Source organism: Pinus tabuliformis, chromosome Q (genome assembly GCF_031772625.1).
Source record: "Pinus tabuliformis cultivar Carrire ecotype Pingquan chromosome Q, CPIR1, whole genome shotgun sequence".
NCBI classification, from domain to species: domain Eukaryota; kingdom Viridiplantae; phylum Streptophyta; class Pinopsida; order Pinales; family Pinaceae; genus Pinus; species Pinus tabuliformis.
This window is the reverse complement of record NC_142296.1, coordinates 1,350,598,105-1,350,742,283: the sequence shown is the minus strand read 5'-3', so window position 1 is coordinate 1,350,742,283 and position 144,179 is coordinate 1,350,598,105. Positions and strand designations below refer to the sequence as shown.

The 144,179-nt window shown below is 36.6% G+C and overlaps 1 protein-coding gene and 1 pseudogene across 1 annotated transcript; both read right to left on the bottom strand.

The window, feature by feature from the left end:
- Positions 1-42,153: 42,153 nt before the first annotated feature.
- Positions 42,154-127,092, bottom strand: LOC149224896 (aldehyde oxidase GLOX-like). The gene is made up of 4 exons (XM_089388307.1): positions 126,943-127,092; positions 126,734-126,822; positions 43,254-43,318; positions 42,154-43,145 (listed from the first exon to the last, which is right to left on the bottom strand). The coding sequence occupies exons 1-4, from the start codon at positions 127,090-127,092 to the stop codon at positions 42,154-42,156; spliced, it is 1,296 nt and encodes a 431-aa protein (XP_089244433.1).
- Positions 127,093-130,196: 3,104 nt separating this feature from the next.
- On the bottom strand, positions 130,197-131,673 carry LOC149224895 (aldehyde oxidase GLOX pseudogene; annotated as a pseudogene).
- Between the last annotated feature and the right edge of the window lie 12,506 nt (positions 131,674-144,179).

The window sequence follows — 144,179 nt, the reverse complement described above, 5'->3', positions numbered from 1 at the left end:
TCTTATATGTCTTGCCATAATATTACAAGTGTCCACAATGAATGAAACTCTGTGATTTCTTGTTGGGGGTTGCACATTCTCTAAGCATGCTCCTATTTGGATCGCAGGAAAATCAAGGTTATGGTCTTGAATACCAACATGATTGGACCAAGAACCAGTAATGTATGTCTAACAATAGACCTTAGGCAACACAAAGGACACACCTCCAGTCATATGATGGCCTGATAATTGATGTCAAAGAATTTTTAAACTCTAGTATCAGTGGTAGTTGCTTTAGTTTCTTAAATAGTTTCTTCTCCTGTGATTGGGTGCATAGTTATACTTATCTATTGATCTGATTTTGTCAAAATTTGGGTTCAAAAACTATCTTGAATTCATGTCTGGAGGGATATAAAGATAGTGGTCACTGCAAAAGGTAAGTTATTAATGGTAGGTGTTGCCCATATTTCAGAAATTTTGATGTAAATCCTGAGAGAAGCTTTGTATCCTAAATTGAGTGGGGCTTTAGGATTGAGAGACTTGGGGATCCTAAACAAAGCATTGGGAGAGAAATTATGTTGGGATTGACTTTGGGTTAGAGATGAACTCTAGAAACAAATATGGGATATGAAATATGGCCACTCTTCTCAATTGAAAAAGTTGCAAGAAACCAAGCATCCTCTAAGATCTTCCATATGAATTTGCCACAGGCCAACTAGACCTTAATTCAAAGTCATGTTTTTTGAGAGACCTGGAATGGTCACACTAGTGACTACATTATTCTCAAAAGATTCTTGGCAATAGATGCCACAATTGAGGGATTGTTAATCCTAGAGATTTAATAACATTTACTTCAAAGCATCAGGGTCTTACTGTAGAAGAATTTTAGAAACTGATTCAATCCCCTAGGCTATGGAAGGAATGGAAAACAGTTGAAGATTGGCAATCACATCCATCTTTCTCTCCCTGGCCTATTTTTAGCTCATGAGCTTCAAAAATGAAAAAAATACAATGCTCAGGATGAAGACAAACTCTGGTGAGGTTCTCCAACCAAAGGGATGTTTACTCTCAAGAAATCCTACTCTCTTATAGTTGGTCATCAATACATCCACTAGGATCCCATTTGGAAGAAAATCTACATGAATGGTGTTTTCCCATGGTCCTCAATTCCTTTGGCTAGTTGGATGACGTAAGATCCTCACATGGGATCAAATCAGGAAAAATGGATTTTAGGGCCCCTGACTTTGTACTTTATGTTGGAATTATGAATATTCTATGGAGCATATATTGAATGTATGTTCTTCCATTGAACATATTTGGATGCATAGTTGACTGCCTTTTGGATCCTTGTACTGTAACTTCAACAGTTTTTTTTTTACCGCCCCAAGAATGCCTATCTGCCCTCTTAGACAGAGCAATATCTGCGTGATAGAGATGAGATCTGTAATTTTCCCATTTGACATTGAGCTCCATCAGAAGAGCCAAATTTTCAGCATGTGGTCAACTGGAAGAGGAGGAAATGACAGATTGTTGGCAGCCAATATCAGCAAGAGTGAACAGCTCATGCCTGTGTAGAAACTGGATGATTGGGGGAGGAAGAATGTGATTCCCAGCCAATCCAATGATTACTAAAATGGCTTACAACTTCCTGTAGGATGTCTTTCTGAGTAGTTAGTATTATATTGTCCATATTTCTAATATACCAGATTGTGTCGGAATTTTTTCTTTTGGAAGCTATCTTATGAAAGTACTTAGTATTATTATCTCCCCTAGAAACCCGCGTCATTTTTATTTTTTGTCTCCATTCCTCTGCCTGATAATTTAGAGAGCTCCAATATTGTATTTTTGCTTTGTTCAGATAGGAAATTAGGACTTGTAGGGTCCATCAATTCTGAAATCTCTTTATCTATAATAGAAAACTCCCGAGAGAGTGTCTTCTTGCACTTGATGATGCATGTCTTAACCTTTGACTTTAGCCTGTGCAGTTTTTGAGTGACCTGATACATCATTTTATTTTTCATTATCCCTAAAGGCTTCATCCAAGATATCTTAATCAGGTCCACTAAATATTTATCTTGTAGCCATACTTGATTGAACTTGAATGGCACTTCCTTGGCTTCTTGTTCACCATTCCATTCCAAAAAGATTGCATTATGATCGGAAACTAAAATTCCTTGGGGCAGAAGCAGATGCAACTCAGTTGCTTGAAAGCACAAGTGGATGTAGAAGGATCGAGTTTTGTACATATCCTATGGGGAATGAGCCTGCCAAATCAAACAAGAATATAAGAGAAACGGTTCAGGAGGATGATGAAGTAAGAGATGGTGAAGGGGGTTTGGGATGAGAAACAATGCAACTTGAAGATGAAGAACAAGCTCCAATGGAATGGGCGAGGACAGACTTAGTTGGTGAAAATCAAGGGGAAACATTAAACACCAGGACTGGTGCTGAACCAAAAAGATTACCTGATACATATAACAGTGGCCAGCATTTGGTGAGAACATCCCATCCTATTGGAAACTTGTTAAATGGGGAGAGGCAGAGTCAATCACCTGTCAGTCAGCAGCATAGAGATGAGATAGATGCTAGAAACAAGGGAGATAAGCATTCGATAGCAACAATTGATCTATTTGCATCAGAGGTTGCTGGTAGTTGGGCAGTCAGTACAGTTGGTTCAGTTCATGGCGACAATGAATCTCTTCGGAGTGATGACAGACAGCCAGGGACAGGAAGGATCAGTGATGAAGGAATTAATCAAGATTTTGATGCTAGTAAGATTGCAGCAGCAGGTGAGAATATTAGGTCCAGGCAAGATCTACTATTAAGTAGCTTGAAGTGTCAACACACAGTGCCTGAAGATGCAGTGGCAGGAAGTCAAAATTCTCCACCTCCCAAGTTAGCTTCTTGGCAAAGCTATGAGCACCAAGCTTTGAATGAGATGCTTGATAATGTTGCCCCTGATTTCAGGCAACTTCATGGACTTAGAAGAAATAACGATAATGCCCCTGACACTGAAGAAGATATTGAAGGGGAAGAAGATGATAAAAATCATGATGATGATGACACTGAGGAGGGTTCAGAAGAACCAGAATCTGAATAGGAAACTGTCTTTCTATTAACTCTGGATGTGTCTGAACACATGCCAAATGATTCTCCTGTCATGGCAGTGCAATTTTCTTTGGTAAGCCATGCCATTACTTGGTGTTTTTATGACTTCCATACCTAATGGTTTGAAAGTTTGACTACTGTAGTTTGGTTGAAGTAATGATCCATGGATGGTAATGCCCATTAGATGTATAAGCGTGCTAAGCTTTTGCTTGGAAGGTGCTTAGAAATCTTTTGGCTTTCTGAACATTGCGATCTCTTGTATGACTGTAGATGAGTTCCTATTTATTGATTGTTATTCTACATAAGCAGAGTACACTTTGGTACTTTGGTGCATAAGCACCTTGACTCTGCCTCTGTAATATTAATTTTAAAATTCTAGCAGACAAGATCTGTGAGGAGGTGCTCCAAATTTCTAGGAAAACATCATATATTTATGATGATATACCATTGCTTAGTAAATTGATGCAAACAAATAACAGTTTTTTTTTTTTTTTTTTTTTTTTTTTTTTTTTTTTTTTTTTTTTATGTTCTGGCAAACGAATATATGCATTTACTGGGAACCAATTACAACTAACAACCAAATATACTACTTGAATCTGAAATCTTCCACCTTTGCTTGCTAAGAAACTATTTATCTGTTGATATTTTTTCATCCTTTTTCATTCTCACTCATCTTGTTCTTCATTTTTGTGCATGATCCTTCTTTCCTGCTCACTTTTTCATCTTAATTGCTCCATCTTAGTCATATTAAACTTCTCTTCTCATTATTCACCAAGTTTCCCCGTCCATATGGCCTCTCTTGGGAATCTATTTCTTGACTATTAATTCCTAGAGTCGACATACTGTTATCCTTTCTACTACTATTAACTTATTCTAGCGTAGGCACCTACACTTCATTTGGCAGCTCCCAAGGGGCATGTTCTTTCTTGGGAAAAATATGATTATGATTTATGCCTATAGCCTTACCATACATTTTGATGTCATCCTAACCAAGTCGTAGGAATTTCGCTATTAGATGTATGGTATTATGGCATCCCAAACATCTAAAAGGGATTCCCCAGTAATCCACTCGTTTTATGATAGATTGTGTACTCTAATAGATATCAAGGGTAGCCGAGAGACCTTTTATGGAATCTGGTTCAATGAAAAACCATGCTACTCATTTTTCTAGAAGGCCAGCACTCCCTTCATCGACATAATAGAATTTTCCTATCTTGTTGGCAATTTCCATGATTTCCTTCTTGGTCCATAGTTCCAAAGGAAGGCTAGGGAGTTTAACCCATATGTATTTTCGCTGGGGATCTTCTTTAATAGGATTAAATCCAACTGTCTAATTCTACAAGCATAAAAATCCCCTACCTTTCACACATGAGATTGAGCCAATCCTATCTGCATCTTCCACTGTCATGAAGTGGAATCCAAACCAACTATTGAGGAGCATGCTTACCTTCGGTCTATTTCCAACAATACAGAACCAACATTTCTGCACCCATTCTTTCATTTGTCCACTAGACATCCTAATGTGTTCCCAGTGGCCCACCAATACCTTATGCTTCATCTTTACCACATTATCCCAATATATATCAATACCCATAATGAGTTTTTGAATCTGTTCCTGGTTCTTGATCGATTTCTTTTATGTTTGTCTATTTTTTTTTGGATCGAGTTCCATTTGAAGATTCCTTTCCAAGATATGTATTTGAGTCCTCATGTTGGGATGTTTTCAACAGGCCAATGGATGTGGGAACTTGATTTGGTCTTCCCAGTCTCTCTGCAAATTCATTTTCTATGACTATCGATACTTCTATAATTTTCCTGTCATCATAAATCTATTCCATAGAAAAAGATTGACCAACCATGTCAATATTGACTATTAGAACTGCATTACTTTTTAAAGCCAACTTACTGGTCAGCACAATGCTACTACATATGGGTGAAAATAAAATCCAAATAAAATGTGAAAGTGTGACCGATTTTATTTGTACTATAGAACAAAGGCTAGTGGGTTAATCTCCTAAAAAAAGGTGTTAACATAGTCTGTTGAAAGGTACATTTTGCATCAGGATAACCCCTAGATTGCTATCTTTTTATGAGGAAGCAAAAACATGGAAAATGTTTGGTTAGGTAGGAATACAACTTGTTAATTTGGTCTAGCTTGAGTGATTAAAAGAGAAGGTTGTTAGGCTCTCCACCATTTCATGGATTGATATAGTGATGAGACAAAAGAAGCTCTCTCTTGAGACCTGACTAGGTGATTCATAACAGTTGTGGTGTTGGTGCCTTAACTTAGCTAGAAAATGCCAAAACTCTATTGATGCACAAAATTTATTACTGAATCTACCTCAGAGTATGCCATAGTCACTGAATATGACATGCATGGTTTTACCAAGGAGGCCCTAAACTTCTGAACAATGAAACTTTACATCGGTATCTTGGCAATAGCTGCATTGGTCTTATTAGCATTACACCACTTTTAATATGGGTCTTCACAACAGAGAATCACCATTACACTTTGTTGATTTGTGTTAAAAAGAAAAATAACACGCAATAGATTTCTTTTGGCATGCAATGTTGTTGTTGGTAGTTTTCTTGTATTTGTGCCACACGTAAAGCTAACATGCGTTAAATTTCTTTCACCTTGCAATATTTTTATTGGAAGCGTGCTTGTGTTTGGGCTAGAAACTATGCTAGATTTCTTTTTCTTTGCAATATTGTTGTTGTCAATTTGGTTGTTTATGATAAAAGGAAATCTAGCAAGTGTTAGATTTCCTTCACCTTGGCAATGTTATTGGAAATGTTGTGCTTGTGTTTGGGCTAGAAGTTATGCTAGATTTCATTTGTTTGCTATGCAATATTGTTGTTTTCAATTTGGTTGTTTATTATAGAAGGAAATCTAACACGTGTTAGATTTCCTTCACCTTGGTAACGTGCTTTTGTTTGTGTTAGAAGGAAATATAACATGCACTAGATTTCTTCTGGCATGAAATGTTGTTTTTGGTAGTATGCTTGTATTTATGCTACATGTAAAGTTAGCACGCGTTAAATTTATTTTACCTTGCGACGTTGTTATTGGAAATGTGATTGTGTTTTTGATAGAAGTTGTTGGATTTGGTTTCCCCTACAATATTATTGTTGGCAATGTGCTTTTGTTTGTGCTAGAAGTAAATCAAGCGTATGCTAGATATCTTTCACATTGCAATGTTGTTTTTGGCAATGTGATTGTGTTTCTGCTAGAATAAACTTTAGAATGTGTAAGATTTCTTTTACTTTGAAATGTTTTTGTGAGTAATATGCTTCTATTTACGTTAGAAGGAAATTTAGCATGTGGTGGATTTCCTTCGCCTTGCAATATTCTTATTGACAATGTGCTTGTTTGTCCTAGAAGGAAATCTAGCACGTGCTAGATTTATTTAACCATGTAATGTTGCTTCTAGCAATATGCTTATGTTTGTAGTAGAAGGAATGATATTGATTGTTAGCTTTCATTTGAGGAAACAATGTTTCATTACATACAATATTACTACCATGCTATTTTAATTTTTGCATCTATATTACTTTTTCGTAAGTTGTGTGTTTTTATGAAAATATAAAGTCACACTTTACACGGTTCAACCTTTTAATTACAAGTTACGTTTTAATTGTTGTTACAGAATTGATACAAGCTACAATGGAAAATATAATTTTGGCAAAAGGGGACTATGTTGATCTCCTTATTAATGATCAAGTCATTGGGCTAGGAAGGGTCGAATCTGCAGAGTCTGGAACTTATTATGTTGGAGAAAGGGTTAACGCTGGTTATGTTACAATTTTGGTAATTGATGTAACTCAACCACATTTGATTGATGAGGATGTTAATGAAGGGGACATACATCCATGGAAGATCATGGATTTGAGACACAACATAGGTAAATCAAAATATTGAAGCATGTGTTATATATTATTGATAGCATAATAAATGTTTTTTTTGAGTAAATACTAACCTTATTTACATTTGTTTATAGGTGCAAATGTTTCTTCCACATTTTCTATTGGAGCCAAGGTAGATCTTTTGCAACATGGAGTGAAGGTGGGCGAGGGCTCCATATTTAATACAGAGCTTGGGCATAAAGTGCATGGAAAGATGGTAAAGAAAGGATGCATAGTGGTTAAAATCGAGAAGGTGTTAAAACATAATGCTCCTCTACCACATCCAACAGGGTTTGAGCATACACTTGGGGGTGCATTAGAATCTTATGAAATTTGGCCAGAATCAGATTTGGAGCCTCACTGTCATGATCATGCCACAAATATTCCCCAAGATAGGGTTAGCTTCATATGTACAAAGGTTTCTCTTACACATGAATGCATGGGAACAAGCATGTGCATTGCCAAAGGAATGCTAGTTAATGTCCGCGAGGATGACATTGTTGAGGGTGAAACACTAGGTGAAATGGATTTTGGTGTTTTTCTAGAAGAGATAGCTGGAACTTGTGAGATATGCAGAATTGGGGATAAGTCTATACACTGTTTGGTTAGATGGCCAATAAATAAGTTGGTGGACAACAAAGGTGTGATATTAAGGGTTAAGGAAAAGTTCAAGGAGCCACCCAAGGAAATGGTGATATGGGATGTTATAGAGGACACAAATCCCTTAAACAATTGGGATGGGTTCTTTTGTAATGAAAAAGATAGAAACTCAATTGATATGCATGTAACAAGGCCATATAAAAGGATTAAACGAGTTATGGCTACAAAAAAAATTGCAAAATGTCAAACAAAAATAGATGAAGAGAAAGAAATTCGAGTTTTGGCAGCAGATGTATGTTGTAGAAAAGATTGTCTTCAACATGTGGATAGGAAGGCCACTGCAAGTGCTAGAAGGGATATGAGACAAATAAATAAAAATGGTATTAGAGAATTTGTCTTGAATTCACTCATGTCAAACACAGTCATGTCAAAGGGCCATGGCCATGGCCATGGCTTACCAACTATTGCTAGAAATGTAAAGGACATGAGATTTAATGGGAATATTATTTGTAAGAAAGCATGGTATAAGATACATAAAATTCCTCAAAGCACATTCTATAACTACCAGCATTATTTCCAACATGGACAGACCAAAGCTATTCATGGTAACACCAACACATGCAAAGCAAGAGGTCACACAGTGGCAGCCATAGAAATATTGCACAAAATTGTAATGGATAATTCAGATTTTTCACCAAACCAAACACGTCAAGTTGAAGAAGATGGAACATCTGCTCCTTTAATATTGCTTCCTTCGACTTACACACAAAATTCTTTGTTAAAAGAGATCAATGAGGCTCTTCAAAAGCTCAATTACCCATCAATATCACAGTCAACAATGAGCAATATTTGGAATACTAAGTTTCGAGATGTGGCATTTTCAAAGAACACCAACTTCAGTAAATGCAATGAATGTATTGTTTTGAAAGCACAAATGAAGTCAGCAACTACAAAAGAGTTGGAAGAAAAGGCACGAGGTAGGTTGAAGAAACATAACAAGATTGTTATGTGTGGAAGATATTGCTACTATGCCCATAGAATTATGTCAGAGCGGTTTCCAAAGGAGTATTTGAGCATTATCCATGATAAAATGGACAAAACAAAGACTTCAATCCCAAGGCTACGTGTCAAATCAAAATCTATTGTAGGAACAAATTTAGGTTTGTCATTGACAGGTATGCTTACACATGGGCATAAGGCAGGAGGTTTTGGTCATTTCTCCTTACCATTTGTCCATATGGGATCACAATTTACTATTACATCTCTTGCAAAGTGCTTAAGGGACCTTGAAGACCCACAAATGGATATGTATGGTGATCTACTTTATGAAAGTGGAATTTCAAGAAACCCACTTACAAATGCATTACTTGACACCTCTATTTACTCAAAATGTCAAGGGTACAAGGATGATTTTATATTTCATGGAGGTTCAAAAAGTCAAAATGTTGATTTTAAACCTCTTCCTCCACATTTGTTGTTACAGTTGGACAATGCAACAAGTGATAATAAGAATCGCTATCTTTTCATGTTTCTATCACTTTTAACTGCACTTAGTGTCTTCATCACTATTAAGGTTGGGCTCTTGCCTGTGGGGCACACCCATGAAGACATAGATGGAACCTACGGAAGAATGTATTCCAACCTAAAAAGTAAAGATATTTATTCTTTACCTGAAATGATGGATACATATTGCACAATTGAAGAAAATCAAGTGTTTCCACCTAACTTATTGACAAGGTCTATGACTTCAAAAGTTTCCTTCATGGATACATCAAGGAGGGAAAAAATGCACTATTTGGACATCTTAATGTCCAATACTTCCAATTTCTTGTACTCAATGATGTTCCAGTATTAAGGTACAAAGAATCAATTAGAGATATTGAGTGGTCAGAACCAGTTGAGTTATGGAATATAGATGATGAAGTCCGACCTATAATTCCCATAGGGAAGCCATCTGTCTTAGCTTCCAAATAGAATGATGTCTATTTAAAAGAAGGAAGGGATAACATCATACATAAAAATGTGGAAAGACACTATTGGGAATGAGGATTCACCAATTGTTACAAAGGAATGGAAAAATAAAGTAGTGTATTGGGAAAAATTTCTTGATACATTAGATGGAATCTATAATGATGATATAATAATAGATGGAAGTGATTCATCTTCTGAGGATTTCTGGCCCAGGACAAGGCACATTGTTGATGTTGATCGTAATGCACTCCAAGCAATTTCAAGTATTATGGATGGACATTCTGATAATGTGATAGATGAACCAATATATGTTGGACCCAAATGCAACAAGCCAAAACCAACTTTCAATCCGATGATTGATGTTGAGAAAGGAAAGATGTTGCTAGTTAGATCAGGAAATGAGGATGCAGGAGAGATGATTTGGATGGCAAAATCCATCTCAAATATCTTTAGGGATAATGAAAGTGAGAATCTTCATGTAAAGGTTGACTGGTGGAAGCCTATGTCAGGGAAATACAATGGAAAATTTTTAGAGCAATATTGGGTACCAAATCCTGATGACACAGAACTTGGCTCTATTCCAATTAATACCATAGTGTGGGCATGGATGCCAAAGAAAAAACATTGCAAGAAGATCAAGATAAATAAATATGGTGTAGAAGCCATTCTTGATCTACTTGAGTGAATATCTTAAGAGTAGGTTTATATGATTCATGAATGTAATTTTTTTTGAAGGATCTATTAATATACATTCATACACACTTTTCCATATTTGTTGTATATCAAATATTCTCTTCATATTCTTTTTGGAGGAGTTTTATATTATTTAATATTTCAATGTAATCATGTGTTATACAAATTACATGACAATGCCATAAAATATTTAAGTTTTCAAAGCTTTATTTGACCAACATGACTTCTCACCATATCAAATATGCATAATCAAATTCAATAATGCACTTAAAAACATCTTCTAAACTTGGTCTATTAAAAAAACAATGGAGTACCTAATTAGTATTCTATTTAATATAAACCATTTAAACACTTAATGAATAAATGCTAGACACTAGAAAAAATGTTTGAGGCGAGTTTTCCTTAATTTTCCTTATTATAATTGATATAAATCAAATTCACTATCTTGTTGCACTCTAATTTATAAAAAAAATATTTTGATCATTGAACAACACAACTAGAATTATAAAATATTTCCTCTTATAGATTTTGAAGTGGTGCCAACATTGTACTAGTATAATTAATATGTACTTAACGTAGGAAAAATAGTTAGTGTCAATTTAAAATGGTCAATAGTAGTAAGAAAAACAATATTAGTATATTCTTAAATAACTTTATAGGTAAGTTTTTTTTTGTTGCAAAATCTATTATTCACGAGTCAAATTTAATACATAAATATAAATGTTAATGATAATAGAAATAATGTAAGGAATCTAAGTTTTAGATGAATATTGTTCACGAGTCAAATTTAATACATAAATATAAATGTTAATGATAATAGAAATAATGTAAGGAATCTAAGTTTTAGATGAATGTTAATATGTTCTTTTCAATATAATATCCTTAAACGCTACATGAATATAAACTAAACATTTGTAATAAATATCTTAGTCAATTTTCTCTCTTTCTTGTTGTATTTGAAAATAATTAAATTGTACTACTTTGTTACTATTCTAATTCATGATTGATTTTGATCATTGTGGTCAATAATAGTAAGAACAACAATATTAGTATATCGTTAAATAACTTCATAGGTAAGTTTTTTTTTTTTTGCAAAATCTATTATTCAAGAGTCAAATTTAATACATAAATATAAATGTTAATGATAATAGAAATAATGTAACTAATCTAAGTTTTAGATGAATGTTAATATGTTCTTTTCAATATAATATCCTTAAACACTACAAGAATAAAAACTAAACATTTGTAATAAATATCTTAGTCAATTTTCTCTCTTTCTTGTTGTATTTGAAAATAATCAAATTGTACTACTTTGTTACTATTCTAATTCATGATTGATTTTGATCATAAAATGATTGATAATTGAGACAAGAGACTCATTTTACAAGCCAATATGGGGGGGGAAATAAAAATTATGTTTTAAATAGAAAAATAAAAGAAATGAATGTTTTGTAAAGTATTTAGAAGTATATAAAATGTGTGAATTAGATGTTTAAATTTTATACTTTTTCAAAAAATTTCAGCTAGAGATACAGAGGAACTATTTGAAGATTTATGTTAACTAATTTATGTCCATATCAACTTCTTATATATCTATATATAAGAAAAAAAAAAATTATGGTTAAAATTCTTATTTGGTCATATATATACTCTATTTAGCATTCAAAAATACAGTTTCAACAATGAAAAATAACACATTGTATCTTTCATTCAAAATATTTGCACGTGAAGAAATTTGATCCCTACATCTCCACTTAAAATGGTCTATGATGGTATATATTGGACACATACTATGATCATTTGTCATTAAATAACTTTATACTTAATATATAGCTTGCATATTAATCTATTATTAATTAAGTAAGCCTCAAGTTTTAAACATAGAAGTACAAATAATAAATAATAAATAAATTGTGCTACTAGCATTCAACATTTAATTTGATCTTAAAAAAATATTTTCTCCACAACTCTAAAATGGTGCAAGCTTTCTACAATAGTATGTAATGTTGATGGTGATAATGATGATTATCATCCACCAAGACCAAATATGGTATTTAAGAAGGTAAAAAGATATTACTAAATGTTATTTCGAATTTTATTGTTATGCTAAAAATACATTAAAAGGAGTGTTTCAAGATCATCATAATTTTGTTTAGTTAAACAATTTCGAAGGTTGGTAGCGTCACAAATATTTTGAAATTTAATTCCAATATGAGTATAAACTAGATGATCTATGACAGTTTTTAAATCTTCAACCATATTACTAGTGTTGCAAAGGTGATAGCCTTTTTATTGTGCTAACACTCTTTTAGTAATAATCATAACTTAACACATACATGATATTTTACTATATATTGGATTATAATTAAATGGGTTAATAATAGCAACATACACATCATTATTTTCATAAAATAACCTTAACAAACTTATCTTTTAACATAAACCATACAAATATTAAAAATAGATAATGTAAAGAATTAACATTAAGATGTGAAAGATTTGCTTTTGCAAGTTTATATAAATTTGTTTTATAAATTTTATCATGATAATTTTTACACAAAAAATGGTGAATATCTACATTAAAATTAGTGAACTAAGTGACTTTCTAATTCCTCATTTCGAAAAAATTTAATCTAGTTAATGTTTTAAATAATAGTATATATTGGACACATTACTAAGATCATTTGTCATTAAATAACTTTATGATATATATTAATCTATTATTATTCAAGCAAGCCTCAATCTGCTATTGACATTCAACATTTAATTTGATCCTATTTTTTTTTTCTCCTCAACTCTAAAATAGTGCAAACTTCCTACAATAGTATGTAATTATGATGGTGATAATGATGATTATCATCCACTAAGACCAAATAAAGTATATAAGAAGGTAAAAAGATATTACTAAAAGTTATTTTGAAATTTTTTTTTTCTCGGTAAAAGACTAAACTATTATATTATGTACAAGAGTAAAAAATACATCATGGTGAAACAAGAGAGAATCAGGCTCTGGGTATGTCACCCGAGAGCAATTGAGGCATCCAAAAAACTAGCTCACGCAGGGGCGCCAGACAGAAAAGCCAGACTTCCATAAGAGCACGCCCACGCAGGGGCACCAACCATTACATCCCACGCAAGGGAGACTGACCTTACCCAAATCGTTAACACAAAATTCAGGAACAGGGACATTCAACCAGGGCACGAAAGAGACCAGAAGCATGGTTACTATAATTGAGTCAAAAAACAAACAGCAGAAGACACCAGTCTAAGACCAAACAAAAAGCCATAGGAACCTTGTGCATGGGCGTCATCAATCGTCCATTTTCACTTCAATCGTCCATAGGCTTCTCTTTCAGCAGTAGTGGGAAAGGTGTCTTCCTCCTCGCCAGTTCCCGCCCTCTGTTCTTGCTTGCGTTGCTTTGCGTTTTCCAGATCTGCGGCCGCATCTTTAACCTCCTGCTCCTTATCAGCTTCAGGGGCCTCTGCTTCATGCTTCTGATTGTCAGTCGTTCTCTGCCCCTGTTCATCCAGGGCGTCCTCATCTTCCCGGAATTTTCTATGAACAAGACTGAGACATGCGCGTTGATCCGCGGAGTTATTTTGAATTTTATTGTTATTCTCAAAATGCATTAAAAGAAGTGTTTCAAGATCGTCGTAATTTTGTTTAGTTAAACAATCAAGAAAGTTGGTAGTGTCACAAATATTTTGACATTTAATTCTAATATGAGTATAAACTAGATGATCTATGAGAGTTTTTTTAATCTTCAACCATATAACTAGTGTTGCAAAGGTGATAGACTTTTAAATTGTGCTAACACTCCTTTAGTAATAATCATAACTTAACGCATACATGATATGTACTATATCAGATTATAATTAAATGGATTAATAATAGTAACATACGCCATTATTTTCATAAAATAACCTTATCAAACTTATCTTTTAATATAAACCATAAAAAATATTAAAATAGTTAATGTAAGGAATCCAAATTGAGATGTGAAAGATTTGCTTTTGCAAGTTTATATAAATTTGTTTTAAAAATTTTATCATGATAATTTTACACAAAAAATGGTGAATATCTACATTAAATTAATGAACTAAGTGACTTTCTAATTCCTCATTTTGAAAAAACTTAATTTAGTTAAAGTTCTAAATAATGGTATATATAGGACATATATGGTAAGCCTCAATCAACTTTTTTATTAACATAAAAGTACAAAAAATAAATAAAAATAAATTATGCTACTACTCACACTAAACATTTAATTTGATACTATTTTTTTTTCTCCTCAACTCTAAAATGGTGCAAACTTCCTACAATAGTATGTAATTGTGATGGTGATAATGATGATTATCATCCACTAAGACCAAAAATGGGTAAAAAGATATTAATAAAAGTTATTTCGAATTTTATTGTTAATATGCTCAAAAAGTATTAAAAGAAGTGTTTCAAGACCATCATAATTTTGTTTAGTTAAACAATCAAAAAGGTTGGCAGCGTCACAAATATTTTGAAATTTAATTCCAATATGAGTATAAATTGGATGATCTATGAGAGTTTTTTAATCTTCAACCATATTATTAGTGTTGCAAAGGCGATAGACTTCTAAATTGTGCCAACACTTTCTTAGTAATAATTGTAGCTTAACACATACATGAGATTTACTATGTTCGATTATAATTAAATGGGTTAATTATAGTAAAATACACATCATTATTTTCATAAAATAACCTTAGAAAACTTATCTTTTAATATAAACCATAAAAACTATTAAAATAGATAATGTAAGGAATCTAAGATTAAGATGTGAAAGATTTTCTTTAGCAAGTTTATATAAAAAAATTTATAAAGCTTATCATGATAATTTTTACACAAAAAATGGTGAATATCTACATTAAAATTAGTGAACTAAGTGACTTTCTAATTCCTCATTTTGAAAAAACTAAATCTAGTTAAACTTCTAAATTCTAGATCCATTAAAAACTTCCAAATTTAATGAAATATGTGTTATGGTGTTGTGTCTAGACTAGTGAGCAAGGGACCATCTAGAATTCTCTTTTCACTAGCTATGGAAAATGTAAATTGTGTTAGAGAAAAAATGTTTTGAAATGAGATGTATGATGAGGTAAAACCTTAGATTCATATAATGAGTATTTTTGAATTTATTGCAAAAAGAAAGAAAAAAATAGTTGAGTAAATTGAGGTACATTACACTTTGGCCATTTTTGGCCAATGGATCTCCACTGGGGATTGATTGATTGAACTGTGCATATAAAGGTGGAAGGATTTTGGTATAATGGATTGGCTAGGCAATCCATAGATTTTTTTTTGTTATAATAATGTGTTGTAATCACTAGCTTGAGGGCTTGATCTATGTAGTCCACCTAATCCTAGTTTTCTAAGCTTTTCAATGAGATGAATACAATATTGGAAAAAAAAAAAATATCTTAAACATTGGAAAATGACAATCTAGATTATAGTGAAGAAAAATAAAGCATGAAACAGTTAGACTACATCATTAATTATAATAATATTTTATTAGATATTTTTATTATTAGAGTAATCTAAGTGTTTAGTTGATCATTAACAATAATTGTTTATTTAATATTATAATTTACCACTATAAACAACAAAAGTAAATTTATCTTATAATATTATATAATTTTACAAATGCTTAAAAACTCACTGGTAAATGTGTTTATTAAATTTTGTTAATATTATATTTACTTGTGTGAAATAGACAATTTGGTTTTAATTGAAAAAATATATAATCAAATTAATTATACAATTTTTTGGATAATAAAGGTAAATAAGGTATTGTAATTAATTAATTTTATATTATATGATTTTAATCTCAAATTTTATTGTTAAAAAATTAATTATTTTAAATGTATAAATTTAAAATTTGGGAAACTTATGTGATTCATAATAGTAGGTTGAGTTTTAAAATTATAACATGTTTTTTTTAAAGTTTAAATTATAATAGTTTTTTATCAAATTTAAAATAATGATAATTATATATTGATACTTAATACACATGAATATGATGGATATTTTATTAGCATTAATGAGAGTGGATTAATTTTAAAAGAATAAATATATAATTAACATTTTAAACATCCTCGTCTTTTTACATTTAACATCACACTTTCTATAATAACAATCTAACATGACACTTTATATAATAATATCCTTTACTTTATATAACAATTTTGAAAAGAAACGCTTCGTAACAAATTTCAAATTTCTTTACATGAAAAAAGAAAAAGAAGGACCCAAAATTTTATTGCTTTTTCACTACATTGGTGAAAGAAATGCACAATTTTGAAAAGAGACCCTTCATAACAATTTTCAAATTTCATCCCCAAAACTTTTATTGCTTTTTCACTACATTGGTGAAAAAAATGTACAATTTTGATTAACAAATTTCAAATTTCTTCCACACAGAAAGAAAAAAAACCCAAAACTTTTATTGCTCTGAAATGTACGAGAGCTTACCGTTGCAGCGCTCACTCAGTACAGTAGAGTAGGGTAGAGTACAGTACATATGAGGAGATTATTGAGAATGTCAAAGCGGAAGGATGAGTCTAATTAGAAGACAAATGAATCCAAGTGGCAGCGCTGGGTATTCCACTGTTGAGCACGAATAGCATGTAGTACCCAGGCGGTGCTGCAACAGGCGTGGGAGGTGCCGTTACTAGGGCACTATAAATATTCTTCCCTGCTCCTCCTACTAATTCTAATTGTGGGGTGGCAGATGCAAGCAGAAGCAATCTCTGATGCATGGAAAAAGAGTGAGTAGTGAAGGTCGAATGATAAATGTTGAACTGAATGGAAATGTTATAATGATTATTTGCAGCGAATTGAATGTTGAAACTACCGCCATAAGTGACCGAAGCAGGCAACACAGAAATGATGGTGGGCTTCAGGGAAGATTCGTCTAAGTAATAAGGACTGTATGCTTGCAGACGAAGCTCTGTGGGAAACATAACGGTGAAATTATAATTTTTGTTGGGGTTGGAACCTCCCACAAAAATCCTACCATCAGGCAATACAATTGCAGTGGAATGATACATTCTTGGAACAGTGGAACTTGCGAGTACTGAGAATCGCTGCCCTGGCAATGCATTAGGTCTGTATAAATAAGGAGCAAGAGCTAGATTGGTTGCTTGCCCATAACCTGCACATCCCTTCTCCACTCCATTGATAATCAGAATTTCACCGGTGGGAAGAAGCAGCATATCTCCCAGAACTCTGGGAGCAGGCATGTTCTCCATTGCCCAATCGGCATTGGGATCTGTGATAACCATTCTTCCACAGCTCTGGAGCGCGTCAAGGAAAATCCCTGCAAGTGACAAATTGTAACTGTCAACAGGAGCACCACCGCAGATCATAATTTCTGTCCTCTGAAACACATCAAATGCGGACAGTGGCAACATCACAGATGAGGCTGTGGTGGGGTAATTTCTTGGGCCATCTGGGATTCTTGGAAAATGCCTGACCACAACATTTCTTTGGTAATCAAGCAATATGGAATCACGGTTGGCGAAGATGAAGAGATTTCCATCGGATGAGAGATGAAGAAAAGGATAGAGATGTTGAAATTATAATTTCACCTGCGTGTTTAATTCACAAAACCACCAATTTTATCGCACTGCTTTTGCTGAGCAAGTGGTATTCTCCGGAGGGGCAGCGATACTATACGCCAGTTGACTCATGTCCACAAGTAGATTTCCGAAACAGTCTTTTCCCGGAGCGTAATGTTCGTTTGGTTTGACTGTGCGATAGTCGTTCGATTGAAATGAAGGTTGTCCACTGTCCGATTGAAACTAAAGTTGTTGTACAGGTCTCCACCATTGATCCATGAACCTTGCGTGAAGAAAATTTTGTTTGACCACTAACTTTGTCAGAAAAGACATTAATGAAATTTATTGTGATGGGTAGAATGTTGGTAAAAGTTTTAATTTTATTAGTTTTTTAACTCACGGGAAGTATGGGCATTAAAAAAAAAACGCATTGTTATGTTTTTTTTTGGATGTTGTTCATTGTATAGTAATGTATTACACGCAGCAGCGTGAGATGAAGTTCTGTGCAGTTTGAAAAAGGGAATGCGCAGCAGGGGGAGTAAAAATGTTTTGTTTTGTTTGTTGAGATAACGAATTCGAAGAATGCAATAGCATATGTAAGAGATTTCTTTTACAGCAGTAAATGTAAGTTTTATTTTTACACACAGTAGTGTAAAAATTTTCAGCTGAGACAGAGTAAAGTTTGCAAGGAGACAGAGTAATTTTTGTGAGGAACCAAAGTGTTTTTGTGTAGATCCCTCTGTGAGAGGAAGAAGTCTGTAACAGGCAGTCTTTTATTAATGAATAAAAAAAGTTTTTATGTGTGTTGAAAAACTTTGTTCTTCTTCAGCAAACAATTTTTTTTTTGGCTTTCCTGTGCAAAAAACAGAGTATTATTCTCTGTTCAAGTTATTTTGTTTTGGAATTAAACAAAAAATTCCCAACAATGGTATCAGAGCTTGTCCAGGCTCTTTGAAGGTGTCAAAGAAGCTGAAGGAAGGATTTTTTGTTGCAGCAGCTTCTCCAGCAAAGTGAAGACCCAGTCAAGAAAAATCCAAGGTATTTCGCAAGCCAGTTTTTTTTGTGTTGAGGATAATCAGTTATTTTAAACACACAATCAAGTATTTTGAAGAGTGCAAGAATGGCTGGAACCAGCACTAGCATGGGTATCCTTAATACTCAGCTCCCAAAGTTTAATGGGAAAAATTATGACTATTGGGCCATAACTATGAAAGCCTTGCTTGCTTCACAAGACTTATGGGAATTTGTTGAAGATGGTTTTGAAGAAGCAGCATATGAAGATGAGTTTAATAAGTTGACACAGGCAAAGAAAGATCTGTTGAAGAGCTATAAGAAGAAGGATTTTAAAGCCCTCTTAGTTTTGTATCAAGCAGTGCATGAGAGTGTATTTCCAAGGATAGCAGCAACCAAGACATCCAAAGAAGCATGGCAAACTCTCAAGATAGCCTATCAAGGCATGAAGAAAGTGAAGACAGCAAAACTACAGTTTCTGAGGAGAGATTTTGAAAATCTTTGCATGAAGGAGTCAGATAATATTGACTCATTCTTCACACATGTGATTGGTCTGGTCACATAGATAAGGTCTCATGGAGAGATTCTTGAAGAAAGGAGGATTGTGGAGAAACTATTGAGGGTCCTACCCTCAAAGTTCGATGTGATTGTCACCACCATAGAAGAGACAAAGGATCTCACAAACTTCACAGTTGATGAACTACATGCATCACTGATAACACATGAGCAGAGATTGAGTAGAAATGAAAACTCATCTCTAGAGCATGCCTTCAAGACCCAGATGTCCTTTGGAAGAGGAAGAGGTCAAGGCAGAGGAAACAAGAGAGGAAGAGGCAGAAGCCAAAATAGAGGTGGAAGAAACAGTCTAGCAAATGCACAAGGAAGAGGCAGCAATCCAAATCAGAACCAAAGCCAAGGCAGCAGCCAACAAAGTGGACAACATCATGCTCAAGGACAAAGGTATGAAAAATCCAATGTCCAATGTTACTACTGTAAAAAATATGGGCATTATGCAAATGAATGTAGGAAGAAGCAACATGATATGAATAATAGAACTAGTGCAAATTTCACTAGAGAAAATATCAGCCAAAATAATTTGTTTTTAGCTTGTAATATGGCTGAAGAAAAGAGTGAAGATGTATGGTTTCTAGACTCCGGTTGCAGCAACCATATGACAGGAAACATAGCCTTGTTTTCTATGTTAGATCAGAATGTGAAGTCACAAGTCACACTAGGGACTGATAATAAAGTTTTTGTTATGGGAAAAGGAGAAGTAAAAGTCTTAACAAAGAAAGGTGAAAAGAAAACCATAGCAGATGTTTATTATGTTCCTGGAATGAAATGTAACCTCTTAAGTATTGGACAGCTTGTTCAAAAGGGTTACAATGTTTTATTTGTGAATGATGTATGCACCATCATGGATAGAGCACCCAACAAACAATGTATTGTTGAAGTGAAAATGACAAGGAACAGGATGTTCCCTCTCAGAATGAAGGCAGATTTAAAAAATAAAGAAGTAATTGCAACAGTGACTCAAGAGGCTTTCCAAAGCGAACCAAAGGATGAAAATTGGTTGTGGCACTTGAGATTTGGACATCTCAACTTTGGAGGTCTTAATTTGTTGAGTAGAAAAGGAATGGTAAGAGGATTACCATTGATAGAGAAACCAGATAGCCTTTGTGAAGGTTGTATCTTGGGGAAACAACACAGAGAAAGTTTTCCATCTGGGAAAAGCATAAGGGCAAAATCACCCTTAGAAATTGTTCACTCAGATTTATGTCGACCGATGCAAACTCCATCACTTGCAGGTAGCCACTACATACTAATATTTATTGATGATTTTACTAGAAAAACTTGGGTTTATTTCCTTAAGAACAAAAGTGAAGTTTTTGAAAGATTCTGCAATTTCAAAGCACTTGTTGAAAACCAAAGCGGGATGCATATCAAAGTTCTAAGAAATGATAGAGGAGGTGAGTATATCTCCAAAGAATTTCTACGTTTTTGTAGAGAAAATGGAATTCATAAGCAGTTTATATCTAGGTACACCCCGTAGCAAAATGGAGTTGCTGAAAGGAAGAATAGGACAATCATGGATATGGCGAGGAGTATGTTAAAGGCAAAACATGTTCCAAATGATTATTGGGCTGAAGCTATACACTGTGCAACATACATTTTGAATAGATTCCCTACAAAAGCAGTGATGAACAGAGTGTCGGAAGAAGCATGGAGTGGGACAAAGCAACGAGTCACCCACATGAAAGTTTTTGGATGTGTGGCTTATGCACACATTCCAGATCAGCTAAGGAAGAAGTTGGACAACAAAGGGGAGAAATGTATTTTCATTGGATACAGTTAGGAATCCAAAGCTTATAGGTTGTATAACCCATCCACCAAGAAGCTTATTGTGAGTAGAGATGTTCAGTTCATTGAGGAGGAAGCTTGGGATGGAAGCATAGAGAAAATAGTGAATGTTAAAAGCTCTTGGTCACATGATGAACATGATGAGGAGATGGCTGAAATACATCCCCAAACAGTAGCACCAACACAAGGACAACAAAGGACACCCTTGAGGAGAAATGAAAGTGCTTCTCCAAGCACACCACAAGGAGGAAATTCAAGTGCTTCTTCAAGCACTTGCACGCCAAATGAAAGAGGTAAGAAGTTCAGAAATTTAAATGAAATTTATGAACAAGAGGCAGCAAATGAAGGTATGAACTCTTTGTTTGCTTTATATTTTCATGTTGATGACCCTGTTCATTTCGAAGAAGCAATTAAGGATAAGAAATGGATAGAAGCTATGGATGAGGAAATCAATGTCATAGACATAAACAAGACATGGGATTTGGTTGAACTACCAAAAGGAAAGGAGGTCATTGGAGTTAAATGGATCTACAAGACTAAGAGTAATGCTGAAGGCAAAATAGAAAGACACAAGGCAAGACTTGTTGTCAAAGGATATAAGCAGCAGTATGGGAGAGACTATGAGGAAACTTTTGCACCGGTTGCTAGAATGGAAACCGTGAGAGCAGTGATGTCCATAGCAGCACAAAACAAGTGGAAAGTTTACCAAATGGACGTGAAGTCAGCATTCCTAAATGGAGTGTTAATGGAAGAGGTTTACATTGAACAACCTCCAGGCTATGAAAAGAAAGGCCAAGAACACAAAGTGTGCAGATTGAAGAAAGCTCTTTATGGGCTGAAGCAAGCACCAAGAGCATGGTACAGTAGGATAGATTCCTATCTACTGGAAAATGGGTTTGAAAAATGTGAGGGAGAACCCACCCTCTACACCAAAGAAAAGGATGGTAAAATTCTAATTGTTGTGTTATATGTTGATGATGTTATTTTCACAGGTAATGATGATTATCTTATTGAAAACTTCAAAACAATCATGAAAGAAGAATTTGAAATGACTGACATGGGTTTGCTGAGATACTTCTTAGGAATAGAAGTAGAACAAAGTGGAAATGGGATTTTTATCTCACAAGCGAAATATGTTAATGAAGTGTTGGAAAGATTTAATATGCAGGAGAGAAAAGCAACAATCACTCCCACTGTGATGGGATTAAAACTCAGCAAAGAGGACAACAGCAAGGATTTTGATCCTAGTTTGTACAAGAGCATAGTTGGCAGCCTTATGTATTTGACTGCAACTAGGCCAGATATAATGTATGATGTTAGTTTAATTTCCAGATTCATGGAGAGGCCAAAAGAAGCACATTGGCAGGCAGCAAAAAGGATTCTGAGGTATGTTAAAGGTACTAAAAGATTTGGAATTTTATATACTACTTCATAATGTTCAGATTTAATGAGATACACTGATAGTGATTGGGCTGGAAGTGTAGATGATTGGAAAAGCACATTCGGTTATGTTTTCCACATGGGTTCAGGAGTCGTTTCATGGGCTTCTAAAAAACAGGCTATTGTAGCATTGTCTACAGCAGAGGCAGAATATGTGGCAACTACAGCAGCAGCATGTCAAGCAGTTTGTACCAGAAGGATGTTAAGAAGTTTATGCCAAGAACAAACAAAAGGAACAATGATTTTTTGTGACAATAGCTCAACTATTGCATTATCCAAGAATTCGGTGTTTCATAAGAGAACGAAACACATTGACATAAAGTTTCACTACATCAGAGAATTGGTGAACAATGGAGAAATTGTTTTAAAACACTGCAGGACTCAGGAGCAGGTTGCAGATATTTTGACCAAACCATTGGGGCAGAAAAGTTTTGAATTTTTGAGGAAATTTCTAGGTATGACTGATAACCCAGCAGTTGAAATTAAAGGGGAGTGTTGAAATTATAATTTCACCTGTGCATTTAATTCACAAAACCACCAGTTTTATCGCACCATTTTTGCTGAGCAAGTGGTATTCTCCGGAGGGGCAGCGATACTGTACGCCAGCTGACGCATGTCCACAAGCAGATTTCCGAAACAGCCTTTTCCCGGAGCGTAATGTTCGTTTGGTTTGACTGTGTGATAGCCGTTCGATTGAAATGAAGGTTGTCCACCGTCTGATTGAAACTAAAGTTGTTGTACAGGTCTCCGCCATTGATCCATGAACCTTGCTTGAAGTAAATTTTGTTTGACCGCCAACTTTGTCAAAAAAGAAGTTAATGAAATTTATTGTGATGGGTAGAATGTTGGTAAGAGTTTTAATTTTATTAGTTTTTTAACTCATGGGGAGTATGGGCATACAAAAAAAAAACGCACTGTTATGTTTTTTTCTTTTTTTGATGTTGTTCATTTAATAGTAATGTATTACACGTAGCAGTGTGAGATGAAGTTCTGTGTAGTTTGAAAAATGGAATGCACAGCAGGGGGAGTAAAAATGTTTTGTTTTGTTCGTTGAGATAACGAATGTGAAGAATGCAACAGCATATGTAAGAGATTTCTTTTACAGTAGTAAATGTAAGTTTTATTTTTACACAGTAGTTTAAAAATTTTCAGCTGAGACAGAGTAATGTTTGCAAGGAGACAGAGTAATTTTTGTGAGGAACCAAAGTGTTTTTGTGTAGATCCCTCTGTGAGAGGAAGAAGTCTGTAACAGGCAGTCTTTTATTAATGAATACAAAAAGTTTTTATGTGTGTTGAAAAACTCTGTTCTTCTTCAGCAAACAATTTTTTTTTGGCTTCCCTGTGCAAAAAACAGAGTATTATTCTCTGTTCAATTTATTTTGTTTTGGAATTAAACAGAAAATTCCCAACAGTGGTATCAGAGCTTGTCCAGGCTCTTTGAAGGTGGCAAAGAAGCTAAAGGAAGGGTTTTTTGTTGCAGCAACTTCTCTAGCAAAGTTAAGACTCAGTCAAGAAAAATCCAAGGTATTTCTCAAGCCAGTTTTTTTTTGTGTTGAGGATAATCAGTTATTTTAAACACACAGTCAAGTATTTTGAAGAGTGCAAGAATGGTTGGAGCCAGCACTAGCATGGGTATCTTTAATACTCAGCTCCCATAGTTTAATGGGAAAAACTATGACTATTGGGCCACAATTATGAGAGCCTTGCTTGCTTCACAAGACTTATGGGAATTTGTTGAAGATGGTTTTGAAGAACCAGCAGATGAAGATGAGTTTAATAACTTGACACAGGCAGAGAAAGATCTGTTGAAGAGCTATAAGAAGAAGGATTCTAAAGCCCTCTTATTTTTGTATCAAGCAGTGCATGAGAGTGTGTTTCCAAGGATAGCAGCAGCCAAGACATCCAAAGAAGCATGGCAAACTCTCAAGATAGCCTATCAAGGAATGAAGAAAGTGAAGACAACAAAACTACAGTTGCTGAGGAGAGATTTTGAGAATATTTGAATGAAGGAGTCAGATAATATTGACTCATTCTTCACACATGTGATTAATCTGGTCACACAGATAAGGTCTCATGGAGAGATTCTTGAAGAAAGGAGGATTGTGGAGAAACTATTGAGGGTCCTACCCTCAAAGTTCGATGTGATTGTCACCACCATAGAAGAGACAAAGGATCTCACAAACTTCACAGTTGATGAACTGCATGCATCACTGATAACACATGAGCAGAGATTGAGTAGAAATGAAAACTCATCTCTAGAGCATGCCTTCAAGACCCAAATGTCCTTTGGAAGAGGAAGAGGTCAAGGCAGAGGAAACAAGAGAGGAAGAGGCAGAAGCCAAAACAGAGGTGGAAGAAACAGTCTAGCAAATGCACAAGGAAGAGGCAGCAATCCAAATCAGAACCAAATCCAAGGCAGAAGCCAATAAAGTGGACAACATCATGCTCAAGGACAAAGGTATGAAAAATCCAATGTCCAATGTTACTACTGTAAAAAATATGGGCATTATGCAAATGAATGTAGGAAGAAGAAGAATGATATAATGATAGAACTAGTGAAAATTTCACTAGAGAAAATATTAGCCAAAATAATTTGTTTTTAGCATGTAATATGGCTGAAGAAAAGAGTGAAGATGTATGGTTTCTAGACTCCGATTGCAGCAACCATATGATAGGAAACATAGCTCTGTTTTCTATGTTAGATCAGAATGTGAAGTCACAAGTCACACTAGGGACTGATAATAAAGTTTTTGTTATGGGAAAAGGAGAAGTAAAAGTCTTAACAAAGAAAGGTGAAAAGAAAACCATAGCAGATGTTTATTATGTTCCTGGAATGAAATGTAACCTCTTAAGTATTGGACAGCTTGTTCAAAAGGGTTACAATGTTTTCTTTGTGAATGATGTATGTACCATCATGGATAGAGCACCCAGCAAACAATGTATTGTTGAAGTGAAGATGACAAGGAACAGGATGTTCCCTCTCAGAATGAAGGTAGATTTAAAAAATAAAGAAGTAATTGCAGCAGTGACTCAAGAGGTTTTCCAAAGCGAACCAAAGGATGAAAATTGGTTGTGGCACTTGAGATTTGGACATCTCAACTTTGGAGGTCTTAATTTGTTGAGTAGAAAAGGAATGGTAAGAGGATTACCATTGATAGAGAAACCAGATAGCCTTTGTGAAGGTTGTATCTTGGGGAAACACCATAGAGAAAGTTTTCCATCTGGGAAAAGCGTAAGGGCAAAAGCACCCTTAGAAATTTTTCACTCAGATTTATGTGGACCGATGCAAACTCCATCACTTACAGGCAGCCACTACATATTAACATTTATTGATGATTTTATTAAAAAAACTTGGGTTTATTTCCTTAAGAACAAAAGTGAAGTGTTTGAAAGATTCTGCAATTTCAAAGCACATGTTGAAAACCAAAGCGGGCTACATATCAAAGTTCTAAGAACTGATAGAGGAGGTGAGTATATCTCCAAAGAATTTCTACGTTTTTGTAGAGAAAATGGAATTCATAAGCAGTTTACAGCTAGGTACAACCCGCAGCAAAATGGAGTTGCTGAAAGGAAGAATAGGACAATCATAGGTATGGCGAAGAGTATGTTAAAGGAAAAACATTTGCCAAATGATTATTGGGCTGAAGTTGTACGCTGTGCAGCATACATTTTGAATAGATGCCCTACAAAAGTAGTGATGAACAAAGTGTCGAAAGAAGCATGGAGTGGGACAAAGTAAGGAGTCACCCACATGAACGTTTTTTTATGTGTGGCTTATGCACACATTCCAGATCAGCTAAGGAAGAAGTTGGACAACAAAGGGGAGAAATGTATTTTCATTAGATACAGTGAGGAATCCAAAGCTTATAGGTTGTATAACCCATCCACCAAGAAGCTTATTGTGAGTAGAGATGTTCAGTTCATTGAGGAGGAAGCTTGGGATGGAAGCATAGAGAAAACAGTGAATGTTAAAAGCTCTTGGTCACATGATGAACATGATGAGGAGATGGCTGAAATACATCCCCAAATAGCATCACCAACACAAGGACAGCAAGGGACACCCTTGAGGAGAAATAAAAGTGTTTCTCCAAGCACACCACAAGGAGGAAATTTAAGTTCTTCTTCAAGCACTTGCACACCAAATGAAAGAGGTAAGAAGCTCAGAAATTTAAATGACATTTATGAACAAGAGGTATCAAATTAAGGTATGAACTCTTTTTTGCTTTATATTGTCATGTTGATGATCCTGTTCATTTTGAAGAAGCAATTAAGGATAAGAAATGGATAGAAACTATGGATGAGGAAATCAATGCCATAGAAAGAAACAAGACATGGGATTTGGTTGAACTACCAAAAGGAAAGGAGGTCATTGGAGTTAAATGGGTCTACAAGACCAAGAGTAATGCTGAAGGCAAAATAGAAAGACACAAGGCAAGACTTGTTGCCAAAGGATATAAGCAACAGTATGGGAGAGACTATGAGGAAACTTTTACACTAGTTGCTAGAATGGAAACCATGAGAGCAGTGATATCCATAGCAGCACAAAACAAGTGGAGAGTTTACCAAATGGACATCAAATCAGCATTCCTAAATGGAGTGTTAATGGAAGAGGTTTACATTGAACAACCTCCAGGCTATGAAAAGAATGGCCAAGAACACAAAGTGTGCAGATTGAAGAAATTTCTTTATGGGCTGAAGCAAGCACCAAGAGCATGGTACAGTAGGATAGATTCATATCTACTGGAAAATGGGTTTGAAAAATGTGAGGGAGAACCCACCCTTTACATCAAAGAAAAGGATGGTAAAATTCTAATCGTTGTGTTGTATGTTGATGATGTTATTTTCACAGGTAATGATGATTATCTTATTGAAAATTTCAAAATAGTCATGAAAGAAGAATTTGAAATGACTGACATGGGTTTGCTGAGATACTTCTTAGGAATAGAAGTAAAACAAAGTGGAAATGGGATTTTTATCTCACAAGCGAAATATGTTAATGAAGTGTTGGAAAGATTTAATATGCAGGAGAGCAAAGCAACAATCACTCCCACTGTGATGGGATTAAAACTCAACAAAGAGGACAGCAACAAGGATTTTGACCTTAGTTTGTACAAGAGCATAGTTGGGAGCCTTATGTATTTGACTGCAACTAGGGCAGATATAATGTATGTTGTTAGTTTAATTTCCAGATTCATGGAGAGGCCAAAAGAAGCACATTGGCAGGCAGCAAAAAGGATTCTGAGATATGTTAAAGGTACTAAAAGATTTGGCATTTTATATACTACTTCAGAATGTTCAGATTTAATTGGATACACTGATAGTGATTGGGCTGGAAGTGTAGATGATCGGAAAAGCACATCCGGTTATGTTTTCCACATGGGTTCAGGAGCCGTTTCATGGGCTTTTAAAAAACAGGCTATTGTAGCATTATCTACAGCAAAGGCAGAATATGTGGCAGCTACAGCAGTAGCATGTCAAGCAGTTTGGATGAGAAGGATGTTAAGAAGTTTATGCCAAGAACAAACAAAAGGAACAGTGATTTTTTGTGACAATAGCTCAGCTATTGCATTATCCAAGAATTCGGTGTTTCATAAGAGAACGAAACACATTGACTCAAAGTTTCACTACATCAGAGAATTGGTGAACAATGGAGAAATTGTTTTAAAACACTGCAGGACTCAGGAGTAGGTTACAAATATTTTGACCAAACCATTGGGGCAGAAAAGTTTTGAATTTTTGAGGAAATGTTTGGGTATGACTGATAACCTAGCAGTTGAAATTAAAGGGGAGTGTTGAAATTATAATTTCACCTGCGCATTTAATTCACAAAACCACCAGTTTTATCGAACCACTTTTGCTGAGCAAGTGGTATTCTCCGGAGGGGCAGCGATACTGTACGCCAGCTGACGTGTGTCCACAAGCAGATTTCCATTACAACCTTTTCCCAAAGCGTAATGTTCATTTGGTTTGACTATGTGATAGTCGTTCGATTGAAATGAAGGCTGTCCACCGTCCAATTGAAACTAAAGTTGCTGTACAGGTCTCCGCCATTGATCCATGAACCTCGCGTGAAGTAAATTTTGTTTGACCGCCAAGTTTGTTAGAAAAGAATTTGATGAAATTTATTGTGATGGGTAGAATGTTGGTAAAAGTTTTAATTTTATTAGTTTTTTAATTCATGGGAAGTATGGGCATAAAAAGAAAAGCATTGTTATGTTTTTTTTTTTTTTTATGTTGTTCATTGTATAGTAAAGTATTACACACAACAGCGTGAGATGAAGTTCTGTGCAGTTTGAAAAATGGGATGCGCAGCAGGGGAGTAAAAATGTTTTGTTTTGTTCGTAGAGATAACGAATGTGAAGAATGCAACAGCATATGCAAGAGATTTCTTTTACAACAGTAAATGTAAATTTTATTTTCACACAGTAGTGTAAAAATTTTCAGATGAGACAGAGTAAAGTTTGCAAGGAGACAGAGTAATTTTTGTGAGGAACCAAAGTGTTTTTGTGTAGATCCCTCTGTGAGAGGAAGAAGTCTATAACAGGCAGACTTTTATTAATGAATACAAAAAGTTTTTATGTGTGTTGAAAAACTCTGTTCTTCTTTAGCAAACAATTTTTTTTTGGCTTCCCTGTGCAAAAAACGGAGTATTATTCTCTGTTCAAGTTATTTTGTTTTGGAATTAAACAGAAAATTCCCAACAAGAGATTGTACAAGCTCTGCAGGTTTTGGGACACATAGGTGTCTTCTAGAAATGTTAGATTGTAAACTCCCTCACCAGGCTTCCTTGGTGGCAGGAATTCATAGGTAAAAGTGTAGTTACCCCCCACAACAATACTTCTACCGTCACGAAGGATCTGGTTTGAAGCATACCATCGATTGTTCAAAAGCCCAGATCCAGGTTCACTAGCTGGATCAACCCAATCACAGGTAGAAGTTTCACAAGGTACAAATTTACGAATGCTCATGTTTCCATCGCCCCGTCCACCAGTGCTAACCAAAGTACTGTCCACAGCAAAGGCTCCCGATGAACACCAAGTATCAGTCCTCAGTGTCAACGGTCTCACCTTGTTTGTAGCAATCTTGTATTCTGTGCAGTGCGCTAAGCAATCATGATAACCAGCTGATTTACCTATGCAAATTCCATTTGCGAGGCTTATATTAGAATCACAAAAATCTGTGTAATCGTACATCACCATTGTACCCATAATGGTGGTGGCCATATGCATCGCCGACACACCTCCATTTTCAATCACCACTTCCCATCTCCCAGGGCCAGGGCTTACCGTATCACGGCCATCCGCCCTGCAAATATTGATTACCAGAATATACACCACAAATTGAATCCAAATGCAACACTTGGACTCCATGATATGATATCCAGAAATCGGTATTGCTGTTGGTACGCTCTGCAAAGGCGAGTTCATGAGCTGAGTTTTTATAGAGAGGTGATGTCAAATGCATAGTTGTAAGTGGTCTCCACATTCCAGCCATAGTCATCGTGGATGTATCTGCTCTTTCAACGTGGCCAACCTCAATTAAAACTCACTCTTATTTCATTTCTGGCTGGATCACAGACCACAATAAACATGGCTAGACCAACTTGGAATGGAAAATATAAGCAAAATAGCATTTCCAAAACTCTATTTTCGCAATCACAATAAACTTCTCACATTTATATTTTAAGGTGACAATATTCTCACATTTATATTTTAAGGTGACAATAATATATTAAGGTGAGGAGTTGTTTTTAGTACAATTTTTTGGAATTTCTACTGTAGAATTTGGCTGAAAAAAATTGAGGTGGAATCTTGATTTGTGTTATTTAAACTGGCTTTTTGACTGTATATATAGATTCAGCACCCACCCTGAAAAGTGATTTCAATAAATTCCTGCAGGATTTTAGAGAAATTAGACGGGAAAATCCCACCAGAAAAGATTCCAAAAAGTCTCACTAAAAACAACTCATTAAGATTACAACAAACTTGTGGGGGAAATTGTGATATTAGTTGTTTAAAGTGCGTTTTTTTAACTACATAAATGGATTCAACCCCTTGAATACTCCTTAGGCACCTACCTCTGTAGATTATACAACTCAAACTTCTAAATTTTAACAAATATATGCCTTAATAATGGAAAATTTGACAAAAAAATATGCCTATGAAATCTCCAAAACTTAAAACAGCGAGACTACGATTATATTTCTTATTTAAATATTCCACCAAAAACTAGGGAATTGTGTCATGTAAATGAAATAATTCCATCTAATTATTCTATGTTCTTCTTTTAACAGGACAGAAATGTGATATATTTATGAGTTTAAAAATACATATTGAATAACAAAAAAATTATAACATCATAAAGAATTGCATCAACAACAAAAAATTACCAAATTATATAAAACAAGTAAAATTGAGTAATATCATTAAATTCATTAATACAAATTAAAACATTATTGCCAAAATCCCATTTTCAAAAACATTAAATATCACTCACCTCAAGATATATCGTGAAGTAAATTGTGAATATGTTATATGTTAAATTGTGGTTTTGTTTAATTATTGCACACAACTGTGAGCGAGATTGTGATGTTTAGTTGTTTAAAATGTGCTTTTGACTAAACAAATGGATTCAACACCTTGAAAACTCCTCCATCGCCTAAATTGTGCAAGTTATGCAACTCAAACTTCAAAATTTTAAAAAATATCTTCCCTAATACAACTAAAATTGGCAGAAAATTATACCTATTAAATCTCCAAAACTTAAAATAGCTAAAATATGGATATATTTCTTATTTAAATATTCCAATATAAATTGGAAAATTTTGGTATATAAATTAAATAGCTTCATCTATGTTAAAAATGTGATCATTATTTATATTTGAGTTTGAAAATAAATATTAAATAACAAAAAGTTATAATATCATAAAGAATAGTATCAACAACAAAAAACACCAAAACAAGTAAATTGAATCTTTAAATTAAATATCATTAAATTCATTAATGCTAGTTAAAACACCATTAAAAATCTTATTAAAGGATTGTTAATTTTTTAATCTTTACATTAAAATATCAAACAACCTGGTTCACTGAATATAAGCAACTCAAAATGAAGTCTTGTATGCATACTATTCATGTCCATGACCATAAATGCTAACATCAATATCCATATAACAAACTTTAAATGAGAATGGTATATAATAAGGGATCTAATTCTTTATAATATTTCTCTTACACATGCTTATTTAAAATGTATAGAATGAGATGTAATTTTGATGGAGTAGTCTTTAAGTGCGATTTTTTGGATTTTTGAGCATATTTTTGGGGAATCCCATAAAAAGTCACACTTAAAGAGTACTCAAATTTGAATTAAATGAATAATTTATATATTATGTTTATAACTAAATTTATAATGATTTTGTATTTAGTAATAAATTATAAGCTTAGTGTATTGATTGTGTATTTTAATAAAATTATAAAAAATTGTGGAAATTTATTAAATATTAAAAAACAATTTTTTTACAATTGTAATGTGTGTGTGTGTGTGAGAGGGGTTTTCTTCTCCGAGGAAATATTAAAAATCTTAGTTTGGAAAATATGTGTGTGTGTGTGTGTGTGTAAGGTTTTCTTCTCTTAGGAAATATTAAAATTCTTAAATTGGAAAATATTGTTACTTTATTATTAATCAAGATTTCAATAGAGTTCCAATTTTAATACTTTAAAAATGTTTAGAAAAAACTATAATGTTAAACTTTTCACACGATTTGCTATTAATTAGAATTGTAAATTAAAATGAGCTAAAGAATCCAACAACATGGATAGCACATAGCCTAGTAGGTATACTCTCCCTTGAGAAATACTCTTTTATGCATCCTATAATATCCAAGTAAATGCACTTGAATTATAGTCCCTAATAAAATATGAACTAAGAAGGTCTATCCAATCTCATCCCAATAATCCATTCCCTCTCTTTAAGATATCTCTGTGCTCTAGCACTTGGGGTATCTTGAACGTTATAATCACTATATTTCTCTTTGAGTTTCAATGTTAATTTAGTTTCATATCTAATAAAATAGACAAATTATCTATGTAGAAGTGATTCCCAAGGAGTGAGCATGTCAATATAGATGGGGTTGGAATCCTCAGTGGGGAGGATAATATCACCTCCTCTCTAAGCTACACCCACTTGACAATTATTTTAAATGAACTTGATATTATTTCATTATTTAAAAATTTTTTAATAAATTTTTATTAGTTATTAATTTGCTTTAAAATTCTAAAACTTCATTTACCTTAAAAATTCAAAAAAGATCAACATATTAAATGAAATTTGTGTGTGTGTGTTTGTGTTTAAGAGTATATAATTTTAGAAAATTAATGTACAACACCCACATGTTATGACATAAATCTAGTGAGAGGAAAAAATCGAATTCCCAGGGTCAAAGCTTTACCTCTTAAGTAGCTCAAAAATGCATTCAAGTTGTTCTCTTGAGAATATTAAGATCTCTTATGGGGAATGAAATGGCCACACCAATAATTGAGTGGGAAAGTCTATGGTCATAAGTCAACGCAACTCTCTTAGTTGCAAAGAAGCGTGTCAAGTGGCCAAAAAATACAAAATGAAGAAATTGAAAGGAAATAAAGATAGGTTATCTATCAAAATTCCTATAGCATTGGATCACCCTTTGTGATCCTGGCCATCTGAATAATTAACCACAGGTGGGTCATGCCCTAGCACTAGTGTGAACCAATGTTACATGACCATGTAGCATTTTCATGTGATGCACACCACACTGTTTAAAAAATTGTATGAGTAACCCAATTAAATGGTTGATCAATGAATTCTATCAAAACAAGGACTAAGGGTTGACGATGGTACATCACATTTAACCAATATAACATTAAAAGAAGAGGTTGAGGGGCAGTTTACAATGATAACAACATAACATATAGGTATTTCATATAGAAATTGCGTAGTTTCTGAGCCCAGTTGGCTGCGAGTCATATTTGCGCAATTTCTGGAGGGAAGACTGGTTCCCCTCTAGTATTGCGCAATTTCTTGAGGGAGTTGCTCAGCCAGCAGCTAGACCAACTCTACAGAAGCAGCCTCTGACAGGAGTGCAACAAGCTATCATGCAGAGGCTCGGAAGCTGCTAGAAAACCACTAAATCTCATGTACTTGATAGTGCAATACATGCTGTTGAGGATGGTTGGTAAGGAGGCTCCAAAACGAATCTAAGGAAAAATTTTGGAGGGTGGTTGTAGCCGCTACAACAGTGTGAAAATAGGGTGGCGGGGTTTACTTTTGCAACTAGACTAGCCTTTCCCTTTCATGACATTTAAATTAGCATTTACATTTAATTAATGGCATTTTCATTTCTGTCGTTAGAATCAAGTTCATCTCCTTGCAATCACGATATGCTTTCATAAGAAATTATATTTGTAGTTAGTCGAAGGAGTGGTATTTGAATACCTTGATCTAATCTAACGACTGAGGAGGACATGAGTAGAACGTAACATGTTGTGCATATAGCACTATCACCTCTAAGTTTGTATGAACCCCAAGTTGATAATTTAGGTTGATAAGCATTGGGAGTTGCAACATCCTTGGTGCAATACCATAGCTCATCATTTTTTGGCGCTTTTGTCAGGGAGGTGTTCAAGTAGGTGTTGTTTCTACTTAAGAGTTACTTGTTTTTTGCTTTGCATTAGTCTTATTGGTTTGAAAGCTTCACGAAAAAAAAAGGAGAAAAAGAATTCAAAAAACATAGCTAGTTCTTTCATGTCTCGTAGGAGTAGGGAAAATCAAGGGAAATTCTTACCAAAAACCCCCACCCCTTCAAGCAGTCAACCTGTATTCTTCTTTGGCGATTGTGAACTTTCCTCTCTCACTATAGGGGAATCAAAAAAGCCTCTAGGTGAGAAACTTGGAATTTTTTAGGAACCCATAGGGGAAGAAAAACATATCTCACCTACACAAACCATGGCTAAAAACAGATAAGATGAGATTTTCCCTATCAGGGAAACTAATGGGTAGGCCAGAATGAGTAATATAAGCCATGTTTCCCTTCCACATTTCCATGGCCTAACCTCTGGAGATCCTCACACCTTCGTGTTTGAATTTTTTGTTTTTTGTAGGACCTATGACTATGCCTTGGATGAACATAAGCTAAATTTATTTCCATCTACCCTCAAAGATGTACCCTTGCACTCATTTATGATTTACCTAAAGACAATATCAATACCTAGGCCAAATGCAAAAAGCCTTCAATGACAAGTACACTGATTACTGCAGTTCCAAGGAAACAAAGGAGGAAATCTTTAGGATGACCCTAGGAACAAATGAATCCTTAGAGGACTATGAGGAAAGATTCCCACTCAATTATAGGAGGGCTAATTGTACCCTTGATCTCGAATCACTCAAGCTAGTTCTTCTATGGGGGATCAGGGAGGATGTAATGGAAACCCTCAACATGTTGTCTCGAGTCCAGACATCTCTTAATTTCTTTATGATGTCATCAAAACAATATATACGAATCACTCTAGGGCTGCTAGAAAAAAGGGTGGGTCTAGCCAAGGCTTGGTTAGTTCATCTCCCTTTACATCAGCCCTCAAACATGGGATAGGAAGTATGTTGGAGGATTTTAAGAGTGGCATGTTGCATACGTTTCCCCTACAGATGGATACAACGCAAATTAAAAGGAACCAAGAGGAAGGAGAAAGGGCACTAGGTATCTTCTACCCTAGATGCACTGAGAGACACCCTAGGAATGAGTGCCCACTGAATGTCAAAGAAGTCTACTTTGTTTGTAAAGAAAATCATGCAATAGAAGAACGTCTCTCTATGATAGGTCTGAAGGCTATATACCAAGGGGAAAAAGGTGGTTCAGAGAAACTCTGCTTTATTAACCAGAGGAGGCCTTAAGGTCCTCCACCATATTAGCAGGGAATGCAAGGTGTGCACTATCCTCATTAAAATCCAAATAAGAATGCACCTTTCCAGCCTTGGTTGCCTTCCACTCATCCATCATGGCCCACACCTCCTCCTTGGCCTTATACTCCTCAACATCCTCCTTGTCCTATTAACCCTCCTTTCCAACCATATCCACCACAATATTCCCAATGGAGAAACCTCTCACCAGGGTGGAGGCCTCAAACAACCCAAACTCCTGCTCTACTACCTCCACCTCAACCTCAACCATAGCTCCCTCACCATACCCCACTTAAGAAACCTCAAATGCTTTCTCAACCCAATCTGAACCTGAACAATAAGTAGGAACAATAGGTTTATAGTGGGGAGACATCCTAGCATGCTTATGTTGTGGAAATCCAAGAGATCAACCTTCCTTCTCGGAAGGTGATCCTAGATAATTACCCACCTTTTCCACATAGAGAGATTGAAGAGAAAGAATAGACTGCCCCTCAAGCCAATGCACCTCCTTACCATGAATGGTTGGTCCACCCTAAACAACACGCCCCAGAAGAGGCTTAACTTAAGGGAGAATTGAAGAACTTGTGCAAAAAATACCCCTTCTCCAAACATCAAAATGTCCCCTTTTACAACAAGCTTATCAAGGAAGAGTGTTTCAAAATACCTGGGAGAAGAAGAATAGATACCCCACTATCCATTTTGTTGGACAATTTTTTGACCTAATGCTTGGGAGGGTAATCTCCCCAAAGTACTTGGATAATGGTAGCCCAGTATTGCTTGTGCACATTGATGGCATTATGGTCCCTAATACCTTGATTGACCTTGGGGCTGCAATCAATGTGATGACTAGGGAAACCATTCTCGAGCTCAACCTCCAAGGGGGCTTGAGGAAGACTACTATGATATTGTGTAACAACCCTCATGAAAATTCCATGTAATAAGGTATATAAAGGAAAGAATAAGACCATGGGCAAGGGACACTTATTCCAAGATTAATGTTAGGTAGGACATCTTGGTGTGGGTGTTCAGTCAGTTTACTATGGGAAAGGAGATTGCATTTTATTATGGCAAAGGAGATTGGAAAAGGCAAAGGAAAAGGCAAAGGCAAAGGCATTAAAAGGAAAAAAGGAATTTTGGCACATTTGTTTATGAAAAGAAATGAAATTAGGAGAAAAGTGAGGTAAAAGGTCATAGGTTGCATGTGACGAGGAAATTGAATGAAAATGATGGAAATTGAAGAAAATAGAGTACTCATTGATAAAAAGGCTTAAGAGGATTAGTTGGCAACATCTTGGTCAATGTAAACACTTAGCTCAAGTATTTGCTTAGGTTTTAGAGCAAGGAAAGGAAAGGAAGGAAAGCAAGGATCAAGGAAGAAGAGCAGGATCAGGGAGCTTCATCAGGAATACTTGCAGGTAGCATATTTCATGTGTGATTTCCTATTTGGTTTGGACATGCATGGCTTTGCATGTTGGTGTATGGTTCTCTTGTTGTCGGTGGCATGGTTTTTCCAGGTTATGACAGTGGTTTTCAGCCTAGCCTCGCCTTTTTCCTGATGCCATGGTGTTGGGATATTTTTTTTCGGTTTGGATCTTTGGTTTTTCGGATGAATTTCAGAATTTCGGGCGGAGGTGGTCTCAAGGTTCATTCCCAAAGGCCTAGGAATCCCTTGATCTATTTTGGAAGGATACACGGTAAACTCTGAGGGAGGAATCTCAGTTTATGACCTAATGATCCGGTTTAGATTGTGGTAAAGCCTGAGACACTGGTCTCAGTTTAGGGCCAAGTGATCCGTGGTTGGATTGCGGTAAAGCCTGAGAGGCAAGGAGTCAAAAATTCCTCAAGGATAGTGATGGAGTCCAGATGGAATTCATAGTTCGGTTCAGTTATGATCAGAGCACCAGTTTCGGTGTGATCACAATTTGATGAGGGTGGAGGTGGTTTAACCTTTGGATTCCCTTGGTTGTTTTTGGATTGGTTTTCCTATGAGATCCCACATTCACATTTGGAATATGGCATGGGGGTGGTTGGCTAAAAGAAATATTTGGTTCACCAATATCTACAGTCGGGTGGTACATGGAAGTACTGAACCTTTTCAGATTTTTATATTATTAATGAAAGCTAAGTTCTCTTACTTTTTCACTTGTTTATATGTGGATTTAAAGGATGTCATATCTTTGATATTTACATGGTTTTATGCTCGTTATAAGCATGGTTAATTGGTTGATTCATTTAATGGTTATTTCATGTATTTACTTTTGAATGTTAAAATGATGGATGCAAGACCTAATTGATGTTATAATAGTTCAATGGAGACGTTGGTGATCCTTCCTGCCATGGTTCATAAGTGCTTTTAGTCATTCATGCTTTGTCTTGTATCCTAAACCTGTAGGTTGCATTGATTCCAAGTGTTTGACAGAATGTCAATCCCAGTTGGGGATGGTTAGGCTTAGTCTGATTTTTATTTCTCATTCTTTATCTTTGTCATCATGTCTTCTATGGATTCTTAAAGTTACACAAATTCTGGGGAGTGGCGGAAATTCTGGGCCAGAAAAGTGCCTTGATTTCAAGGGATGTTGGCACAGGTCCACTGGGAAAAGTCCTTGGATGGTGGCTTGTAGGCCTGTGAAAGTGTCAAGAGGTCCCTAGATGCTATCATGCCCATAGCATGAGAGCGTCCAAATGTTTAGAGGTCTAAAAGGTCAGTGGGACCTAGGGGCAGGATGCTTGAGTGGCTGGGATGTCCCCTGGGGGTATTGCTGCTGGTGTGGAAGGTATGGTTGATTTGTTTCCGTCGATTCCATTTCTTTAAGGTCACCAAGGAGGTTGAATCCCTTATAGTTACCTCTCTCGTCACACGTTTACCACGGTTGGACAGTTACTTGGGTAGATTTGGGAGGAGGCCGATTACATACTTCAACTTGCAGATAGATCCATAATAGCTCCCGAGGGATTTATTGACGATGTAATGGTCTCCATTGACTCATGGGAGTATCCCACTGATTTCCTTGTCCTGCATCCCAAAACCAAATTTAATGGTTATCCTATCATCTTAGGAAGACCTTGGTTGGCCACTTTTGATGCCTCATTAGTTGCAGGGTTGGGAACATGACCATAAAGAATGGGCATCCATCAAAAAAACTTGTGATGTGCCCTCCTGCTCAACCTTCTATTGAGCATGACTTGCCCTAATGGTTAGAGGATGAGGAAGAAGGATAACTTTATGACACATCCCCCTACCCAGTCTACACACTAGACACTGTTATAGGGGTAGGGAAACCTAATGAATATGAACTTATTGAACTACATTAGTATTTATTTCTTTAAAAAAAAAGTATTTATATTTCTAGAAAGTGGACTTGTGACAATCCCCCTGTACAGTAATCCTCACCATCCAAATAATCAACCACATTGGGTCCACGTGCTAGTCGTGGTGTGAACCAGTATTACAAGACCATGTAGCATGGTCACATGACACACACCAAGCTTTTTAACTAATCACATGAGTCCCCCAATTGAATTATTGATCCATGAATTCCATGAAAACAAGAACTAAGGGTTGAGGAAGGTACATCACATTTGACCAAGTTAGCATTGAAGTTAGAGGTTGAGGGGTGGTTTACTATGATAATTGCATGTCATATAATTATTTCGAAATAGTAATAATAATATATGCCAAGGATAATGTTTTTAACCTAATTCGAGAAAGAAAGATAAGTGAGCTAAGGGTGGACAAAATAGTAATTTATTTTTAGTGCATAAACAAAATTATGAGTATGCAAAGCAAGGAGGTAACATAAATGGGTATGATACCATGGAGAAGCTTAATGCCATGGGAAAAATATATAAAGTATGGGAAAGAAAAAGGAGAGACTTAGATACACCATAAGTATATAAGATATAGTACAATTAATTTATTATTCATAAAGCCTAAGTCCCTTATGTTAAATTATATTGGAACAAAAGGGTACAAGTATCACATGTGGCATTTAGGAAGGGTGTTATATGTTAACCAATAAAATCGAGATGGATCCCTATAGTATGATCGGGTTGACCAAGAAGTTATGCCTTGAACGAGTATGGTGTTGTGTCTAGACTAGTGAGCAAGGGACCATCTAGAATTCTCTTTTCACTAGCTATGGAAAATGTAAATTGTGTTAGAGAAAAAATGTTTTGAAATGAGATGTATGATGAGGTAAAACCTTAGATTCATATAATGAGTATTTTTTAATTAATTGCAAAAAGAAAGGAAAATTAGTTGAGTAAATTGAGGTACATTACACTTTGGCCATTTTTGGCCAATGGATCTCCACTGGCGATTGATTGATTGAATTGTGCATATAAAGGTTGAAGGATTTCAGTATAATGGATTGGCTAAGCAATCCATAGATTTTTTTTATTTATTTTTTTTGTTATAATCTTGTGTTGTAATCACTAGCTTGAGGGCTTGATCTATGTAGTCCACCTAATCCTAGTTTTCTAAGCTTTTAAATGAGTTGAATACAATATTGGAAAAAAAATAAATATCTTAAACATTGGAAAATGACAATCTAGATTCTATTGAAGAAAAATAAAGCATGAAACAGTTAGACTACATCATTAATTATAATAATATTTTATTAGATATTTTTATTATTAGAGTAATCGAAGTGTTTAGTTGATCGTTAACAATAATTGTTTATTTAATATTATAATTTACCATTATAAACAATAAAAGTAAATGTATCTAATAATATTATATAATTTTACAAATGCTTAAAAACTCATTGCTAAATGTGTTTATTAAATTTTGTTAATATTATATTTACTTGTGTCAAATAGACAATTTGGTTTTAATTGAAAAAATATATAATCAAATTAATTATACAATTTTTTGGATAATAAAGGTAAATAAGGTGTTGTAATTAATTAATTTTATATTATATGATTTTAATCTCAAATTTTATTGTTAAAAAAATTAATTATTTTAAATTTATAAATTTAAAATTTGGAAAACTTATGTGATTCATAAACGTAGGTTGAGCTTTAAAATTATAAGATGTTTTTTTTGAAGTTTAAATTATAATAGTTTTTTATCAAATTTAAAATAATAATAATTATATCTTGATACTTAATACACTTGAATATGATGGATATTTTATTAGCATTAATCAAAGTGGATTAATTTTAAAAAAATAAATATATAATTAACATTTTAAACATCCTTATCTTTTTTCATTTAACATCACACTTTCTATAATAACAATCTAACATGACACTTTATATAATAATATCTTTTACTTTATATAACAATTTTGAAAGGAAACGCTTCGTAACAAATTTCAAATTTTTTTACATGAAAAAAGAAAAAGGAGGGCCCAAAACTTTTATTGCTTTTTCACTACATTGGTGAAACAAATGTAAATTTTGATAAAGAAAACTCCGCGTAACAAATTTCAAATTTCTTCCCTACAAAAATAAAAAAAAAACCCAAAACTTTTATTACTCTTTCACTACATTGTTGAAAGAGCGCTCACTCAGTATGGTAGAGTAGGGTAGAGTACAGTACATATGAGGAGATTATTGAGAATGTCAAATCGGAAGGATGAGTCTAATTAGAAGACAAATGAATCCAAGTGGCAGCGCTGGGTATTCCACTGTTGAGCACGAATAGCATGTAGTACCCAGGCGGTGCTGCAACAGGCGTGGGAGGTGCCGTTACTAGGGCACTATAAATATTCTGCCCTGCTCCTCCTACTAATTCTAATTGTGGGGTGGCAGATGCAAGCAGAAGCAATCTCTGATGCATGGAAAAAGAGTGAGTAGTGAAGGTCGGAGGATAAATGTTGAACTGAATGGAAATGTTATGATGATTATTTGCAGCGAATTGAACCTTGAAGCTACCGCCATAAGTGACCGAAGCAGGCAGCACAGAAATGATGGTGGGCTTCAGGGAAGATTCGTCTAAGTAATAAGGACTGTATGCTTGCAGACGAAGCTCTGTGGGAAACATAACGGTGAAATTATAATTTTTGTTGGGGTTGGAACCTCCCACAAAAATCCTACCATCAGGCAATACAATTGCAGTGGAATGATACATTCTTGGAACAGTGGAACTTGCGAGTACTGAGAAGCGCTGCCCCTCACCATCGGAATAGTGAGTGACTCCGTCCCTCTGGTCCTCTCCCGGTGGTCGAGCCCCTCACCATCGGAATAGTGAGTGACTCTGTCCCTCCGGTCCGAGGGTCTTTAGACGCTCGACCGTAGGGAGAGGGCCTACTTCTGGGGTCACTCACTCATTCCGATGGGTGACGGTCCTCCCTCACTATAGTTATAGGCTGGGGCTATGTTTCATCAGGTCAACCCCCTCGAGGGTAGGTAGGATGCATAAGCATGCTCGACCGTAAGGGAGAGGTACGTTAAGTGACTCGACTAACAAGAGAGGTACGTTAGTGACTCGACCGTAAGGGAGAGGAACTGACTGAACCTAAACTACCATATGCTCATATATAACTACCACCATTTCACGCTTGCATCCTCTGTCTTACCGTGGCTGCTGGCACAGAGTTAGCCGATGCTTATTCCTCAGATACCGTCATTTTTTCTTCTCCGAGAAAAGACCCCGTTCTTGGTTATGGGAAAGTTCTCCTCTTGGCCATTGAAGAAGGTCATTCCTCGCAATGCATTACATCTGTATAAATAAGGAGCAAGAGCTGGATTGGTTGCTTGCCCATAACCTGCACATCCCTTCTCCGCTCCATTGATAATCAGAATTTCACCGGTGGGAAGAAGCAGCATATCTCCCAGAACTCTGGGAGCAGGCATGTTCTCCATTGCCCAATCGGCATTGGGATCTGTGATAACCATTCTTCCACAGCTCTGGAGCGCGTCAATGAAAATCCCTACAAGTGACAAATTGTAATTTTCAATAGGATCACCACCGGAGATCATAATTTCTGTCCTCTGAAATGCATCAGATGCGGACAGTGGCAACATCACAGATGAGGCGGTGGTGGGGTAATTTCTTGGGCCATCTGGGATTCTTGGAAAATGCCTGACCACAACATTTCTTTGGTAATCAAGCAAGATGGAATCACGGTTGGCGAAGATGAAGAGATTTCCATCGGATGAGAGATGAAGAAAAGGATAGAGATTGTACAGGCTCTGCAGGTTTTGGGACACATAGGTGTCTTCTAGAAACGTCAGATTGTAAACTCCCTCACCAGGCTTCCTTGGTGGCAGGAATTCGTAGGTAAAAGCGTAGTTGCCCCCCACAACAATACTTCTACCGTCAGGAAGGATCTGGTTTGAAGCATACCATCGATCGTTCAGAAGCCCAGATCCAGGTTCACCAGCTGGATCAACCCAATCACATGTAGAAGTTTCACAAGGTACAAATTTACGAACGCTCATGTTTCCATCGCCCCATCCACCAGTGCTAACCAAAGTACCGTCCGCAGCAAAGGCTCCCGATGAACACCAAGTATCAGTCCTCAGCGTCAACGGTCTCACCTTGTTTGTAGCAATCTTGTATTCTGTGGAGTGCTTTGAGCAATCATGATAACCAGCTGATTTACCTATTTAAATTCCATTTGCGAGGCTTATATTAGAATCACCAAAATCTGTGTAATCGTACATCACCACTGTACCCATAATGGTGGTGGCCATATGCATCGCCGACACACCTCCATTTTCAATCACCACTTCCCATCTCCCAGGGCCAGGGCTTACCGTATCACGGCCATCGGCCCTGCAAATATTGATTACCAGAATATACACCACAAACTCAATCCAAATGCAACACTTGGACTCCATGATATGATATCCAGAAATCGGTATTGTTGTTGGTACGCTCTGCAAAGGCGAGTTCATGAGCTGAGTTTTTATAGAGAGGTGATGTCAAATGCATAGTTGTAAGTGGTCTCCACCTTCCAGCCATAGTCATAGTGGATGTATCTGCTCTTTCAACAAGTCCGACTGAAACCCAAAGTTTGGAAGTTAACATAACTTTTTCGCCATTGCATAGTAATACAATTCGCTCAAGTTGTTCGTCTTCTGAGGAAATGTTGGAATATGTGTTGTCATCTTCAGCAATTGATCTTGCAATTGGGGTGTTTAGAGATTTCATCATTTGCTTATTATGGACCATTGTTTGAGCATTTGTTGGAAATAGATGCATGGAATCATGGAATGAATGTATTTCATCCTCTGATAGAAACGAATCTATGCGTGACATGAGTATGTTGTAGTTGTCGATTGTTGGATTTGCATCTCTAATGTTCTGGAGAATGTTCCTGAAAGTATCATGTGCAATGTTGTCGCCTTGTTGACGAAATATTGTGTCTAATGTGATGACTGTGTTGAAGGTGTTCCACAGTGCGCTTTCGTGGCTCGTCCCTGCATATAGAGGTATGTCTTTGACGGGTGGTAGCTGACCGAGATCACCAACCAATATAATGGAATAGCCACCAAAAGGAGTGTTTCTTTGTTGTGGAAATGCCTCTCGAAGACATTCATCAATATGGCTGAGAAGCTTTGGCCCAATGAAGCTCATTTCATCGATTAGTATGTACCTTATATGCCTGAGTTCTTCTTGGAATTTTGCAAGAGCATTACCTTCTAAGGGCATAAGATCCTTTATAGGAAGGTGCAGAGTAGAATGGATTGTCGATGCTTGTATGTTGAAGGCAGCAACCCCTGTAGGGGCGAGGAGCATGATCAGTGAAGGTTCTGGGCTTGCAAGGCTTATGAGCATATCTTTGATGCAATTGATAAGGAGGGATTTTCCTGTACCAGCAGTGCCTTGTATTATCATTCTGAGAGCAATTAAATAATCCTTCTTAGCAAAATGATTAGAAATAATATTTAGAGCTTTTCTTTGCATTGGAGATAATGTAGTAAGGGTCACTAGGATATGTTGATGTGTTTGAAGAATGCGTTGGATGGAGCGGCTATTCCCAATGAATTGTATGGCATTATTTCGTAGATCTAATAGGATAGTGGTATGATTCCAGTTATGGTTGTCATCAAAGCCATGAAGACCAAGCATGTCAAGGTCATTTATGAGAAGCTCATTTGTAGGGTGTAATTGGGAAATTAATTCCCATTCATTTATTTCCATGGTGTCTGGAGGATTGGTTTCATGAATAGTTGAGGTATCATTTGCGACAAATTCAATATCAGATAGTGTGCGGTGTTGATGCCAAGGTTTGTAGAATGGATGAAATGTTTGCCAATTTGTGATGAATTCTGCAGCAAAATCTCCTATATCTTGTATGATATGGCGAAAAGGTTTGTATAGCATAAGTTCAACTCTGCAAAAGTCAGCGTACCAAGGTTCAGTTGTGGATGGTATGGAGGAGTAACGTGGTATGACCAGAACAATTTATTTTGTAGGTCTTTGTTTCCATTTGTTTGTTTTGTGACGAGGATCATATGACCAGGATCTTGCTAATTCTATAAGTGATGTGGATTCTAGGGTAGAAGGGCACTGGATATATGTATCTATGATGTGTGGGGATGTAGTGGAGGTGGTGTTCGTTTGTGGAAGGCGCATAAGAATTTTTTGGTTTACATTCAAAGAAATGAACGGTCAACTACATAATGTTAATGGTAATTTTTGCAGCATATGGCAGGTTTCTTGTGCTCCAATGTCACAATCAACAAGGGTTTCTGCAAGAAATTTTTGAATTGCAAATGTTGCTGGGTCAGCAATGGGTGAAGTCAGGACAATTCTACGTAGCATGTGGTGGAAGCTTTCAGATCTTTTTCTGCTTTGGATGCATATTTGGCAATATATTTTTGTACAGCGTGTATGGAGATTACCGGTTGGCAGTCAACATTTGCAAGCCAAATAGATAGGATGGTAGGGTTATGGCTATTGAGTCGATCATCGTTGCGAGCAGGGGTGTATGTTTTTTGGCCATTGGAATCATTGAATAAGGCCGATTTTGGATGTAATTCCCATGGTGCTTTATAACAACATTGGAATGAGGATCCATTTTTTCTTAGGCATGTGCTTTTTGTGCATTTTGTGTGATGTTCAACATAATTGATGAGCTGTTCATAGTCATTGAAAGGATTGGTTCTGAAGATTTGTGGTGTGGACAATAGATAAGGGTCTTCGGGATTTTTCCAAGCAATTGGTTGGTTTGAAGTCGAAGGAGTACGAGGGTTCCAAGCGGAAATATATTTGTCAAAGAACTGCCTAGTAATATCAACTGCTTCTGTGTCTTCCCAGTTGAGGCTTTCCATATCAGGTGCATTTTCTATCCAAAGGAAACCATGGATGTGTGCAGATCCCCTATGTTGCCATTCATACCTGTCAAGTATGCATTTTTTTAAGATAATTTTGTAATAGGTGAGGAATGTTGTTTCCAGTTTTTCGAAAAAAATGTGGCAGAATGCGTACCTATACCAGTAATCTTTTGTCTTCAAGTGTTTCTCTAGGATAATCTCACGAAATGCTGTGAATCTATGGTGCATATATAGTGATGTTAAATGTGGGTTAGAGATAATGTTATCATTTCTCCACTTTTGTTGTTTTGCAATATCAAAAGGTTGACATACGGGCATGATTGCATGAAGATCAGGCCATTTTGTATCAGCTGCACTTAATGCGAAGAAGAACGTCGAGCAACCGAGTTGAGATATCATGTCCGTTAGTTTGTTTTTAGCTTTGTGCCAAAATGATCTTGTTCCACGTAGAGAGCTATCGAATCGCATGACTTGCTCTGCCAATTGCTCATCTCGAAATTGTTCTAATCGGATGTTCCGATCTTGAATAGATATTGGGAAGTTATGTGCGATGTTCTTTTTCACAAAAATCGATGTTGTTGCTTGACTGCGATGTCGCATCATGAGATTATATATGTAATAACGAAACCGTGCGTGCTTTCCAAATCTGTTATCGTAGTAACATATGAGATGAAGTGCATATTCATGTAACTGCACTGCTTTCATTCTTGCTTGATTTTGCATTGCAGCTCCTGTCAGAAAAAGGGTGGGGAAAGCCATAGAGAGTAGACCTTCTGTGTTGTATTCATTGATTGGTGATAAGACAATTGTTGGCCACTCAATTGTAGTATCAGATTGGTGGTTGTAAGCATGTAAATAATGGCGGATTTCTTGGATTTCTGTATTTGTATTAGGTATGATGGGTACGAATGATGATGTTTGGTTTACGAATGGGTCTGCGGAATCTTCAGTGAGCTCATGTGGTGGTTCAAGTGAAAGGTGGACAGTGGTTTCTGTAGTATTGGAATGGTGAAGGGAGGAGGAGACATCGGTGGGGATTGCTGGTAAGGATGCCAGTGCGTTGTTATCAATACGAACATTCTTATAGTATGGGTCATTTGCCAATTTGTATTCTAATGCAGCGAGAACGCGATGTCTATTGACAATGAAATCATAAGCCTTATGGTCATTACTATGACAAGTGACAATTAGGATGTCCAAGTTTTCAACACGTTGTGGCAACATGTTTGCGATTTTTGTAATGTCTTGAGGAAAACAAATTGTGTGGCCACTGTATTTATATTGGCCGCCACGTGCATGTGTTACCTGTAGTATAGGGTTAACCCTAGCAATGAGCATTTCTTCTATTTGTGAAAGAGATGTAAGGATAGATGGTTGAGGACCAAGGTCCATGTTGTTTGATAATGAGAAGTGATGACCATTTGTTTCAAAGACACATCTGGAGCAGCAATACATGGGGTTGGAATTGTGGATATGTATTCTAGGATATGATTCAAGACAAATGGAGCATGGGCATTTAGGTGGAAGTTTATCAATCTTTGCACGAAAATCTCGATGTGCTTGATTAGTATAAATGTTGCTGAAAGCATGTGCGAAGGAGGGGTTAGGGCAATGAGGTATGGATGTATTTGTTTGAGAGGTTTGCTGAGAAGATAAAGAATTTGATAATTGCAAGGGAGGATTGTTTTCGTGGTGGGTCATTTTAGGCAAGGAATGTTGGTTTTCCTTCTGTTTTTTGTGTTTTTGACATTTTCTGATGCCTTTTCATTAGAAGAAGAAGCCATTCGCAAAATATATGGTACCTATAAGCAAGAGAGGGGAAAACAAGAATGTTATTTGGAGACAACAACCATGTTATTGTATGAAAGCGAAAGAAGGGAAAAAAATTTAAGTTTTGAATAGTTTTATGTGAATTTTTTATTTGAATAATGTGTTTGAAAGAACATATTAGTATTTTTTTCTTTATACAGGTAGATAGTTTCATGTGTAATGTAGCAAGTTACCTCATTTTTTAAAAGAAAGAAGATGATAAAAGAAAAAATATGATAAGAATGTGAATTTGTCTACTCACATAATGCTAGATACAATGGAGGATGAATACTTATTTCAATGGTATATAAGAAAATTTCGTGAGAAGGCATGCAACAGTATATCGTCTAAAATTGTATTTATAAAATTTGACAATAGGAATTGTCAAAAAGCAAGGAATACATTTTGCGATATTTATCTACGATATCGAGATGTTCTGAATTTCTCGAAGGATGTTGTTGCATTCTGTCGTGAAATGCAACTTTTCTTCTTTTATGATAACGCATTTCAACCGTGGTACTCCTTTAAAAGTTTATGTCTTCACTGATAGTGTGAAGATATGATCTGTCCATAGAGCTTTGGAGACAATTTCCTTGATCAGTTCTAGATCTGAAGATAATAAATAGAAGTCTTTGGCATTATTTCCAAGAATTGTAGATCTCGCGTCTTCGAAAGCAACAGTTGAAGCTAATTCACCAGTGTGATCTTGTATGTCGATTTTTAATAAGTATCTGTAATCACAGTCACTTCCTTCAGTGTTGCATTTTGGGCAGAACCACATCCTTGTATTTTGTGGAATAAGTTTTTTCATGCAATTTTTCCCATCAATGATGGACGGGCAAGAAATGTAGTAAAAACTGTCCATCCCAATTTTTGTTATTGTGCCCTTTAATTGGAAAAATGTTGGTTTATCTAAGGAATCCATACTGTAAATATCAGCAATTGTTATTTTTTTTTTTGTTGGCCAAAAGGAGATCTTGTTGTCAAAGATGTATAAGCTGCATTTGAACCTTCTTTTTTAAACCATGACTTTAGCATGTGGGCCTCTTCAATGTCAGGATCTACAAGAATAATGGATCTCGTTGTAGTGCTGACATTTTTTCCATTAAATTCTCCAACACACGCAGATTTGATTGCAATGATGGGGTTATTTCCTGTAGCACATAGGGTGCAGATTTCCTGTGATACGGCATTAAAATTATCTCCCCAAAAGATTGCGTCTATGTTATACCCTGATATGTCTTGAAGTTGTAGTGTTCGTTTATTAACTTCAGAGCCGTCTTTTCTACGTATAGTGCACACACTGGAAATGTCTGTGACAATACCAAGAATATCAACAATGGATTTGACGTTTGTGTTCTGATATCATTGATTGAATTTATATTGAATTGCATTGTTGGATTATGTTTTTTTTTCGCTGGCAACATGTTCTATGGTAGATGTTGCATTCAACAAAATTTCCCAGTCACTGTTTAAGTGGTTGTATTGCTTATTAGCCATTTTTACATTCCCTTTAGAGACAATGTAGACATTTCCATTTTGGATTTTGTCGAAAAAATAATCTGCGACATTGTTGAAACATGTAATATGTATATCTCCACCCTCTGTATCGAACATGTCAAAACCAAACACTTTACCGGGTCCGTATTGATTCTGAAATTGTCGAAGAGCTGTTTTCCTTTGGATGTATCCTTTTATGCACCAATTTGAGTGGTAAGGGTTTAACGATTTGATGGGAATTTGAACTGGCAGAATGGATGGAGTTGGAGTAGTTGGAAGAGGGCAGTGTCTTTTTGATAAAGGATCTGGGTTCAATGAGGATGGAGTGTTTTCATCAAATGTGATCGGGATACTCATAGTTTTTGGATTGCCAATTAAGGGTGCAAATGAAGTAGAAATTTCGAAGTCTATTAGCTTTATTGACCTACACGAAAAATGAGAGTCATAGGAATAATTGTTAAATTTGAAATAAGAAATTTATAACAAACTTACGTTGATGGACCAATAGCTGAGGTAGTCCAACTTTTAACATTTATAACAGAACCCTTTTGTAGCAAGCCTATTGCTACGAGATCACTGAAATCTTTTGGAAGCATGATGTGTTTCTTATGTGTTCCGTCAGAAATTGTAGTACGATATCGTGGAGTTGAATTTTGCATTGATTGTATTGGTTCAAGTTCAACAATTTGTAGGTATGGTTGAATATGAGTTGATCCAAATAACATTGTGGAAATTGCATTCTGAGTAAGGTTTGTTGTCATTTTCTAGTACAAAACAAAACAAAAAAATGTTGTTTTCTTCGCATATGATGTTTAATATTCATTACATTCCTATAACATTACTTGAAAATATATGAACTAAAGGGAAAAGGCCAAGAAGCATGTTCAATTTGTTTCTAAATGAGTGATTATCTAAGCTTGTAAACATAATGAAGAAAGATATTTATTACAACAACTTTTATATGATCATTTTTTTTGAAACATAGTTAAAACTGTAAATTAACAATTTCAGAAACCTACACATGTTAGAAACAATTAGATAGGGCATGATGATTGAGTTTCCCGTGCCAAATAATGTATACATTTTTTAGGGAATTTGGCAGTAGCAACACCAGAGCTACATTGGAGCTACGTTGTGGGATTTGTATTGGGCAAATTCGTATTGTGGAATTTGGGTTTTGCATGAGTGTTTTTGTTTCCAGAGAAAACGAATGTTGTACATAATGGTGGAGAGAAGTTCTGCAATTGCATAGAATGCAATGATAGGTGGCTAAGCTCAACATAGGTCTAATGACCAAGCACTGAAACTATTTAATGCAATGCCTATGCTAGATGAGGTTACATGGAATTATGTACTTTCAGGATTTGTAATTTGATGATATGCACAAAATGGGTAATGCCATGAGGCCCTAAATGTTTTTGGTCAAATAAGAAGATTGTTTCTAAGCCAAACAACTTCAGCTTTGGCACCATTGTCAAGGCCTGTGTTGGGTAATGCCATGAGGCCCGAAATGTTTTAGGTCAAATGAGTAGAGTGTTTTTAAGCCAAACAACTTCACCTTTGGCACCATTCTGGAACTAAACAGCTTACCTGCCTGGTACTTAGTATGTTGTACGAGCCTGGAATTAGATGTTTTTAATCCTCAGGATCAGTTGGCATTTGTTTAGTTGACATATTCACAAACAAAGAAAGGGCAGCTCTTGTGAAAGCTAGATGAGAGGATAAAATGAAGTATGTCACTTAAAAGAATAAAGGAATATGCAATAGCCAAAAGTAGTTTAAGAAAGGAACGCCAAGCGGGGAGACCAGTCCCTTAAGATCTGTGGGATGCAAGGACAATCTCGATGATAGTGATTTCCTTTGCAAATGACACATGGAGATTTAGGTTTGGATGGTGCAGTGTGTGGATTTTCGCCAGATGATGCATGGTTGCCCCCTTTCGTCGTTGGCTTCTTCTTCTTCTTCTCCTTCCTTTTTTTCTTCTTCTCAGTTACTTTGTTTTTAGTTTGACTAGCTTCACCAAGCGAAGAGGAAGAAGGAGAGGGAGAAACAAATGAAGTAGAAGGTTGTGGGGTAACTCTAGTATCATCTGGTTGCTGATTTGATTGCTCAAGAATCATGGTGTTTTGAATGACAGAGGTTGAGAAAAGCCATACTGGTGGGCCAATTGTAAGCCCTGGAAGGGACAATGTAGCCATATGAGGTGCACCAACATCTCCCCTAGATGAAAAGGGAGTAGGATTCCCCCAAGGGGAAAGCCTTGATTGGTGGACTCCATTTTCTCAACCTAGGACCAACGAGGGAACAGTGATGTTATTCTGATTAAAATAAATTTTATGACGATTTGAAACAACTTGCTTTTTCAATTTTTAAGAGTCGAGAAAAAGCTAAAGATGACTCTAGTCGCCTTCAATTTTTAATGAGCCTGAAGTGACAAGTGCTCAGATGGACCTTTTCTTTTAAGGAGTCTGAAAAGGAATGAAAGTGACTACTCTGGAAATCTAGACAGGGGGATTACCAAACTAATCGCAAAACTGCAGAATACTTTTCATGGTACGACAGTCAATCTTCTCGAATGTTGTGTTCAGTGCATTGCGATCGATAGGGCGGCAGACACGGCTTCCTAAGGATAAAGGATATAGCCTATTGTGGTCTCCCAATATATACTCGACAGTATGTGGGAGCGCAAGTCTGTAGTGGCACTTGTCATCTCAAAGAGGAGGAATCACCCAACCTACAATGAAAGTGATAGTTACCAGGCTTTACGATGCTAGAATACGTCTCTAGCCTAGACTTCTAAATGTTGTGTGTTGGGTTCCAAAGCGTTTTTATGTTTATTGAAATTTATTTTACAGTTGATCTTTCTTAAGAAGTTTTCTTTTAAGGTTGACCGCATGATGTACATATACAATTCCTAAATATGCAATCTAAGATGATAAATAGTCGTTTACTTTCTTTTTGCAATGAAAATCCTAGCTACTAAGGAAAGAGAAGTGAAATTGTTTCAACATAGAGCAGAGAGCACACACTAAGATGCACTGTCCTAAATCAATTTCTGCATGCATTCTAAATGCAAATGCACATGCATGTATTTGTTTTCCAGTTTCTTAATGTGTGAATGACAAAAAGAATGCTAAGTACAGATCTTAACTATTTCACCCTCTGTTGTTTACTCTTTTAGCATTCAAATTCCTATTTGAAACAAAACATGCTAGCATGTAGTACAAGAGAAACAAAACAAAATAAATGCAACACCATAATACCCACTTACTATTAAGCATACAATCTAAACAGTAATCAAAGAATAGATAAGAATCAATATACTATACAATAAAAAGAAAAAAAAGGGAGTATGGGATAATGGCAATAGAGGCTCTGTAGGGAAACAAACCCAAGTTTGAGTCCAAAATCCCTAACAAGACCCTAAATTCAACATATCCATGTGGATATGAGGTGTGATGACCATGTACAAGATTCCAGGAAATAGATGTTACAAGTGGCTCAAGAGGATTTCAATTTTTTGGATTCGGTTGGTTAGCACCTAATTCAACTATGAACGTATGAGAGATATTTTCAATGAAATTATGATTAATGGTTCAATGCCTCACGCATGTACCCTTTACTATTGGTTGGTACCCCTTGCAAGATTCAAGTAATTTTTTACCAATGTTTATCTCAGGTATTATAGGCACAACCCACCCACATTCATCCTTTCAGGTTTTATGAAAATAATATGATTAAGGTTACCACCTACAAACAAATGACTATGTGGAAGAATCGTGAGTTAGATCTACATGCTTGGATATGGTAGCTAAACCTTAATCTTCCCAAAGAAAACTCATGTATGTGAATAGACAAGGAAAATAAGCATTGGAATCACTTGCAATAATTGTTTTTAAAGTGCCTCCAGAATCACGCCATGAGCTCCAGAAATTTTCACACAAAATCCTAAAATATTGGCACAATCACAACTTACCAACCTTAACATCCAAATTCTGATGTCCAATTGGTAAAGCTTTCTGTGCCAGCAATGATTTATGAACCATCTCACATTTGTTACGTATGTGTGAATATTCACAACACAAACCCAACAACAATGTTAAGATACACACAATAATTCTAGGTCTTAGCAGGTCAAGACATGTGTGCATTTTGGAGGCAGATAATGAGAATTTTGTCAGAGTTTTCTTGTTTTTTTACCATTGGATAACAGGTGGCATAGTTGAGTTTACTGTTAGGATTTTATTCCTAAAATCTTGTTGCCAAAATTGCAGTTTTTGCAAAGTTATGAGTTCCTGACTTTGAATTCAACTACTGTCTAAGAAGCAGACCGTAGTGCAAGAGAGGATTGGCAAAAGAGATATAAGAATGTAGAACAAGCATAGAAGGACCAAAACTTAATTGATAAGACATTGGAGCAGGCAGCATTTCACAGGCATTTGTTTTCAAGCCTACAAGTTGTACGCCAGTTTGCAAAACCTGTTCACTTTCAAAACATTAAGGTTTGTTCTTCTATTTGAAATATAAAAAATATGGAAAACTTTCCGTCATCATCTGCATGTCAAACCATCAAACTCTGTCCATGTCAACTCACTTGCAAGACACACCAACATAACGATTTATATTTATAATGTTATACCAGCTTCATTTTTGCTTTGCAAGAATTAGACAGGGGATTGGCTTAATTTTCAGAGGCAGGAAAAGGAATTAGACTGAAAGAAATCAGACAAACAAACGTAAACAGAGAAGTGAGAAATCATTGTGCAAAATCAGAATTGCTGCTTGTTTTCAAAACGGAAGAAAGATACAATGGTAACTGAATTCAGCTGGTTGTATATGAAAAATAAGGGCACATTGTTGAAGAGTTTAAAATCTCAAGCAGATGTATTAAGCATCAGTTTGTGAATAATATCTTTATCTGGGTAGACAAAACAGTAAAAAAGTCATTTCAGTTGTGCTATAATAGTAACTTAGAAAGTAGTATCAAGATATGAAACTAGGTGATAGTCCTGGTTTATATATATAACAACGAAAAATCCTCTAACAGCAGTAAAGTTAAATTGCCAATCAAACAGGAATAAAGTTTAAATAATCAAGAAAGCATATATATAACTGAATGAATTCAATTGGGAATTAATTTTGAATCAAAATTATAAGACTCTGTATCTGCTCTGTGGCTAATGTACAATTGATGGCAGAGGATTTTCTATCATGGTCCATGGATGAAATAGAAATTAAACAAAAACTCAGAAAGGAGATTAAGGCTGTTACCGGAGATGAAGTAGTCCAGAAACATCCAGAAATGTCCCTGAAAGTTGAATCGCCCAGAGACAAAACAGAGTAGGCCAAGGCTTTTTTTAGGAAGTGATGCAAAGTATCTGTATTTAACATTGTTGTGTGAGTAACCAACATAATCTGTACAGTGCTATGGAAATTAATAGTCTCTGCGGGAAAAAAACCTAATATAATCCACACAATCTAATCCTCACGGGGAAGGTTTTGCAGGAATTTAAAGGTTTTCTTATGTTATAAAATCCTAAGCTAATGTGGGTGTCCTAGCAAATAAAAATGTATAGCTTGTTATAGTTAAGTGTTTCTTGTAATGGATTTTGTTAATCTCAAGGTAATGGAGTGAATGTTTATATCATGTGCATAGTTGACTATTTCCAAATAAAGGTATGCAAAGAGTGAACAATGCAAAAATATTTTTAAATGAAAACTATCTTATAGTGAGGAAGATGATATTTTAGTTTAGTAATATGTAAAAATTATTCTCATCACCCTCTGTTGTTTACTCTTTTAGCATTCAAATTCCTATTTGAAACAAAACATGCCAACATGTAGTACAAGAGAAACAAAACAAAATAAATGCAACACCATAATACCCACTTACTATTAAGCATACAATCTAAACAGTAATCAAAGAATAGATAAGAATCAATATACTATACAATAAAAAGAAAAAAGAGGGAGTATGGGATAATGGCAATAGAGGCTCTGTAGGGAAACAAACCCAAGTTTGAGTCCAAAATCCCTAACAAGACCCTAAATTCAACATATCCATGCGGATATGAGGTGTGATGACTATATACAAGATTCCAAGAAATAGATGTTACAAGTGGCTCAAGAGGATTTCAATTTTTTGGATTCGGTTGGTTAGCACCTAATTCAACTATGAACGTATGAGAGATATTTACAATGAAATTATAAGACTCTGTATCTGCTCTATGGCTAACGTACAATTGATGGCAGAGGATTTTCTATCATGGTCCATGGATGAAATAGAAATTAAACAAAAACTCAGAAAGGAGACTAAGGCTGTTACCGGAGATGAAGTAGTCCAGAAACGTCCAGAAATGTCCTTGAAAGTTGAATCGCCTAGAGACAAAACAGAGTAGGCCAAGGTTTTTTTTAGGAAGTGATGCAAAGTATCTGTATTTAACAGTGTTGTGTGAGTAACCAACATAATCTGTACAATGCTATGGAAATTAATAGTCTATGCGGGGAAAAAACCTAATATAATCCACACAATCTAATCCTCACGAGGAAGGTTTTGCAGGAATTTAAAGGTTTTCTTATGTTATAAAATCCTAAGCTAATGTGGGTATCCTAGCAAATAAAAATGTATAGCTTGTTATATTTAAGTGTTTCTTGTAATGGATTTTGTTAATCTCAAGGTAATGGAGTGAATGTTTATATCATGTGCATAGTTGGCTATTTCCAAATAAAGGTATGCAAAGAGTGAACAATGCAAAAATATTTTTAAATGAAAACTATCTTATAGTGAGGAAGAAGATATTTTAGTTTAGTAATATGTAAAAATTATTCTCTTCACCCTCTGTTGTTTACTCTTTTAGCATTCAAATTCCTATTTGAAACAAAACATGCCAGCATGTAGTACAAGAGAAACAAAACAAAATAAATGCAACACCATAATACCCACTTACTATTAAGCATACAATCTAAACAGTAATCAAAGAATAGATAAGAATCAATATACTATACAATAAAAAGAAAAAAAAGGGAGTATGGGATAATGGCAATAGAGGCTCTGTAGGGAAACAAACCCAAGTTTGAGTCCAAAATCCCTAACAAGACCCTAAATTCAACATATCCATGTGGATATGAGGTGTGATGACCATGTACAAGATTCCAGGAAATAGATGTTACAAGTGGCTCAAGAGGATTTCAATTTTCTGGATTCAGTTGGTTAGCACCTAATTCAACTATGAACGTATGAGAGATATTTAAAATGAAATTATGCTTAATGGTTCAATGCTTCACGCATGTACCCTTTACTATTGGTTGGTACCCCTTGCAAGATTCAAGTAATTTTTTACCAATGTTTATCTCAGGTATTATAAGCACAACCCACCCACATTCATCCTTTCAGGTTTTATGGAAATAATATGATTAAGGTTACCACCTACAAACAAATGACTATGTGGAAGAATCGTGAGTTAGATCTACATGCTTGGATATGGTAGCTAAACCTTAATCTTCCCAAAGAAAACTCACGTATGTGAATAGACAAGGAAAATAAGCATTGGAATCACTTGCAATAATTGTTTTTAAAGTGCCTCCAGAATCACGCCATGGGCTCCAGAAATTTTCACACAGAATCCTAAAATATTGGCACAATCACAACTTACCAACCTTAACATCCAAATTCTAATGTCCAATTGGTAAAGCTTTCTGTGCTAGCAATGATTTATGAACCGTCTCACATTTGTTACGTATGTGTGAATATTCACAACACAAACCCAACAGCAATGTTAAGATACACACAATAATTCTAGGTCTTAGCAGGTCAAGACATGTGTGCATTTTGGAGGCAGATAAATTTTGCAAGATGGTCTTCTCATCACCCATGCATGAGAATATAAGTTCATGGATCTCCCACTGCTTGAGTTGGTATCTACAGTATCTGTCAGGCTTTAAAGCTCCCAATGGTTGGTATAGGTTGGAAACATCTGTCACATATCTTGTAAACCTGGAGGTTGGTTAGAAGGTATTCCCTCTAAAAGTAATAGACTTAGAAATATATAAGGCACAACAATTTTCATTTTCCTACTCCTATTTGGATTCAAATCCTTGAATACATGCTTGGATATGTGGGCACATAGGTATAGTATTTAAACCAATGGCTCTCCTTTCTTTGAGAATGCAAATATCTAGCTCCAGCCTACATGGGTTAAGTTAGAATGATTCCTGAAAGTTCCAGTTCCATAAATTGTTTGCTTGAGACATCTACATACTCAGGTCATCAAGATATGTAATATTAAAGTGCTGATGAGTGCTGATAGAAAGCTCAGCAACATGAAAAGGGAAATCTTAGGTCTAGTATTTAAACCAATGGCTCTCCTTTTTTTGAGAATGAAAATATTTAGCTTCATACTACATGGGTTAAGTTAGAATGATTCCCCTTCAGTACAGAGTATAGACCAGAGATTTAAAATACAATTTAAAAACCTACAGATTAGAGTGTTAAGATACAATGTTAAGATAAATTTAAAAATACAGAGTACAGAGTAAATACAATCAGCATGATGCAACGTAGAGTTCAAGAGAGAAAGGAAATTTAAATAAAGTTTGCAATATTTTTTCTGATGGAAATTCCAGTGAAAAATAAAAATTTTGTACACATTATAGCCCTCAAGAAAACCGTTGAAACCAATTTCATGACCGAATATGTAATTGTAATATTTTCCTACTGCTATTTGGATTCGAATCCATGAATACATGCTAGGATATGTGGGCACATTGGTATAGTATTTAAAGGCCATAGATTGTAATATTTTCCTACTGCTATTTGGATTCAAATCCATGAATACATTCTAGGATATGTGGGAATTTCTGTACACCCTACAACTGTTAAGAATTTTTTTTTTCTTGTCCCATTTAATGCCTATTTAATACCTATTGAGATTGGAAAGGCTACTACTAAGACAAAAAATAATGCATAGAAAAGAAGGAAATGCAAGAACTTCTTAGTTGGGCAGGGGATCTAATATCCATAATGCATATAAAAGAAGGAATTGTTTGGTCTGGCTCAAATTATTGCTGAAACATCACATAGGTAACAATCAAAAGCTGAAGATGGTCCATGAGGCATGACATTAAAGCCGCCAACAATGATGGCACTGCACAAAGGACGTTTGTGCAAGGAGGCTATCGCATCAACCCAGGAACTTGCACTGCAAAGCCAGCTTCCAATTGGTAAAGCTTTCTGTGCTAGCAATGCTTTATAAACTGCCTCAAAATTGTTACGTATGTGTGAATATTCACAACTTGCAAGGTTAGAGTTAGCTTTTGAAACTTGCAAGGTTAGAGTTAAGGACACATCCTGTGCAACAAACAAAGGAAGCCAAGTAATCCCAAAATAGGGACATCCAGTTATGCCACTGCAATAAGATCACTTGAAATATCACATAGAAAACAGCCACAAACCAAAGATGATCCATGTGGCATGGCACTGAAACCGTTGACAATGTTAGTAACAAAGTGAGGAAGGATACTATGACATTAGCCAGGGACTTGCACACCAAAACCACTTTCTGGCCTGATAAATCTTTTGTTCATGGATCATATGTTATAAACCATATACATTTCACACTTTGCATATGTATGGAAGCTTAGTTGAAGGAATTGAAACTGAGAAATGGGTTAAGTTAGAATGATTCCCCTTCAGTACAGAGTATAGACCAGAGATTTAAAATACAATTTAAAAACCTACAAATTAGAGTGTTAAGATACAATGTTAAGATAAATTTAAAAAATACAAAGTATAGAGTAAATACAGAGAGCAAGGAAATTGAAATAAAGTTTGCAATATTTTTTGTGATGGAAATTCCAGTGAAAAATAAAATTTTTGTACACCCTATAGCCCTCAAGAAAACCGTTGAAACCAATTTCAAGACCGAATATGTGGTTACCATATGGTATAGAGCTCCATAATTGCTGCTCAATTTATCAGATAATACTGTAGCCATTGATGTCTTTTAGTAGGTTGTATTTTCATGGAATTGATGAACAAACAATCCTTATTCCATCCAAGGGATCATGTGCATCAGTTGCGTTTATTGATAGAGGTAAAGGCCATAGATTGTAATATTTTCCTACTACTATTTGGATTCGAATCCATGAATACATGCTAGGATATGTGGGCACATTGGTATAGTATTTAAAGGCCATAGATTGTAATATTTTCCTACTGCTATTTGGATTCGAATCCATGAATACATTCTAGGATATGTGGGAATTTCTGTACACCCTACAACTGTTAAGAATTTTTTTTCTTGTCCCATTTAATGCCTATTTAATACCTATTGAGACTGGAAAGGCTACTACTAAGACAACAAATAATGCATAGAAAAGAAGGAAATGCAAGAACTTCTTAGTTGGGCAGGGGATCTAATATCCACTCAGTGGAAATGACAAAAAGGTTTCTGTAATGAAAGTACACTCAGTGGAAGTATAAAACGGATAAAACTTCTAAGAAATTCACACTCGGTGGAAATGACAACAAGGGTTTTTGTAACGAAAGTACACTCAATGGAAGTATAAAACGGAAAGTCATTTCATTTGCAAAACTTGTTTACTTTCAAAACATTAAGGTTTGTTCTTCTATTTGAAATATAAAAAATATGGAAAACTTTCCATCATCATCTGCATGTCAAACCATCAAACTCTGTCCATGTCAACTCACTTGCAAGACACACCAACATAATGATTTATATTTATAATGTTATACCAGCTTCATTTTTTCTTTGCAAGAATTAGACAGGGGATTGGCTTAATTTTCAAAGGCAGGAAAAGGAATTAGACAAAATGAAATCAGACAAACAAATGTAAACAGAGAAGTGAGAAATCATTGTGCAAAATCAGAATTTCTGCTTGTTTTCAAAACGGAAGAAAGATACAATGGTAACTGAATTCAGCTGGTTGTATATGAAAAATAAGGGCACATTGTTGAAGAGTCTAAAATCTCAAGCAGATGTATTAAGCATCAGTTTGTGAATAATATCTTTATCTGGGTAGACAAAACAGTAAAAAAGTCATTTCATTTGTGCTATAATAGTAACTTAGAAAGTAGTATAGTCTCTGCGGGAAAAAAACCTAATATAATCCACACAATCTAATCCTCACGGGGAAGGTTTTGCAGGAATTTAAAGGTTTTCTTATGTTATGAAAATATTTATCATCGGTTGCAAGATGGGGCCATCCAAGGTATTAAAATCTTAAAGGCTATTAAGAAATGCAGAGGATTCTCCGTCTGAGACTCCTTAGACTATCAAGAGGCATGGATTCTCCGTCTGAGACTCCTTAGACTATCAAAAGGCATTTGTGGCGAACATGAGAAGGAGGTCAACAGCCAAACAGCACAAGGAGTAACCAACATAATCTATACAGTGCTATGTAAATTAATAGTCTCTGCGGAAAAAAAAAAAAAACTAATATAATCCATACAATCTAATCCTCACGGTGCTACGGAAATTGACTAATATCTTTTTACAGGGGAAAATAGTTGGGAAAAAAAACTTAATTAACCAACAGATGAAAACAGATATTGAAGTTTTTATCTAAGATTTCTAGAGTCTGTTCACCAGAAACAAGACACTAATGATGGCACCACTTTGCTTTAGTTTAACACACCTGTTTTTAACTTGTATCAACAAGTAACTTGTAGGGCTTTCTCCTTACGCAGAGTAGAATCAATCCTCCATACACCTGCAAGTTTTCACGAACAGCAAAGATAAAGTAACATTTAAGATAACAATGACCCAAATATATATAAAACTTCATAACTACCACCATAATATGCAGAGGGCGAGGGCAAAACGATCTACAGAAAAAACGGCCTACACAGCCCTCATGCAGCAAAGAAAGAGTCGCCTCATCCTGTGCGGCCCTCGTCGAAACCCTTCTCCCTTCTCTGCAGGTTCGTCGCCCTCCTCTACAGCAACTACGTTGCACCCTCCTCAACACCCCCGCCCTCCTCTACATCAAACGCGGATATTTGTGGGCAGGAAGGGTTCAGTGAGGTCGTTAGGGTAAAGTTTGGTACGTAACAGAGACCGATTTATTAACTAAACCTTAAAAAACCTTAATGTATTAGTTATTAATTAGACAGCTGATTTCTCTTCAATCGTCTAACATTACATCTAACGGCTACGATTAAGACACAAAGGCATTTGGGGGGGTTCATTTCAAAGGGAAACGCCTTACGGCGTAATAAGGGTTCTAATTCTTTATAATATTTCTCTTACACATGCTTATTTAAAATTTATAGAATGAGATGTAATTTTAATGGAGTAGTCTTTAAGTGCGATTTTTTGGATTTTTGAGCATATGTTTGGGGAATCCCATAAAAGTTGCACTTAAAGAGTACTCAAATTTGAAATAAATGAATAATTTGTATATTATGTTTGTAACTAAATTTATAATGATTTTTTATTTACTAATAAATTATAAGGTTAGTGTATTGATTGTGTATTTTAATAAAATTATAAAAAATTGTGGAAATTTATTAAATATTAAAAAACAATTTTTTTACAATTGTAATGTGTGTGTGTGTGAGAGAGGGGTTTTCTTCTCCGAGGAAATATTAAAAATCTTAGTTTGGAAAATGTTTGTGTGTGTGTAAGGTTTTCTTCTCTTAGGAAATATTAAAATTCTTAAATTGGAAAATATTGTTACTTTATTATTAATCAAGATTTCAATAGAGTTCTAATTTTAATACTTTAAAAATGTTTAGAAAAAATTATAATGTTAAACTTTTCACACGATTTGCTATTAATTAGAATTGTAAATTAAAATGAGCTAAAGAATCCAACAACATGGATAGCACATAGCCTACTAGGTATACTCTCCCTTGAGAAATACTATTTTATGCATCCTATAATATCCAAGTAAATGCACTTGAATTATAGTCCCTAATAAAATATGAACTAAGAAGGTCTATCCAATCTCATCCCAATAATCCATTCCCTCTCTTTAAGATATCTCTGTGCTCTAGCACTTGGGGTATCTTGAACATTATAATCACTATATTTCTCTTTGAGTTTCAATGTTAATTTAGTTTCATATCTAATAAAATAGACAAATTATCTATGTAGAAGTGATTCCCAAGGAGTGAGCATGTCAATATAGATGGGGTTGGAATCCTCAGTGGGGAGGATAATATCACCTCCTCTCTAAGCTACACCCACTTGACAATTATTTTAATTATTTTAAATGAACTTGATATTATTTCATTATTTAAAAAAAATTTAATAAATTTTTATTAGTTATTAATTTGCTTTAAAATTCTAAAACTTCATTTACCTTAAAAATTCAAAAAAGATCAACATATTAAATGAAATTTGTGTGTGTGTGCGTGTTTGTGTTTAAGAGTATATAATTTTAGAAAATTAATGTACAACACCCACATGTTATGACATAAATCTAGTGAGAGGAAAAAATCGAATTCCCAGGGTCAAAGCTTTACCTCTTAAGTAGCTCAAAAATGCATTCAAGTTGTTCTCTTGAGAATATTAAGATCTCTTATGGGGAATGAAATGGCCACACCAATAATTGAGTGGGAAAGTCTATGGTCATAAGTCAACGCAACTCTCTTAGTTGCAAAGAAGCGTGTCAAGTGGCCAAAAAATACAAAATGAAGAAATTGAAAGGAAATAAAGATAGGTTATCTATCCAAATTTCTATAGCGTTGGATCACCCTTTGTGATCTTGACCATTTGAATAATTAACCACATGTGGGCCATGCCCTAGCACTGGTGTGAACCAATGTTACATGACCATGTAGCATTTTCATGTGATGCACACCACACTGTTTAAAAAATTGTATGAGTAACCCAATTAAATGGTTGATCAATGAATTCTATCAAAACAAGGACTAAGGGTTGACGATGGTACATCACATTTAACCAATATAACATTAAAAGAAGAGGTTGAGGGGCAGTTTACAATGATAACAACATAACATATAGGTATTTCATATAGAAATTGCATAGTTTCTGAGCCCAGTAGGCTGCAAGTACAAATTTATGCAATTTCTAAAGGGAAGACTGGTTCCCCTCTAGTATTGCGCAATTTCTTGAGGGAGTTGCTCAGCCAGCAGCTAGACCAACTCTACAGAAGCAGCCTCTGACAGGAGTGCAACAAGCTATCATGCAGAGGCTCGGAAGCTGCTAGAAAACCACTAAATCTCATGTACTTGATAGTGCAATACATGCTGTTGAGGATGGTTGGTAAGGAGGCTCCAAAACGAATCTAAGGAAAAATTTTGGAGGGTGGTTGTAGCCGCTACAACAGTGTGAAAATAGGGTGGCGGGGTTTACTTTTGCAACTAGACTAGCCTTTCCCTTTCATGACATTTAAATTAGCATTTACATTTAATTAATGGCATTTTCATTTCTGTCGTTAGAATCAAGTTCATCTCCTTGCAATCACGATATGCTTTCATAAGAAATTATATTTGTAGTTAGTCGAAGGAGTGGTATTTGAATACCTTGATCTAATCTAACGAATGAGGAGGACATGAGTAGAACGTAACATGTTGTGCATATAGCACTATCACCTCTAAGTTTGTATGAACCCCAAGTTGATAATTTAGGTTGATAAGCATTGGGAGTTGCAACATCCTTGGTGCAATACCATAGCTCATCATTTTTTGGCACTGTTGTCAGGGAGGTGTTCAAGTAGGTGTTGTTTCTACATAGGAGTTACTTGCTTTTTGCTTTGCATTAGTCTTATTGGTTTGAAAGCTTCACGAAAAAAAAAGGAGAAAAAGAATTCAAAAAACATAGCTAGTTCTTTCATGCCTCGTAGGAGTAGGGAAAATCAAGGGAAATTCTTACCAAAAACCCCCACCCCTTCAAGCAGTCAACCTGTATTCTTCTTTGGTGATTGTGAACTTTCCTCTCTCACTATAGGGGAATTAGAAAAGCCTCTAGGTGAGAAACCTGGAATTTTTGAGGAACCCATAGGGGAAGAAAAACATATCTCACCTACACAAACCATGGCTAAAAATAGATAAGATGAGATTTTCCCTATCAGGGAAACTAATGGGTAGGCCAAAATGAGTAATATAAGCCATGTTTCCCTTCCACATTTCCATGGCCTAACCTCTGGAGATCCTCACACCTTCGTGTTTGAATTTTTTGTTTTTTGTAGGACCTATGACTATGCCTCGGATGAACATAAGCTAAATTTATTTCCATCTACCCTCAAAGATGTAGCCTTGCTCTTGTTTATGATTTTACCTAGAGGAAACATCACTTTCACCTCTAAGTTTGTATGAACCCCAAGTTGATAATTTAGGTTGATAAGCATTGGGAGTTGCAACGTCCTTGGTGCAATACCATAGCTCATCACTTTTTGGCATTGTTGTCGGGGAGGTGTTCAAGTAGGTGTTGTTTCTACTTAGGAGTTACTTGTTTTTTGCTTTGCATTAGTCTTATTGATTTGAAAGCTTCAGGAAAAAAAAGGAGAAAAAGAATTAAAAAAACATAGCTAGTTCTTTCATGTCTCGTAGGAGTAGAGAAATTCAAGGGAAATTGTTACCAAAAACCCCCACCCCTTCAAACAGTCAACCTTGATTCTTCTTTGGTGATTGTGAACTTCCCTCTCTCACTATAGGGGATTTAGAAAAGCCTCTAGGAAAGCAACCTGAAATTTTTAAGGAACCCATAGGGAAAGAAGAAACTATATCACCTACCCAAACCATGGCTAAAAATAGATAAGATAAGCTTTTCCCGATCAGGGAAACTAATGGGGAGACCTGAATGAATAATATAATCCATGTTTCCCTTCCACATTTCCATGGCCTAACCTCTGTAGATCCTCACACCTTCGTGTTTCAATTTGTTGTTTTTTGTAGAACCTATGACTATGCCTCAGATGAACATAAGCTAAACTTATTTCCATCCAAGGAAAATTTTAAGGATGGAAAATTTTCTTGAAGTTTAAAACATTGGCGAATCTCATTAATCCCTAATATGCAAATTATAAATGTTTATTGATATATTTGTAAAATTATTCAAATTTATAATTATTTTATATATAGTCTCTATATAATGTTGGCGATTTTTAAGGTAAAATAATTCTATATTCTAAAATTTGGGCGAATCGTCTTTTATAAAATTGGAAATTGGCGAATCTTTTTTGTGGAAAAATCATGGAAAATTAGCCCACTGGGCGAACATTAGCCCCTAAAATTTTCCATGTAATTCCATCTACCCTCAAAGATGTAGCCTTGCTCCTGTTTATGATTTTACCTAGAGGCAACATCACTACCTAGGCCCAAATGCAGCAAGCCTTCAATGACAAGTATAGTGATTAATACAGTTCCAAGGAAACAAGGGACGAAATCTTAAGTATGACCCTAGGAACAAATGAATCCTTAGAGGACTATGAGGAGATATTCCAACTCAATTATAGGAGGGCTAATTGTACCCTTGATCTTGAATCACTCAGGCTAGTTCTTCTCTGAGGGATCAGGGAGGATGTAATGGAAACCCTCAACATGTTGTCTCAAAGATACATCTCTTACTTTATTTATGATGTCATCGACACAGTATATACGAATCGCTCTAGGGCTGTTAGGAAAAAGGGTGGGTCTAGCCAAGGCTTGGTTAGTTCATATCCCTCTACATTAACCCTCAAACATGGGATAGAAGTATGTTGGAGGATTTTAAGAGTGACATGTTACATATGTTTCCCCTACAGATGGATACTACACAAATTAAAAGGAACCAAGAGGAAGCAGAAAGGGAATTAGGTATCTTCTACCTTAGATGCACTGAAAGACACCCTAGGAATGAGTGCCCACTGAATGTCATAGAAGTCTACTTTTTTTGTGAAGAAAACCATGCAATGGAAGAATGTCTCTCTCTGATAGGTCTGAAGGCTATATACCAAGGGGAAAAAGGTGGTTCAAAGAAACTCTACTTTATTAACCAAAGGAGGCCTTAAGGCCCTCAACCATATTAGAAGGTAATGCAAGGTGTGCACTATCCTCATTACAATCCAAATAACAATGCACCTTTTAAGCCTTGGTAGCCTTCCACTCATCCATCATGGCCCACACCTCCTCCTTGGCCTTATACTCCTCAATATCCTCCTCTTCCTATTAACCCTCCTTTCTAGCCATATCCACCACAATCTTCCCAATGGAGAGACCTCTCACCAGGGTGGAGGCCTCAAACAACCCAAACTCCTGCTCTACTACCTCAACCATAGCTCCCTCACCATACCCCACTCAAGGAACCTCAAATTCTTTCTCAACCCAATTTGAACCGAAACAATAAGCAGACACAATAGGTTTATAGTGGGGAGACATCCTAGCATGCTTATGTTGTGGAAATCCAAGAGATCAACCTTCCTTCTGGGAAGGTGGTCCTAGATAATCACCCACATTCTCCACGTAGAGAGATTGAAGAGGAGAAGGAATAGACTATCCCTCAAGCCAATGCACCTCCTTACCATGAACGCTTGGTCCACTGTAAACAATACGCCCTAGAAGAGGCTTAACAATGGGGAGAAATGAAGAACTTGTGTGTAAAAATACCCCTTCTCTAAGCCATCAAAGATGTCGCTGTTTACAACAATCTTATCAAGGAAGAGTGTTTCAAAATACCTGGGAGAAGAAGAAGAGATACCCCCACTATCCATTTTGTTGGACAATTGTTTGACCTAATGCTTGGGAGGGTAATCTCCCAAAAGTACTTGGATCATGGCAGCCCAGTAGTAGGTGTGCACGTTGATGGCATTATGGTCCCTAATACCTTGATTTACCTTGGGGCTGCAATTAATGTGATGACCAGGGAAACCATGCTCAAGCTCAACCTCCAAGGGGGCTTGAGGAAGACTACTATAATATTTTTTAACAACCTTCATGAAAATTCCATGTAATAAGGTATATAAAGGAAAGAATAAGACCACGGGCAAGGGACACTTATTCCAAGCTTAATGTTGGGTAGGATATGTTGGTGTGGGTGTTCAGTCAGTTTATTATGGCAAAGGAGATTAGCAAAGGCAAAGGTATTAAAAGGAAAAAAAGGCATTTTGGCACATTTTTTTAGGAAAATAGAGGAAATTAGCTTAAGATTTTACTCAGGTTTTAGAGCAATGAAAGGAAAGGCAAGCAAGGAAAGAAAATGAAGGAAAGTGAGGATCAAGGAATAACAGCAAGATCAGGCAACTTCAATAGGAATACTTGCAGGTAACATATTTCATGTGTGATTTCCTAGTTGGTTTGGACATGCATGGCTTTGCATGTTGGTGTATGGTTCTCTTCTTGTCAGTGGCATGGTTTCACTGGGCTATGACAATGGTTTTCAACCTAGCCTTCCCTTTTTTGGATGCCAGGTGTTGGGATATTTGTTTTGGTTTGGAGCTTTGGTTTTTCGGATGGATTTCAGAATCTAGGGCGGAGGTGGTCTCAAGGTTCATTCACAAAGGCCTAGGAATCCCTTGATTGATTTTGGCAAGATACACGGTAAATTTTGAGGGAGGAGTCTCGATTTAGGGCCTAATGATCTGGGTTTAGATTACGGTAAAACCTTAGAGACTGGTCTCGGTTTAGGGCCTAGTGATCCGTGATTGGATTGCGGTAAAGCCTGAGAGACAAGGAGACAAAAAATCCTCAAGGATAGTGATGGATTCTGGATGGAATTCCTAGTTATGTTCGGTTATGATCAGAGCACCAGTTTCGGTGTGATCATGGTTTGATGAGGGTGGATGTGGTTTAACCTTTGGATTCCCTTGCTTGTTTTTGGATTGGTTTTCCTATGAGATCCTACATTCATATTTGGAATATGGCATTGGGGTGATTGGCTAAAAGAAATATTTTGTTCACCCATGTCTATGGCCGAGTGGTACATGGAAGTCCCAAACCTTGTAGGATTTGCATATTATTAATGAAAGCTAAGTTCTCTTACTTTTTCACTTGTTTATATGTTGATTTAAAGGATTTCATATCTCTGATATTTATGTGGTTTTATGCTAGTTATAAGCATGGTTAATTGGTTGATTCATTTCATGGTTATTTCATGTATTTACTTTTGAATGTTAAAATGATGGATGCAAGACCTAATTGATGTTATAATAGTTCAATCGAAACGTTGGTGATCCTTCTTTCCATGGTACATAAGTGTTTTCAGTCTTTCATGCTTTGTCTTGTATCCTAAACCTATAGGTTGCATTAATTCCAAGTGTTTGACAAAATGTCAATCCCAGTTGGGGATGGTTAGGCTCAGTCCTGAGTTTTATTTCTCATTTTTTTTCCTTGTCATCATCTCTTCAATGGATTCTAAAAGTTACACAAATTCTGGGGAGTGGCCGAAATTCTGGGCCAGAAAAGTGCCTTGATTTCAAGGGATGCTGGCACATGTCTACTGGGAAAAGTCCCTGGACGGTGGCTTGTAGACCTATGAGAGTGTCAAGAGGTCCCTAGATGCTGGCATGCCCATAGCATGAGAGCTTCCAAATGTTAAGAGGTCTAAAAGGTCAGTGGGACCTAGGGGTAGGATGCTTGAGTGGTTGGGATGTCCCCTGGGGGTATTGTTGCTAATGTCGAAGGTATGGTTGATTTGTTTCCATCAATTCCATTTCTTTAAGGTCACCAAGGAGGATCAATCCCTTATAATTACCTCTCTCGTCACACGTTTACCCTGGTTGGATAGTTACTTGGGTAGATGTGGGAGGAGGCCGGTTACATACTGGAACTTGCAGATAGATCCATAATAGCTCTCGAGGGCTTTATTGAGGATGTAATGGTCTCCATTGACTCCTGGGAGTATCCCACTCATTTCCTTATCCTACAGCCCAAAACCAAGTTTAATGGTTATCCTATCATCTTAGGAAGACCTTGGTTGGCCACTTTTGATGCCTCATTAGTTGCAGGGTTGGGAACATGACCATAAAGAATGGGCATCCATCAAAAAAACTTGTGATGTACCCTCCTGCTCAACCTTCTATTGAGCATGACTTGCCCTTATGGTTAGAGGATGAGGAAGAAGGATAATTTTATGAGACATCCCCCTACCCAGTCTACACACTGGACATTGTTATAGGGGGAGGGAAACCTAATGAATATGAACTTATTGAACTACATTAGTATTTATTTCTTTAAAAATATATATATTTATAGTTCTAGAAAGTGGACTTGTGACAATCCCCCTGTACAGTAATCCTCACCATCCAAATAATCAACCACATTGGGTCCACGTGCTAGTCGTGGTGTGAACCAGTATTACAAGACCATGTAGCATGGTCACATGACACACACCAAGCTTTTTAACTAATCACATCAGCCACCCAATTGAATTATTGATCCATGAATTCCATGAAAACAAGAACTAAGGGTTGAGGAAGGTACATCGCATTTGACCAAGTTAGCATTGAAGTTAGAGGTTGAGGGGTGGTTTACTATGATAATTTCATGTCATATAATTATTTCGAAATAGTAATAATAATATATGCCAAGGATAATGTTTTTAACCTAGTTCGAGAAAGAAAGATAAGTGAGCTAAGGGTGGACAAAATAGTAATTTATTTTTAGTGCATAAACAAAATTATGAGTATGCAAAGCAAGGAGGTAACATAAATGGGTATGATACCATGGAGAAGCTTAATGCCATGGGAAAAATATATAAAGTATGGGAAAGAAAAAGGAGAGACTTAGATACACCATAAGTATATAAGATATAGTACAATGGATTTATTATTCATAAAGCCTAAGTCCCTTATGTTAAATTAAATTGGGACAAAAGGGTACAAGTATCACATGTGGCATTTAGGAAGGGTGTTATATGTTAACCAATAAAATCGAGATGGATCCCTATAGTATGATCGGGTTGACCAAGAAGTTATGCCTAGAACGAGTATGGTGTTGTGACTAGACTAGTGAGCAAGGGACCATCTAGAATTGTCTTTTCACTAGCTATGGAAAATGTAAATTGTGTTAGAGAAAAAATGTTTTGAAATGAGATGTATGATGAGGTAAAACCTTAGATTCATATAATGAGTATTTTTGAATTTATTGCAAAAAGAAAGAAAAAAATAGTTGAGTAAATTGAGGTACATTAAACCTTGGTCATTTTTGGCCAATGGATCTCCACTGCGGATTGATTGATTGAACTATGCATATAAAGGTCGAAGGATTTCAGTATAAAGGATTCACTAAGCAATCCATAGATTTTTTAGTTTTTTTTTTTGTTATAATAATGTGTTGTAATCACTAGCTTGAGGGCTTGATCTATGTAGTCCACCTAATCCTAGTTTTCTAAGCTTTTCAATGAGTTGAATACAATATTGGAAAAAAAATAAATATCTTAAACATTGGAAAATGACAATCTAGATTCTAGTGAAGAAAAATAAAGCATGAAATAGTTAGACTACATCATTAATTATTATAATATTTTATTAGATATTTTTATTATTAGAGTAATCTAAGTGTTTAGTTGATCATTAACAATAATTGTGTATTTAATATTATAATTTACCATTATAAACAATAAAAGTAAATTTATCTTATAATATTATATAACTTTACAAATGCTTAAAAACTCATTGGTAAATGTGTTTATTAAATTTTGTTAATATTATGTTTATTTGTGTCAAATAGACAATTTGCTTTTAATTGAAAAAATATATAATCAAATTAATTATACAACTTTTTCGATAATAAAGGTAAATAAGGTAATGTAATTAATTAATTTTATATTATATGATTTTAATCTCAAATTTTATTGTTAAAAAAATTAATTATTTTAAATTTATAATAAATTTAAAATTTAGGAAACTTACTTGTTTCATAATCATATGTTGAGTTTTAAAATTATAACATGTTTTTTTTTAAGTTTAAATTATAATATTTTTTATCAAATTTAAAATAATGATAATTATATCTTAATACTTAATACACTTGAATATGATGGGTATTTTATTAGCATTAATCAAACTAGATTAATTTTAAAAGAATAAATATATAATTAACATTGTAAACATCCTCCTCCTTTTACATTTAACATCACACTTTCTATAATGACAATTTAACATTACACTTTATATAATAATATCCTTTACTTTATATAACAATTTTGAAACGAAATGCTTAGTAACAAATTTCAAATTTCTTCACATAAAAAAAGAAAAAGGAAGACCCAAAACTTTTATTGCTTTTTCACTATATTAGTGAAAGAAATGTACAATTTTGAAAAGAGACACTTCATAACAAATTTCAAATTTCTTCCCATAGAAAAAAGGAAGACCCAAAACTTTTATTGCTTTTTCACTACATTGGTGAAAAAAATGTACAATTTTGAAAAAAACTACTCATAACAAATTTCAAATTTCTTCTATACAAAAAAACAAACAAACAAACTTTTATTGCCTTTTCACTACATTGGTGAAAGAAATATATGAGAGCTTACCCTTGCAGTACTCACTCAGTACAGTAGAGTACAGTACATTACCGTACATATGATATTATTGAGAATGTCAAAGCAGAAGAATGAGTCTAATTAGAAGACAAATGAATCCAAGTGGCAAGCGCTCGGTATTCCACTGTTGAGCACGAATAGCACGTAGTACCCAGGCGGTGCTGCAACAGGGTGGGAGGTGCCGTAACTAGGGCACTATAAATATTTTTCCCTATTCCTCCTACTAATTCTAATTGTGGGGTGGCAGATGCAAGCAGAAGCAATCTCTGATGCATGGAAAAAGAGTGAGTAGTGAAGGTTGGAGGATAAATGTTGAACTGAATGGAAATGTTATGATGATTATTTGCAGCGAATTGAACCTTGAAGCTACCGCCAGAAGTGACTGATGCTACCGCCATAAGTGACCGAAGCAGGCAGAACAGAAATGATGGTGGGCTTCACAGAAGAATCGTCTAAGTAATAAGATCTGTATGCTTGCAGACGAAGCTCTGTGGGAAACATAACTGTGAAATTATAATTTTTGTGTGTTGGAACCTCCTAGAAAAATCCTACCATCAGGTAATACAATTGCAGTGGAATGATACATTCTTGGAATAGTGGAAATCTTGATTTTTGTTATTTAAACTGGTTTTTTTACTGTATATATGGATCCAACACCATGAAAATTGATTTCAATAAGTTCCAGCAAGATTTTAGAGAAATTAGACAGGAAAATCCCACCAGAAATGCTTCCAAAAAGTGTCACTAAAGACAACTCATGAAGGTGACAACAAACTTGCCGGGGGCATTGTGATATTAGTTGTTTAAAGTGGGTTTTTAGGACTACCTAAATCGATTCAACCACTTCAACACTCCTCACCCACCTACCTAGATTTTGTAGATTATACAACTCAAACTTCTAAATTTTAACAAATATATGTCTTAATAATGGAAAAATTGACAAAAAAATATGCCTATGAAATCTCCAAAACTTAAAACAGCTAAATATTTCTTATTTAAATATTCCACCATAAACTAGGGAATTGTGTCATGTAAATTAAATAATTTCAACTAATTATTCTATGTTGTTTTTCTTTTAACGTGACAGAAATGTGATATATTTATGAGTTTAAAAAGACATATTGAATAACAAAAAAATTATAATATCATAAAGAATTGCATCAACAAAAAGAAATACGAAAACCTAAAACAATTAAAATTGAGTAATATCATTAAATTTATTAATACTAATTAAAATATTATTGTCAAAAATCCATTTACAAAAACAGTAAACATCACTCACAACCATTTAAAATATTATTAAAGAACTGTTACTTTTCTAATCTTCACATGAAAATGCTAAACAACCCCGCTCAAGATATCATGAAGTAAATTGTGAAAATGCTAAACAGCCCCGCTCAAGATATCATGAAGTAAATTGTGAATATGTTATATGTTAAATTATGGTTTTGTTTAATTATTGCACTTTTTGACTTTTTGTTCTTGACAACACAATTGTGAGAGAGATTGTGATATTTAGTTGTTTAAAATGTGCTTTTGACTAAACAAATGGATTCAACACTTTGAAAACTCCTCCATCACGAAAATTTGCAAATTATGCAACTCAAACTTCAAAATTTTAACAAATATCTTACCTAATAGAACTAAAATGGGTAGAAAACTATACCTATTAAATTTCCAAAACTTAAAATAGCTTAAATATGTCTATATTTCTTATTTAAATGTTCCAATATAAATTGGCAAATTGTGGTATATAAATTAAATAACTTCATCTATCTTTTTTTGTTTTGAACAAATTAAATATGTGACTATTATTTATATTTGAGTTTGAAAATAAATATAAAATAACAAAAAATTATAATATCATAAAGAATAGTATCAACAAAAAAAATACCAAATTGAATCTTTAAGTTAAATATCATTAAATTCATTAATGCTAGTTCAATTACTATTAAGAATTTTATTAAGAGATTGTTAATTTTCTAATCTTTACATTAAAATATCAAACAACCCGGCTCACCAAATATAAGCAACTCAAAATGAAGTCTTGTATGCATATTATTCATGTCCATGAACATAAATGCGAACATCAATATCCATATAACAAACTTTAAATGAGAATGCTATATAATAAGGGATTCCAATCCTTTATAATATTTCTCTTACACGTGCTTATTTAAAATGTATAGAATGAGATGTAATTTTAATGTAGTATTCTTTAAGAGCGATTTTTTGAGTTTTGAGCATATCTTGGGGAATCCTATAAAACAAATTGTGTTCAAATCTTCATTTGTGTTGTTTAAACTGGTTTTTTTACTATATGTATGAATTTAGCACTCTCAAAAACTCCAAGGGCACTTCTATTGTGAAGAGTTCACTTGTCAAAATTGTGATTTCAATGAATCCCTATTGGATTCTAGACAAGTTAGATCAGAAAATAAACAGGAAAACTTTCCAAAAATTCACACCTAAAGACTACTCAAATTTGAATTAAATGAATAATTTATAAATTATGTTTGTAACTAAATTTATAATGATTTTGTATTTACTAATAAATTATAAGGTTAGTGTATTGATTGTGTATTTTAAAACATTATAAAAAAAAAAATGTTGAAATTTATTAGGTTTTAAACAACAAATTTTTTACAACTGTAATGTGTGTGTGTGAGGGGTTTTATTCTCCAAGGAAATATTAAAAATCTTAGTTTGGAAAATATGTGTGTGTAAGGTTTTCTTCTCAAAGAAAATATTAAAAATCTTACATTGGAAAATATTGTTACTTTACTATTAATAAAGATTTCAGTAGAGTTCTAATTTTAATACTTTAAAAATGTTTAGAAAATATTATAATGATAAACTTTTCACACGATTTGGCATTAATTAGATTTGTAAATTAAAATGAGCTAAAGAATCCAACAACATGGATAGCATATAGCCTACTAGGTATACTCTTCCTTAAGAAATACTATTTTATGAATCCTATAATGTTCAAGTAAATGCACTTGAATTATAATCCCTAATAAAATATGAACTAAGAAGGTCTATCCACTCTCATCCCAATAATTCATTCCCTCTCTTTAAGATATCTCTGTGCTCTAGCACTTGGGGTATCTTGAAGGTTATAATCACTATATTTCTCTTTGAGTTACAATGTTAATTTAGTTTTATATCTAATAAAATAGACAAATCATTTATGTAGAAATGATTCCCAAGGAGTGAGCATGTCAATATAGATGGGGCTAGAATCCTCGGTGGGGAGGATAATAGTGCCTTCTCCCTAAGCTACACCCACTTCACAACTATTTTAATTATTTTAAATCAACTTGATATTATTTCATTATTTAAAAAATATTTAACAACTTTTTTATTAGTTATTAATTTGATTTAAAATTCTAAAACTTCATTTACCTTAAAAATTCAAAAAAATAAACATATTAAATGAAATTTGTGTGTGTGTGTGTGTTTGTGTTTGAGAGTATATATTTTTAGAAAATTAATGTTGGACACCCACATGTTATGGTAGAAATCTAGCGAGAGGAAAAAATTGAATTCCCAAGGACAAAAGTTACCTCTTAAGTAGCTCAAAACCGTGTTCAAGTTGTTCTCTTGAGAATATCAAGATCTCTTATGGGGAATGAAATGGCAACACCAATAATTGAATGGGAGAGTCTATGGTCAGAAGTCAACACAACTCTCTTTGTTGCAGAGAAGCGTGTCAAGTGGCCAAAAAATACAAAACGAAGAAATGGAAAGGAAATAAAGATAGGTTATCTATCCAAATTTGTATATTGTTGAATCACCCTTTGTGATCCTGTCCGTCCAAATAATTAACCACACGTGGGCCATGTGCTAGCAATGGTGTGAACCAATTTTACATGACCATGTAGCATGGTCATGTGATGCACACCACATTGTTTAAAAAATTGTATGAGTAACCCAATTAAATGGTTGATCCATGAATTCTATCAAAACAAGGACTAAGGGTTGAGGATGGTACATCACATTTAACCAAGATAATATTCAAAGCAAAGGTTGAGGGGCAGTTTACCATGATAACGACATGACATATAGGTATGTGGAAAAAATTATAATGGTATATGCAATGGCTAATTTTTTTTAACCGAGTGATAAAAATAACAATAACCAAGCTAAGGGTGGATCAAATAATAATTTATTTCTAGTGCACAAAGGAAATTATGGATATAAAAAAAAAATTGATATCATAATTTGGTAAAATATAATGGAGAAGCTCAATGCCATGGGAAAATCTATAAAGTATGGGAAAGAGAAAAAAATAAAGACTAATTAGGCTTGAAACTCATTTTGTCCAACCATCAAAATGTTTTGTCCAACCAAGACCTGTTGATATTGTTGGACCTATGAAATCTTGATTTGTGTTATTTAAATTGGTTTTTTGACTGTATATATGGATTCAACACCCTGAAAAGTGATTTCAATAAACTCCTGTAGGAGTTTAGAGAAATTAGAACAGAAAATCCCACCAGAAAAGCTTACAAAAAGTATCACTAAAGACAACTTGTTAAGATGACAACAAACTTGTGGGGGAATGGAGTGGATTAGTAGATGCATGAGTTTGTCAGTTTCTAAGGGAGCGGGGACGTCGCACTTTATACTTGCATGATGTCTTTTTCGGTGTCGGTCATGCTTTCGTTCTCATGATGGTAAGCCCGGTGGGTATTACGCTTTATAATGATGATATGTTTGGGGGAGCATTGCGGCTCTCAGTCATGATTGATTCTCCCGGACGTAGCTCACGTTTGTTTGTCTTGGCTGACGCGCGCTTTGTACAGGCTCTTGTCACATGGGTCAGGCTTTCATTGTGATATTAGTTGTTTAAAAGTGTGTTTCTTTTACTACATAAATCCATTCAACCCCTTGAATACTCGTCAAGCACCTACCTAGACTCTGTAGATTATAAAACTCAAACTTCTAAATTTTAACAAATATATGCCTTAATAATAGAAAAATTGGCAAAAAAATATGCTTATGAAATCTCCAAAACTTAAAACAACTAAACTACGACTATATTTCTTATTTAAACATTCCACCATAAACTAGGGAATTGTGTCATGTAAATTAAATAATTTCATCTAATTATTCTATGTTGTTTTTCTTTTAACGTGATAGATATGTAATATATTTATGAGTTTAAAAATACGTATTGAATAACAAAAAAAATTATAATACCATAAATAAATGCATCAACAAAAAAATTTCTAGAACATAAAACAAGTAAAATTGAGTAATATCATTAAATTCATTAATACTAATTAAAACATTATTGCCAAAAATCCATTTTTAAAAACATTAAATATCACTCACAACCATTAAAAATCTTATAAAAAAATTGTTACTTTTCTAATCTTCACATTAAAATGCTAAACAACCCAGCGCAAGATACCATGAAATAAATTGTGAATATGTTATATGTTAAATTGTGGTTTTGTTTAGTTATTGTACTTTTTGGTTTTTGTTCTTTTAATGCTAAACAACCCAATTGTGAGCGATATTTTGATATTTAGTTGTTTAAAATGTGCTTTTGACTAAACAAATAGATTCAACACCTTGAAAACTCCTCCATCATCAAAATTTACAGGTTATGTAATTCAAACTTTAAAATTTTAACAAAAATCTCCCCTAATACAACTAAAATGGGTAGAAAACTATACCTATTAAATCTCCAAAACTTAAAATAGCTAAAATATGGCTATATTTCTTATTTAAATGTTCCAATATAAATTGGGAAATTGTGATATATAAATTAAATAACGTCATCTCTCTTTTCTTTTCTTTTTTTGAACAAGTTAAAAATGTGATATTATTTATATTTGAGTTTGAAAAGAAATATTAAATATTAAAAAATTATAATATCATAAAGAATAGTATCAACCAAAAAAAAACCAAAACAAGTAAATTGAATCTTTAAGTTAAATATCATTAAATTCATTAATGCTAATTCAATCACCACTAAAAATCTTATTAAGAGATTGTTAATTTTCTAATCTTTACATTAAAATATCAAACAACCCAACTCACCAAATATAAGCAACTCAAAATGAAGTCTTGTATACATACTATTCACGACCATGAACATAAATGCTAACATCAATATCCATATAACAAACTTTAAATGAGAATGGTATAGAATAAGGGGTTTCAATTCTTTATAATATTTCTCTTACACATGTTTATTTAAAATGTATAGAATGAGATGTAATTTAATGGAGTAAAGCATATTTTTGGAGAATCCTATAAAAAAGAAATTATGGCCAAATCTTCATTTGTGTTGTTTGAACTAGTTTTTTCTACTATATATATGGATTTAGCACCCTCAAAAACTCCAAGGGCATTGTGGTGAAGTAAATTATGAGTGCGGACACAAAAAATTCCTCTAGCCCAATAATGGGTCTAGCCACAACTCATACATTCTATGGAATATTTCCTTAGGTTAGAACCAATTAAAAGGGCCTACCTCTTAGTACGCTTATCCCATTTGATGATGTCCTTGCTTGCTCGCTCCAGCTATCTCTCGCTTCCTTCTTCAAACACCTGAAACAAGTAAACAACAGCAAACAATAACTGTGATAATAGACAAATTGTAATTTAACCTACTTAACAAGTCAAGAAACATTAAGCCATGAACATGTAAGATGACAAATCATGTAGGAAATCAATTGGTAGTTGCATATATATTGAATCAAGAAGAGATTACAACCATTGTCTTGATGTTGTCGTTCTCCTCCGACAAAACCAGGTTCCCACACACTTCTGCTAGCATTCCATGGTGGCCTCAACAATAATAGTTTTAAGGCTCTTCCCTTTATTCTTCACACTAAACCAAATTCACACTTCTCCCTCACACAACTAGAGAGCTACAACTATGAATAACTTTCTGTTTACTCCAAACTTAATTGGCACTAGCACGCCAACATTAACACTTCAACACTAGCTTGTGCTTGGGAAAAAGGGAGGTTTATATAAGATGAATGGATGGGAGATGGATCATCTTCTCATGGGAGAATGTCTTATCTCTTGAGTTAGTTCCATCATTATAGGGGAAAGGAGCCCAAACTGACATCCTCGACCCCATCCGGCCAAACCATTTACTAGACTTCTGTTACGAAGCTTCTAGAGCTGGAAGCTTCAGCTCTTTATTTAAAAAACCTTCCATAACAGGACCGGCGCGACTGAAACAAAGCTCAGTCACTCCAGTCGGTGCTAGGGACAGTGTTAATCCATACATATCAGCGCAAGGAGGACAAAGGCCATTAGCACCGATCTTGTAAATTGGGAAAAACAAAAGTTTTTGGGGAAATGGTGCAAAAGGGAATTGTTCTGCTCATGAAGAGGGACACAATGGTAGTTTCTTCATGAAGGGAAATCATGTAGGGTTCACTGTAGAGGTCCCCCAGGATCAAGGAACGGGGAGTACAGGGACAATGACAAAATTATGTGTAACAGATGCCTCCTAAAGCGTGAAGGCCGAACTAGAGTGAGGGATGAAATTATTTATGAATCAGTGCAAGAAATCGTAGTCTGTTGTCGAAAAACCTGCAAGCAAGTACAAATACATATATATAACTGAGAACTCCATCAAATGGTACATGAATCGTGGCATGGACGCAACCATCCAGAGAATGATCATGTAAATATATCCAGGTATGGGCACAACCATCCGTCAAAGAGGATCATAATGAAACCAAGGTATGGTCTCAGCCATCCAATAATGAGAAGGATCACATATGTTAACTCATGGTACGGTTGCAGCCATCCATCTGAAAGAGACATGCATATCAACATAACCATGTCACATCACTTCACAACCTAGACTTTTGTGATCTGATCCCAAGGTCTTGCGCTCCTACACGACCCAATCAAAGTACAAATTCTAACATGCGAATAGATGTGTTGATGTCGAACATGCTATAAAGTTGCTTGATTACCAGTCAATGATGTAAACCATTAACAAGCGTGAGAGAAACCACCAATAATGACAATGGTCCTCAAGGTACTATCAGCACAATCCACGGAATATGAATAGAGGAACTGAAGTCGAACACCCATGAAATCACTTGATCGAAAACCAATGATGTGAACTTGTCGTCGAGTGCCAAGAAATTGCCATTAGGGCATGCAAGCTCTAAGGTGCCAGAAGGGAGTGTCTCGGTCAACTTCCTGGATAATGAGTTGAAGTCGACAGGAAGCGACCATGTCGAAGGAGGGCCATAATGTAACCCACATCATCGATGCAAGACAAAAGGATGCAAAATTATTTTGGATGATATAGAGAATCAAAGGTAAATGTAACTGCAGAAGGATAACTTTTGAACATATTGGCGACATGACTGGAAGTTTGGCAGCTTTTGGATCCATAGGATCAGTGGTCATGAATGACGTGGCATAGATCAAATGGAAGGAAAAAATGAACAGCCCACTGAGGGAGGTCAATGATACAAAGTAGGATATCCCAACCCGACACGAAGTAGAAAGTGTCATGTTCAAGAGTGAGCTGCCGAAACAACTGATTAGATTTCCAAATTTTCCCCCACCATTTCTGGCAGGTACCCCAATTATTTTTTAATGGAAAGCTTGAAGGGGATAGCATATGATTTCACTGTAATTTCATCCTTCGAACGAATCCGACCTAGTAAGTTTAACGAGCCCTAGGAAGGAGAAGCTCATGTTCATCATGGTGACGAATCCGATGTCGTTTAATATTTTAACAAGTCCGACAAAAGTGTAACTCGGTATATTTTTCATGTTTAGAGAGTTTGAAAAAGACACAGAAAAGAAAACTCCACATGGTCCCTTTTCATACATTTATGTCTCTCAAGCTCGAAAGGGTAGAAAACGATACTTGAGAGAACCACTTGACCATTTCAATCAAGGAGTACCTTTTTCGCAAATAGTGCATCCTAGCCCGAAAAAGGGGTAAACGTATACTAGGTGCATGATGTTTCACATCCGTTAACGAGTTCAAAACGACAAGAGCTCGGCAATATTTTCGTGTTTAAAGGGTTAGAAAAGAGATTGAAAGCGGGCCCCCCATTTTTATTCTCTTTTACAAGTCAAAAAGGGGAAAATACTCGGCAATATTTTCATGTTTTGCGAGTCAGAAAAGAGCTTAAAAGTGACTCGTTCTGGAGGAGCGAGTGGCATAAAGGGTACCAACTGGTTCCGACAATGGAACTGCTCAAAACATGTAATGGTCAAGAGGTTGGCTAATAAAACCACTCGTCGCTGCGGTCCCTTAGGAAAGGAAAAACGACCAAGTGAAAGCATATGATCGACCAAAGAGATGGTGGCGATGGAATGAAACAATCAAGGCTCATCTAGAAAAAATTAGTTGATACAAACAGCAATAATGAGATGTCAATTGGGCATGGGTTCATTTTTACACAAGCTTGAACCATGGAGAACTCTGCTTGGATTTGGTTTCATGTTTACACAAGCTTGAAACGAAAAACTATGCTTGATATAAGTTTGCATGCCCCCAGCATAATGACTCAATCGAGGTACATGCCCCCCAAGCTTCATTTCAGTCAACTAGGTGGATGGAATGAAGGTTCACTTTTGAGATCTTGGAAAGACTTGACTGGGATTTTACGAGATCTTAATCAAAGACTCGATTTGGAAAAGGGAGTTGCTTCATTTTTTAATGAGGTTGACACAGTAAAAGAACTATCCTCGAGACCCTTGTTTCATTTTTTAACGAGCTTGACACAAGAAAAAGAACTATGCTCATGCCCTTTGTTTCATTTTTTAACGAGGTTGACACAAGACTAGGAACCATCCTCACGACTACTTGTTTCATTTTTTAACAAGGTTGACACAAGACCATGAACTATCCTCACTCATCTGATCATGGACAATATGATAACATGGCTCCCAAGAGGTCCTCACTAGACGGAAGAACCACGCTCTGGGAGGAACACATGTCAATTGGTACAAATGACAGATCAGGTTCCAATGCCCCCAGTACATACTTGTTACACTAAAAAATGTCACCATGACTATTCACAGTTAGGATGGCTCTATCAACAGTCATGCTACCCTCTTAGGCAAGTCTTATGCCTCTGCTCTCCATGTCAAACTCCAAAAAAGAGAGAAAGTCTTTCTAAATGTATTTATCTCTGGGGACGCAGGTTCTCTCAACCTTACCTGCGGGGATGCACCCAATGTTCACAAAAGCTGCGTCTTTGGACGCTCTGTATGTAAAGGGGCAGGTGCGTCCCCCTGAAAAGGTTAAAATGCGCAAGTTTCATCTTTAAAAAGTCACTTGTGGTCATTTCTAGAGCATTCTAGAAGGTTGTTCGACGTGTATTGAGCGCCTCCAGATGGTTCATGCACTCCTACCAAAGAGGAACTTATCCCATCAATAAGGGAGCTATCCCATCCAAAGAGGGGATTATCCCATTGATGGTGGACCTGATTAACTTCCTCTTGAGCACTATAAATACAGGCATTGGGCCAGAAGGAGAAGAGGTTAAAAGCTATACATTTCTAAGGGTAAATGCTGCAGGAATTAGGACTCCCATTTAGAAGCTTGTGAGGAGAGATTGCCATCTTTGCTTGTTCTATTTGGAAGTGGGTGAGCTTTGTCAAAGTAAAGGAGAACTCTTGATGGACCCTGGGAGGGACTTGCACAACACCAAGGCTCAGGCTGTATTTGTTCCTTTTGTTACCTATTAATGCAAATGAGTCCATTCTTCTCAATAACTTGTTATTTATGAGTTGTTTCATGTACTCCTTGGTCTATGTGTTAAATATGTTTTATTCTATGAGATTATCAAGTGCTATTTAATCGTTTGATTGTTAGTGTATGCAGGTTTCAAAGTGAAGGAGGAGCTCATCCGGATCAGTGGAGCTGGACTGCTACAACAGCGTTGGATTACAGGTAGGATCTAAACACTTGATTTCCCGTATAGTAAATGCATGTTTAGAGAAGGATTGCTCTTGTTTGTCTTGTTTGTCACTAGAGAGTCTTAGGTTCCTAGGGAGGTTGGTTGTGTTCGCACAATCGACTCTTTCCGCCTGACAAATTGGCGACTCCACTGGGGATTCCATTGATGTGAAAAGTCTTTTCCTTTGTGTGAACTTTGCTCTGAGAAAATTGATTTATTTTTCTGGTTTTGGCTCTGTGAATTTGTCTTTGGGTGGGTTAGCTTAGGATTAGGTTCATTTTGGTTTTTCTTGAGTTTTTCAGTAGGACGCACCCTCTGAGTGTTGCACAGTGCGTCCCTGGATGCACTGTCGCTGTGCGCACAGAGCGGGCCCGCACCTGTTCTAACGGGTCGCCTGCGTCCCCTGCTAAAATTTGAGAAAATTCCATTTTTTGCAATTTTACTCTTAGATTTTGTTTTTTCTTAGTTTTTACTGCCCAGATTCATTAGTCCCTTGTCAAAGATCTTCACCTGAACTTGTTTCGATAGCATTGAGTGTTTTAGTGGATTTCATCGAAGTGTAAGCCCTAGGGTTTGATTTTTGAGTAGGTCTTGTAGTGACTTTGGCGGTAGAAGTTGTCAAGCCTTAGATCTCTCTGGTTTTGTCAGCATTCTAAGAAGTCAGACCTGTCATAAAGTCTACCTGTGTGAGCAACTTACCATTGAGTTGTCTCTTTGGGCAAATTTCGAAGTGCTTGTTGTTTAAGTCTTGAATTCCATTTTACAAAAAGAACAAAAAGATTTGAGTTTTGTTTTGACTAGTCTTTTGATTCTGCATTAGCTGGTCCTTGATTTGATTTTGGTCAAGTAAAACAACCTAGAATCATCTTTGTGAGCTTTTGCCTTGTTAGGTTTTCTTAGAGTAATTTCCCTTTTGATTTGCTTGTGAGTCAAGTTTTCATAGATTTTATAGCTTTTGAGATTGTTTTTTGTTAAGATAGGTTTATATGCTTAATTAAAAAGAGAAAATACAAAAACATCTCCTTTGAAAAGTTTTGTTTCAAGTAGCTTTGAAATTTTTTGAAAGAAAAAGAGTTTTTTCGTGCACGTAAGGAGTGGTCATGATTGTATGCTTGAAAAGATAAAGAGAATTGTTTCTTTGATTGTCTTTTCTAAGAAAGTGGTTTTCTATAAAATTTGCATTCTCTCAACTCTCTTAGTTAAGAATTTCATTGAAAAAGGAAAGTAGCGTAAATCATCTTAGGTGCATCTTTGTAGTGGTTTGAGTCGAGTCTACACACCATTGGTTTCACTTCCGCTACCTTTTGTCTTTAAGAAAAACCATAAAATTAACGCTTAAAGTAAAATCGACGTAGTAACTTTTATTTACTAGGGCTCTGAAACACCAATTTAGATCAGGCTAGTGTCTTGGAGTAGGTGAGTAATTAACTCTCCAAGACAACAAAACCAAACAAGTAGCTTATCTTGTGATAGAATAAATCCAATTGTCTCACTTGTACTCTGGGAAAGCTCCTCTTAAAGGAGAAGCACGAGCTCGTGTCCGAACCAGTGAGGGGATCAATCCCCCCTCGTTGGGAACGACGCCAGACACGCACGTATTACAAATGGTAAACCTCAGATTAACCATTGTCGAGGAGCCAGGGGTCACTTGTCGGTAAACCTTGGATTATTGTCAAGGAGCCGGCAAGGGGATTGAGCTTGCTACTCTGCCCTTGCGTGCTGTCGGAGTTTAGACTGTTCCCCCAGGTGCATTTGTTGCGGTTGGTAACCTTAGTGACCATTATCTTTAGGATTCTACCGAGGTGATGGTGGAGGGAAGGTCCCACTGTACCTGGAGCAGACGTCGGCTAGACTCACTTGGATTTTCTGGGGGGTTCACTTCACTCGAGACGGTTAAAGTGGAGGAACTTGGTCCAGTCTATTCATTAAGCAGGTTGCCGGGGTAACTGTTCCACCCGCCACTTCTGTACTGAATCCAGCGATGTTGGGCTTCATCACCAACTAGCGCTTTCGGTCTGGAAGGCTACTGTTTGTGCTTGGTTTGACGCCCTAGATTCTTTAGGCGTGTGATTCAAATTTGTTTGGTTCTTTAGAGACTTTAGGTGGTTTGATTTGAATTTTTATTTTGTTTTCGTGTGTAGTAGTTAAAATTTTTTAGCTGTGGCGGAATTACCGAGACAGTCCCGTAGACTTCGGGGCCAGTCTCCTGAAGTTGTTTCTGTGGCCGAATTGTTGAGAAGATCCCGTAGGCATAGGGGATCGCCTCCTTGAGACGACCCGGGTAATCTAGAAGGTTTAAAGGTCCTTGTAACTCCTCCTAGTGGCAGTAGAGTAGGTTCACCTGAAGAAGGAGAATCTTCCTTGGTAGTCCATTCAGATTACCAAGGCTTAGAGACAGGTTATAATCCCGAAGCTGTTACAGTTTCTGAGCTTGTTGGTAGTTTTTCGTCTGCTAGTGATACAGGCGAAGAACCAGAAATATCTGAACCTGTTACTCCGACTTCTAGTGTTCCTGATTCACCGAGAATAGAAAGAATTATCACCGAAAATCTTCCTACTGGTTTGATTGCTATTGAAGAACTTGCTCCAGAGGAAGAAATAGGCGTCTCTAACCTTGAAGATCAACTTACTATTGATCTAAGGGAGCGTGAATCTATCTTTTACAGTCCTCCTAGAAGTACTACTTGGTACCTTTCGTTAACCAATTATTTAGACAACTTTGGGCTAGGTTTTTCTACACCTCGTACTCCTTTTCCACCTGGAGGTATTCATACTCCTGTAAATATGTCTGGTCAGTCGTCCGTGTTTACTCAAAGTCCTGAATCTTTCTTACACGGCGGTCCTTCTGTTCCCACTGGGTATCAATCTCTTTCTGGTACCTTTGCGGGGGCATCTCCTCAACCCGTTGATCATGGGTTATTAGTTGGAAACAGTGGTAATATACCATTGGGTGTAGGAGACATTTACATGATGTCAGGTTCAGTTCCCGTTTCCCAACCTCAAGGTGGCCAATTACCGCCTGGGGGGCAGCCTCAGTTAACGCCTGGGGGGCAACCTCAAGGTACATCATTTGTGTCTGGGGGGCAACCTCAAGGTCAGTACGCGCCTATGGTGCAATACATACCTCAAGGTCAACCCCAGCCTCAATATGTACCCCAGGGTCAACCTCAGTATCAATATCAACCTCAAGGATGGCAACCTCAAGGATGGCAACCCCAAGGGTATCAACCCCAAGGGTATCAACCTCAAGGGTACCAACCTCAAGGTCAAGGTCAACCCCAGTATCCGTATTTACCTCAAGGTCAATACTCAGGTCAAGGTTATCAACCACCTCAAGGTCAAACATATGGTCAAGGTATGGGAACTACACCTTACAATTATCAATCCTATCCTCAATCCGGTTATGGATCTCAGTATCCTCAACCTGTTACGGGTCAATACCCGGGAATGTTAGTGTGGGATCCGTCACAGGGTCAACAGGTGTTGCAGCCAAGTATACAGTTGGTACCTCAAGCTGGACAACCCGTAGTTTCTGGTCCACCCCAGCAACCGCAACCTGTCCAGTCAAGTGTTCAAACTTCTGTAACTTCGGTAGTTACTCAGCCGCCAATTGCACCTAGTACTCCATCTCAAACGGCTGCTGCAACTACCGCCACATCTACCATACTTACTTCTGGAGTATCGACGGCTCCGGTTTCTACTGTCTCTGTAACCACTCCTCAGACATCTTTACCGTTGTCTGGATCTACGATTCAAACCACGGTCCAGATGCCTGCAGGTCAGCCTGGTATAAGTACGGTTGTCACTACTCAACCTCAATTTGTTCACCAACCGTACCAGGGACAGTACCAACCTGGGCAAGCTGTCCAACAACCGGTTTACCAGTATCAACCGTATCCTGGGTACACTTATCAACAACCTCAACAACCCCAGTACGGTCCGGTTAATCCTGGTTTTCCAGGAGGATATAATATCCCAAATGCGACTCCTGTTCCTAGTTATCCTGGATATCCTCCTCCTGGGGCTGGTATTGTGACCCAGAGTTTTAGAGATCCTAACCGGCAGTTACCGTTTATCGCAACTTTGGATTTACCAGACTTGACGCGCCTAACGAACGATCCAATTCAATATCTTCAGTTCTGGCCGCCAATGCCAAATAAGTTGCCCAGTGATATACCCAAGTTCGAAGGTAAGTCTGGAGAGGATCCGTCCAATCACGTGATGACTTACCACCTCTGGTGTGCTTCAAATTCTATCTCGGATGATTCGATCCGCTTACGTCTTTTCCAGCGTACACTCATTGGTCTCGCGGCCAAGTGGTACATTGAGTTACCACGGGCCTCTTTTTACAATTTTAGCCAGTTAGCTACCTCGTTCTTAACTCACTTTCAGTTGCCGGTCAGATACGATAACGGCACGGAGTTATTAACTTCACTAAAACAATCGACGTCCACGTATATTTCTGATCACATTCATGAGTGGAGACGTCGAAGAAGGCTAGTGAAAGTTTTTATCCCGGACCAAATCTTAGCTGAATGGTTTGTTAAATCATTATTACCAAAGATTACTGAAGATGTAGCTAAGGCCGGAGTAGTTACTGAGGAGCAAGTCATTGCTCAGGCGCAATACCTTGACTTAGTTTATACTCAGTCGGGTACGTTACACGAGAAGATTCCGGATCTTCCAAAGTCGAATCAAATCGCTGCTGCTCCTTCGGGATCTCATGCCGCTGATGGTATGATTGGTATCGTGAATACAAAGAGCAAGAAGAAGTCTTCCAAGGCTTCAACTACTCCTATTATCACTTTGCCTGATTCCCCGACAGGAGAGTCTTCTCCTGAACTTACCGCCGATATTCACGCTGTAGAGTCATCTACGGCCAAATCAAAAAACGGTGGAAAGAAGAAAGGAAAGAAGAAGGCTAAAGCAGACAAGGCTCCGAAGGAGAAAACGGAAAAGTCGGAAACCAATGACGAAAAACGCAAACCTCGATATCCTTGTCTTATTTGTGAAGAGGATCATTTTACGAGAGATTGCCCTCATCGGGCCGAGGTAGTGAAAATAGTCAAAGGTTCTCCCACTCCTGCTGTGTTAAAAAATCCATTTCCGGAGCAGGAGAATAAGATGATAGGTTCTTCCTCGAATGCCAGTGAAGAACCCATTTTGATGATGTCTCATGTGAGGATTGCGACTCGATCGCAAGATTATGGTAGTAAGAATCCTGTTGATGGTAAGGAAGCAGAATCTTCTCACTCTAACCCATCAACCTCAGCTCCTGGTTCCGATCCACTACAGATCGAGAAACCTAACCCGGACTTAGTAATTAAACCGCCCGCCAAGGGTGTACTTCGAAGGTCTGCTTTCAATCCACATGCGAGAGCAGCCCAGAATTACAACATTGTTGAGGACTTAGCTGTTTCACCCTCAGCAATGTCGGCATTAGAAGTGCTGCAATCATGCCCAGCACAACGAAAATTACTTTTGTCGGCTATCGGAGCTGTTGATGTTCAGGACCCGAACCTGATAATCTTCGATCTAGAAAATAGTACACCACGTCTCCCCCATCAAATGGCTTTCCAAATTCCAGTGATAGTCAAAAACAGGCCTATTCATCGGACTGTGATTGATGAGGGAGCTTCTACGTGTATTATGTCGATTCAATGTTGGAGATCTCTTGGTTCTCCTTCGTTGAACCAATCCCCCACCATCCTTAAGGCCTTTGATGGCCGTGGGTTCCGTCCGTTTGGTATTCTACAGGAATTGCCTATAGGGGTAGAAGGTAAAACCGTTAGTCTGGATGTGGAAGTGGTTGATGCCCCTCTAGACTACAACCTTCTTTTGGGTCGAAGTTGGTCATATGCTATGACGGCGGTCGTTTCATCGGTCTTCAGAGTAATTAAGTTTCCACATAACGGTAAGATCGTGACTATTGATCAGCTGACATACTTTTCATCCGACCCAGCCTCTTCAGAGAGTATCCAGCATGTCGGTAAGACGACAATCCCTTATAGGGACGTTGGCGTAGGTTTAGTTAAAGATTCCGGTTTACTGGGAACTTTTCCTCTCCCTCCACTCAGCGTAGATCCTTCATTTGCAACAATTCATATGATTACATCAGAAAACATTATTTATGATGATCCTTGGATTGTCCCATCTGAATCTGAGATAGACTCATTCGGTGATGCTATGCCTTTGAGTCCATATGAAATTGCTTATGAAGCTGTCATGTCTTTTACCGACTCGCGTTCAACCGAAATCGACCAAATGAATGTGGTCAGTGAAGAATCACTTTTCACCTCAACCTTAGAACGGATAGCGTTTCCCGAAGTCGTGTCATCTGACGAACAACTTCGCGAAATCCTAAGTGTAGACGATCTACCATGGGAAGATCTCCATCACAGATCTTCGTTTTTACCTAAGGATGATGCTTTTGAAAATGATTTTTCATCTATCTTTACCGCTGAATATGTCAAAGACGCTCAGGATCCAACGAAACATTCTGATTCAGAGTTGAATTTAGGGAATATTTCTCGTACTATTCCCATTGATATTTCAGTGAAGCCCGGAATTGAGGAAAACATTCATATAGGTGCCGCATGTACAGAAGATGAAATCCAAACTTACAAGGCCCTATTCCAAGAATTCCGCGATGTGTTTGCCTGGTCTTACGAGGAAATGCCAGGAATCGATCCTGCCATTGTTGTTCATGAAATAAAGACCTACCCGGATGCTAAACCCGTCCGGCAACGGTTGCGTCAGATTCACCCTCGAAAAGCGGCTGCGATTAAAGCAGAAGTCGAAAAGCTGTTGAAAGCAGGTTTCATTTATCCGATCCCGTTAACGGATTGGGTATCGAATATTGTTCCGGTCAACAAGAAACAAGGAACAATAAGAATCTGTATCGACTATAGGGATATAAATCGAGCTTGTCCAAAAGACAACTATCCTACGCCTTATATCGATCAAATTATTGATGATTGTGCCGGAAGTGAAATGTTTTCCTTTATGGATGGTTTTTCGGGCTATAATCAAATCAATATTCTACCTGCCGACCAACCAAAAACGGCATTCATTTGTCCATGGGGGACATTTGCTTATTGCAAATTACCTTTTGGGCTTAAGAATGCCGGGGCCACTTTTCAACGGGCGATGTCTTACGCATTTCATGACATCAAGCACATTGTGCAACCGTACCTCGATGATTTGCCTGCTCATTCTTTACATCGAGCTGATCACCTTGTCCACCTACGAGCAATCTTTATGAGGTGTAGGCATTATCGAATTCGTTTGAATCCCCACAAGTGTGTTTCTGTATAGAAACAGGTCGATTGCTGGGATTTGTTGTTTCAAAAGCCGGCATTCGCGTCGATCCCTCGAAGGTCGAAGCTATCATCAAATTGCCTCCTCCTTCGAGTTTGCGCCAACTCCAAAGTTTGCAAGGGAAAGCGAACTTTTTACGCCGATTCATCCCAAACTACGCCGAGGTCACTAAAGGTTTTACACGGTTGTTGAAACAGAACGCTCAATTCTTTTGGGACGAGATTGCCCAACAATCTTTTGATGCACTAAAACACGCGTTGACCCATGCACCGTTGTTGCATCCTCCCAACTACAACCAGGACTACTTCTTATACCTCGCAGCTTCGCATTCCACCATTGGAATGGTGTTAGTTCAAGAAGATGAATTCGGAGCGGAACATGTGATATATTATCTCAGTAGGACCTTAAATCCCACTGAGCTAAAATATTCGCATGTGGAGAAATTGGCCCTGGCAGCCGTTCAAGCTGTCCAGCGTTTTCGTCACTACATTCTTCTCCGTAAAACTACAGTTATTTCGGATTGCAACCCTATGATTTATATTTTGACAAAACAATTGCTAGGGGGCAAGTACTCTAAATGGATCGTTATCCTGCAAGAGTTCGACTTGGAGTTCGAGAAGTCCAAGTCTAAGAAATCCTTAGTTTTTGCGGAATTGATGTGTGATTTCCCGTGTGCTGACACAGAGACTGTGGCAGAGGAGTCCATTGCGGACGAATCTTTGTTTCTTATCAGTACTGTAGATCCGTGGTACGGGGATATAATCATCTATCTCCAAACCCAAACCTTTCGGCCTGAAGCTTCCAAAGCGGAACGTCGAAAAATTCGGTTTCAATCCCAGCAATACAAAATTATTGGAGATACACTTTATCGCCGGGGGCAGACTTAGTTTTTCGACGTTGTTTAACTCACGAAGAGGCTGAGAAGGTTTTGAATGATTGTCACTCTGGAGCATGTGGCGGTCATATGTCTGGGTATGCCACAGCTCAGAAGGTGTTGCGCGCTGGCTATTTCTGGCCGTCTATGTTTAAAGATTGTATCATTGCAGTCCGGAAGTGCCACAACTGTCAAGTGTTTGATCGCAAGATGCGCGCACCACCTGCTCCTCTCCACCCTATAATTGTCGTTGGTCCATTCGCCAAATGGGGTATCGATTTTATTACTTGTAACCCTCACTCGGCCGGGGGGCATGCGTATATCATCCTCGCGGTTGATTATTTCACTAAATGGGCCGAGGCGATGCCTACATTCGACGCAAGCGGCAAAACAGCTGCAGTTTTCGTATTCAATCATATTATAACTAGGTTTGGTGTCCCACAAGCAATCATTACTGACCATGGGAGCCATTTTCGAAACATCATGATGACTGAGCTTACAAGCCAGCTTGGTTTGCGCCACGATAGCTCTACTCCTTATTATCCGCAAGCCAACGGTTTGGTTGAGTCTATCAACAAAGTTCTGGTTATCATGATCCGACGAACCATTGGTATTCATCGGTCGAATTGGCACAACATGTTATTTTCGGCGCTATGGGCATACCGAACCTCAGTGAAAACTTCAACAGGGTTCACTCCTTTCCAGCTAGTTTATGGCTTGGAAGCTGTGTTACCCATTGAATGCGAAATCCCATCACTTCAAATGGCTGTCGAATTACTCCCAGCTACTTCCGAAGAGGAGAAACGTTTATTGTACTTAGCTAAATTAGATGAGACTCGACGTGACGCTGCATTGGCAATCGAGACTCACGCGAAACGAATGAAAGCTCAGTATGATAGAAATGTGACCCCTCGAAGTTTTTCGGAGGGAGACCTAGTGTTATTATATGATCAAGCTAACGATAAGCTAGGTGCTGGAAAATTCGTTCCTATGTGGCATGGACCCTATATTGTAAAGCGAAAGCTAGCAAAAGGGGCTTATGAGCTGGTAGATTTTGATGGGGACTCTTTGGGTAAACCCAGAAATGGACTTTACCTAAAGAGGTATTATGCTTAAATGGTGGGTATGGAGATTTTTTAGTTAGGTTAGGTTTTCTTTCTAGCTAGTATGCTTGTTAGTTAGTCAGTGTGCTTAGCTTAGCGAGTGTGTTTTTCGTCGTTATTCTGGCTTATCTTGGTTTTACTCTTGATATTGCAGATGTCGACGCCTCTCCAAACATACATTGGATTTGCTGATGGTGCTTGTCGTAGTACACGGAATATCTCTTCCGCAGCTTGGGTTATCTATTCACCCTCTGACGAGTTAGTTTCTATGCATGGGGTAAGCCTCGGTCAAACAACGAACAACATTGCAGAATACAGTGCAGTGGTTGAATTATTATCCGAATCTATTTCATTTGGAATTCGACGTTTGATAGTGAGGTTAGATTCTGAACTTGTTGTATTACAGCTTAATAGAGTTTATGCCATTAGAAATCCTGTGTTATTAAGGTTGTTTTTGAGAGTGCGTCTCTTGGAACGTGAATTTGATTACATTGAATATCAGCATATTCCAAGGTCTTTAAATACATTAGCAGATGCAATTGCTTCTCGAATGTTGGACAGACATTTACGATAATCATGCAAGTAAATTTAAAAACATTTCATCACATATGTTAAACAAGATAAGCCGGTAATAGTGATATATATATAGATAGGAGTGTGTCAAAAAATATACATCGTCTTCGATCATAGGTTGAAAAACACCTTATGATCGGCAAAAATGATAAAGTACAAAAAGTCAAAAATGTCACATGTGTCTACAAAGTGACTAGCCAATCACTGGTGGTGCTCCCTATACGACACCACTGCACGGGCTACCTTACGCAAAAATCTCCTAAACGGTCCAGGGACTGCGACTACATAGCGCTGAAGCCTGATAGGAATATCATCCATAGTAGTCTCAGGCATATTCGCCGTCAGACGCTCTAGATCATGCTCCAACTCAGCTAGTACCTCTGCAGCCGCGTCCTGTGGGGCCTGTACCGGTGCAACTGGATGTCTCCTCTCAAAAGGCCGGAGGTTGGCTGGGCGCTGTGGACCAACATCTGCATTTTGAAAATTTTTACTGTCAGTTTTGAGACGATATATATAAAAAACAAAAAAAAATACATAATTTGAAAACTTGTGAAAAATAAAGTACCTCTGTCATCCCATTGTTCTCCCTGTGGAAGAACCATGTCCGGATCATGTCGAAAATCTACTCCGGCATACGGAAAGTCCTGGATCGAAAAAACCTGGTCCTCTAACCAGTGAAAATAACTATCAGAGAATCGAACAACCGCCGCGCCCTCGTCAGGATGCCGGGCCATCACCGCAACCCATCGTACCAGCTTTGGCTCCCGAGGACCCAAGATATCAACAGTGAGTTGCTGAGGGATCAGCATCGGAACTCTCTCTAAGGCAAAGCTCACGACTAAAGGCCCATATCCAAAAGTTTTCAGTCGTCCGTTCTTTGCCTTAGTCAGTTGGCTCTTCACATTAGCCGACACAGCATCACACCAGTTGAAAATGGTGCCTTGGTAACAGTCAATTGCCATCCGCATTTGGGACCCGGAAGCAATGTGTAAAGCGGCTGCACCGCAAATTCTGGTAACCGTGAAAGCTATAACTTTGAGTTCACGCAGAGAGATGTGTTTGATTTCCACGCCTTTCGAATGGTGTGCATTGGGTGTGCACCAATCTTCCCGGAGACTAACAAGGGATTGGCCACCCGGCCTAGTCCCGGCTAGATTGAGTTGCTCACCTCTATTTGGCAAGCCAGTGAGAAAGTATACATCAGAGGGCTCTATCTCGAGCTGGTGCCCTCCTATGTAAAAGCATTGCTCTTGAACATTCCATCTCTCAACCAGCCATTCTAAGAATCTCACCTGAGCCCTCATGCCAGGTATGGCCCAGTATTTATATAGCCCGCATGCTTTTAGGGCATCAATGGAAGGTTGATGTTCAATTGCAGCTAAATCAATGTCCTCGTGCTCTCTTTCTCTCCAATCCAACATGGTGAGTGCCCTACACACCAAGAAACAATGATTAGAATTAATTTGGGGAAATTTGAATGGTTGTTTGTGAGGATTGGGGTTTCAAATTCCGCGTTCCACGGAGGACGCACCCCGCATTTAGAACACAGGGCGTCCAGACGCAGCTGGCCTGAAGGTGGGCTGCGTCCCCCGACCATTTTCCTGTATAGGAAAAAGTCGGGGGACGCAGGTCACCCGAAGGGCACCTGCGTCCACCGCAGAGCGCATTTTGAAACCTAAACCCCCCCAAAAAACAAAACTAAAACCTAAAATACAATTTTAATCGGATGGAATTGAAGAGTAGGATGTTGTAAAATACCTGGAAGAGACGGCGTTCGATTCTGACGGTCGGATTTTCCGCAGCGACCACGGGAAGTTTCTTGCCAAAAGCCCTTTTTTCAACCTCAACACTAAAATGGTAAAATGACATGGTAAAAAGTCTTTTTATAGGTTTTTTGGATGAATTTGTTCATTTTTCACCATGGAAGGATGTTTTTCGATGTATTTTTGCCTATCTTAAACAGGTATGAGTAATGTGTTGTTTTTGTGCAGGACAAAGGGACTTAGAGAGAAAATTGTCATTTTCACGAACCAAAATATCAGAGTCATCTTTTAAGCCCTTTTCTGACTCCTAAAAAATGAAAAGATTGCCGAGCGTTTCTTTTACACTCGTTAAAACGGAATTAAAAGACGGTCCCCTTATAGCTCTTTTCTGACCGTAAAATCAGGAAAAGATTGCCGGGTTTTTGTCGTTTCAAACTCGATACGGAAATAAAACGACGTGTCCTTGATCGCTTTTTACTTTTCAGGTCAATGACACTAATTATGAAAGTACTCCTTGGTCGCAAGATCAAGCGGTTCCCCCAGGTATTATTTTATACTTTTTCGGGCTTGAGGGACACAAATCTACGAAAAAGTTCAACTTGGAGTCTTCTTAAGTTTTTCAGACTCTCTAAAATTGAAAAACGCCGAGTTTCTCCTATACTGGGCTCGTTAAACATTTCACAGTAAAGGACCTGTTCAATTACAAACAGGAACGAACCACTCCTTCCTAGGGTTCGAATCAAAACTAGGTTGGACTCATCCGAAGGATGAGCTTATAATCAAGCATATGTTATCCTCCTCAAGCTTGTTAAAAATAAAGAGGTACTTGCCAGAAATGGTGGGGGAAAAGAGAGAAGAATGAGCCTATTTGTTACCTTTTGTCTCAGAAGAAACTTTATTACCACTCTTGAACACGACACTTTTCATTCACCTGGGTTGGGAAATCCTTTACCTCACAGTTGATCAAACCACTTTGAAAGTCTTTAGCCAGGTTCCGGGGATTAACTTTGAGTTATTCATCACCAAGCCATCTGTCGTGTCGTTATGTGTTCAAGAGGTCTGCAAGCAAAACTTTCATCTGCAAAATACTTGTCATCCATTTGACCATCCCTGAGTCAGTCCTTACAGCAACATTTCTTCAACTTGAACAATGATTTCGTGTTGCAGGCTTGCCTGCAACGAGTCACTTTCTATCGACATCAGCACATTATCTAGAGAGATGACTTAGAAATCGTCAGTACCTTGAAGTCTGCATGCATCAATGGCAGGTTTCTCGCCTTTGACGTCAGTTTACATCATTGACTTTCGATCCAAGGATTCCGTGAAATGTTCGACATCAACTCATTCATTCACATCTCATGGATTGTACTGGGTACTTTGAGAACCATTGACATTACTGGTGGTCTCTCTCACGCTTGTTAACAGTTTACATCATCGACTGGTAATCAAGTGGTTTCTACCATGTTCGACATCAACTCATTTATTCGCATGGCTAGAATCGTACCAATTTGAGAAGTAGAAATGAAGACCCTGGATCTAGTTTCCACCATCCAGGCTGCGAGGAGTTTTGTATTCATTATCTAAGTAGACTAATCATAAACAGATGGCTGCGCCCATACTGTGTCTACAAAAGTCTATGATTATGATGTACTGCAAGATCATTCCTGTATCAGAGTAGTTAGTCTGTTAGTTAAAGTTTTAATCTGAGTATTGGAATGCCTACCTCAGTGATGATATAATCTTATACATGTATTTTGTGTTGAAAATTGCAGGTTCTGACCAGGCTCTCCACGAGATAATCCTTGAAATGATAAAGCGCTTCACCCTTCCTAGATAATACAAAACCCTAATCTATTTCAGGCTTCGCACTTTAGGGGGCAATCTGTTACACTAAAAAATGTCACCATGACTATTCACAGTTAGGATGGCTCTATCAACAGTCATGCTACCCTCTTAGGCAAGTCTTATGCCTCTGCTCTCCATGTCAAACTCCAAAAAAGAGAGAAAGTCTTTCTAAATGTATTTATCTCTGGGGACGCAGGTTCTCTCAACCTTACCTGCGAGGACGCACCCAATGTTCACAAAAGCTGCGTCTTTGGACGCTCTGTATGTAAAGGGGCAGGTGCGTCCCCCTGAAAAGGTTAAAATGCGCAAGTTTCATCTTTAAAAAGTCACTTGTGGTCATTTCTAGAGCATTCTAGAAGGTTGTTCGACGTGTATTGAGCGCCTCCAGATGGTTCATGCACTCCTAACAAAGAGGAACTTATCCCATCAATAAGGGAGCTATCCCATCCAAAGAGGGGATTATCCCATTGATGGTGGACCTGATTAACTTCCTCTTGAGCACTATAAATACAGGCATTGGGCCAGAAGGAGAAGAGGTTGAAAGCTATACATTTCTAAGGGTAAATGCTGCAGGAATTAGAACTCCCATTTAGAAGCTTGTGAGGAGAGATTGCCATCTTTGCTTGTTCTATTTGGAAGTGGGTGAGCTTTGTCAAAGTAAAGGAGAACTCTTGATGGACCCTGGGAGGGACTTGCACAACACCAAGGCTCAGGTTGTATTTGTTCCTTTTGTTACCTATTAATGCAAATGAGTCCATTCTTCTCAATAACTTGTTATTTATGAGTTGTTTCATGTACTCCTTGGTCTATGTGTTAAATATGTTTTATTCTATGAGATTATCAAGTGCTATTTAATCGTTTGATTGTTAGTATATGCAGGTTTCAAAGTGAAGGAGGAGCTCATCCGGATCAGCGGAGCTGGACTGCTACAACAGCGTTGGATTACAGGTAGGATCTAAACACTTGATTTCCCGTATAGTAAATGCATGTTTAGAGAAGGATTGCTCTTGTTTGTCTTGTTTGTCACTAGAGAGTCTTAGGCTCCTAGGGAGGTTGGTTGTGTCCGCACAATCGACTCTTTCCGCCTGACAATACTGTATTGTACCATCTATGTGATCATCAGCAGATGTGGAGACGGAATGGGTAGCCACATAATTGACTTGTGGTGAGGAAGGTACTTCTTGCAAACAAGAGCCGATAGGGGACGATGGTTACAAAGGAGGCGCCTAGTGACCAATGAACGACAATTGATCAACAATCACAATTCTCCCTTCGTGCGGAAAACAAACCACACGAAAAAGTGAAGTAACAAGAGCTCCCATGACATAAACATAGTCACGTCCAAGGAGAAGATTTAAATATAATGGAACTTGGAATACCATCACGTCTATATAGACGGTCTTTCCTCCCAAAGTAATAGGGAACTTTGGAAGGATCCCTAAGGGTTGATTGGTTCCTCCGTTAAAAGCCAACAGATTCTGAGTGATAGGCACAAGCTGTGGGGAGCCCAAAGCTTGCAAAGTAGTAGAAGGCATGATGCTAATAAACGCACCTTCATCTAATATAGTGATCTGAATTTGAAACTACTTGTAAATGGTTTGCAAGGTATTCAATTCAGATATATACATGTTTAAAAAATGTCCATGTCTTGCAGAAAAGAAACAAATGAAATTTTCAGCTGTTCATGACCCATTTAAGTATAGCAGATTTATTTCCTTTTACTGTTTAACACACTAAAACAAATTTGTTCTTCAAAATAAATCAACCACATATGCAAAAGAAGTTGATAAAGCAGTTCACCCCTCCTGGGCTACGTCTGTTAGGTCCAAGGCTCCCAAATGGGCCTGTCCTTATTTTAATTAAATGCTCAAATTGAATATACAGCTGAATAGAAGCATCTACAGGTGGAATAGATGGTAAAAACGGATTCAGAACACTTGAATCCTTCAGGATTGACTACTGGTTCACCTCAAATGGGTACCTGCAACCCTATACAGTCTTCCCAATACTGGGCCCTAGTGGCTCCTAGAACTTCCACGGCTCCAAAACCTCTGCAAATGACCTCAGAATGTTGTAAGACCTATGCCAATGGCTTCAGAAGGTCGAAGATACCCAAAATCAAAAAAAAAATCGTCCAAAACGGCCTTTCCTAGCCAAAGTTATGGCCATTTACTCCCAACTGCCAGCTGCCCCTACAAAAACTCCAGCTAACTGTGGTTAGAGTCCAGATATCCCCGACATTTTGGCAATTCCGCCATTTTTGGAGCGCTCCTCTAGTTCCGCCGCTAAACTGGCGGTTACGGTTGGCTTTAACTGCAGTTATATTTATGGCGCATGTGAACGGGGGTTGATTGGACCGGCGGTTCTCCATCGGATTCCGCGCCAACTTTTAAACTGACGGTTGATCCGCCTTTAACTCCGCATTTGACCACGTCTCACACATGAAACACTGACCGTTATGTTTAGCACCGGCGGTTTAGGGATAAAGCCCACGGTTCAAGGGCGGAGGTCACATGGAATGGGGGCTGGCCGTTAGGGGCTGGCCCCCTTAGGGCCCCGCCCAAACCAAATTTAAACTTCTTATAAATTTTTCTCCACCCATATATCATGAAGTGCTTCAATGGCCTAACGGTAAGGCGTGGGAGTGTTAGAACATAGGTCGTGTGTTCAAACCACAATCCGACCAAAATTTTAAAAAAACGCACATACCCTTGCTGACGTCACCTTGGGCCACGTGGCGGCCTCCAGGCTTGCCACGTGGCAACTTGTGATTGGCTGCCCAAAAGGAATATTTTTTGGAATATTCCAAGGAATATTCTGTGGAATATTCTTTTTTTTTATTTTTTTGAAAAATTCAAAAATTAAGGGTTATTGGGCGATTTTGTTTTTGGCATAACTTTCTCATACGGCGACCGTTTTTCGAACCGTTCACGGCGCCAGAATCAGGAGGACGAGCTCTATCCATTCATTCAGGTTTGAACCAGTTCTGATCATTTTAATTTCTGAGCATTTTATGACACCTGGGACATGAGCCCCTGATCATATAGTGCCTTATATACCATATTATAGGCTTGTACTGTGATCTAGAAAGGAACATAAGATGGGAGCTAGAAAGCAGTCAATGGACCCCAATCGAAAGAGACGACAAAACTACTTGGTGGGGGTATCATATGATTGCCCCCATGCTGTACAGGAATAGAAGAAGGACTCTCTTGAACAACTGAGACAGGAAGGTCACTCTTCGATTCATGAGAATCTGAGGAGATGAGAAGAACATGAGCAGTATGATCACCACCTTCTTCCAGAACAGAGTGATCAACTGAAGGCGGAGATAAGTTGACACTCCTTTCCACTAATGGTTGGTTGGGAATAGACACAAGAGAGTCTCACTCAGGAAGAGCAGGATGGGCAAGAGATGAATCCAAGTCAATCTCTTTACCAACTAGGAGAGGGTTAGAAGAAAGCCTCTGATAACCAATAGGAAGTTGGGGTTGAGGAGCTGTAAGGTTTTCCAAAACTTTGGAAGCTTTATCCATAAGAGGACAAAGGTGAAGAAGATGCTCTCCTTCACATAACCTACAAGGGAATCTAATCTTTCCCTTCTTCTTACCATCATTAGTTGAAGGCATAGCATCGACATGATCTCCAGAGGTCGATGGGGATGGTCGATTCAGGTCTTGAGACCATACCTCTAAGACTCTGGGAATGCCAGGACAATCTCGAAGGAGATGGTCACCCTTACATAGCCTGTAAGGGAATTTTACCTTCCATAGAGGATCAGAAGGTTTGTCAATAGGAAGTGCATTTAGAGCAATAGCTACACGGTTGGCCTCTTGCTTATCTGACTTCTTCTTCTTCGTCTTCTTCTTCTTCTTCTTAGCCTCCTGGTTACTATATTTGAAACTTTCACCAGGCGAAGTAGAAGAGGAGGGTGAAGAAATGGGGGAAGAAGGTGAGGAGTCAACCTTAGAATCATCATGACGTGATTCGAATGAAGGAGACATTTAGACAGGAGTCAAGATGATTGGGACCACCGAGATCGAAAACAACCAAACAGGTAGACCAATGGTTAACCTAGGAAGGGACAACATCGCCATATAAGGAGCACTAGCATTTCCAAAAGAATGAAAAGGACCAAGAACCCCATCCAAGGGGAACCCTTGACTGGTGGACTCTGGAAATGTTTCCATTGGAATCGACCCTAAAGAATTACTAAGGAAGATAACTTTTACTAGGAATATTTTATGGGAAGTTAATTTTAGAATACTGAAACAAAACTTTACCTTTTCATGTTTTAAGAGTCGAGAAAAGGATGAAAGATGACTCTAGTCGCTTTCGGAGTTAACGAGCTCAAAAGGACAAGTGCTCGATGATATTTTCAATTTAATGAGTCAAAAAGATCAAATGACTGCCCTGGATGATCTAGGTAAAAAGTATTACCAAGCAACCGTGAACTACAAAATACCACCCGACAAACCGAGAAGTATGGGCAGGCGATCTCCCCAAATTCTGTGTTCGGTGTATCACGTTTACAAGGCGGCAGACTCGGCTTCCTATGGATAAAGGATTGCAGACCTAATGGGGTTTCCCTTCATATACACGACGGTACGAGGAGCACAAGTTCGTGCTAGCACTGTCTAGTGCCGAAGCAAACGACAGCTGCTAGGTTTAAAGACATTGGAACATGTCTCTAACCTAGACCACTTAATGTGAGCGTTAAGTTTCAATGCTTCCTTAGGTTAATTCAATAAATTTTAATGGATGATCTTGAATTAGGTTTCAATTACAAGGCCCTACCGCTCTCATCTGAAAACTCCTATATGCAACTATATGAGAAAAGAGATCTTTGTCTTCGATGAAAGTTATCACTAATTGAGAGATAGAGAACACAAAATTAATGCAATAATAAAAGAATGAAATCTTTCACTAATAAATCTCCCAAATGCACTTAATCTTCCTATACCAACATAAGAAGTTTCATTTCATTTCCAATGCTTATGATGATGCAATTCTAGCTTCTCAATAATAATGCTACTAATGCAATATTTTTGCTTAAGTAAACTAGAATGATGTTCTCCTTTTCATAAAATGAAAAATGAATCTTTCACATAAAGCACTTTAAATGAAAATTTTCACAATTCTGAACAAACAAGCATCAATTAAATCTAAAGCATTATAAATGAAACTAAAAGTAACTTCTTCCCTGAATCGAACAAACCAAAAACATAAATGCTTCAATCGATAAACCAAGCAATGTAATCTATGCTTGGAAAGAGAAAAGAGACACTCGAAATAAGAGAACAAACGAGACTCTTTTACTCATTCAATTGAAAACAAATCATCCTAGTCACTTCTAGGTGGAAGAAGAGAGTCTAAGGGTCAAGGCACACTAGCACTGGAATGGGAGAAATTATGATTTTTCTTAACTCAAAAATCGGAGCGACTTTTGGGCCAAAAGTAGCGCTGATCAGCACAACCGACACGACTTTCAAGCTAAAATTAGCGCTGATATGCCTTATCGGCGCAACTGTTTCGCCAAAAATAGCATTGATCAAGGGATTCAAAGAAAAAATAAAAAAGAACTTCGCACAGGGCCAAACTTAACACATCATAGGGTGGGCTAAACCAACCAAGCACACAAACCAATCTAAATGAAGCTTTCTAGTGAGGGAGAACACGATCTAAAAGGCTTACGAGATCGAAATCATGAGAGCAAAACGCACTGGCCAAGATTTGGGACAAACTCTAATCTTCATTTACAGGCATCAGCGCGACTGCCTAACTAACAACAAGCGCCGAAGGGAGGTTAGGGCGACTGTTTCTTAGCATATCACATTGATCGGCATGACTGTCAACGAACTAAGTGCGCTGGGCGATGGAGCCAAGAAAAAAATAAAAATTAAAAATTAAAGCTGGGACCAGATCTGCTACTATGAATTTCAAACTCAGACCAGTAAGCAAAGGAAAATAAATAGAACTATAGGGAAAAAGTGGAACTAGAAAATTTCACACAAAATCATGAAATCTCAAACACGAAAAACAGAAGGATTGGCTCCCCAGTATGGTCGCCAATTTGTGGTGAAGTAAAGTTATGAGTGTAGACACAAACAATTCCTATAGCCTGATAATGGGTCTAGCCACAACTGATACATTCTATGGAAGATTTCCTTAGGTTAGAACCAATTAAGAGGGCCTACCTCTTAGTATGCTTATCCTGTTTGATGATGTCCTTGCTTGCCCACTCCAGCTATCTCTTGCTTCCTTCTTCAGACACCTGAAACATGTAAACAATAGCAAACAACAACCGTGATAATAGAAAAATTGTAATTCAACCTACTTAAAAAGTCAAGAAACATTAAGCCATGAACATGTAAGATGAAAAACCATGTAGGAAATCAATTGATAGTTTCATATATATTGAATCAAGAAGAGATTACAACCATTGTGTTGACGTTGTCGTTCTCCTCCGACAAAACTGGGTTCCCACACACTTCTGCTAGCATTCCATGGTGGTCTCAACAATAATAGTTTTATGGCTCTTCCCTTTAGGCTTCAAACTAAACCAAATTCACACTTCTCCTTCACACAACTAGAGATCTACAAGTATGAATAGCTTATTGTTTATTCCAAACTTAATTATCACTAGCACACCAACATTAACATTTCAACACTAGCTTGTGCTTGGGGAAAAAGGGAGGTTTATATAGATGAATGGATGGGAGATGGATCCTCTTCTCATGTGAGAAGGTCTTATCTCTTGAGGTAGTTCCATCATTATAGGGGAAAGGAGCTCAAACTGACATCCTCGACCCCATTCGGCCAAACCATTTACCAAACTTTTGTTACAAAGCTTCTAGAGCTAGAAGCTTCTGCTCTTTATTTAAAAAACTTTCCATAAGAGGATCGGCGCGACTGGAACAAATCTCAGTTGCTTCGGTCGGCACTAGGGACAGTGTTAATCCCAGCATATCGGCATGAGGAGGACAAAGGCCATTAGCACCGGTCTTGTAAACTAGGAAAAATAGAAGTTTTTGGGGAAATGGTACAAAAGGGAATTGTTCTGCTCATGAAGAGGGACACAATGGGAGTTTCTTCATGGAGGTAAAGCATGTATGGTTCACTGTAGAGGTCCTCCAGGATCAAGGAACGGTGAGTACAGGGACAGTGACAAAATGTTGTGTAACAGGCACTTCTATTGTGAAGAGTTCACTTGTCAAAATTGTGATTTTAATGAATCCCTATTGAATTCTAAACAAGTTAGATCATAAAATAAATGAGAAAACTTTCCAAAAAGTCACACTTAAAGACACTCAAATTTGAATTAAATGAATAATTGATATATTATGTTTGTAACTAAATTTATAATGATTTTGTATTTACTAATAAATTATAAGGTTAGTGTATTGATTGTGTATTTTAATAAAATTATAAAAATTTGTGGAAATTTATTAAATTTTAAAAAACAATTTTTTACAATTGTAATGTGTATGTATGTGCGTGTGAGAGGTTTTCTTCTCCAAGGAAATATTAAAGATCTTAGTTTGTATAATATGTGTGTGTGTAAGATTTTCTTCTCGAAGGAAATATTAAAAATCTTACATTGGAAAATATTGTTACTTTATTATTAATCAAGATTTCAATAAAGTTCTAATTTTAATACTTTAAAAATGTTTAGAAAAAATTATAATGTTAAACTTTTCACACGATTTGGCATTAATTAGATTTGTATTTTAAAATGAGCTAAAGTATCCACTGCAACACATTGGGTAGCACATAGCCTAAGAGGTATACTCTCCCTTAAGAAATACTATTTTATGCATCCTATAATGTCCAAGTAAATGCACTTGAATTATAATCCCTAATAAAATATGAACAAAGAAGGGCTATCCACTCTCATCCCAATAATCCATTCCCTCTCTTTAGGATATCTTTGTGCTCTAGCACTTCGCGTATTTTGAAGGTTATAGTCACTATATTTCTCTTTGAGTTTTAATGTTAATTTAGTTTCATATCTAATAGAATAGACAATTTATTTATGTAGAAGTGATTCCCAAGGAATGAGCGTGTCAATATAGATGGGGCTGGAATCATCGGTGGGGAGGATAATATCACCTCCTCCCTAAGCTACACCCACTTCACAACTATTTTAATTATTTTAAATGAACTTGATATTATTTCATTATTTAAAAAATATTTAATAACTTTTTTATTAGTTATTAATTTGATTTAAAATTCTAAAACTTCATTTATCTTAAAAATTCAAAAAAGATCACCATATTAAATGAAATTTGTGTGTGTGTGTGTGTGTGTTTGTTTTTAAAAATATATATTTTTGGAAAAATAGTGTAGGAGACCCACATGTTATGACAAAAATCTAGTGAGAGGAAGAAAATTGAATTCCCAAGGTGAAAATTTACCTGTTAAGTAGCTCAGAACTGTGTTCAAGTTGTTTTCTTGAAAATATCAAGATCTGTGATGGGGAATGAAATGGCCAAACCAATAATTGAGTGGGAAAGGTTGTGTTCATAGGTCAATGCAACTCTCTCAGTTGCAGAGAAGAGTGTCGAGTGGCCAAAAAATCTAAAATGAAGAAATGGAAAGGAAATAAAGATAGATTATCTATCCAACTTTGTATATTGTTGGATCACTCTATGTGATCCTAACCCTCTGAACTATTAACCACATGGGGACCATGTGCTAGCAGTGGTGTGAACCAATGTTACATGACCATGTAGCATGGTCATGTGATGTACACCACACTGTTTAAAAAATTGTATGAGTAACCCAATTAAATGGTTGATCCATGAATTCTATCAAAACAAAGACTAAGAATTGAGGATGGTACATCACATTTAACCAAGATAATATTGAAAGAAAAGGTTGAGAAGTAGTTTACCATGATAAAAACATGACATATAGGTATGTGGAAAAAATTATAATAATATATTCCATGGCTAATGTTTTTAACCGAGTGCAAAAAATAGCAGTAACCAAGCTAAGGGTGAATCAAATAATAATTTATTTCTAGTGCACAAAGGAAATTATGGGTACATAAAACAAGTGGATATCATAATTAGGTAAAATACCATGGAGAAGATCAATGCCATGGGAAAAAATCTATAGAGTATGGGAAAGAGAAAAAAATAAAGACCAATTAAGCTTGAAACTCATTTTGTCCAACCATCAAAATGTTTTTTCCAACCGGAACTCATTGACAGTGTTGGACCATCCAACATTCAAAGGGGTCTCCCCGATATGAGGTCCCAATACCATTTGGTGTACGTGCTCCATCTAGAATACAGCTCGACTGTCATCTAGTTAAATATTTTCCTGGGCTTTAGTTGTTAGCAAGAGAGAGAATCACATATGTGCCTTCGAATAGCAAGCAAGTGTGCCTGGTGAATGTTCGGTTGCAGGTGCATCAAATTTCTTCTATTACAAAGGGAGGAGAAAGTGAGCCTCTAAGAGAGAGGTAATAGTACCACCCTAGCAGATAGGCACCATTGTATGATTTCCTTGCTAGTTTTGGCATGCATGGTACATGCATGTGTGTATTTGGTTATCTTGTCGTCATTGGAATGGGTTTTGACAGGTGTGACAGTGGTTTTCAGTCTTTCCTCACCATTTCTGGATAGTCATGGTGTGATGGGGTTTCTCTTAATTGGTTGAGTTGGATTGTTGGATGGTTTCGAAACTTAGTGGGGTGGTCTCAAGAGGAAAGACAAGGCCTAGGAAATCCTAGACTCGTGAAGGTGGGATTACGGTAAATCTTGGTTGTGTATACACTCATTGGGCCTAATAATACTTGATCGATGAATGGCAGGATATATGGTAAATCCTAGAGGGTGGATATGGACAAATTCCTCACAAATTAGGTGGAGAGATCCAGAGGCATCCATGCTTGTATAGGCCTAGTGATCCCTGGATTGGTATGTGGTGGGATTGTGGTAAATCCTGGTGGTGTATGTTTCTTGTTTGGGCCTAGGAATACCTTGGAGAGATTGCGATAAATCATTGTTGTATATATGAGGGTGTTGGTCCTAGGAATCCTTGATCAGTATTGGCAGGATATACAGGAAAGCTTGAGGAATCCCTAGCCAGTTTTGTTGTGAGTCCCACATTCATGCTTGGAATATGGCACCGGGGTGATTGGCTGAAAGAAAGATTTGGTTCAGCCCAATCTATGGTAGGGTGGTACGTGGAAGTCCCTAACTTGGTTGCCATTTTCATATGTTAATAAGAGCTATTTTCTATTATGATCTATGAGCATTTGTATTGATTATTTTGGTGATATTATGGCTAAGTTTTCATGGTTTATATGTTGGTTATATGTTGATTATATGATGTATATTGTCCATGTCTCTTGACATGTTTTGATTGACAAATGAAAGGTTATTGAATGTGTGACCTAACAGATGTTATTGTAGCTATTATGATAGGGAATTAGACCTTCTTGATGATTCTCAAATAAGTATGAGACCCTATGTTCAGATATGTAATTATGACTTGTAGATTACATGTTCATGACGTCTTTGACGAAATGTCTGTCACGGTTAGGATTGGTTAGGTCAAGTCCTTAATCAAGTTTTCTGTTAGAAGCTTTGTCTTTGTGTCATTTATTGTTATGGAAAGTTTTGACAAGTTTTGGGAAGTGATGTGGAATATATCCCTTAAAAGGTGGCACATATATCGCGGTCTCAGGCACAAAACTGGCTGAAAATTACTACAGTCACACCCTTGCAGTGGTTATGCATGCGACTGGAAGCCAATAGTCGGATGGATGTAGGTTTATTCATTGTTGGGTTGTGTTATATTCTTTCCACAACTAGCCCATGTAGTTAACTGGGGGGTTAGAGGGGGGGCAGAGCCCCCCCTTCGTTGCACCGATCGCGCAGTGGGAGGAGTCACAAGGGGGGTGGCAGCCCCCCTATCTAGGGGGTTCGGGAAAAAAAAATTTGGACCCTATATTAGGTTGGGCAGACCTACCTATGGTTTTTTGCATGGTTTACGCACATGGTTTTGGACGTAATGGTTTTCGGTCCATGGTTTTGGATGCAATGGTTTTTGGTCCATGGTATTGGATGCTTTGGCATATATAAATATGTATTTGGGATCCAGAAGAAAATCTCTGTGTATATGTGTTTTATGTGTTATTCTCTCGCATTGTTTATTTTTCTATGTTTTAGAATTCATATGCAGGTAATTTCTGTACTGGGTTAAAACCTACATGCATGATACTGGGAGTCCATATCAGTGAAAAGGAAAGTTAATTCAATGTTTGGACACCTGGAAGGGTGGTTTATCCCTTGGGGGTCTTGTAGCACCTAAGGAAGGTCAATAAGGTTTTGTTTTTTCAATTCCACTTCCTTAAGGTGGTCTAGGAGGTTGAATCATATCATAGTAACTCTTCATCATGTATTTACCCTGATGGACTAGTAAACTTGGGTAAGTGTGGGAGGAGGGTGTTACATAGTGGTATCAAATCATGGTTCAACGCTTGGAATGGATGGGTGGAAGGTGTTTTTCATGCATACATGTAAGTTGTATATGTGCTTGATGTGTATGCATGGTGATGGTCATTGTTGTAGTTGTGTTGACATGTAGAAGTTGATGATGTGGTTGTTGGGATGTGTTTGTCATGAATGCATGTCAGTTGTATATACATTTGTTATGCATGTCAGTCTCTATATGTTGTTATGCATAAATTGCCATGGTGAAGTTTGTCATGCATTAGGTCATTGTATGCAATTGTGTCATCATGATTCTAGTGTGTTAGATGAGATAGAATAGGAGAAGCAGATTATTAAGGCGAGGTTGCAGCATTGGACCTTGGGGTAAGAGCAGATCATCATACAGGTTTGTATGTTGGGCATGCAAGTATGTTGGTTAATGGTTGTTATAAGCATTAGGGTCATGTACATGCATGTCATTATATTTTTGTTTTGGTTACATGCATGACAGATGCTAGGTAATCAGTGTAGCCATATGCATGTGTGTCAAATAGTCATGAATATTAGTAACTTGTTGTTATATGCATTGTGGTTGTACACATGATTATTGTGGTCATTGAATTTAATATCTTGATGTTATATGTATCGCATTAATGTGGATTGGCCTATGCAAATGGTTATGGCTCTGGTATTCAGGTACGAATTGATATATTTGTAATATTGTGTCATACTAATCTAGACTGACTTGTGCATATGTGATAGCCTCCCTTGAGATACATTGAGGTATGAGTTTAATTATGTCATCTATTTGTCTTATCTGACATGGTATGTTTATAGGTTGTTCGATTGTTTGATTTATTGCATGATATGAGTATGTGTCTATAAGATTTCTTGAAAGAATGATCTTGTTTTAAGAGGGTTGTATTAACACAATATGTGCTGAGACCACTGATATGTACTTAAGTGTAAGTGGGTGCTAGTTCTAGTATTGTGATTAATGATTGTGAGTTGACTGTTGATTAGGACATGGTTGTTAGTCTTGGCAAATGTTGATTTCAAATTAATAGATACGATTTCTTGATCTTTGGAACATGTGACTGACATGTGTGAACATTTGCAGGGCCACATGCTTGGTATTAGCATGACAAGGTAACTTTTGATTTGTTTATATAACTAATAGTTGGGTGATTTGATAGTACATAGTAAGACTCAATTGCAGCAGGGAAAAGGGTAAAATAAAGGAATTGGGTGAGAATCCCTTAAGTTATGTTTGGAAACTGTAATACCAAACGAATGAGTGCCTTGCATGAATATAGGAAGTCTTCTTAACCTTGATTTTGTTTGACATTATGTGGATATGTGATATATCTATGAACATGTATTTGACAGGTATAACAATTGGTTTCCAGTTATAGCTGGATTCCTCAATAAAATTAGAGTCCCTTGAGAAATGGTATATGTGTGTGTTCAATTACAAGTGAGCGTGTTGGGTACAATAGGGAAAGGTAATTGGTATATTGTGATATTTATTTATGCACTGACAAGTGTTTGTTATGGTAGTATGATGCAAGGGATTGAATGGAAAAAGAGACTCCCATGGAATATTGAAGAAGGCTTGGGTTTATATTTCCTTGAAAGCATTGGAAACCCATGGGGATTGAGTCATGGCATTTGTTGTTAGTTTGTTTTTTTGATATTTTGTGATTTGTTTGCGCTTGACTTGCAATTTTGTTTATGTCTAGTGCATGGCCATGCCACTTTGTTTGTGGTGTCGTATTGTTATTCGTCTTTCATGGTTTGCTTCTTGTTTGTTTCTTTTTCTTTCCTTTTATGTTTTAGGGTCTTGGGATTTGGTTGGGAAAGAGGAAAGCTAATGGAGCTCAGGAAGGGTTGAATGAAACTCGACAAGTAATGTAAGACCTAGATGAAGCTCGGTGCATATATAAGGGCGACTAAAGGCAAGAATATTGCAGTCAGTTGGATTGGTTGGGTCCATTAGGGTAAATGGAGAGTGGTAGATAGTCAAGAGAAAAGTAATAAGAGAGGTAAAGTAAATGAATTTGAGGCATCATATGCCTTGGCTAAGTTGGGAACTGTTATTCTCAATGTTGTGCATGGTGTGCACTAATAAAGGAATTTCTCTTAACCTTGATCTTATGATATCTGGTAATTATGTTGTGATCATGATTATGCTAGTGTTTATATATGTATATATGAATGTATATATGTCATTTTCAAACAGGGTCGTCAGAGATCATGATTGATTTATGCTATTTTTTATATGTTTACATGTATGTCTCTATGTCGTTGTCAGATAGGGTCATCAAGAATCGTTCTTGTGGAGGAATGATTGCTTATGCAGGTGAATGGCATGAAAAGGTTATTGGTTTCGTGAGGAATCAAGTGGGAAGAGTATACTTAACATATCTATGAGGTCAGTATCATGTGGATATGAATTCATATTATGTGATTATACCATGTCTATGTTTATGTTATGGCAAGTGATGCTAAGGGATGCATTAGCAGAATGAAAGTAGTGCAACCTATGACATGCCAGGACAAGCATGGATATTGGAAAGACACTAGAAGCAAGGTTTCTTGGTATAAATAATGTGGTCTTTGGGTATGTAGTACTATTGTTGTGTATGTGTTGTACATGTTTTACTTGTGGTGTTGCGTATATTTGGTACTATGTGCATGTTATACATGCGGTGTTGTGTGCATGTTGCATATATGGTATTGTGTGCATGTTGCATATGTGGTATTGTGTACATATGGTGTTATGTACATGTTGTATATGCAGTGTTATATACATGCGGTGCGGTGTACAAATTTTACATATGATGTTGTGTATATATGGTGTTGAGTATATGTTGTACACGTGGTGTTGTGTACATGTGGTGTTATGTACATGCTATACATGAGGTGTTGTGCACATGTAGTGTTATATACATGTTGTATAGGTAGTGTTATGTGTGCTTAGTGCTGTGTACACGCTGTGCAGATAAGTGTTGTGTACATTTGTTGTCAAGTACATGTTGCACATGTGGTGTTGTGTACATGTGGAGATATGTACATGTTGTACATGAGTTGTTGTGTCCGTGCAGTGTTATGTACATGTTGTACATGTAATGCTATAAGCACGTGGTGTTGTGTACACCTTTCGCAAATTTTGTTTTGTACATGTGATGTTGTGTACATATTGTGCAGGTGGTGATGTGTACATGTGGTGTTGTGTACACATTGTGCAGGTGGTGTTGTGTACAGGTGGTACTATGTGCATGTCATACATTTTGTGTTGTGCACATGTGTTATTGTGTGCATGATGTACATATTGCGTTATGTGCATTGTGTAATCATTGCATTGTGACATGTATATTCGTTGTGTTTTACTCTGTGTACATATATGCCAATTTTGTTGTACACCAGTTGTAGGTGTATGTGTTGTGTTGTAGGTGTATGTGTTGTCATGTATACTGGGTGTAGGTGTACATATGGTGCAGTGTTGTACGTTGTCCGTGAATATATGTGTTATGATGTACATTGTATATTTTTATTTGATTCAAGAGAAAGAGAAGCATTGGGTGTTTGTCGAGTTTGGAAACCAATCTGGAGTGTGTACGAAAAGGATAAAGGACAAAGGAAGAAGTGAGGATCAGTTAAATGATAAGTATCAGTATTTTATTTGAGTTTTAATTATGCATGTGATATATGACTCTGATTTATGATGATTGCATGTGATTCATGATTTTGATTTATGATGGTTGTGTTTTGAGGTAACCAGATGTGATATTTTTATACATGATGAATTGATCAACAACTAGTTTGACTTGTTGTGATAGGAAGTAAACAAGATTGCAAGTGTACCTTATTGAGAAGACACCAATGAGGTATTATTTGAGTTTATTTCAATTCGTTTTGAATCTAATGGAATTTATGTGCTTGGTACAGGAAAACGTGGGAATTCTCAGTTTGGGCGGTTGAAACTGACTGCAAGCATTAGAAATAACAACACAAGGAATTGGAACAGATAGAAATATGTTGGTAAAGCACTTCAGGAGCATGGCCATTGTGGGACACTGGTACCCAACAGTGTCCATGGATTTACATGAGCTTTTTATCACTGATATGATTCTTTGAGGTAGGGATATTCTTTGACGTTTGGAACTTTCGATGTAAGGAAACCTTGCCAACAAAGGGGTCCCCGAGGGACTGTGTAGTAGAGAAGGGGATGCCCACGGAACTTGGAAGGTGTGTGACTGCACGGAAGTAGGTAATCGGATTTCCTGAGGGACTATGTAGCAGAGAAGGGAAGTCCATGGAATGATTTTTTTTGTCATTAGCATTTTCATATGGAATCTGAAGCACATTGAGAGTGTTCCCTGGAACAGTGAGCCGGTAATTTTTCACTAAGAGGACATGACATGTAGCACAAGGATTGTAGCATTAAAAATTGGATGCAGATTTGATTTTGACAGTGGATTATTTATGAAAATTATGGAAATTAGGAGAAAATAAAGGCGAAAGGTCACGGGTTTCATGTGAGAAGGAAATGAAGGGAAAATAACGGAAATTGAAGAAAATAGAGGCCTCATTAATCAAAAGGCTTATCAGGTTCAGCTCATAGATTTTTATCAGTTTTTTCATGGAGATCTATCTCTATTCTCTCTCTCTCATACTCTTGCAGACTTATAGAATCCTTGGAGCAGTCTATCATTGGAGGAAAGAAAGGTAAAGGAAGGACAAGAAAGCAAAAGGGAAGCAAAGACTAAACAAGGAAGAGTTGGATCAAGAGGTTACAACGAGATTACTTGTAGGTATCGAGTTGCATGTATGATTTCCTTGCTAGTTTTGACATGCATGGTACATGCATGTGTATATTTGGTTCTCTTGTTGTTATTACCATGGGTTTAGCTAGGTGTCACAGTGGTTTTCAGCCTTTCCTTGCCATTTCCGGATAGCCATGGTGTGATGGGGTTTCTATTAATTGGTTCACTTGGGTTTCTATTGAGGTACATTACACTTTGGTCATTTTTGGACAATGGATCTCCACTGGCGGTTGATTGATTAAACTGTGCATATAAAGGTCGAAGGATTTCGGTATAATGGATTGGCTAAGTAATCCATAGATTTTGTTTTTATTTTTTTTGTTATAATAATGTGTTGTAATCACTAGCTTGAGGGCTTGATCTATGTAGTCCACCTAATCCTAGTTTTCTAAGCTTTTCAATGAGTTGAATACAATATTGGAAAAAAATAAATATCTTAAACATTGGAAAATGACAATCTAGATTCTAGTGAAGAAAAATAAAGCGTAAACAGTTATTAATTATAATAATATTTTATTAGATATTTTTATTATTAGAGTAATCTAAGTGTTTAGTTGATCATTAACAATAATTGTTTATTTAATATTTTAATTTACCATTATAAACAATAAAAGTAAATTTATCTTATAATATTATATAATTTTACAAATGCTTAAAAACTCATTGCTAAATGTGATTATTAAATTTTGTTAATATTATATTTACTTGTGTCAAATAGACAATTTGCTTTTAATTGAAAAAATATATAACCAAATTAATTATACAATTTTTTGGATAATAAAGGTAAATAAGGTATTGTAATTAATTAATTTTATATTATATGATTTTAATCTCAAATTTTATTGTTAAAAAAGTCAATTATTTTAAATTTATAAATTTAAAATTTGGGAAACTTAATCAATTATTTTAAATTTATAAATTTAAAATTTGGGAAACTTAATCAATTATTTTAAATTTATAAATTTAAAATTTGGGAAACTTAATCAATTATTTTAAATTTAAAAAGTTAAAATTTGGAAAACTTATGTGATTCATAATCATAGGTTGAGTTTTAAAATTATAACATGTCTTTTTTTTAAGTTTAAATTATAATAGTTTTTTATCAAATTTAAAATAATAATAATTATATCTTGATACTTAGTACACTTGAATATGATGGATATTTTATTAGCGTTAATGAGACTGGATTAATTTTAAAATAATAAATATATAATTAACATTTTAAAGATCCTCGTCCTTTTACATTTAACATCACACTTTCTATAATAACAATCTAACATGACACTTTATATAATAATATCCTTTACTTTATATGACAATTTTGAAAAGAAACCTTCGTAACAAATTTCAAATTTTTTTACATGAAAAAAGAAAAAAGAAGACCCAAAAATTTTATTGTTTTTTCACTACATTGGTAAAAGAAATGTACAATTTTGAAAGGAAAGGCTTAATAACAAATTTCAAATTTCATCCCCAAAACTTTTATTGCTTTTTCACTACATTGGTGAAAAAAACTTACAATTTTGACCAAAAAAAAAAAAACATTTCTCCCATACAGCAGTGTGTTAATTTTCAAGAGGAGACACAGTATTATTTCTGTAATCCACAGCACAGCAGTGTTTCAGCAGTGTTAATTTTTAAGCAGAGACAGAGTAATTTTTTTTGGCACTGCAACTGAAGCAGGCATGTTGTAATCCCTCTGATAAAAGGAAGAATTTTTTGTAACAATCAGTGTTATAAATGAATAGAAGTCTTTTGTGTGTGTAAAACTCTGTCTTCCCAGAAACAATTTTTGTTTCTATGTGTTAAAAACAGAATATTATTTTCTGTTCAGTTATTTTGTTTGGAATTATCAGAAATTCCCAACAATTTCTGTCCTCCGAAATGCATCAAATGCGGACAGATGAGGCGGTGGTGGGGTAATTTCTTGGGCCATCTGCGATTCTTGGAAAATGCCTGACCACAACATTTCTTTGGTAATCAAGCAAGATGGAATGAAGGTTGGCGACGATGAAGAGATTTCCATCGGATGAGAGATGAAGAAAAGGATAGAGATTGTACAGGCTCTGTAGGTTTTGGGACACATAGGTGTCTTCTAGAAACGTCAGATTGTAAACTCCTCACCAGGCTTCCTTGGTGGCAGGAATTCGTAGGTAAAAGCGTAGTTGACCCCCCCCCAACAATACTTCTACCGTCAGGAAGCATACCATCGATTGTTCAAAAGCCCAGATCCAGGTTCACCAGCTGGATCAACCCAATCACATGTAGAAGTTTCACAAGGTACAAATTTATGAAAGCTCATGTATCCATCGCCCCATCCACCAGTACCGTCCGCAACAAAGTACCAAAGTACCGTCCGCAACAAAGGCTCCCGATGAACACCAAGTATCAGTCCTCAGCGTCAACGGTCTCACCTTGTTTGTAGCAATGTTTGTATTCTATGGAATGCGCTGAGCAATCATGATAACCAGCTGATTTACCTATGAAAATTCCATTTGCGAGGCTTATATTAGAATCACCAAAATCTGTGTAATCGTACATCACCACTGTACCCATAATGGTGCCACTGTAACCATAATGGTGGTGGCATATGCATCGCCGACACACCTCCATTTTCAATCACCACTTCCCATCTCCCAGGGCCAGGGCCAGGGCTTACCGTATCACGGCCATCGGCCCTGCAAATTGAATCCAAATGCAACACTTGGACTCCATGATATGATATCCAGAAATCGGTATTGTTGTTGGTACGCTCTGCAAAGGCGAGTTCATGAGCTGAGTTTTTATAGAGAGGTGATGTCAAATGCATAGTTGTGAGTGGTCTCCACCTTCCAGCGATAGTCATAGTGGAAGTATCTGCTCTTTCAACGTGGCCGACCTCAATTAAAACTCACTCTTATTTCATTTCTGGCTGGATCACAGACCACAATAAACATGGCCAGACCAACTTGGAATGGAAAATATAAGCAAAATAGCATTTCCAAAACTCTATTTTTGCAATCACAATAAACTTCTCACATTTATAATTATTATTATATATAATTATTATTATATATATTTTAAGGTGACAACAATATATTTCTCACATTTATAATTATTATTATATATATTTTAAGGTGACAACAATATATTAAGATGAGGAGTTGTTTTTAGTACAATTTTTTGGACTTTCTACTATAAAATTTGGCTGAAAAAAATTGAGGCCGAATCTTGATTTGTGTTATTTACACTGGTCTTTTGACTGTATATATAGATTCAGCACCCACCCTGAAAAAGTGATTTCAATAAATTAGTGCAGGATTTTAGAGAAATTAGATGGGAAAATCCCACGAGAAAAAATTCCAAAAAGTCTCACTAAAAACAACTCGTTAAGGTTACAACAAACATGTGGGGGGAATTGTGATATTGGTTGTTTAAAGTGCATTTTTTTTACTACATAAATGGATTCAACCCCTTGAATACTCCTTAGGCACCTACCTCTGTAGATTATACAACTCAAACTTCTAAATTTTAACAAATATATGCCTTAATAATGGAAAATTTGACAAAAAAATATGCCTATGAAATCTCCAAAACTTAAAACAGCGAGACTACGATTATATTTCTTATTTAAATATTCCACCAAAAACTAGGGAATTGCGTCATGTAAATGAAATAATTCCATCTAATTATTCTATGTTCTTCTTTTAACAGGACAGAAATGTGATATATTTATGAGTTTAAAAATACATATTGAATAACAAAAAAATTATAACATCATAAAGAATTGCATCAACAACAAAAAATTACCAAATATATAAAACAAGTGAAATTGAGTAATATCATTAAATTTATTAATACAAATTAAAACATTATTTCCAAAATCACATTTTCAAAAACATTACATATCACTCACCTCAAGATATCATGAAGTAAATTGTGAATATGTTATATGTTAAATTGTGGTTTTGTTTAATTATTGCACACAACTGTGAGCGAGATTGTGATGTTTAGTTGTTTAAAATGTGCTTTTGACTAAACAAATGGATTCAACACCTTGAAAACTCCTCCATCACCTAAATTGTGCAAGTTATGCAACTCAAACTTCAAAATTTTAAAAAATATCTTCCCTAATACAACTAAAATTGGCAGAAAATTATACCTATTAAATCTCCAAAACTTAAAATAGCTAAAATATGGATATATTTCTTATTTAAATATTCCAATATAAATTGGAAAATTTTGGTATATAAATTAAATAGCTTCATCTATGTTAAAAATGTGATCATTATTTATATTTGAGTTTGAAAATAAATATTAAGTAACAAAAAGTTATAAAAAAGTTATAATATCATAAAGAATAGTCTCAACAACAAAAAAACACCAAAACAAGTAAATTGAATCTTTAAATTAAATATCATTAAATTCATTAATGCTAGTTAAAACACCATTAAAAATCTTATTAAAGGATTGTTAATTTTTTAGTCTTTACATTAAAATATCAAACAACTCGGTTCACCAAATATAAGCAACTCAAAATGAAGTCTTGTATGCATACTATTCATGTCCATGACCATAAATGCTAACATCAATATCCATATAACAAACTTTAAATGAGAATGGTATATAATAAGGGATCTAATTCTTTATAATATTTCTCTTACACATGCTTATTTAAAATGTATAGAATGAGATGTAATTTTGATGGAGTAGTCTTTAAGTGCGATTTTTTGGATTTTTGAGCATATTTTTGGGGAATCCCATAAAAAGTCACACTTAAAGAGTACTCAAATTTGAATTAAATGAATAATTTATATATTATGTTTATAACTAAATTTATAATGATTTTGTATTTACTAATAAATTATAAGGTTAGTGTATTGATTGTGTATTTTAATAAAATTATAAAAAATTGTGGAAATTTATTAAATATTAAAAAACAATTTTTTTACAACTGTAATGTGTGTGTGAGAGAGAGAGGTTTTCTTCTCCGAGGAAATATTAAAAATCTTAGTTTGGAAAATATGTGTGTGTGTGTGTGTGTAAGGTTTTCTTCTCTTAGGAAATATTAAAATTCTTAAATTGGAAAATATTGTTACTTTATTATTAATCAAGATTTCAATAGAGTTCTAATTTTAATACTTTAAAAATGTTTAGAAAAAATTATAATGTTAAACTTTTCACACGATTTGCTATTAATTAGAATTGTAAATTAAAATGAGCTAAAGAATCCAACAACATGGATAGCACATAGCCTACTAGGTATACTCTCCCTTGAGAAATACTATTTTATGCATCCTATAATATCCAAGTAAATGCACTTGAATTATAGTCCCTAATAAAATATGAACTAAGAAGGTCTATCCAATCTCATCCCAATAATCCATTCCCTCTCTTTAAGATATCTCTGTGCTCTAGCACTTGGGGTATCTTGAACGTTATAATCACTATATTTCTCTTTGAGTTTCAATGTTAATTTAGTTTCATATCTAATAAAATAGACAAATTATCTATGTAGAAGTGATTCCCAAGGAGTGAGCATGTCAATATAGATGGGGTTGGAATCCTCAGTGGGGAGGATAGTATCACCTCCTCCCTAAGCTACACCCACTTGACAATTATTTTAATTATTTTAAATGAACTTGATATTATTTCATTATTTAAAAAATGTTAAAAAAAAAATTATTAGTTATTAATTTGCTTTATAATTCTAAAACTTCATTTACCTTAAAAATTCAAACAATATCAACATATTAAATGAAATTTGTGTGTGTGTGTTTGTGTTTAAGAGTATATATTTTTAGAAAATTAATGTACGACACCACATGTTATGACATAAATCTAGTGAGAGGAAAAAATCAAATTCCCAGGGTCAAAGCTTACCTCTTAAGTAGCTCAAAAATGCGTTCAAGTTGTTCTCTTGAGAATATCAAGATCTCTTATGGGGAATGAAATGGCCACACCAATAATTGAGTGGGAAATTCTATGGTCATAAGTCAACGCAACTCTCTTAGTTGCAAAGAAGCATGTCAAGTGGCCAAAAAATACAAAATGAAGAAATGGAAAGGAAATAATGATAGGCTATCTATCCAAATTTCTATATCATTGGATCACCCTTTGTGATCCTGAACATCTGAATAATTAACCACATGTGGGCCATGCCCTAGCACTGGTGTGAACCAATGTTACATGACCATGTAGCATTGTCATGTGATGCACACCACACTATTTAAAAAAATGTATGAGTAACCCAATTAATTGGTTGATCAATGAATTCTATCAGAACAAGGACTAAGGGTTGATGATGGCACATCACATTTAACCAATATGATATTGAAAGAAAAGGTTGAGGGGTAGTTTACAATGATAACAATGTGACATATAGGTATTGCATATAGAAATTGCGCAGTTTCTGAGCCCAGTAGACTGCGAGTCAGTTTTGCACAATTTCTGGAGGGAATACTGGTTCCCCTCTAGTATTGCGTAATTTCTTGAGGGAGTTGCTCAGCCAGCAGCTAGCCCAACTCTACAAAAGTAGCCTCTGATGGGAGTTCAACAAGCTATCATGCAGAGGCTAGGAAGCTGCTAGAAAACCACTAAATCTCATGTACTTGATAGTGCAATACATGCTGTTGAGGATGGTTGGTAAGGAGGCTCCAAAACAAATCTAAGGAAAAATTTTGGAGGGTGGTTGTAGCCGCTACAACAGTGTGCAAACAAATCAGCGAGGTTTACTTTTGCAACTAGACTAGCCTTTCCCTTTCATGACATTTAAATTAGCATTTACATTTAATTAATGGCATTTTCATTTCTGTCATTAGAATCAAGTTCATCTCCTTGCAATCACGATATGCTTTCATAAAAAATTATATTTGTAGTTAGTCGAAGGAGTGGTATTTGAATACCTTGATCTAATCTAACGACTGAGGATGACATGAGTAGAACCTAACATGTTATGCATATAGCACTATCACCTCTAAGTTTGTATGAACCCCAAGTTGATAATTTAGGTTGATAAGAATTGGGAGTTGCAACATCCTTGGTGCAATACCATAGCTCATCATTTTTTGGCATTGTTGTCGTGGAGGTGTTCAAGTAGGTGTTGTTTCTACTTAGGAGTTATTTGTTTTTTTCTTTGCATTAGTCTTATTGGTTTGAAAGCTTCACGAAAAAAAAAGGAGAAAAAGAATTAAAAAAACATAGCTAGTTCTTTCGTGCCTTGTAGTAGGGAAAATCAAGGGAAATTCTTACCAAAAACCCCCACCCCTTCAAGCAGTCAACCTGTATTCTTCTTTGGTGACTGTGAACTTTCCTCTCTCTTTATAGGGGAATTAGAAAAGCCTCTAGCTGAGAAACCTAGAATTTTTGAAGAACCCATAGGGGAAGAAAAACATATCTCACCTACACAAACCATGGCTAAAAACAGATAAGATGAGATTTTCCCTATCAGGGAAACTAATGGGTAGGCCAGAATGAATAATATAATCCATGTTTCCCTTTCACATTTCCATGGCCTAAACTCTGGAGATCCTCACACCTTCGAGTTTGAATTTTTTGTTTTTTGTAGGACCTATGACTATGCCTTGGATGAACATAAGCTAAATTTATTTCCATCTACCCTCAAAGATGTACCCTTGCACTCATTCATGATTTACCTAAAGGCAACATCACTACCTAGGCCCAAATGAAACAAGCCTTCAATGACAAGTACACTGATTACTGCAGTTCCAAGGAAACAAAGGAGGAAATCTTTAGGATGACCCTAGGAACAAATGAATCCTTAGAGGACTATGAGGAAAGATTCCAACTCAATTATAGGAGGGCTAATTGTACCCTTGATCTCGAATCACTCAAGCTAGTTCTTCTATGAGGGATCAGGGAGGATGTAATGGAAACCCTCAACATGTTGTCTCGAGTCCAGACATCTCTTAATTTCTTTATGATGTCATCAAAACAATATATACGAATCACTCTAGGGCTGCTAGAAAAAAGGGTGGGTCTAGCCAAGGCTTGGTTAGTTCATCTCCCTTTACATCAGCCCTCAAACATGGGATAGGAAGTATGTTGGAGGATTTTAAGAGTGGCATGTTGCATACGTTTCGCCTACAAATGGATACAACGCAAATTAAAAGGAACCAAGAGGAAGCAGAAAGGGCACTAGGTATCTTCTACCTTAGGTGCACTGAGAGACACCCTAGGAATGAGTGCCCACTGAATGTCATAGAAGTCTGCTTTGTTTGTAAAGAAAATCATGCAATAGAAGAATGTCTCTCTATGATAGGTCTGAAGGCCATATACCAAGGGGAAAAAGGTGGTTCAGAGAAACTCTTCTTTATTAACCAAAGGAGGCCTTAAGGACCTCAACCATATAAGCAGGGAATGCAAGGTGTGCACTATCCTCATTAAAATCCAAATAAGAATGCACCTTTCCATCCTTGGTTTCCTTCCACTCATCCATCATGGCCCACACCTCCTCCTTGGTCTTATACTCCTCAATATCCTCCTTGTCCTATTAACCCTCCTTTCCAACCATATCCACCACAATATTCCCAATGGAGAAACCTCTCACCAGGGTGGAGGCCTCAAACAACCCAAACTCCTGCTCTACTACCTCCACCTCAACCTCAACCATAGCTCCCTCACCATACCCCACTTAAGAAACCTCAAATGCTTTCTCAACCCAATCTGAACCTGAACAATAAGTAGGAACAATAGGTTTATAGTGGGGAGACATCCTAGCATGCTTATGTTGTGGAAATCCAAGAGATCAACCTTCCTTCTCGGAAGGTGATCCTAGATAATCACCCACATTTTCCACATAGAGAGATTGAAGAGAATGAATAGACTGCCCCTCAAGCCAATGCACCTCCTTACCATGAATGGTTGGTCCACCCTAAACAACACGCCCTAGAAGAGGCTTAACTTCGGGGAGAATTGAAGAACTTGTGTGTAAAAATACCCCTTCTCCAAGCCATCAAAGATGTCCCCGTTTACAACAAGCTTATCAAGGAAGAGTGTTTCAAAATACCTGGGAGAAGAAGAATAGATACCCCACTATCCATTTTGTTGGACAATTTTTTGACCTAATGCTTGGGAGGGTAATCTCCCCAAAGTACTTGGATAATGGTAGCCCAGTATTGCTTGTGCACATTGATGGCATTATGGTCCCTAATACCTTGATTGACCTTGGGGTTGCAATCAATGTGATGACTAGGGAAACCATTCTCAAGCTCAACCTCCGAGGGCTTGAGGAAGACTACTATGATATTGTGTAACAACCCTCATGAAAATTCCATGTAATAAGGTATATAAAGGAAAGAATAAGACCATGGGCAAGGGACACTTATTCCAAGATTAATGTTAGGTAGGACATCTTGGTGTGGGTGTTCAGTCAGTTTACTATGGGAAAGGAGATTGCATTTTATTATGGCAAAGGAGATTGGAAAAGGCAAAGGCAAAGGCATTAAAAGGAAAAAAGGAATTTTGGCACATTTGTTTATGAAAAGAAATGAAATTAGGAGAAAAGTGAGGTAAAAGGTCATAGGTTGCATGTGACGAGGAAATTGAATGAAAATGATGGAAATTGAAGAAAATAGAGTACTCATTGATAAAAAGGCTTATGAGGATTAGTTGGCAACATCTTGGTCAATGTAAACACTTAGCTCAAGTATTTGCTTAGGTTTTAGAGCAAGGAAAGGAAAGGAAGGAAAGCAAGGATCAAGGAAGAAGAGCAGGATCAGGGAGCTTCATCAGGAATACTTGCAGGTAGCATATTTCATGTGTGATTTCCTAGTTGGTTTGGACATGCATGGCTTTGCATGTTGGTGTATGGTTCTCTTGTTGTCGGTGGCATGGTTTTTCCAGGTTATGACAGTGGTTTTCAGCCTAGCCTCGCCTTTTTCCTGATGCCATGGTGTTGGGATATTTTTTTTCGGTTTGGATCTTTGGTTTTTCAGATGGATTTCAGAATTTCAGGCAGAGGTGGTCTCAAGGTTCATTCCCAAAGGCCTAGGAATCCCTGGATCTATTTTGGAAGGATACATGGTAAACTCTGAGGGAGGAATCTCAATTTACGGCCTAATGATCCGGTTTAGATTGTGGTAAAGCCTGAGACACTGGTCTCGGTTTAGGGCCAAGTGATCCGTGGTTGGATTGCGGTAAAGCCTGAGAGGCAAGGAGTCAAAAATTCCTCAAGGATAGTGATGGAGTCCAGATGGAATTCATAGTTCGGTTCAGTTATGATCGGAGCACCAGTTTCGGTGTGATCACGATTTGATGAGGGTGGAGGTGGTTTAACCTTTGGATTCCCTTGGTTGTTTTTGGATTGGTTTTCCTATGAGATCCCACATTCACATTTGGAATATGGCATGGGGGTGGTTGGCTAAAAGAAATATTTGGTTCACCAATATCTACAGTCGGGTGGTACATGGAAGTACTGAACCTTTTCAGATTTTTATATTATTAATGAAAGCTAAGTTCTCTTACTTTTTCACTTGTTTATATGTGGATTTAAAGGATGTCATATCTCTAATATTTACATGGATTTATGCTCGTTATAAGCATGGTTAATTGGTTGATTCATTTAATGGTTATTTCATGTATTTACTTTTGAATGTTAAAATGATGGATGCAAGACCTAATTGATGTTATAATAGTTCAATGGAGACGTTGGTGATCCTTCCTGCCATGGTTCATAAGTGCTTTTAGTCATTCATGCTTTGTCTTGTATCCTAAACCTGTAGGTTGCATTGATTCCAAGTGTTTGACAGAATGTCAATCCCAGTTGGGGATGGTTAGGCTTAGTCCTGAGTTTTATTTCTCAGTTTTTTTATCTTTGTCATCATGTCTTCGGTGGATTCTAAAAGTTACACAAATTCTGGGGAGTGGCCGAAATTCTGGGCCAGAAAAGTGCCTTGATTTCAAGGGATGTTGGCACAGGTCCGCTGGGAAAAGTCCTTGGATGGTGGCTTGTAGGCCTGTGAAAGTGTCAAGAGGTCCCTAGATGCTATCATGCCCATAGCATGAGAGCGTCCAAATGTTTAGAGGTCTAAAAGGTCAGTGGGACCTAGGGGCAGGATGTCTGAGTGGCTGGGATGTCCCCTGGGGGCATTGTTACTAATGTGGAAGGTATGGTTGATTTGATTCCGTCGATTCCATTTCTTTAAGGTCACCAAGGAGGTTGAATCCCTTATAGTTACCTCTCTCGTCACACGTTTACCACGGTTGGACAGTTACTTGGGTAGATTTGGGAGGAGGCCGATTACATACTTCAACTTGCAGATAGATCCATAATAGCTCCCGAGGGATTTATTGACGATGTAATGGTCTCCATTGACTCATGGGAGTATCCCACTGATTTCCTTGTCCTGCATCCCAAAACCAAATTTAATGGTTATCCTATCATCTTAGGAAGACCTTGGTTGGCCACTTTTGATGCCTCATTAGTTGCAGGGTTGGGAACATGACCATAAAGAATGGGCATCCATCAAAAAAACTTGTGATGTACCCTTCGGCTCAACCTTCTATTGAGCATGACTTGCCCTTATGGTTAGAGGATGAGGAAGAAGGATAAATTTATGAGACATCCCCCTACCCAGTCTACACACTGGACATTGTTATAGGGGGAGGGAAACCTAATGAATATGAACTTATTGAACTACATTAGTATTTATTTCTTTAAAAAAAAGTATTTATATTTCTAGAAAGTGGACTTGTGACAATCCCCCTGTACAGTAATCCTCACCATCCAAATAATCAACCACATTGGGTCCACGTGCTAGTCGTGGTGTGAACCAGTATTACAAGACCATGTAGCATGGTCACATGACACACACCAAGCTTTTTAACTAATCACATGAGTCCCCCAATTGAATTATTGATCCATGAATTCCATGAAAACAAGAACTAAGGGTTGAGGAAGGTACATCACATTTGACCAAGTTAGCATTGAAGTTAGAGGTTGAGGGGTGGTTTACTATGATAATTGCATGTCATATAATTATTTCAAAATAGTAATAATAATATATGCCAAGGATAATGTTTTTAACCTAATTCGAGAAAGAAAGATAAGTGAGCTAAGGGTGGAAAAAATAGTAATTTATTTTTAGTGCATAAACAAAATTATGAGTATGCAAAGCAAGGAGGTAACATAAATGGGTATGATACCATGGAGAAGCTTAATGCCATGGGAAAAATATATAAAGTATGGGAAAGAAAAAGGAGAGACTTAGATACACCATAAGTATATAAGATATAGTACAATTAATTTATTATTCATAAAGCCTAAGTCCCTTATGTTAAATTATATTGGGATGAAAGGGTACAAGTATCACATGTGGCATTTAGGAAGGGTGTTATATGTTAACCAATAAAATCGAGATGGATCCCTATGGTATGATCGGGTTGACCAAGAAGTCATGCCTAGAACGAGTATGGTGTTGTGTCTAGACTAGTGAGCAAGGGACCATCTAGAATTCTCTTATACTAGCTATGGAGAATGTAAATTGTGTTAGAGAAAAAAAAATTGAAATGAGATGTATGATGAGGTAAAACCTTAGATTCATATAATGAGTATTTTTGAATTTATTGCAAAAAGAAAGAAAAAAATAGTTGAGTAAATTGAGGTACATTACACTTTGGCCATTTTTGGCCAATGGATCTCCACTGGGGATTGATTGATTGAACTGTGCATATAAAGGTGGAAGGATTTTGGTATAATGGATTGGCTAGGCAATCCATAGATTTTTTTTTGTTATAATAATGTGTTGTAATCACTAGCTTGAGGGCTTGATCTATGTAGTCCACCTAATCCTAGTTTTCTAAGCTTTTCAATGAGTTGAATACAATATTGGAAAAAAATAAATATCTTAAACATTGGAAAATGACAATCTAGATTCTAGTGAAGAAAAATAAAGCATGAAACAATTAGACTACATCATTAATTATAATAATATTTTATTAGATATTTTTATTATTAGAGTAATCTAAGTGTTTAGTTGATCGTTAACAATAATTGTTTATTTAATATTATAATTTACCATTATAAACAATAAAAATAAATTTATCTTATAATATTATATAATTTTACAAATGCTTAAAAACTCACTGGTAAATGTGTTTATTAAATTTTGTTAATATTATATTTACTTGTGTCAAATAGACAATTTGGTTTTAATTGAAAAAATATATAATCAAATTAATTATACAATTTTTTGGATAATAAAGGTAAATAAGGTATTGTAATTAATTAATTTTATATTATATGATTTTAATCTCAAATTTTATTGTTAAAAAAATTAATTATTTTAAATTTATAAATTTGTGATTCATAATAGTAGGTTGAGTTTTAAAATTATAACATGTGTTTTTTTAAGTTTAAATTATAATATTTTTTAATCAAATTTAAAATAATGATAATTATATCTTGATACTTAATACACATGAATATGATGGATATTTTATTAGCATTAATGAGAGTGGATTAATTTTAAAAGAATAAATATATAATTAACATTTTAAACATCCTCGTCTTTTTACATTTAACATCACACTTTCTATAATAACAATCTAACATGACACTTTATATAATAATATCCTTTACTTTATATAACAATTTTGAAAAGAAACGCTTCGTAACAAATTTCAAATTTCTTTACATGAAAAAAGAAAAAGGAAGACCCAAAACTTTTATTGCTTTTTCACTACATTGGTGAAAGAAATGTACAATTTTGAAAAGAGAGGCTTCGTAACAAATTTCAAATTTCATCCCCAAAACTTTTATTGCTTTTTCACTACATTGGTGAAAAAAATGTACAATTTTGAAGAAAAAAAACTCCGCATAACGAATTTCAAATTTCTTCCATACAGAAAGAAAAAAAACCCAAAACCTTTATTACTCTTTCACTACATTGGTGAAGGAAATGTGCGAGAGCTTACCCTTGCAGCACTCACTCAGTACGGTAGAGTAGGGTAGAGTACAGTACATATGAGATTATTGAGAATGTCAAAGCAGAAGAATGAGTCTAATTAAAAGACAAATGAATCCAAGTGGCAGCACTCGGTATTCCACTGTTGAGCACGAATAGCATGTAGTACCTAGGCGGTGCTGCAACAGGGGAGGGACGTGCCGTTACTAGGGCACTATAAGTTAGAAATAATTAATTCCTACTTGTCTATGGTTGTAATTCTCCATTTGAGGAGTTTTTTCCTACATAATAGGAATTTAGTTTCTCCTAGTTTAGTGTGTGGTTGAGAGAATCTCTCAACCACACTAGTGTACGTCCAAGATAGAATTCCTATCTTGAGACTATTGATTGTATAAATATGTGTGTAATTTCCTCATTCATAATATATAGAGAATATATTGTTGTGTGTAATTTTATCTTGGTATCAGAGCTTGTGAGGGCCTGGCCCCTCCTGGGCTTGGCCCCTCCTGGGCATAGAGAAATAAACTACTTTTGTTTGTCCATCATCGTGGGTCGATGGAGATACCAGAGATCGCTGCCTGTCACAGTGATGAGGGCTTGTTGAACAAGATAGAGGGCGTAGCGTGGAGAGGAGAGAGTAATGAAGGCTTCCGACTGGTAGAGACCGTCAGATGCGTTTTAGCTAAAGAAATCGATCCACAGATCAAAGCCAGAATGATCTGCGCGTAGAGAAAACATTCTGCAATAGGAATCTGTCATGTTGGTTTAATATACCTGAGAGTTAGACCATAGTCCTGGTGTGGAGATCTGTTGGCGAGTGTAAAGACCTGAGCAGTGAACTGTTGCGGTGTCATGGTGCTCACAAAAACCCTGACCTTCGCAGCAGTCTTCTCGGACTTCAGGGATCCAATGTCGTGGCTTCATAAAAACGGGGCTCAACAATCGCGTTGTGTACCAGTTCGTGGCTCTCTTCGGGAGCTCATCGATAGGGTCAGGTATCCGGTCTGGTGTCTATGATCGTGGCTCTGCTTTGGCCCAACGCGGGATCGAGCCCGGCACAATACGAGACGAAGGAAGAGAATTTTCAGTCCCGTCACAAGACGGACTCTAGCAGCAATGGTGGCAGCAATGGGGCCGCCGTTGAGCCTGGCAGGTCGCTGCAGAGCGGCAGCATCAGGCGCTGGAAGGAAACCGGTGGACTCTCTGTTGCCTTCGAGGAATCCAACCGATCGCGCCTCTCGCCTCTCACACGGAGCTCCGCCTTCTTCAGCGTGACCCCCGGGAACCGAATCTCTGTGAGGATGATCGTCGGCGTCTTCGGGGCCTGTCACTCCGAGAATGCTCCATTTCTGAATGTACCGAGCAGAACATGGCGCATTCGTTTAACATGGCATACGCGGAGGCGGATTTGCCATAAGCTATCCGCTGGCTAAATTGCTCTCAGAGATCTTGGACGACTGCATTGATCGGTATTCGAGTTTGTATGGGAGCTTTGGTTTACCAAAGAAATATGATATGCGTTGTTCGTGGGTGTGGGCCTTCAGGTATTTCAACAATTTGTGAGATTCTTTGCAGATCGAGGAAGCCGGATCTCTGTTTTTTGTTTGCAGGCCGCAATTTTTTGTTCGACAGATCTGTTGCATCATGATCTGGCATGGTTGATTCTCTGATATACGCTTGTTGGCTGACTGGTTGAGTTGATCCACTGTTTGTTGATGCTTCCATGTATTGGAATCGCTATGTGGCTTATGGATACATCCGGTAGAAGAACACTTTTGCTTACAACTATGCCTTTTTTTTTAATTGCGTCGCTTGTGATTTTGATGGTGTCAAACTCGATTACAATGGGCACTGTGGTTAAAGCTGCTATATCATGTGTTGGTGTTGTTGCATACATTTGCCTTTTCGTCATGGGCTTTGGACCAATACCAAATATCCTATGCGCAGAGATATTTCCCACCCGTGTTCGGGATGTCTGTATTGCGATATGTTCCTTGACATTTTTGGATTTGTGACATCATCGTAACTTACACTCTTCCTGTATTATTGGATTCAGTGGGTCTTAAAGGTGTATTTGGCATTTATGCAGCAGTCTGCTGCGTTGCTTGGGTGTTTGTGTTTCTAAAAGTTCCAGAAACGAAGAGAATGCCACTGGAAGTTATAACAGAGTTCTTTGCAATGTCTGCTAAGAAGGTAAATCTGCTAACACTCCGTGATAGCCACCAGCTTGTGTATTTCATTCTCAAAATCAGAATTTAATGGTCGCTATGATGTAAGTTCCCAATGGGCGAAGTGTGTGAGGAGATCAATCTGCAAAGAATTGGCGTCGATGCACAAGAACCTGCGTGACCTGAGTGATGGTCACCGAATTGAAGCATATTAGAAATCTGGTATTACAGAGTGTTGATTCTCTTGACAGGACATCTAAATGATGCAGAAACTGCACTGGATTCCCTTTCAATCTGCATGAATATTAATGGAGTCGAGGTGATGATACCGCTCGCCTTTCTCGCCAATTGGATCGGGATGGCAGTCTATTGTTGCTTATGTGAACATAGGGTGCTACTACGTAATTGGGGTTCCATTTGGAGTGGTGCTTGGCATGGTGTTTAATTCTCTGATGATGCAATATATTGATTAACTGTCATGACAATAAAACTAGTTGTAATTTAAGTGACATTAGTCTGACCAACTATTGTCACAATTCTGAATGTGTGTTGGAACTGGTCATTCCAACACTAAGCAAATTTGCAGGGAATGGTGAACACATGACAGTGAAAACGACATCAATTGGAGCTACATCAGAGATTGGAGGATGATCGAGATCGTGTTGCAGATTGTTAGCGAGCATGAGGCAGTATGCTTGAAAACAATGACTAGCCTTGATACTGTGAGTAGGAGAAGTGGCATACTGAAATGCGATGGAGGATTGGACCGTAGAGTCCTGGATTACTGTTCCTGAAGGGAAAACTGTGTTCTCTTCATGTGGCTGTGAGTGCCTATGTTCCAGTTTCTTTATCAGTGGACCCCTCACAGATGAGGTAAAAGAGCAGCGACAATGTTTATGGTGGACAACAAAGTAGATGTTTGTTTGAATTAGTGTGGTTTGTGGAATAGACTCCCTAGCATGTTGTAATGGTCATTGTATGGACCCAGAAACTCCAAAATGTAGAATGAAATGTAAATTTTTTAAAGGCATCTGAAAGTTCGTGGTGATCTCAAAACCACTTTGTAATGGTTTATGGTCAGCCTGAAACCATCTTTTGTCACTGTAAAGTGATGGTTTGTGGTGAGCCAGAAACCACATACAGAGCCTTAGTGGCTACAGGACTTGCCCGGTGGTGGTAGATTGGACTTGCCCGGTGGTGGCATATTGATGTTGGCGGATTTGCCCGGCGGTGGTAGATCGGACTTGCCCGATGGTGGCATACTGAAGTTGGCGGATTTTCCAGGTGGTTGTAGATCGGACTTTCCCGGTGGTGGCATATTGCCTGAGTGGCTAACGTGTACACGGCAGCTTTGTGCTCGTAGGAGCAGGTGGACTGCAGTAACACCTGGCTCACGGTCTCAGATATTGGTGTGTCTGAGCATAAGAGGGTTGGTGCACTTTTCTATCTGACAGTTGCGTCGAAAGGCGCAATCAGCGCAACTGTTTGCGATTGTTATTTGGACATGAATATTTGGCTTAGAAAGGCACTGATCTCTCTTTGTTTTTTGGAAGTTCTGTACATGCAATTCGCCTGATGGTGGTGGATTTGACTATCATGACAAGTAGTCATTAAGGGGGGGAGTTAGAAATAATTAATTCCTACTTGTCTATGGTTGTAATTCTCCATTTGAGGAGTTTGTTCCTACATAATAGGAATTTAGTTTCTCCTAGTTTAGTGTGTGGTTGAGAGAATCTCTCAACCACACTAGTGTACGTCCAAGATAGAATTCCTATCTTGAGACTATTGATTGTATAAATATGTGTGTAATTTCCTCATTCATAATATATAGAGAATATATTGATGTGTGTAATTTTATCTCTATAAAGAGCAGTGCATGGAAAAAGAGTGAGTAGTGAAGGTTGGAGGATAAATGTTGAACTGAATGGAAATGTTATGATGATTATTTGCAGCGAATTGAACCTTGAAGCTACCGCCATAAGTGACCGAAGCAGGCAGCACAGAAATGATGGTGGGCTTCAGGGAAGATTCGTCTAAGTAATAAGGACTGTATGCTTGCAGACGAAGCTCTGTGGGAAACATAACGGTGAAATTATAATTTTTGTTGGGGTTGGAACCTCCCACAAAAATCCTACCATCAGGCAATACAATTGCAGTGGAATGATACATTCTTGGAACAGTGGAACTTGCGAGTACTGAGAAGCGCTGCCCTGGCAATGCATTAGGTCTGTATAAATAAGGAGCAAGAGCTGGATTGGTTGCTTGCCCATAACCTGCACATCCCTTCTCCGCTCCATTGATAATCAGAATTTCACCGGTGGGAAGAAGCAGCATATCTCCCAGAACTCTGGGAGCAGGCATGTTCTCCATTGCCCAATCGGCATTGGGATCTGTGATAACCATTCTTCCACAGCTCTGGAGCGCGTCAATGAAAATCCCTGCAAGTGACAAATTGTAACTGTCAACAGGAGCACCACCGCAGATCATAATTTCTGTCCTCCGAAATGCATCAGATGCGGACAGTGGCAACATCACAGATGAGGCGGTGGTGGGGTAATTTCTTGGGCCATCTGGGATTCTTGGAAAATGCCTGACCACAACATTTCTTTGGTAATCAAGCAAGATGGAATCACGGTTGGCGAAGATGAAGAGATTTCCATCGGATGAGAGATGAAGAAAAGGATAGAGATTGTACAGGCTCTGCAGGTTTTGGGACACATAGGTGTCTTCTAGAAACGTCAGATTGTAAACTCCCTCACCAGGCTTCCTTGGTGGCAGGAATTCGTAGGTAAAAGCGTAGTTGCCCCCCACAACAATACTTCTACCATCAGGAATCATACCATTGATTGTTCAAAAGCCCAGATCCAGGTTCACCAGCTGGATCAACCCAATCACATGTAGAAGTTTCACAAGGTACAAATTTACGAACGCTCATGTTTCCATCGCCCCATCCACCAGTGCTAACCAAAGTACCGTCCGCAGCAAAGGCTCCCGATGAACACCAAGTATCAGTCCTCAGCGTCAACGGTCTCACCTTGTTTGTAGCAATGTTGTATTCTATGGAGTGCGCTGAGCAATCATGATAACCGGCTGATTTACCTATGCAAATTCCATTTGCGAGGCTTATATTAGAATCACCAAAATCTGTGTAATCGTACATCACCACTGTACCCATAATGGTGGTGGCCATATGCATCGCCGACACACCTCCATTTTCAATCACCACTTCCCATCTCCCAGGGCCAGGGCTTACCGTATCACGGCCATCCGCCCTGCAAATATTGATTACCAGAATATACACCACAAATTGAATCCAAATGCAACACTTGGACTCCATGATATGATATCCAGAAATCGGTATTGCTGTTGGTACGCTCTGCAAAGGCGAGTTCATGAGCTGAGTTTTTATAGAGAGGTGATGTCAAATGCATAGTTGTAAGTGGTCTCCACATTCCAGCCATAGTCATCGTGGATGTATCTGCTCTTTCAACGTGGCCAACCTCAATTAAAACTCACTCTTATTTCATTGCAAGCTGGATCACAGACCACAATAAACATGGCTAGACCAACTTGGAATGGAAAATATAAGCAAAATAGCATTTCCAAAACTCTATTTTCGCAATCACAATAAACTTCTCACATTTATATTTTAAGGTGACAATAATATATTAAGGTGAGGAGTTGTTTTTTTATAATTTTTTGGACTTTCTAAGGTCGAATTTGGCTGAAAATTTTGAGGTGGAATCTTGATTTGTGTTATTTAAACTGGCTTTTTCATTGTATATATGGATTCAGCACCCACCCTGAAAAGTGATTTCAATAAATTCCTACAGGATTTTAGAGAAATTAGACGGGAAAATCCCACCATAAAAGATTCCAAAAAGTCTCACTAAAGACAACTCGTTAAGGTTACAACAAACTTGTGGGGGGAATTGTGATATTAGTTGTTTAAAGTGTGTTTTTTACTACATAAATGGATTCAACCCCTTAAATACTCCTCGTGCACCTACCTCTGTAGATTATACAACTCAAACTTCTAAATTTTAACAAATATATGCCTCAATAATTGAAAATTTGACAAAAAAATATGCCTATGAAATCTTCAAAACTTAAAACAGCTAAACTACGACTATATTTCTTATTTAAATATTCCACCATAAACTAGGGAATTGTGTCATGTAAATTAAATAATTCCATCTAATTATTCTATGTTCTTCTTTTAACAGGGCAAAAATGTGATATATTTATGAGTTTAAAAATACATATTGAATAACAAAAAAATTATAATATCATAAAGAATTGCATCAACAAAAAAAATTACCAAAATATAAAACAAGTAAAATTGAGTAATATCATTAAATTCATTAATACTAATTAAAACGTTATTGCCAAAATCCCATTTTCAAAAACATTAAATGTCACTCGCCTCCAGATATCATGAAGTAAATTGTAAATATGTTATATGTTAAATTGTGGTTTTGTTTAATTATTGCACACAATTGTGAGCGAGATTGTGGTGTTTAGTTGTTTAAAATGTGCTTTTGACTAAACAAATGGATTCAACACCTTGAAAACTCCTCCATCACCTAAATTGTAGAAGTTATGCGACTCAAACTTCAAAATTTTAGCAAATATCTTCCCTAATACAACTAAAATTGGGAGAAAATTATTCCGATTAAATCTCTGAAACTTAAAATAGCTAAAATATGGATATATTTCTTATTTAAATATTCCAATATAGATAGGAAAATTGTGGTATATAAATTAAATAACTTCATTTTTTTGTTTTGAACAAGTTAAAAATGTGATCATTATTTATATTTGAGTATGAAAATAAATATTAAATATCGAAAAGTTATAATATCATAAAGAATAATATCAACAACAAAAAACACCAAAACAAGTAAATTGAATCTTTAAATTAAATATCATTAAATTCATTAATGCTAGTTCAAACACCGTTAAAAATCTTATTAAGAGATTCTTAATTTTCTAATCCTTATATTAAAATATCAAACAACCCAGCTCACCAAATATAAGTAACTCAAAATGAAGTCTTGTCTGCATATTATTCATGTCCATGAACATAAATGCTAACATCAATATCCATATAACAAACTTTAAATTAGAATGGTATATAATAAGGGGTTCCAATTCTTTATAATATTTCTCTTACACATGCTTATTTAAAATGTATAGAAGGAGATGTAATTTTACTGGAGTAGTCTTTAAGTGTGATTTTTTGGAGTTTTGAGCATATTTTTTGGGAATCCCATAAAAGTCACACTTAAAGACTACTCAAATTTGAATTAAATGAATAATTTATATATTATGTTTGTAACTAAATTTATAATGATTTTGTATTTAATAATAAATTATAAGGTTAGTGTATTGATAGTGTAGTTTAATAAAATTATAAAAAATAAAAAAATAGAAATTTTTTAAATATTTAAAAACATTTTTTTTACAACTATAATGTGTTTTTGTGTGTGTGAGAGGTTTTCTTCTCCAAGGAAATATTAAAAATCTTAGTATGGAAAATGTATGTGTGTGTGTGTAAGGTTTTCTTCTCGAAGGAAATATTAAAAATCTTAGATTGGAATATATTGTTACTTTATTATTAATCAAGATTTCAATAGAGTTCTAATTTTAATACTTTAAAAATGTTTAGAAGAAATTATAATGTTAAACTTTTCACACAATTTGGCATTAATTAGATTTGTAAATTAAAATGAGCTTAAGAATCCAACAACATGGATTGCACATAGCCTACTAGGTAAACTCCCCCTTAAGAAATACTATTTTATGCATCCTATAATGTCCAAGTAAATGCACTTGAATTATAATCCCTAATAAAATGTGAACTAAGAAGGTCTATCCACTCTCATCCCAATAATTCATTCCCTCTCTTTAAGATATCTCTATGCTCTACCACTTGGTGTATCTTGAAGGTTATAATCACTATATTTCTCTTTGAGTTTCAATGTTAATTTAGTTTCATAGCTAATAAAATAGACAAATTATTTATGTAGAAGTGATTCCCAAGGAGTGACCATGTCAATATAGATGGGGCTAGAACCCTTGGTGGGGAGGATAATATCACCTCCTTCCTAAGCTACACCCACTTGACAACTATTTTAATTATTTTAAATGAACTTGATATTATTTCATTATTTAAAAAATTATTTAATAACTTTTTTATTAGTTATTAATTTGATTTAAAACTCTAAAACTTCATTTACCTTAAAAATTCAAAAAAATCAACATATTAAATGAAATTTGTGTGTGTGTGTGTGTGTATGTTTGTGTTTAAGAGTATATATTCTTAGAAAATTAATATACGAGACCCACATGTTATGACAAAAATCTAGTGAGAGGAAAAAATCGAATTCCCAAGGTCAAAGCTTACCTCTTAAGTAGTTCAAAACTGCGTTCAAGTTGTTCTCTTGAGAATATCAAGATCTCTTATGGGGAATGAAATGGCCACACCAATAATTGAGTGGGAAAGTCTATGGTCATAAGTCAACACAACTCTCTTAGTTGCAAAGAAGCTTGTCAAGTGGCCAAAAAATACAAAATGATGAAATGGAAAGGAAATAAATATAGGTTATCTATCCAAATTTTTATATTGTTGGATCACCCTTTGTGATCCTGACCATGTGGATAATTAACCACATGTGGGCGATGCGCTAGCACTGGTGTAAACCAATGTTACATGACCATGTAACATTGTCATGTGATGCACACCACACTATTTAAAAAATTGTATGAGTAACCCAATTAAATGGTTGATCCATGAATTCTATCAAAACAAGGACTAAGGGTTGACGATGGTACATCACATTTAGAAAATATAATGTTGAAAGAAGAGGTTGAGGGGTAGTTTACCATGATAACAACATGACATATAGGTCTTGCATATAGAAATTGCGCAGTTTCTGAGCCCAGTAGGCTGCGAGTCAAATTTGCGCAATTTCTGGAGGGAAGACTGCTTCCCCTCCAGAATTGTACAATTTCTGGAGGGAAGACTGGTTCCCCTCCAGAATTGTGCAATTTCTTGAGGGAACTACTCTGCCAGCAGCTAGACCAAGTCCGAGGAAGCAGCCTGTGACGGGAGTGCAACAAGTTGTCATGCACGGGCTAGGAAGCTGCTAGAAAACCACTGAAGCTCATGTACTTGATAGTGCAAGACACATTGTTTAGGATGGTTGGTAGGGAGGCTCCAAAACGAAGCTAAGGAAAAATTTTGGTGGGTGGTTGTAGCCACTACAGCAGTTTGCAAATAGAGTAGCATGGTTTGCTTCTACAGCTAGACTAGCCTTTCCCTTTCATGAAAATTAAATTAGCATTTACATTTAATGAATGGAATTTTCATTTCTGTAGTTAGAATGATGTTCATCTCCTTGCAATCATGATATTCTTTCATAAGAAATTGTATTTGTAGTTAGTTGAAGGAGTGGTATTTAAATACCTTGATCTAATCTAACGACTGGGGATGACATGAGTAGAACCTAACATGTTGTGCATATAGCACTATCACCTCTAAGTTTGTATGAACCCCGAGTTGATAATTTAAGTTGATAAGCATTGGGAGTTGCAACATCCTTAGTGCAATACCATAGCTCATCACTTTTTGGCATTGTTGACGGGGAGGTGTTCAAGTAGGTGTTGTTTCTACTTAGGAGTTACTTGTTTTTTTCTTTGCATTGGTCTTATTTATTTGAAAGCTTCAAGAAAAAAAAAGGAGAAAAAGAATTAAAAAAACATAGCTAGTTCTTTCATGCCTCATAGGAGTAGAGAAATTCAAGGGAAATTGTTACCAAAAACCCCCACCCCTTCAAACAGTCAACCTTGATTCTTCTTTGGTGATTGTGAACTTCCCTCTCTGACTATATGGGATTTAGAAAAGCCTCTAAGAAAGCAACCTGAAATTTTTAAGGAACCCATAGGGAAAGAAGAAACTATATCACCTACCCAAACCATGGCTAAAAATAGATAAGATAAGTTTTTCCCTATCAGGGAAACTAATGGGGAGGCCAAAATGAATAATATAAGCCATGTTTCCCTTCCACATTTCCATGGCCTAACCTCTGGGGATCCTCACACCTTCGTGTTTGAATTTGTTGTTTTTTGTAGGACCTATGACTATGCCTCGGATGAACATAAGCTAAATTTATTTCCATCTACCCTCAAAGATGTAGCCTTGCTCTTGTTTATGATTTTACCTAGAGGCAACATCACTACCTAGGCCCAAATGCAGCAAGCCTTCAATGACAAGTACAGTGATTACTGTAGTTCCAAGGAAACAAGGGACGAAATCTTAAGGATGACCCTAGGAACAAATGTATCCTTAGAGGACTATGAGGAAATATTCCAACTCAATTATAGGAGGGTTAATTGTACCCTTGATCTTGAATCACTCAAGCTAGTTCTTCTCTGAGGAATCAGGGATGATGTAATGGAAACCCCCAACATGTTGTCTCAAAGAGACATCTCTTAATTTATTTATGATGTCATCAACACAGTATATATGAATCGCTCTAGGGCTGTTAGGAAAAAGGGTGGGTCTAGCCAACGATTGGTTAGTTCATATCCCTCTACATCAACCCTCAAACATGGGATAGATGTTGGAGGATTTTAAGAGTGACATGTTGCATATGTTTCCCCTACAGATGGATACTACGCAAATTAAAAGGAACCAAGAGGAAGCAGAAAGGGAACTAGGTATCTTCTACCTTAGATGCACTGAAAGACACCCTAGGAATGAGTGCCCACTGAATGTCATAGAAGTCTACTTTGTTTGTGAAGAAAGCCATGCAATGGAAGAATGTCTCTCTCTGATAGCTCTAAAGGCTATATACCAAGGGAAGAAAGGTGGTTCTGAGAAACTTTGCTTTATTAACCAAAGGAGGCCTTAAGGCCCTCAACCATATTAGCAGGTAATGCAAGGTGTGCACTATCCTCATTACAATCCAAATAAGGAATAAACTATCCCTCAAGCCAATGCACCTCCTTACCATGAATGCTTGGTCCACTATAAATAGCACGCCCTAGAAGAGGCTTAACATTGGGGAGAATTGAAGAACTTGTGTGTAAAAATACCCCTTCTCTGAGCCATCAAAGATGTCCCTGTTTACAACAATCTTATCAAGGAAGAGTGTTTCAAAATACCTTGGAGAAGAAGAAGAGATACCCCCCACTATCCATTTTGTTGGACAATTGTTTGGCCTAATGCTTGGGAGGGTAATCTCCCAAAAGTACTTGGATCATGGCAACCCAGTAATAGGTGTGCACGTTGATGGCATTATGGTCCCTAATACATTGATTTACCTTGGGGCTATAATCAATGTGATGACCAGGGAAACCATGCTCAAGCTCAACCTCCAAGGGGGCTTGAGGAAGACTACTATAATATTTTTTAACAACCCTCGTGAAAATTCCATGTAATAAGCTATATAAAGGAAAGAATAAGACCACAGGCACGGGACACTTATTCCAAGCTTAATGTTGGGTAGGATATGTTGGTGTGGGTGTTCAGTCAGTGTATTATGGCAAAGAAGATTAGCAAAGGCAAAGGTATTAAAAGGAAAAAAGGCATTTTGGCACATTTTTTAATGAAAATAGAGGAAATTAGCTTAAGCTTTTGCTCAGGTTTTAGAGCAAGGAAAGGAAAGGCAAGCAAGGAAAGGAAATGAAGGAAAGTGAGGATCAAGGAATAAGAGCAGGATCAGGCAACTTCAGTAGGAATACTTGCAGGTAACATATTTCATGTGTGATTTCCTAGTTGGTTTGGGCATGCATGGCTTTGCATGTTGGTGTATGGTTCTCTTGTTGTCAGTGGCATGGTTTCACTGGGTTATGACAATGGTTTTCAGCCTAGCCTTGCCTTTTTTCGGATGCCATGGTGTTGGGATATTTTTTTTGGTTTGGAGCTTTGGTTTTTCGGATGGATTTCAGAATCTAGGGCGGAGGTGGTCTCAAGGTTCATTCACAAAGGCCTAGGAATCCCTTGATCGATTTTGACAAGATACACAATAAATTCTGAGGGAGGAGTCTCGGTTTAGGGACTAATGATATGGGTTTAGATTATGGTAAAACCTGAGAGACTAGTCTCGGTTTAGGGCCTAGTGATCCGTGATTGGATTGCGGTAAAGCCTGAGAGACAAGGAGACAAAAATTCCTCAATGATAGTGATGGATTCTAGATGGAATTCCTAGTTATGTTCGGTTATGATCAGAGCACCAGTTCCGGTGTGATCACGATTTGATGAGGGTGGAGGTGGTTTAACTTTTGGATTCCCTTGCTTGTTTTTGGATTGGTTTTCCTCTGAGATCCTACATTCATATTTGGAATATGGCATGGGGGTGATTGGCTAAAAGAAATATTTTGGTCACCCATGTCTATGGTCGAGTGGTACATGGAAGTCCCAAACCTTGTCGGATTTGCATATTATTAATGAAAGCTAAGTTCTCTTACTTTTTCACTTGTTTATATGTGAATTTAAAGGATGTCATATCTCTGATATTTACATGGTTTTATGTTGGTTATAAGCATGGTTAATTGGCTGATTCACTTCATGTTTATTTCATGTATCTACTTGTGAATGTTAAAATGATGGATGCTAGACCTAATTGATTTATAATAGTTCAAAGGAGAAGTTGGCGATCCTTCTTTCCATGGTTCGTAAGTGTTTTCGGTCATTCATGCTTTGTCTTATATCCTAGACCTATAGGTTGCATTGATTCCAAGTGTTTGATAGAATGTCAATCCCAGATGGGGATGGCTAGGCTTAGTCCTGAGTTTTATTTCTCTTTTTTTATCCTTGTCCTCATGTCTTCGATAGATTCTAAAAGTTACACAAATTTTTGGCAGTGGCCGAAATTCTGGGCCAGAAAAGTGCCTTGATTTCAAGGGATGTTGGCACAGGTCTGCTGGGAAAAGTCCCTGGACGGTGGCTTGTAGGCCTGTAGGAATCTCAAGAGGTCCTTGGATGTTGGCATGCCCATAGCATGAGAGTGTCCAAATGTTAAGAGGTCTAAAAGGTCAATGGGACCTAGGGGAAGGATGCGTGAGTGGTTGGGATGTCCCCTCGGGGTATTGTTGCTGATGTGGACGGTATGGTTGATTTTTTTCCATCGATTCCATTTCCTTAAGGTCACCAAGGAGGTTGAATCCCTTATATTTACCTCTCTCGTCACACGTTTACCCTGGTTGTACAGTTACTTGGGTAGATGTGGGAGGAGGGCGATTACATACTGCAACTTGTAGATAGATCCATACTAGCTCCCGAGGGATTTATTGAGGATGTAATGGTCTCCATTGAATCCTGGGAGTAACCCACTGATTTCCTTGTTCTCCAGCCCAAAACCAAGTTTAATGGCTACCCTATCATCTTAGGAAGACCTTGGTTGGCCACTTTTGATGCCTACATTAATTGCAGTTTTGCGAACATGACCATCAAGAATGGGCATCTATCAAAAAAACTTGTGATGTACCCTCCTACTCAACCTTCTATTGAGAATGACTTTCCCTTATCGTTAGAGGATGAGGAAGAGGGATAATTTTATGAGACATCCCCCTACCCAATCTACACACTAGACACTATTATAGGGGGAGGGAAACCTGATGAATATGACCTTATTGAACTACATTAGTATTTCTTTCTTTAAAAAATATATATATTTATAGTGCTAGAAAGTGGACTTGTGACAATCCCCCTATACAGTAATCCTCACCATCTAAATAATCAACCACATTGGGTCCACGTGCTAGTCGCGGTGTGAACCAGTTTTACAAGACCATGTAGCATGGTCACATGACACACACCAAGATTTTTAACTAGTCACATTAGTCGCCAAAATGAATTATTGATCCATGAATTCCATTAAAACAAGAATTAAGGGTTGAGGAAGGTACATCACATGTGACCAAGTTAGCATTGAAGTTAGAGGTTGAAAGGTGGTTTACTATGATAATTGCATGTCATATAATTATTTCGAAATAGTAATAATAATATATGCCAAGGATCATGTTTTTAGCCCAGTTTGAGAAAGGAAGATAAGCCAGCTAAGGGTGGATAAAATAGTAATTTCTTTGTAGTGCATAAAGGAAATTATGAGTATGCAAACCAAGGAGGTAACATAAATGGGTATGATACCATGGAGAAGCTTAATGCCATGGGAAAAATCTATAAAGTATGGGAAAGAAAAAGGAGAGACTTATATACACCATAAGTATATAAGATATAGTACAATGGATTTATTATTCATAAAGCCTAAGTCCCTTATGTTAAATTAAATTAGGATGAAAGGATACAAGTATCTCATGTGGCATTTAGGAAGGGTGTTATATGTTAACCAATAAAATCAAGATGAATCCCTATAGTATGATCGGGTTGACCAACAAGTTATGCCTAGAACACATATGGTGTTGTGTCTAGACTAGTGAGCAAGGGACCATCTAGAATTCTCTTTTCACTAGCTATGGAAAATGTACATTGTGTTAGAGAAAAAATGTTTTGAAATGAGATGTATGATGAGGTAAAACCTTAGATTCATATAATGAGTTTTTTTTTAATTTATTGCAAAAATAAAGAAAAAAATAGTTGAGTAAATTGAGGTACATTAAATTTTGGTCATTTTTGGCCAATGGATCTCCACTGGGGATTGATTGATTGAACTGTGCATATAAAGGTCGAAGGATTTTGGTATAATGGATTTGCTTAGCAATCCATAGATTTTTTATTTTTGTGTTTTTTGGGTATAATAATGTGTTGTAATCACTAGCTTGAGGGCTTGAGCTATGTAGTCCACATAATCCTAGTTTTCTAAGCTTTTCAATGAGTTGAATACAATATTGAAAAAAAATAAATATCTTAGACATTGTAAAATGACAATCTAGATTCTAGTGAAGAAAAATAAAACATGAAACAGTTAGACTACATCATTAATTATAATAATATTTTATTAGATATTTTTATTATTAGAGTAATCTAAGTGTCTAGTTGATCATTAACAATAATTGTTTATTTAATATTATAATTTACCATTATAAACAATAAAAGTAAATTTATCTTATAATATTATATAATTTTACAAATGCTTAAAAACTGATTAGTAGATGTGTTTATTAAATTTTGTTAATATTATGTTTATCTGTGTCAAATATACAATTTGCTTTTAATTGAAAAAATATTTAATCAAATTAATCATACAATTTCTTCTATAATAAAGGTAAATAAGGTAATGTAATTAATTAATTTTATATTATATGATTTTAATCTCAAATTTTATTGTTAAAAAAATGATTTATTTTAAATTTTTAATAAATTTAAAATTTCGGAACCTTATCTGATTCATAATCATATGTTGAATTTTAAAATTATAACATGTTTTTTTTAAGTTTAAATTATAACAGTTTTTTTTATCAAATTTAAAATAATGATAATTATATCTTGATACTTAATACAATTGAATATGATGGGTATTTTATTAGTATTAACCGGACTGGATTAATTTTAAAAGAATAAATGTCTAATTAACATTTTAAACATCCTCCTCTTTTTACATTTAACATAACACTTTCTATAATAACAATTTAACATGACACTTTATATAATAATATATTTTACTTTATATAACAAGTTTGAAAAAAACACTTCATAACAAATTTCAAATTTCTTCCCATAAAAAAGAAAAAGGAAGACCCAAAACTTTTATTGCGTTTTCACTACATTGGTGAAAGAAATGTACGAGAGCTTACATTGGTGAAATAAATGTGTGAGAGCTTACATTGAGAATGTCAAAGCAAAATAATGAGTCTAATAATGAGTCTAATTAGAAGACAAGTAAATATTCTGCATGTGAGGTAAAAGGTCATAGGTTGCATGTGAGGAGGAAATTGAATGAAAATGATGGAAATTGAAGAAAATAGAGGACTCATTGATAAAAAGGCTTATGAGGATTAGTTGGCAACATCCTGGTCAATGTAAACACTTAGCTCAAGTTTTTGCGTAGGTTTTAGAGCGAGAAAGGGAAAAGCAAGCAAGGAAAGGAAAGCAAGGATCAAGGAAGAAGAGCAGGATCAGGCAGCTTCATCAGGAATACTTGCAGGTAGCATATTGCATGTGTGATTTCCTAGTTGGTTTGGACATGCATGGCTTTGCATGTTGGTGTATGGTTCTCTTGTTGTCGGTGGCATGGTTTTTCCGGGTTATGATAGTGGTTTTCAACCTAGCCTCGCCTTTTTCCAAATGCCATGGTGTTGGGATATTTTTTTTTAGTTTGGAGCTTTGGTTTTTCAAATGGATTTCAGAATTTAGGGCGGAGGTGGTCTCAAGGTTCATTCCCAAAGGCCTAGGAATCCCTTGATCTATTTTGGAAGGATACACGGTAAACTCTAAGGGAGGAATCTTAGTTTAGGGCCTAATGATCTGGTTTAGATTGCGGTAAAGCTTGAGAGACTAGCCTTGATTTAGGGCCAAGTGATCCATGGTTGGATTGAGGTAAAGCCTGAGAGACAAGGAGTCAAAAATTCCTCAAGGATAGTAATGGAGTCTGGATGGAATTCCTAGTTCGGTTCGGTTATGATCGGAGCACGAGTTTCGGTTTAACCTTTGGATTCCCTTGGTTGTTTTTGGATTTGTTTTACTATGAGATCCCACATTCATATTTGGAATATGGCATGGGGGTGATTGGCTAAAAGAAATATTTGGTTCACCCATGTCTACAGTCGGGTGGTACATTGAAGTCCTGAACTTTGTCAGATTTGCATATTATTAATGAAAGCTAAGTTCTCTTACTTTTTCACTTGTTTATATGTGGATTTAAAGGATGTCATATCTCTGATATTTACATGGTTTTATGCTTGATCCAGGTGGATGTTGGTGGCCACCCACCTATTCCATTTAGACCCCCACAACTGTCTCTTTCAGTCTTTTCAGTTTCCTAAATTGTAGCACAGTTTACTATTTTTAGCAGTTTTTCGGGTCCTGAACTTCCGGAGCCGTTTTGAGGCCCTAAACGACGTTTTTTTTGGGAATCTGAGGCAACATGGGTCCATGGACCCTGGACCCATGTTGCCTCCCAAAGTGGTAGTACTCGGATAGATCTTTCTAACGAGCAATTGTACGCGTCAAACGGAGATCGTATGCCAAAGTTACAACCCCGGGAAATTGATGTACCAATTTACCCAAACGGGCCCACAATTTGGCTTTTCATCTTCTAGGGTTAGATTTTGGAATGTTAAGGGTTTTCCATTGTTTATCAACAATAAATAGGCCTTCGAGCCTCATTGTAACACACTTCGGAATAGTTCAGAGGCATGTAGCCGCCACATCTCTTCTCAGAGATAAGCTACCATCGCCCTAGCTGGTTTCTTTCCATTTCTGTTTGTAAGCATATTTCAGTATTTTCCATTAATGAAATGAAGTATTATTTCCGCTGCATCTCTGTATTTATGGTTATCGCATCTCTGTGTTTATGGTTATCTCTGTAATCTATTGCGTTCCTGTCTAAATCCGGATCAATGCTGGTTATAAGCATGGTTAATTGGTTGATTCATTTCATGGTTATTTCATGTATTTACTTTTGAATGTTAAAATGATGGATGCAAGACCTAATTGATGTTATAATAGTTCAATGGAAATGTTGGTGATCCTTCTTGCCATGGTTCATAAGTGTTTTTAGTCATTCACGCTTTGTCTGTATCCTAAACCTATAGGTTGCATTGATTCCAAGTGTTTGATAGAATGTCAATCCCAGTTGGGGATGGTTAGGCTTAGTCCTGAGTTTTATTTCTCATTTTTTATCTTTGTCATCATGTCTTCAATGGATTCTAAAAGTT

Excerpts from the sequence above, each read along its gene's own strand:
- LOC149224896 (XM_089388307.1), bottom strand. The coding sequence starts at position 127,092 with ATGAAGCCACGACATTGGATCCCTGAAGTCCGAGAAGACTGCTGCGAA. Across the intron at positions 126,823-126,942 it reads GACTATGGTCTAACTCTCAG|TCGGAAGCCTTCATTACTCT; the intron begins GTATATTAAACC and ends GGTCTCTACCAG. Across the intron at positions 43,146-43,253 it reads AGTGGTGATTGAAAATGGAG|GTAAATCAGCTGGTTATCAT; the intron begins GTGTGTCGGCGA and ends GAATTTAAATAG.